Genomic DNA, 144,179 nt, shown 5'->3' with positions numbered 1-144,179 from the left:
TCCAAAATTCCTCTCCAGAAACATGCCAACGGTGTTCATTGTGGTAACCTGGTTAGGAAGTGATGGAGAGAAGGTAGAACAATACCAAACCCTGGGAACAGCAAAGGCAGCCTTCCTTTCCTTTAGTCACTCTACCTTCAGCAAGTAAGAGTTACAACTCGAGTATGGTATTTACATCTAATGAAAGAAAGTTCTGCTTGATCATTACAAATGCTAGAGACATTTTTTAGATGTCGTTTTAAAAAATGTTTGGTCCTTGAGTATACATTTTTCTCCAGTGTACATGGATCATTCTCAAGAATTGACCATATGTTGGGCCACAAAAACAACATCAGCAAATTCAGAAAAATTGAAGTTGTACCAAGCATATTTTCTGATCATAAAGCCTTGAAACTAGAATTCAACTGCAAAAAAGAGGAAAAAAATCCCACAAAAATGTGGAAACTAAACAACATACTTTTAAAAAATGAATGGGTCAAAGAAGAAATAAGTGCAGAGATCAAAAGATATATACAGACTAATGAAAATGACAATACGACATATCAGAATCTATGGGATGCAGCAAAAGCAGTGATAAGAGGGAAGTTCATATCGCTTCAGGCATATATGAACAAACAAGAGACAGCCCAAGTGAACCACTTAACTTCCCACCTTAAGGAACTAGAAAAAGAAGAACAAAGACAACCCAAAACCAGCCGAAGAAAGGAGATAATAAAAATCAGAGCAGAAATAAATGAATTAGAGAACAGAAAAACTATAGAAAAAATTAATAGAACAAGGAGCTGGTTCTTTGAAAAGATCAACAAAATTGACAAACCCTTGGCAAGACTTACCAAGGAAAAAAGAGGAAGAACTCATATAAACAAAATCCAAAATGAAAGAGGAGAAATCACCACGGACACCGTAGATATACAAAGAATTATTGTAGAATACTATGAAAAACTTTATGCCACTAAATTCAACAACCTAGAAGAAATGGATAAATTCCTAGAAAAATACAACCTTCCTAGACTGAGTCAAGAAGAAGCAGAAAGCCTAAACAGACCTATCAGTAGAGAAGAAATAGAAAAAACCATTAAAAACCTCCCCAAAAATAAAAGTCCAGGCCCTGACGGCTATACCAGCGAATTTTATCAAACACTCAAAGAAGACTTGGTTCCTATTCTACTCAAAGTCTTCCAAAAAATTGAAGAAGAAGCAATACTTCCAAACACATTTTATGAGGCCAACATAACCCTCATACCAAAACCAGGCAAGGATGGCACAAAAAAAGAAAACTACAGACCAATATCTCTAATGAATACAGATGCTAAAATACTAAACAAAATACTAGCAAATCGAATACAACAACATATTAAAAAAATAATACATCATGATCAAGTGGGATTCATCCCAGAATCTCAAGGATGGTTCAACATACGTAAAACGGTTAATGTAATACACCATATCAACAAAACAAAGAACAAAAACCACATGATCTTATCAATAGACGCAGAAAAGGCTTTCGATAAAATACAACACAATTTTATGTTTAAGACTCTCAACAAAATGGGTATAGAAGGAAAATATCTCAACATGATAAAGGCCATATATGATAAACCATCAGCTAACATCATATTAAATGGCACTAAACTGAAGGCTTTCCCCCTTAAATCAGGAACAAGACAGGGTTGTCCACTCTCTCCACTCTTATTTAATGTGGTACTAGAGGTTCTAGCCAGAGCAATCAGACAAGACAAAGAAATAAAAGGCATCCATATCGGAAAAGAAGAAGTAAAGGTATCACTTTTTGCAGATGATATGATCCTATACATCGAAAACCCCAAAGAATCCTCAAAAAGACTACTAGAAACAATAAGCCAATACAGTAAGGTCGCAGGATACAAAATTAACACACAGAAGTCAATAGCCTTTCTATATGCCAACAATGAAACAACTGAGAAGGAACTCAAAAGAATAATCCCCTTCACGATTGCAACAAAAAAAATAAAATACTTAGGAATAACCATAACAAAGAATGTAAAGGACTTATATAATGAAAACTATAAACCATTGTTAAGGGAAATCGAAAAAGATATAATGAGATGGAAGAATATACCTTGTTCTTGGCTAGGAAGAATAAATATAATCAAGATGGCTATATTACCCAAAGCAATATACAAATTTAATGCAATTCCCATCAAACTTCCAATGACATTTTTTAAAGAAATAGAGCAAAAAATCATCAGATTTATATGGAACTATAAAAAACCCCGAATAGCCAAAGCAATCCTAAAGAAAAAGAATGAAGCTGGGGGCATAACAATATCTGACTTCAAACTCTATTATAGGGCCACGACAATCAAAACAGCATGTTATTGGCAGAAAAATAGACACTCAGACCAATGGAACAGAATAGAAAGTCCAGAAATAAAACCACATATATATAGTCAAATAATTTTTGATAAAGGGGCCAACAACACACAATGGAGAAAAGAAAGCCTCTTCAATAAATGGTGCTGGGAAAACTGGAAAGCCACATGCAAAAGAATGAAACTGGACTACAGTCTCTCCCCCTGTACAAAAATTAACTCAAAATGGATCAAAGATCTAAACATAAGACCTGAAACAATTAAGTACATAGAAGAAGACATAGGTACTCAACTCATGGACCTGGGTTTTAAAGAGCATTTTATGAATTTGACTCCAATGGCAAGAGAAGTGAAGGCAAAAATTAATGAATGGGACTACATCAGACTAAGAAGTTTTTGCTCAGCAAGAGAAACTGATAACAAAATAAACAGAAAGCCAACTAAATGGGAAATGATTTTTTCAAACAACAGCTCAGATAAGGGCCTAATATCCAAAATATACAAAGAACTCATAAAACTCAACAACAAACAAACAAACAATCCAATAAAAAAATGGGAAGAGGATATGAATAGACACTTCTCCCAGGAAGAAATACAAATGGCCAACAGATATATGAAAAGATGCTCATCTTCTTTAGCTATTAGAGAAATGCGAATCAAAACGGCAATGAGATACCACCTCACACCTGTTCGATTAGCTGTTATTAGCAAGTCAGGTAATAGCAAATGTTGGAGAGGCTGTGGAGAAAAAGGAACCCTCATCCACTGTTGGTGGGAATGTAAAGTAGTACAACCATTATGGAAGAAAGTATGGTGGTTCCTCAAAAAACTGAAAATAGAACTACCTTATGACCCAGCAATCCCTCTACTGGGTATATATCCCCAAAACTCAGAAACATTGATACGTAAAGACACATGCAGCCCCATGTTTATTGCAGCATTGTTCACAGTGGCCAGGACATGGAAACAACCAAAAAGCCCATCAATAGATGACTGGATAAAGAAGATGTGGCACATATACACTATGGAATACTACTCAGCCATAAGAAATGATGACATCGGAACATTTACAGCAAAATGGTGGGATCTTGATAACATGATACGAAGCGAAATAAGTAAATCAGAAAAAAACAGGAACTGTATTATTCCATACGTAGGTGGGACATAATACTGAAACTAAGAGACATTGACAAGAGTGTGGTGGTTACGGGGGGGAGGGGGGAATGGGAGAGGGATAGGGGGTGGGGAGGGGCACAAAGAAAACAAGATAGAAGGTGACAGAGGACAATCTGACTTTGGGTGGTGGGTATGCAACATAATTGAACGACAAGATAACCTGGACTTGTTATCTTTGAATATATGTATCCTGATTTATTGATGTCACCCCATTAAAAAAATAAAATTATAAAAAAAAAAAAAAAAATGTTTGGTCTTTGAGAATGTAGCCTATCAGAGGTTAAGATTGTTTTATTAAAACTTCTCATCTGGCCTGACCTGTGGTGGCGCAGTGGATAAAGCATCGACCTGGAATGCTGAGGTCGCCGGTTCAAAACCCTGGGCTTGCCTGGTCAAGGCACATATGGGAGTTGATGCTTCCTGCTCCTCCCCCTGTACTCTCTCTATCTATTCCTCTCTCTCTCTCCCCTCTCTCTCTAATACAAATGAATAAATAAATTTAAAAAAAAAAAAAAAAAACTTCTCATCTGGGTTTACATTTGCATGTCTGTATGTGTGTATATATTTAACATGACATCTAACACAAAGTCTACTCTCTTAACAAATTTTGAAATGCATAATACCATATTGTTAACTATAGATACTCCATTGTACAACAGATGTCTAGAACTTATTTGCCTAGCATAACTGAAATTTTATGTCCACTGAATAACAACTCATTTCCCTTAGCCCAGGGGTCGGGAAACTTTTTGGCTGAGAGAGCCATGGACGCCACATATTTTAAAATGTAATTCCATGAGAACCATACAACGTCCCATGTATCTTACGCATTATTCAATAAAAATTTGGTGTTGTCCCGCAGGACAGCTGTGATTGGCTCCAGCCACCCGCAACAATGAACATGAGCAATAGGAAATGAATGGATTATAATACATGAAAATGTTTTATATTTTTAACGTTATTATTATTTTTATTAAAGATTTGTCTGTGAGCCAGATGCAGCCATCAAAAGAGCCACATCTAGCTCGCAAGCCATAGGTTCCCGACCCCTGCCCTAGCCTCTGGAAAACACTGTTGTAGTTTGTGCTTCTATGTGTTTGACTATTTTAGATACTTCAAAGAAGTGGAATCAGGCAATACTTGTCCTTTTGTGACTGCCTCATGTCACTTAGTATAACATCCTTCAGGTTTGTCCACAATTGTCTCAAATGACAGGATTTCCTTCTTTTTCAAAGCTCAATAATGTTTTATTGTATGTATAGACCACATTTTCTTTATCCATTCAGCTGTTGAAAACAGTATGGTACTGGCATAAAGACACGCATGTAGACCAATGGAATAATATAGAGAGCCTGGAAATAAACCCATACATATTAGGTCAACTGATCTTTGAGGAAGGTGCTTAGAATACACAATGGGCTACATTCTGTTTATTTTATGTGTGGATATATGTATATATGTCGGTATTTTTTAAGAATTTAACAAAAAATAATTTTCAACTTGTCTCACTTTGAACTAACCAGAGACTGCCATTATTTATGCTTATATTGTTTTGTCTTTATTTGGGTTCTACTTGTGATTAATTGTGGCCAACCTAACACCTTCACCTAACTAATTTTATGTTACTATAAGCTATCCCAGTACTATCATCAAACTGAGGGCCATTCACAGTTCTCTTACCTCCTTGACTACTCATGCCAAACTCATTTGTAATAACAATGAGATGGACTGTTAGGAGAAATTCATCTTACACAGCACTGCTGAAAAACACCTCTAAAGTATCCCCAAATGATATAAAACACTCCAAAAGTTGTGACAAGAGAGCATCCAATCTCTCCAAATGGCTCTAATTGTCAGTAGCTTTATTTTAAATACAAATTTTTGGAAAGTAATATACTTTTATCCAGTTTTTTTCTTATCCTGGGAAGGTGGGGGTGCTGAGTGCCCCACTGTTGCACCCAAGGGCCCCCTGGATGGCCTCTACCTGCAATGTCCAGTTCTTGGTCTGGACACCAAGGCCTTTGTGTTTAAGTTGTCTGAGTCTTTTTTTTTTTTTAATTGAATCTACTGGAGTGACATTGGTTAACAAAATTATACAGGTGCACAATTCTACAACACATCATTTGCACAGTGTATTGCGTGTTCATCAGCCCAAGTCAAGCCTCCATCCATCACCATTTATCCATCCTATACCCTCTGCCATGTCCCACACCCCACTCCCTAGGGGAACCACTACACTGTTGTTCAGTGTTGATGAGTCTTTCTCTCTCACTCTCTCTTTTTATTTAAGTTTTATCCCCAGGCTTAGAGAGCAAGGCCAAAAGTGAATTTATATTTCTTTCTGACTTTTCATGACAGGAAAAGGAAAGAGATTCATGGCCCAAAAGCATTACCTGGGACTAAAAGCTGCATTCAGTCTGAGCTCCAGCACACAGGACATTAAGCAAGGACAGAAATTAGAAAGAGGGTACATCTCAATGACATCACAGGGTATTAACTGCCTTCCATATGCTCGGTGCCGAATCTCTGAGTCTCAATGTCCCACCTATAACATAAAAATAGTATTATATTCCCTATTTACTTCCCAGAATTGTTTTAAAGGTTAAATAAGATGATGTACATGTACTTATCAGAAAAGCACAGAAACGTTTTGAACTAAAGAGCAGTTATTGGAATATCTGGTTTTATATTGATTTCTATCATTTTCTATTGATAGTCTTGATTATTTTAATAAAACAGGATTCTATATCAGTAGCAAAATCAGGGATTTTAAACATATTTTAGAAAGTAAAGGCCTGACCTGTGGTGCTGCAGTGGATAAAGTGTCGACCTGAAACACTGAGGTCACTAATTTAAAACCCTGGGCTTGCCTGGTCAAGGCACATATGGGAGTTGATGCTTCCTGCTCCTCCCCCCTTCTCTCTCTCTCTCCTCTCTAAAATAAATAAATAAAATCTAAAAAGAAATATTTTTAAATATCCTCAAAAAAAAAAAAAAGAAGTAAAGGTCTTACAACACTTATGACATTCTGTACTCCTATTTAAGCCAAATAACTTTCTGTTTAGATATTTTTTATTCCTTTTCAGAATTTGAGTGATTCGAGTCAGGGACTATTGGATTTGTTTTTATTTTCAGGTTCCTGTCACTCAATAAAAGTATGTAATACAGATCAATGAATATACAGCCAATCAGTGATTCATTAAAGAAAATATGACAGAATTTTCATCAAGTGAAAAATATAGATTCTGAAATAATTTTTGAAAGGACAAAAATGTTGGCTTATTCATTAAATTACTAAATTAAATGTCCTTAATTCTAGTTTAATGTTCTTAGAGGTAGATACATTATTTCAGGCTACTAGGCTGCCTTTTAGTTAAAATAAAACTCCAATTCACTAATGGTACTCTAATGACCTTTCAGGATTAATAAAAACTGCCTAATTTATATCTGAGGCTAATTCATTCATCAAATGAAGTCCTGCCCAGAGTACAGGCAAAAAGAGAAACAGGGATAGTTCACCACAGGGGCAATTTAACATCTGCCCAGTGCCCCACCAAGCAAGGTACTGAGAAACACATCCGATAGGGAAGAGCTGGGGCCCTAATCCTGTCTCTGCCACTAGCCAGCTGTGTGACTTCAGCCAATCAAGGCTTGTTTCTCAATCTTGAAACTAGCAGTTCCTCTCAGCTAGGAAATACCTAGATGTAGCAAATGGCATGCCTGAGTCTTCAGAACAAATTCTAAGATATTTTAATGATAGAAAGCACAAAACTTCTGAGATAAATTTTTTTATTTGGGGGTTTTGTTTGTGTTTTGTTTTGCTTCTGTTGTGAGGGACCCTGGAGCTTGCAGATTTATACCACATAAAACGTTGAGAGCCGGTGGAACTGGATAACCCCTAATGAGTCTCCCACGCTGCCGTTCTGTGATTCTAGGCTACCACCGAGTGTTTCTGCAGAAGCAGACAAAGCTGGCCCGGAGCCAGAATTGGTTCCAGTTATCAAGCCAAAGCCTGCCCCTCACAATAATGAGCTTTTGGAGAGGCTAAAACCGTTTTTATTCTTACAGTGAGCAGCCTGCTTGCAATAAAAAGAGAGCAGACTCCAAGTTAAGAGTGTTCCATTGCCTACAAATCTAATATCCACATCAAATGAATCTGCCATAGACAATTATTGTTGCAAAAATTAGAAATGATTGTCAAAATTTTTCCCTTAGAATTTAAGCATATGTGACAAAAAATTTCTTCAAGTTTACTTGCAGTATTTTAAAGACAACCACTTTATTATTCTGTGTAAAATGCTAAAGGATTTTTTTAAGTATTATTTTTTAATTTTTTTAAATTCATTTTTAGAGAGGGCGAGAGAGAGACAGAGAGAGAGAGAGAGGAGAGAGAGAGAAGGGGGGAGGAGCTGGAAGCATCAACTCCCATATGTGCCTTGACTAGGCAAGCCCAGGGTTTCGAACCAGAGACCTCAGCATTTCCAGGTGGACGCTTTATCCACTGCGCCACCACAGGTCAGGCCGCTAAGGAATTTTTTTAATTAAATGAGATAAAATTATCTTTTTCTACATCTCATTGAGAAAAAGAAAATAATACAGCATGTTCCAATTAGCATAAACAGACTAGAGATTTTCTTTTCTACTGCAGTCTCAGATCTCTGAGAGGAAACTTGATGTCTGGTACAAGTTATCAAGGGAAGATCAACAATACTCTGTAACATGACGTAAACAAAGGGCAGAAAGCAGAAGGGAGACAAAAGTGCCGCCATCATTGTAATAATGAAACAACGTAACATTTCACTAACCTTTCAAAATATCTAAGATTCAAGAGTGACTCCAAAATGAATTTCAGAGTCAGAGTATTTTCTAACAATTCTAAGGAAGAGAAGGTAAGAAACCAAATACTCATTATGAAAACTTGCAGTGATGCAAATTATTAGAAATATCAAGGGGGGGAAAGAGTTAGTATTTGAAAGGGCATGAGCTGAAAAATAAATATGCCATTTTATATTGCATATTATAACCAATCCGCCTTTATCTCAAAGTCGACCAGGTTGGGTAATAACTTTTATCTAGCTCTAATTTATATAAATAGGATGATGGAAGGACAAAATTTCTAGAATTAAACCATTAGTTTATTACTTATTATTTTCAGGACTGAAACTTTTTGCAATGTATGCCTTTGGGGAGACAATTCTCCATGGGCCTTTCATACTTCTGCAAGTATTGTAAGTGAGACACTCAGTCTGATAACTTTGTTCTGAAAAAAATCTCAAGGACGTTTGTACAGTGAATACGTTCTACAGGCATCCAGATTCCGTGGCAGACTCACTTGTAAGCTAGCCAGTAAGGTGAATATCTCAGAAACTTCATAGTTCTTAACAATACTGACATTGTAATTACCCTAGAAACAGTGGTCGCTTCTCTGGAGTGTTGGGAATAATAAAAAACACTTCATGTGTTTTTTTTGTTTGTTTGTTTTGTTTCATTTTTCTGAAACTGGAAACAGGGAGAGACAGTCAGACAGACTCCCGCATGCGCCCGACCGGGATCCACCCGGCAGGCCCACCATGGGGCAACACTCTGCCCACCAGGGGGCAATGCTCTGCCCACCAGGGGGCGATGCTCTGCCCATCCTGGGCGTCGCCATGTTGCGACCAGAGCCACTCTAGCGCCTGAGGCAGAGGCCACAGAGCCATCCCCAGTGCCCGGGCCATCTTTGCTCCAATGGAGCCTTGGCTTCGGGAGGGGAAGAGAGAGACAGAGAGGAAAGCGCGGCGGAGGGGTGGAGAAGCAAATGGGCGCTTCTCCTGTGTGCCCTGGCCGGGAATTGAACCCGGGTCCTCCGCACGCTAGGCCGACACTCTACCGCTGAGCCAACCGGCCAGGGCCACTTCATGTGTTTTAACATGGATGACTTTTTAGGATGTGTAAACTGATTTTACTGTCATATAGAGAAGAGATACAAATGTGTGTGTGAAATCTGATTTGACCAACACAATAAGCCCTTATAGGTACCAGTATTTACAGATCCAGAAATTCTATATTTCCTAGGTCTTTAGAGTTGATAACAGCTCAAGGTACTAATAAAACTCACATGAAACTGATAGATAGTCCATAATAATCATTTGTTTATTTAATAAGAAATATCATTTCTGAGCAGATCAGAAGCTTGCCAGAAAATAATGGTAAATGTCATCTCTCTCCCAATATGCAAGTCAAGTGTAATAATTAGGAGCTAATTAAGTGTTCTCAATGGTTAGTATCATCGAGTCTGATATATGCATGACCACTTTAGGCTATATCCCAGATTGAATATTTGTGTCAGTTAGTCAAGGTGCTCTCTCTTCTGGATAAGGCTGAATAAATATATATACAAATTTTACTTGGAAGGATTTCCTTTTCTAGAATATACCCAGACCACTGTCTTTCAGTGAAGAGCTTTTTTCTTCAGATTGCAATTCAACTCATTAGGCTTCAACTCTCTGAGCTGCTTCGCCTTAAATTCTAAACACGGGAAATTAGCTATAGTTGACAGGGTTTTCATCCTTTGGTTCTCAAAGAGAAGTCCCTGGACCAGCATCATTGGTATCATTTGGGAATTTACTAGAGCTGAAACTTCTGGGATTCTGATCCAAACCTAGTGAATCTAAAATTCTAAGGAGAAGCCCAGTAATCTCTGTTCAATATGCTCTCCAGGGGATTCCAATACACAGGAAAAAGGTACCATATTAGATATATCCAATTGGATGATAACAGTGAATTCCAGAGGGTTATTAAAGTTATTGGAAAATCTCCATTTTGCTTAATTAAAAATAAGTTGGCTATTGACTAGAGATTGAAACAGTGTGTGTGTGTGTGTGTGTGTGTGTGTACAAAATTGATGTCAATCTTTGTTATTGGGGCAAACTGGATGAAGGATGTATGGTAACTGTATTTTTACAACTTGCTATGACTCTATAACTTTCAAAATAAAAAGTTTTTAAGCTTGAAAATGTATGATTTTTATAGTGAAGAGACTTTTACTTTTATATGAAAAAGATAAGATGTTTTCATGACACATAAATAAGGAAACAATAATGCTTACTAAGCAACCTGTGTCATATTGAAATCTCTCTCAACTTTGTCTCAACTTTTGCCCCACCTATGTGTGGAATCATACGGTTCTTAGCTTTCCCTGATTTACTTATTTCACTCAGTATAAGTTATCAAGATCTATCCATGTTGTCGTAAATAATACTATGTCATCATTTCTTATGGCTGAGTAGTATTCCATTGTATATATGTACCATATCTTCTTTATCCAATCCTCTATTGAAGGGCATTTTGGCTGTTTCTGAGCCTTGGCCACCATGAACAATGCTGCGATGAACATGGGGGTGCATGTGTCTTTATGTACCCATGTTTTCAAGTTTTGTGGGTATATACCCAGTAGAAGGATTGCTGGGCAATATGGTAGTTCTATTCTTAATTTTTTGAAGAACCACCATACTTTCTTCCTTAGTGGTTGCACTAATTTACGTTTCTACCAACAGTGAATGAGGGTTCCTTTTTCTCCACAGCCCCTCCAGCACTTGTTATTACCTGTTTTGTTGATAATAGCCAATCTAACAGGTGTGAGGTGGTACCTCATTATAGTTTTGATTTTCATTTGTCGAATAGTTAGTGATGATGAGCATTTTTTCATATATCTGTTGGCCATTTGTATTTCTTCTTGGGAGAAGTGTCTGTTCATGTCATGGACATAGACAGGGGTACAGTGGTTACCAGGGGGAAGGGGGAGGGATGGGGGGATAAGAGGGGCTTAATGAAAAAATATAGGGTGACAGAAGATGATTTGACTTTGGGTGACAGGTATACAACATAACTGACTGTCCAAACAATGTGAAGATGTTTTCTCTAAATCTATGTTCTCTGATTGACCAATATCACCCTGTTAAATTTAATTATCTAGATTAAAAAAAATATTTTTAATTAAAAAATCTCTCTCTCTTACTGTTGCATTTCTTACCAATGGGAAAGGAAGAGAAAAACACAGAAGTTATAATGATACAATGTCTGTTAGGGAACTGCATGAGAAACAATAAGCAATTAAATTCATACTCCTCAAATTAAAAAATTACTTAGAATATGTCCTCAGAATTAACAAAAAGAGTTTTGTGAGTCATGGATATCAGAGCTTAATTCATAAAAGTAGAGGTGCAAGCTTTACAGATTTTATTGATAGGATTATGTTTCAAAGGGTAAAAATGACCATGTGTTAGAGATTGGCCTTCGTTTTTTTTTGTTGTTGTTGTTCAGATCCTCTGAGAAGCAGGTGTCAATATAGGATTAGACATGTAAGAAATGTATCAAGAAAGCTTGTGGGCATGACCTGTGGTGGCGCAGTGGATAAAGCGTCAACCTAGAATGCTGAGGTCGCTGGTTCGAAACCCTGGGCTTGCCTGGTCAAGTCACATATGGGAGTTGATGCTTCCTGCCCCTCCCCCTTCTCTTTCTCTCCTTTCTCTAAAATTGAATGAATAAATGAATGAATAAATAAATAAATAAATAAAAAACTAAAGAAAGAAAGCTTGTGAAGATACAGGGGAGGAAGTAAGAGTAGGTGGAAAAGCCATCAGACCACAGAGTAGGTGAAAAGTGAGGGGAAGGAAAGAGAATTGGAAAGACATCTCAGACTGCAGGGGTCTAAGTAAGATTTGGCCATTTCAAGGGGGGATATTCTTGAGTGAAAAGTCACCTTGTAGATTAGTCCCACGTTTGGCAGCCATAAACCCGCATTAGTAGTCCTTCCGTACTTAGTGACTGGCTGGGAGCAGCCCAGAGGAAATGTGGCTTCAGCTCGAACACTGAGATGGATCCAGAGGGCAAGGCTGCAAATCAACTATGTGCTCTGCAGTAGGAGATCTGAGTGGTACATTTGGATGGCTATTGGTGTTTTAAACCAAGTTATCTCAGAACATAAAATACATAAGTACAAAAACAGTATATGCTCTGCCTGGCCAAGCTATGTAGTTATCAAGATATAGTGTGTCATATTTCAGATCTTCCAAATCATCTCTCTCATACTTGGAAATCTCTGAAACAAACACAACAAATGGTGACTAATATAGTTAAAGGAATTCAGTGCTAAAATTTTTGAAAACATGATTTGAGACCAGGATATTGCAATGAATCATGTGATAAAATTAATATAACAGCTTGCATGCTTACAATCAATGTGTGCACCCAATGTAATTCTCTCATGATTCTATCATTTACATGCGATACACTGTAGGACACAAAGTCACAACCCAGATCTGTCAGTGCCTCTAATAGCAAAGCTACAGATCCCTTTCAGAGTTCTATGATAGAGCCAGATATTCACATTACAGCCATTAATGACCTTTTTGTTTGCTTTTAATTAATAGACTTTGCTTTACAGTAATTTTAGGTTTGCAGAAAAATTGAGTAGAGAGTACAGAGAATTCACAAATGCCCTCTTTCCCTGACTGCCCACCACATTTCCCCTTATTCTTTTTTTTTCTTTCTTTCTTTTGTATTTTTCTGAAGTTGGAAATGGGGAGGCAGTCAGACAGACTCCCGCATGCGCCCGACGGGGATCCACCCGGCATGCCCACCAGGGAGCGATGCTCTGCCCATCTGGGGCGTTGCTCTGTTACAACGAGAACCATTCTAGCGCCTGAGGCAGAGGCCATGGAGCCATCCTCAGCGCCCAGGCCAACTTTTTGCTCCAATGGAGCCTTGGCTGTGGGAGGGATAGAGAGAACCAGAGAGGAAGGAGAGGGGGAGAGGTGGAGAAGCAGATGGGCGCTTCTCCTGTGTGCCCTGGCCGGGAATCGAACCCAGGACTCCTGCACGCCAGACCGACGCTCTACCACTGGGCCAACCGGCCAGGGCTTGGTCCTTATTCTTAATATCTGGTATTAGTGTAATATTTGAAGAGCCAGTATTAACACATTATTATTATTAACTAAAAACCATAGTCTATTTTGGATTCATCTCCTTGTGTTGTGCAGTCTATAGGTTTTGAAAAATGTATAATGACACATATCTACCATTACAATATCATACAGAATAGTTTCATAAAAATTCCCTGGGCTCCACCTCTCCATCCCCACTACCTCCCTCCCCGTGAACTCTCGGCAGTGACGGATGTTTTAACTGTCTTGATAGTTTTGCTTTTTCTAGAATATTACATAGTTGGAACCATACACTATGTTGCTGTTTCAGATTGTCTTCTTTCGCTTAGCAATATGCGTTTAAGGTTCTTTCATATCTTTTCAATATGCATTCAATGTTCTTCATATCTTGAAAGTTCATTTCTTTTTTTCATTGTACGGATGTGTCAATGTTAGTTCGCCCATTCACCTATTAAAAGGCATCTTAGATGTTTCCAAATTTGGGGAATTATGAATAAAGCTGCTATAAACTTTCATGTGATGGTCTGTTTTTAAGCTCACTTTGGTAAATACCATTAAGTTTAAGATTTTCAACTCATTTGAAAAATGCCACGAAATATGATTGCTGAATCACATACTGAGAGTATATTGTTTTATCGAAACTGCCAAAATATCTTGCAAAGTGTCTGTACCACATTAATAACATTTTAATAAGGCAGCTGTTTGTGGTCCTTTTAAAAAGCAAAAATAATACCTTTGTAAAATCTTATCAACTTCCCTATTAGGGAGCAAAAGGTGATTCTCTGTTCAGGCAGTAGAAGAAAATAAGAAAGCAGGCAGGACAAGCGGAGATTTTTTTTTTTCTATTCAGCTCAAGAGACCCTTGAACCTTTCTAGTACAAAATAAACCTTTAATCAAAGGTAGGAGTTTCTGAAAATAACTTAGTGTTTATAGCTGTTTTCATCTGAACCTCCGCTATTAATTAACATCCTTTTGACAAGTAAACCTTGAGACTCTGGCCTGAGTTAAAGCTACTAGTATTTTCAAAACTATGTGAACAATGTTGTTGGTAGTTTATAAATATATATTTAGTGAAATTAACAACAGAAGGTAATGCTGGATTGTAGGGAAAGTATTAATTTTCTTCCTCTATCTTCTTAGTCAATGAGGATAGATTTTAAATTCTTTTCCATTCTCTTAAAAAAAAATCCCTACAAAGAAAAACAGATGGTCTACCCCACCTAGCACACCTGTTTTACTGGTTACCCTTCATCAAACAAAGCTTCAGACACCAAAGGCTCATGCTGACTTACTAAAAATACAGCATAATTATAATATGCAAGTCTCTCCAGGGAGAGTAGAGGACCTGAGATGTTTTTCAGCTTTCCTTAGCTACTATTACTGTTAATAAAAGCAAATTTTGGCCCTGGCTGGTTAGCTCAGTGGTAGAGCATTCAGCCTGGCGTGCGGGGGTCCCGGGGTTCGATTCCCGGCCAGGGCACACAGGAGAAGTGCCCATCTGCTTCTCCACCCCTCCCCCTCTCCTTCCTCTCTGTCTCTCCCTTCCCCTCCCTCAGCCAAGGCTCCATTGGAGCAAAGTTTGCCCGGGCACTGAGGATGGCTCTGTGGTCTATGCCTCAGGTGCTAGAGTGGCTCTGATTGGGGCAGAGCGACACCCCAGATGGGCAGAGCATCGCTTCCTGGTGGGTATGCCGGGTGCATGCGGAAGTCTGTCTGACTGCCTCCCTGTTTTCAACTTCAGAAAAATACACACAAAAAAAGTGCAAATTTTACTTCAAAAATAAGGAAAGATCAACTGCTTTTTGTTCAAACTCTAAAAGTAAAGCATATTCAGAGTGATGATTTTAAGAATGCAGAATATAATAATATGATTAAAACCACCCCAGATTACAGCACCTAGTGATAATTTTTATTAATATTTTGATTATACTTCCAGGTATTCCTTAACATGTAGGCTTATAAAATTAAGATAAGACTATATAAAGAGGTGGTCAAAAGTAGGTTAATAATAATAATACAATAATTAGTAAATAAATAATACAAAAATAAACTATTGCATATACTCAGAACTGTGCACCCACTTTTGCTGGTCCCTACAACTCGGACTGTCCTTTAAAATGTGCATTATGTTCTGTATACCTTTCCATATTAAATACAGGCCTAATTAATCACTATCATTTTTTATAGCTGCATAGTATTCTATTCTGTGGTTATATCATAATTTATTTTACAAATCTTTTTTCATTTACAATTAGGTTATTCTAATTTCGTGATTTGCTATAAAAAGGTCATCTAAAAATATTCTTGAGGATTTATTTTATTATCTTCTTGTAATAAATTACTAGTAGTAATATCAAGTTAAAGTCTATGTAGTATTTTGAAGTGCTATGTTTTGCCAAGTTGCCCTCTAAAAGGCTTTTTTCCCCTCTAATGTTTATTTTATTGATTTTAGAGAGAAGAAGGGAGAGAGTGGGAGAGATGGGAACATCAATCTGTTCTTGTATGTGCCCTGACTGGGGATTGAACCGGCAATTTTTACACTTCGGAACGATGCTTTAACCAACTGAGCTATCCAGCCATGGGGCCCTCCAAAAGGCCCCCTGTACTGTAATTCCTACCAACGTTACAGAAGAGGTGGCATTTTCTCACCAACTGACCAAATGTGGGCATTTGATAGGTTTATAAAAAAAAAGTACTTTGCCCTGGCTGGTTGGCTCAGTGGTAGAGTGTCGGCCTGGCGTGCAGGAGTCCCGGGTTCGATTCCTGGCCAGGGCACACAAGAGAGGCACCCATCTGCTTCTCCACCCCTCCCCCTCTCCTTCCTCTCTGTCTCTCTCTTCCCCTCCCGCAGCCAAGGCTCCACTGGAGCAAAGTTTGCCCAGGCACTGAGGATGGCTCTGTGGCCTCTGCCTCAGGTGCTAGAATGGCTCTGGTTGCGACAGAGCGACGCCCCAAATGGGCAGAGCATCGCCCCCTGGTGGGCATGCCGGGTGGATCCCAGTGGGGCACATGCAGGAGTCTGTCTGACTGCCTCCCTGTTTCCAACTTCAGAAAAATACAAAAAAAAAAAAAAGTACTTTTGGTGGAAAATTATATTTCAATATTGTATCTACTTACGTTTCTTTATATCTGAATTAAAGCATATTTTCATTCACCTATTGGCCATTTGTATTAATTTTGTCCTTTGCCTATATTTCTATTAAATAATATTTTTCTTACTGGCTGAAAAACTCACTAGGTATTGGAGTAGGCAACATTAGTTTACTAAATATCTAAAGGAGCTGCTTTTTAAAAATTTGTTTGGAAGCCTCAAATTTTAGATTTTATCCCTAAATGTACAAGAAAATTATTAGAATTCTGCTTAAAAAATAAATAAATAAAGCCTGACCTGTGGTGGCGCAGTGAATATAACGTTGACCTGGAATGCTGAGGCCGCCAGTTCAAAACCCTGGGCTTGCCTGGTCAAGGCACATATGGGAGTTGATGTTTCCTGTTCCTCCCCCCTTCTCTCTCTCTCTTCTCTCTCAAAATTAATAAATAAAATCTTTTAAAAAGTACATATTGTCCTGGACAGGTGGCTTGGTTGGTTACAGCATCATCCTGATACACAAAGGTGACAGGTTTGACCTGGGTCAGACCACATACAGAAACAGATTGACATTTCTGTATCTCTTTTTCTCTCCCTTCCTCTTTCTCTAAAATCAATAAATAAAATCTTTTAAAATACATAAATAAATAATTTAACAATGCATATTTTTAGGACAAAATGATACAAAAGGATTATTTTTTACTCTTAAAAGAGAGTACAAATGACAGTTGTAAAAAAATTATTTCTAATAGTTATATGACAAAATCAGTTATTCCCTAGCAGTACAAATCAAAGCAAACCAAAAACACCAGACTGATTTATGTGTGTATACACACTGCTTTTAGTTTATAATCCTTGTGAATTTTTCTTGTGCGCTCTAAAATGGTAGTGTATAATGTCTACTCTCTGTATCATTTACAGAAAAGAACTAGAACTTAACAAGTAAATCAGCACACAGCATGCTCCCTTTGTGGAAATCACATAGCCACCTCTGTTCTCAGTTACATTTCAATTAGATACTCCCCATCACATTGGGGAGAGCAAGCACCCTAAATTACTGATTTCCCATTGTTTCCTGAGGAACATGGTAAATTTCATACATCTATCCAACTAAGATCCAGGTTTTACATTATTCCAGGGGCTCTAAAGAATGAGATATACAGGCAGACAATAGCTTTCCTTATTCTTTCTGAGCCTAGAAAACAAGTCGGTGCCACCTGTCCAGGTTTGCAGCAAAGAGTAAAACATTAAAGAGCAAAGTATATTATATGTGGGTTTGTTGCCATTGTATAGATTATTTTTTCTGGTTAATTTTTTAATCTGTCAAGGATGTGATACAATATGTGCAGATTTCTTGTACGCAAAGACTTCAGCTTAAATTCTAGGTCAGCAAGAAACAGATCCACAACAAAATTTCTTAGCCTTTATTAACTGCAAAAAGAACACATCTTAAGAAGAGAGGAAGCATTTTATTTAATCTGGCTCCCCTGTTGTCCCTTCCATTGGAAAGAAAGAGCTCGTTACTTGATGTGTATGCCTGTAACACAGTACTCTGCTCTTGAAAAGCGTAGGATTATTCACCCTGGTCAAACCATGAGTAATGCAGGATGAAAAATAAAAGTGTGAATCTCTTCCTTCTCAAACTCTAATAATCTTCTAGAGAAAGGGTGGGGGATGCAAAATATTTTTATAAAATCAGAATAAAATGTGATGTGATGTGTGTATGTGTGTGTATAAAATCCTATCTTACTCATATATTCACTACTGGTTTTATGAGGATACCATATTTCTTAATTAGATTGCAAAGTCCTTTTTGAGCAAGGACTTTATCTCATAATTTTCTTGCATTCCTTTACAGCATATACAATGAGTATTTGTTTATAGATTGTTTTGCAAGGCTTTAGGCAAATGAGCTAAAAGTATGTACAATTGTGTGACAAAATTGATTTATAATAAAATAGTGCCTTAAAAACTCTGTTAAAGAATTCTGCAAGACAGGGTTTATTTCAAAATAATTAAATAAAGACATGTTTAACAATTCTCACAGAGTGTAGTGGATCTCCACTGAAAATAAGCTATTATGTGTATATTCTGAATGTACTGTGTGTGTATGAATTCCCTACCATGGTGCAAAATCAATTCAGTCCCCAAAATAATAAATAATCCAAACTACACATACAGCATTTTATGAGTAATTTCCAGGTAAGGATACATTATAAACCTTTATTCTTCTTACAAAAAGAACAATCAAAATGGAAAATTGACCATTGCGTATTTGTTCTTCTGTAAAGGGCTATCATTAGACATCTCTATGGCTAAACTGGAACTTCAAGTTTTATTATTCTCCTTTTCAAACTACAATTCTTTATTTTCAGAGGACTCAGGTGCAGCTGTGTTACTGAAATACACACCCCACACCTACACTGGCTTCTAGATAACAAGTGATTAAAAGACATTTACTGCATGCATTTTTTAACAGAAGTGTTTCATTTAGACACATATAATTCAGTCATAATTTCAAGTTCTCATAATGGTTTGCTTTAATGTTATTATCTTTTACAGACATTTAATAATGGATAAAGATGTGGAATGCTCTGTTAAATATATAACAATATTAAGTGCATTTTAATACATTTTATTCTATAATTCATCCATACAATGAATTATGAGTCAATTTTGCATAAAATAGGTTGGTTGGATTTGAACACAAAAATTCTACAATAAAAAAATAGACTATGACTCCTAACTACTACAGTATAACATGATCGCTTTAAAACATGTTTTGGTAGTCAGAATTTTTTTTTCATGGAAATCCATAAGCTACACAGGAAAAATAAGTAGTAATAAAAACAATCATGATCTACTTTTTCTCAAACAGTCCACTGTCTGTCAATTCAATAAACAGATTGTTTTTCAATTATCTTACAATAATTAAAACTAGTGTTATTGAACCCTTACAACAATGCGAAGTAGGTACAACTACAGCCATTTTACAGATGGAGAAACTGAGACTTAGGAAGGTTAAGTAACTTGCCCAAGGCTACAGAGCTAGTGAATGACACAGCTGAGATTCAAATCTAGCTGTTCTAGTTTCATAGCCTATGCCTGTGGCTCTTAGTAATCATTGCAAAAAAAAATATTACTTATTAAGCATATCCTCTGCTAGAGGTCAAGAAGAAAATAGTCAACTAGGAAATTCCTGATTTCAATGGGACTTAGCAGGAGAGACAAACAAACAAGTGACAAAAATAATTACATTTGCATAAAGCATAGACCTCCTGGAATGGGCATTGCTGAGTCAGGTGGTTCCCCCTAATACCACTGGGTCATATAGTTCAGGCAGTAGTATCTCTTTGATGTTCAGTGGAGTTTAAAGTAACAGAACACAGAAAAGTTTTGGATTTGTGTTACTGATGAGTTTCTCAGCTGATCATCCCTCCATACCTAAAGGAAGCTAGAGGAAGATACGTCTGGAAAGATGCTCCATATTCTGGAAAGAAGCTTGCTGTCAGCTTCAGGAGTCAAGCAACACACTCAGACCCACCTAGTGGACAGCGTCAGATGTTTACATTTGTACACGAGGACACAGGGCTATCAGTTAAAGAAGATAACCTGATCCCTATCTCATTTATTGCTTATTTCATGATTTTGGAATAAGTTCCAATTTCATCTTGTGGCAAGAGCCACAACTCTTGAATATTGTCAATCAGACTCATGGCTCAATTTCACTTACGACTGTTTCCTCCCTTGAAGTACAGACCTCATGGCATCAGTGATACACTGGATTGTTTTAAATCACTTGACTTGATCAGGTGTTACTGGATGTCTCATATCTAATTTCCATTAGTAACCTTGAAAAACCCATTACCACGAAGAAACCACTTCCAAACCACATATGCTGTAGGCATTAGTCCCTTTTTAATATTCCAGGAAACAAGTCAAAGCAGCTGTACAAAATCTGTCTCTTTTGAATGTTTTCCCATTTGGAAGGCGTAGTTCGCTAGGGCTGCCATTACCAAAGTGCCACAGACTGTGTAGCTTGAAGTCCAGGATCAAAGTGTCAGTACTGTTGCTTTCCTCTGAGGCATCTTTTCTGGCTTGTAGATGACTGTCATCTCCCTGTCTTCACATGGTCTTCCCTGCGTGTGTGTGTGTGTGTGTGTGTGTGTGTGTGTTCTAATATTTTCTTCCTATATGGACGGCAGACATATTGGGTCCTCCTAAATAGACTTCATTTTAACTTATTTACCTCTTCAAAATCCCTATCTCCAAAAACAGTCACATTCTGAGGTACTGGGAGTTAAGACTTCAACACATGAATTTGGGAATGGGTGGGGCAAATATGCTCCCTAGTACGAGAATTGACTAGATATGAGAGCATTCCCTGTCCAGTCTATCATTCATTTATAAAAATCTCTGGTATCTCCTCCAATCTTAGCAGCTCCTAAGGTTGACCTAAGGGCAACACTAGCTCTTCTCCCCACCCCCTTAGAGACGGCAGTTTCCTCTAGCACAATGTTTTCTAGCGAGGGGTGTACACCACTGGACAGGAAGTTAGGTGGTATAAATAACACTGAGTCACACAGTGAAAGTGATTTAATTCCCTTGCCGTTCTTCTGAGGAAGTCTTTGGGCAGTCTGGATTTGCTGGTAATGTTTTTAACACTGGCTAATTCCTCCCTACCCATTCCCCTACTTTTTTTTTTTTGCTAAACAAACAGCAATCAGGCCTCAAGCTCAAGAGCCTTTGACAAGCAGCAGCACCTAGCCAACTAAATATTTGTTCTGTTGCATGTTTGTTTTCATTGAATTCATGAGCTCACCCATCATTTCTATTTGTGGTAAGTGATTCTGAATTTCAATTAAAATTGTGTTGTTGTTTTAATTTAATATGAAATATTTAACTTAGGAAAAAGTAAGTTGAAAGAAGAATATGAAAGATAGCGCAAGTGGTGGGCAGATATGGGAAAATCATGAAAGTGGCTAGAAGGGATCTGAAGTCTTGGAAATGCTGCCCCAAAGTGTGAGATAAGCAGAAACATTGGTCTTCCTGGCTCTTCGAGTGGTCCATTCCTCAGAGCAATGACACTTCCCACTGTAACCTGAGCCACCGCTGTCAGGACTGTTGTGGTCAACACCTGCTTCCAGGAATCCGGTCCACTCCCCGGAGTGTGGCGCCTTCTCCACTACCAGGAGGCGGAGTGGGGCCGAGGTGCCTGCCCCTTCTGTTCCCCTGAAAACTGTCGTATCAAGTGTCTACTCCCCACAGGGCAGGGGTCCACTCTTTGGATCCTTTCCCTTTTACTCCATGTCCAACCTTGACTTAGGAAGGCCTTCATCTTAATCAAGGAGCAGCTACACAGAAGTTTAGTCCAGACACACGTAGACAAAACAGCATTTCTGACTTGGATCTGAACACTTCCAGGAAATCCCAGCACATGTGACTCAGAATTATTTCCCAGTCTTGTTCTCACTCTTTGCCACACTTTAGTTTTATGATTAGGAGTTTCATTCCTTGCTTCCCTTCTGAATTTCTGATTTAATGCTAATTTTGGGATTCAGGAGGCTCAATTTGGAGGATAGGGTTATATTTGTGTTGTTAGGACATTCTCACTTGGTAAACTGTTTTATCTGCAAGGGTAAAATAATCTCCCCAGTCAAAATAGGTTAGTTAATCTACTATATAATTATATGAAGGTTTTAAAAGAATTATTTATACAAAGGGGAAATGCTCATAGTATATTAAAGAAAGTTTACTGGCCCTGGCCGGTTGGCTCAGCGGTAGAGCGTCAGCCTGGCGTGCAGGAGTCCCGGGTTCGATTCCCGGCCAGGGCACATAGGAGAAGCACCCATCTGCTTCTCCACCCCTCCCCCTCTCCTTCCTCTCTGTCTCTCTCTTCCCCTCCTGCAGCCAAGGCTCCATTGGAGCAAAGATGGCCCCGGCGCTGGGGATGGCTCTGTGGCCTCTGCCTCAGGTGCTGGAATGGCTCTGGATGCAACAGAGCGATGCCCCAGAGAGGCAGAACATCGCCCCCTGGTGGGCATGTCGGGTGGATCCCGGTCGGGCACATGCGGGAGTCTATCTGACTGCCTCCCCGTTTCTAGCTTCGGAAAAATGAAAAGAAAAAAGAAAAAAAAAAGAAAGTTTACTAAACAGCATTTATGATAAAGGATTACTTTTTTAAGAACATTATATATCTGTATTATAATTGACTGAGTCATATGTAATTAGAAGAGATGCCAAAATGTTATCAGTGGTTCTTTAGCTGGAGAGATTATGAAAATTTAAAATTTTTATTCTTTTCTACATTTTCTTAATTTTCTACATTTAATTTTTATTTTGTTTAAAATTTGAAAAAATATTAAACTTAAAACAGAGCTCATGTTATTTTTAAAAGTGACCTCAACGTTCCCCTGGATTTATCTCTTGTTTCAAGAATGTTTGGACGGAACAGACCCAGGGACACCTTCTCCCAGCCTCTGACCGCCCTCCGGTCTCCTCCCAGTCACCATGTTCGGAACCACCTCAGCCATCCTCAGCCTCCGAGACCAGGCAACACTGACCTTAACTCCTCTTTTGCCGAACAATCATGAGCTCCCAAACTTGTCAGAATCATTGCACCGAGGCGGAAGCTGCTGTCAACTGCCCGGTCAGCCTGCGTCTGCGGGGCTCTTGCACCGCCCCTCTGTGGGCCTGTGTTGTGACCGGGACAATGAGGCTCTGGAGGAGATGGGCCACTGCTTCCGAGAGTTGGCCAAGAAGTGCCAGGTCACCCAGTATCTTTTAAAGATGCAAAACCAGGCCCTGGCTGGTTGGCTCAGCGGTAGAGCGTCGGCCTGGCATGTGGGGGACCCGGGTTCGATTCCCGGCCAGGGCACACAGGAGAGGCGCCCATTTGCTTCTCCACCCCCAACCCCTCCTTCCTCTCTGTCTCTCTCTTCCCCTCCCGCAGCCAAGGCTCCATTGGAGCAAAGATGGCCCGGGCGCTGGGGATGGCTCCTTGGCCTCTGCCCCAGGCGCTAGAGTGGCTCTGGTCGCAGCAGAGCGACGCACCAGAGGGGCAGAGCATCGCCCCCTGGTGGGCGGAGCGTTGCCCCTGGTGGGCGTGCCGGGTGGATCCCGGTCGGGCGCATGCGGGAGTCTGTCTGACTGTCTCTCCCCGTTTCCAGCTTCAGAAAAATACAAAAATAAATAAATAAATAAAAATAATAAAGATGCAAAACCAGCACAGTGGTCATGGTCTCTTCTAGAATGTGCTGAAGCCTTCCCAAGATGAGTGGGGTGAAACTAGGGACACCATGGAAGCTGCCATGATCTTGGGGACAAACCTGAACCAGGCCCTTCTGGGTCTGCCTACCCCAGGACCTACCCACACAGATCCTTATTTCTGTGACTTCCCGAAGAACCACTTCCAGATGCGGAGGTGAAACTAACCTCCGCAGGCTGGCCAGGCCCCAGCCGGGCTGGGAAAGGATCTCCTCGAAAGGCTCACCTTCAAGCAGAAATAGGAGCACTTGGAGACCCCAGGCCTTTGCAAGGCCTGTCTGCATCACCTGGTGTCTGGCCTACACCTCTCCCTGAAACCACTAGGCATCCCTTTAACTACCCTGAAGCCCTCTCCCATGTGTTGGACCAAATGGAAACAATAAAGCTTTTTTCAGAAAAAATAAAAAACTAAAAACTCTTCTTCCAACGTTTCCAGGATGAGTCTCTACCGTCTAAAATGGTGACCGCTGCTGCCCAGGACTCTTTGAGAAATTTCTTTTGCCCTCTGCTGAGAAAGAGATACTAATGCTATGTTATTTCTGCACCATTCTTTGCCAAGAAACATGGTCTTAGGTGAGCTATAGGACCAACAAAATAAGATAAGTTTGGCTGATTTCCTTAGTACTAGGTTAATAAAATTATTTTATTTTCCTTGAAGAGATTAAAAAAAGAACACTATTTTTTTTCTCATTGGGTTATGAACCAAACCAGCAAGTGAAAAGAGGCTGATACTAGGTTGGAATTTCAATAACTAGGTACATTATTTTATTCCTTTATAAGTGTTTATTTGACCACCCAATTATAAAACCTTTTCTATGGCAATGGTTCTCAATCTTTTTAAGCCCATCATCCATCAGATCCAACATGGCTCCTCAGAGAACTAACTTTCAAAGGGATAAGAAAGCAAGCCTCAGGCCCTGGCTGGTTGGCTCAGCGGTAGAGCGTCGGCCTGGCGTGCGGGGGACCCCGGTTCGATTCCCAGCCAGGGCACATAGGAAAAGCACCCATTTGCTTCTCCACCCCTCCCCCCTTCCTCTCTGTCTCTCTCTTCCCCTCCCGCAGCCAAGGCTCCATTGGAGCAAAGATGGCCTGGTCCTGGGGATGGCTCCTTGGCTTCTGCCCCAGGCGCTAGAGTGGCTCTGGTCGCAACAGAGCGACGCCCCGGAGGGGCAGAGCATCGCCCCCTGGTGGGCAGAGCGTCGCCCCTGGTGGGCGTGCCGGGTGGATCCCGGTTGGGCGCATGCGGGAGTCTGTCTGACTGTCTCTCCCTGTTTCCAGCTTCAGAAAAATACAAAAAAAAAAAAAAAAAAAAGAAAGCAAGCCTCATAAGTGCAGTTCAGATGGGGAGAGGCATTTTACCTGAATAAAAATACTCTTAAATGCTTCTACTACCACACACACACACACACACACACACACACACTTTGATAATTACTTCTCTATAATATTTTGTTGCCTTTTATTGAATGTTTAGAACAACATCAAAAGGCAACTATCTACTTAAAAAAGAAAAAAACCAGCTTTACTATACTGTTCTGCTACACATTGATAGAATTACTCCCTTCTCCCTTCCTAACTGTACTCTAACTTTCTTTAATGTCTTTACAACCCGTGTGCTTCAGAGAAAGATGAGTTCATCTCCAGCCTTGGAGCTAGACTTGGCTGGTTTATAGGTTATCTCAACCCCTTGCAACGGTGATTGGTTTTGGAATCGGGCCCAGGCAAACCAGTTGTGGCATTCCCCTGGGCATATGATTGTTCAGAAATGAGCATGAGAGTCAATGTCAGTCAATGAGACCCCAGTTACTTGGAAAGAAAAGTGCTGTTTGGAGAAAACCCCCAAAACAGATACGTTTTCTCTGGGAGTCACTTTGCACTATTGTGAAACTTGGGACTTTGACAGCCTCCCCAATGAGGGAAGCTGACCTGAGGATGAAACAACTCAAAGGGTAGGACACAAATGAGGGATTTGTAGGGACTGCCCCAACCCTGAAACCCTTCCTACTTCTAAAATGCCAAGTGCATACATCTCCTTATTCAGTAAACTAGTTGGGGTAAAGTTTTTGATTTCTTGCAGCTGAAAGTGTACTGATACTGACACAACATGTGTAATATTAAAGAATTCCTCAAAATACAGGTTTATGATCTTACTATAAACTGAGTTTCACTCCATAGGTTGGAATAAATAGAAAAAGAGAAGTTGCTTTAGTCAGAGTAAATAGAGAAAGAGAAGTTGCTTCAGTTTCTATAAGGATTGATTTAAGTTCATGGTTTTAAATAGCATCTTAAATATTAACTTTAAAAGTTTTCATTAGCCTGACCAGGTGGTGGCGCAGTGGATAGAGCGTCGGACTGGGATGCGGAAGGACCCAGGTTCGAGACCCCGAGGTCGCCAGCTTGAGCGCAGGCTCATCTGGCTTGAGCAAAGAGCTCACCAGCTTGGACCCAAGGTCCCTGGCTCCAGCAAGGGGTTGCTCGGTCTGCTGAAGGCCCACAGTCAAGGCACATGTGAGAAAGCAATCAATGAACAACTAAGAAGTCACAGCGCACAAGGAGAAATTGATGATTGATGCTTCTCATCTCTCTCTGTTCCTGTCTGTCTATCCCTGTCTATCTCTGCCTCTGTAAAAAAAAAAAAAAAAAAAAGTTTTCATTAAATACAACATAATAATATGGTTGATTACAAGAGTTGAGGGCTTTCAGCAATCACAAATGCCAATAATATTTTTTGTCAGAGACAGAGAGAGCGAGTCAGAGAGAGGGACAGATAGGAACAGAGAGAGATGAGAAGCATCAATTCTTCATTGTGGCACCTTAGCTGTTCTGTTCAGTGATTGTTTTCTCATATGTGCCTTGGCCGGGGGACTACAGCAGAGTGAGTGACCCCTTGCTCAAGCTAGCAAGCTGGGGCTCAAGCCAGCGACCTTGGGCTTTAAGCCAGTGACTTTGGGCTTCAAGCCAGCTACCTTTGGACTTGAGCCAGTGACCATAGGGTCATGTGTATGATCCCATGCTCAAGCCAGTGACCCTACACTCAAGCTGGTGAGCCTGTGTTCAAACTGAATGAGCCTTCACTCAAGCTGGCGACCTTGAGGTTTCAAACTTGGGTCCTCTGCATTCCATTCCAATGCTCTATCCACTGCCTGGTCAGGCAATGACAATGATCTTAAAGCAAATCTCAATAATAGAATTTTTGCTTAAAGTGTTTACCTGCAATATCCTGGAATTCTAATCTTAAAATATCAATGCTGATAAGAAGTGATCCAGATACACTTCTTTGTGAATAATTTATATATTATCACATTATCAAGTTGAAGAATTACATTGAAGAGAGAATTCAGTAACTATAGTATCACAAAAATAACCCATATGCTTTTTATTTTGCTTATTTTTTTTAAATTCATAATGCTTTTAAAAAGTGGTGCCTTTTCAGGTAATTCATACATTCCTTTAAATGTGTTGAAATATTTTAAAATAACATTAGAATTATCTAAAGAAAAGCAGGTCAACTTTAAAAAATTCTTATCTGTTTCATTCTTGGATGAAATTTCATATTTTATTTCATAGCTTTAATGTATACCGAGGAAATCAATACATTTGAGGGTATAGAAAGAGGGGCTGGTGATAATAACAACAACAGGTGCAGGGTAATGCACATGATTACTTTCTAGGAAAAAAATGTAACTGCATTGAAAGTGTATGTTTTTGAAGATTACTTAGATGTCAAAAAGTTACATTTTAATAGAAAAATCTTCTGCCCTTCAAAGATGCTTATTTGGGGATTTCTACTTTTGCTCCATTCAACTCAGCAGTACTTATTTTGCAGACTACAGATCCATAGACTCTTTGTCATTCATCCTTCATTATTTAGTTATTTTAAATTTGCTTTAGTTATACATTCCTATACATTACAACTGCACGTGACCACAGAGGAAATGAAGTATTCAGGCCAGCTGAATATTGATCATCTAAATTTAAATTGATTTCTATTTTGCTGACCCATGAAAGTAGGAAAAAGAAATAGCTATACCAAAATAGAAATCTCTTAAATTAAGGGAAAATGTATTAAATTAACTCTTCTTTTTGTGTGTGTGGAAAGGTTTATAGTTGAGATTTTAGAATGAAAAGTAGTATCTGATAAGATCTACACATATAATATGAGCCACTTTGTAGATTCTATTTCCAAAAATTTAAAACTTTTTAATCTAGTAAGATTTTTTTTTGGGGGGGGGGGAGAGGAGAGGACTCAAACAAAATATCTCAATGAGTGAAATTTTGACCAAAATAAATAACCTATTTGTGAATATAGCCATGATTGGTTTGAGAAGAGAAGGGAAAAAAGAAGTGTCAAATAACAGTCTGATTACTGGGTACCAGATTAAAGTAAATTGTTTGATTTAACTGGATTAAAAATTAATGAATACAAGGAACTGCTATGAGGTTCCATCTTTTCATATCAAAATGATAACATTAGGCACCCATACTCATGAGAACCAGGTTTGGTGGGGAGAAAGCTAATTGATCTAGGCAGAAACACTTTAGGGAAAAGGACAAGAAGAAAAGAAACCGGACCACTTGTGTAAAATGAGCACTCCCTAAGCTCCACGCTTAGAAGTGGTAAGTTACCTGTTTAGATTGGATGATAATTGGGTCCAATGCATTTGTTATATCACTTAATACTTTTTAAATGGACGCAAACTCAAGTCCTGGAATGTCTGCTCAGTTTTCCTGAACTTCGAAGCTCGCTTTAATTTTAAAAAAAGAAAAATCACCAGCGAACCTGACTGAACATAGATATATGATAAATTTATTCAATTCCTCTAATTAAGTTCAGAGGTAAATTTTCCAAGATAGACAGTGAGGTGAATTTGTGTATTTGAAATTTGAAGAAACTCTTGGGAATCTGATGGTTCTATTTTGGTCCAGGTAAGAAAAAGGAGAAAGTCCTTGAAACCTTCTGATTTCTACATTTAAAAAAATTGAAGTATAAAAGGTTGACAAAAGTAGAAAGCTACTAGCCAAATATAACCAAATAATATTATAGCATTTTATTTAAAGAAATGAATATTCCAAAAAATGTTTACTATTTGGATAGATTTACTTTATAATAGAGGATGTTAGTCAAACATAGCATATCATGTTATGTTTAGAGTCCATCTACTGGCTAAAAAAAAATTTATTGAATGCCTATTGTGCCGATTACTATTCTAGATTCTGGGGATAGAGAGTTAAACAGACAAGGTCCCTATCTCATGGAACTTAATGAACGGATTGTACTTCACTAGACTTGTGCTATTAACATAATGACTTGTTAATTTAAACAATAATTTGGGATGCACTGTTTCTAAACAGTGTTAAAATTCCTAATAAGAAAATAATGACAAACAAAAAATAAAGTGTTTTTTTTAACTTAATATCCCACATCAAGTAAATGTTATTTAAATAGAATTATTAGACCCCTTTCAGATATCTGAGCATCACCATGACGGTCAGCAAGAACAAGAGCCTTGTAAAAGGTGGCAAAAAGGGAGCCGAAAAGAAAGTGGTTGATTTGTTTTCTAAGAAAGATTAGTATGATGTAAGAATACCTGCTATGTTCAATATGAGAAATATTGGGAAAGCACTAGTCACGAGAACTCAAGGAACCCAAATCGTATCTGATAGTCTCAAGGGTCATGTTTTTGAAGTAAGCCTAGCTGATCTGCAGAACAGTGAAGTTGCATTTAAGAAATTCAAGCTAATTACTGAGGCTGTTCAGGGCAAAAACTGCCTGACTGATTTCCACGGCATGGATCTTAACCGTGACACAATGTGCTCCACGGTCAAAAAAATGGCAGACCGTGGTTGAAGCTCATATTGATGTCAAGACTACCAGCGGTTATTTGCTTTATCTATTCGGTATTGGTTTTACTAAAATATGCAACAGTCAGATTTGGAAGACATCTTATGCTCAGCTTCAACAGGTCCTCCAAAATTGGAAGAAGACAGAAATCATGACCCAAGAGGTGCAGACAAATGACTTGAAAGAACTGGTCAATCAATTGATTCCAGATCACACTGGAAAAGACAAAGAAAAGACTTGCTAATCTATTTATCCACTCCATGATGTCTTTGTTAGAAAAGTCAGAATGCTGAAGAAGCCCAAGTTTAAATTGGGAAAATTTATGGAGCTTCATGGCGAAGGTAGCATTCTGGAAAAGCTACTGGGGATGAGACAGGTGCTAAAATCGAACAAGCTGATGGATATGAACCCAGAAGCCTGGGGGATTTCTCCATCAGACAGCTGAGTAGGCTGGCACCAGCTCTACATCCACTATTGGCTTCAGTATTTCAAAGGAAGCTTTTTAAAGGAAAAAAATACTGACCCACATCAGACATTACATAGTAAATGAATCAAAGTCCCACAATGTCACAGTGTTTTTCAATGTCATCGTGTTATAGTGGCAGGTCTTTCATTTAAGCATCTATTGTCTGTTCTATCCTCTGTCCCTAAAATGAATCCTTCTCAAAAGTCTCTGCCTCTAGTATGCAGGCACTCCACCAATGAGTAGTCTCTCCACAGCCGCGAAGCAGCCTTTCTGATGGCCTGCACCCTTGCCCACAGCTCCAGAATTGTCTCCAGTGTAGTCTGTTCTCTGTGGAGTAACAGGCATTCCCACACCCTCCACTCTGTATTTTGCCTGAGAGAGAGCCACTGTGATACCCCCCATGACTGGGTAGCTCAGAGCTCATCCCAGCCTAAAATAATCCCATCAAGTTTAGGTCACAAAGAAGGAAGTGCAAGAAATGTTTGATTTTTTTGTGTGTGTGTGTGTATTTTTCTGAAGCTGGAAACGGGGAGAGACAGTCAGACAGACTCCCGCATGCGCCCAACCGGGATCCACCCGGCACGCCCACCAGGGGCGAAGTTCTGCCCACCAGGGGGCGATGCTCTGCCCCGCCGGGGCGTCGCTCCGCAGTGACCAGAGCCACTCTAGCGCCTGGGGCAGAGGCCAAGGAGCCATCCCCAGCGCCCGGGCCATCTTTGCTCCAATGGAGCCTTGGCTGCGGGAGGGGAAGAGAGAGACAGGGAGGAAGGAGGGGGTGAGGGTGGGGGTGGAGAAGCAAATGGGCGCTTCTCCTATGTGCCCTGGCCGGGAATCGAACCCGGGTCCCCCGCACGCCAGGCCGACGCTCCACCCCTGAGCCAACTGGCCAGGGCCAAAATGTTTGATTTTTAAAAAAAAATTTTAGACTCTTAAATTCAACTGCAAGCTCCTTCTGCTGGGAAACAGGTCACTCAATCTTAGTCATCATTGGAGCTCCCTCCTCCACACCCAAAATGTTGTTCAGAGGTGCTCGGGTTCTGACATGGAACAAATATTTGCAGAGAGGCCTTGCGAGTTTTTGCCCATGCTGGTCACTGAGCAGCTGTCTATCATCCAAACTCCATAGTCCCCTGAAGCCTAGTGAGTTTGTGAATTCAGTGTCAAATTGGGGGCATAAGAACCTGTACCAACGATGATAAATTGCAGCTAAGGTCTCACTTCCCTAGGTACCCCATGGGCCAGTTCCTGTTTCTGTCCCCTCCCAAAGGCTCTGCTAGGGAGCAAACTGTGGGTCCTCATCACTCTCCTTCAACCTTCTCCTTCCCGGGTTCAGGCTCTCTCTACTTTCCTTACCACTATCAGTGTTCTACCCTTCAGGGACACCTGTTATAACCACTTCAATGAGTTGAGGTCAGAGGTACAGTAACTAATTTGTGGCTGGCAGAAGTCTTGGTTTGGCTCATGCAGTGTTTTTTGTTTGTTTGCTTGTTTAACTGAAATTATACTGCTCACAAAAATTAGGGGTTATTTTCTAGCTTTCATATGAAGTGATAAAGTATCCCCTAATTTTTGTGAGCAGTATAATGAGCAGCATTTAAAAACTGAATGGGTTCACATAAAAAATCTGTAATTCTAGTTTCCTGGGGGAATTTAGAAAGAACTGGCTTTTACTGCATGGCAATGACCAGCTGTGGCAGAGAGGCACTGGCCCTTAGACAGCCACAGGGCTGCCTGCTCAGGCCCTGCCCAGCCCGCTAGACCAGCAAGTTAACAGCACCTGTGTACTTTGAAGGAGTGTTTGACTTTGGGATGGTCTGGAGAGGGGCCATTTGCGGGGGATAGTGCCCTTAGAGCTTAATGTATAGGCCAAGGTGAGGGCATATAAGAATCTGATTAACTTGGCTTCACATAACAATAAAAAATAGCTACCACATTCAGGGGGGATTTCATCAGAGCCTAGGCCCCTCACAGTAGCAATGCCATTTAATCCTTGCAAAAACCGTATGGCATAAGGACTATTAATTCTATTTTACCACTGGGAAGATTGAGGTTCAGAGAAAAATGACTTGGCCAGGTCACAAAGCTAATAAGTTGTGGACCTTGGAATGATGGTATGTGTGACTGTTATTGGGCTACCCTGCCTGTCCTCTCATCGACATTGGTGGCCCTTCTTCAAGGGATTAAAGGCACACAAATTAATTGCCAAGTTTTATGAGATCAGATCCTGGATTGGAAGCCCAACTCCCTTGGCACTAAGTGAACACTGGTTACTTCCTCCACTCCTGCTCCCGCTTCCAGAAGGAGGGTGTGTTCCAAACACCTCCTGAAGGTCAGGGTCTGGCACCGTGCTCTTACAAAGAGCAGTTATTTAACAGATGTGTTAATTTTATTAACCCTGGGTGCTTGTCTTACATTTTAATAGGTGTGTGTGAGAATGTGTGGCAGGGAGGGGACCACGAGAGAGAGGGGGCTGAGGAAGTGGCAACGCAGCTCCTGCTCCCTCCTATGGTGGCCACAGAAGTTGTTGAAAAGATAAAAAATAAAGAGACATACTACAAGTAAAGTATTTTTTTAATGTAAAATGGGTACAAAAAAAAGCCTTAAAATGTCAAAATGCTCTTTTTTTGGATGTGTGTGTATAAATTCATAGAAGTGGAATGTTAACTAATAGAAGCTTTTATGTTGACAAACTACTGAATTCAGAATCAAGCATTTAATCAAACTTGTCTGCATGAATTTGCATGTTTATAATGTAACAAATCTCACAATGTCTAATAGACAAAACAATTTATAATTCATTAGCATTTAGTTATGTATTTTGAATCAGTAACTGACACTTCATAAACTTATAACAAAATTTTCTCTTATGAGTTTAAGCTAAAATATAATGAGCTATGTTAGAACTGAATTTACTACTGTTCTATATCACAAACGAAAGGAAATTAGATTATTGAATAACAGATAGGGAGGCTGTAGATGCTGATGGAATTACAATTCCATTTCTAGATGACATAGATGGGAAATATCATGTCATTAAGTTTTTAGTCTATTAAGAAAAGAAAATACCCAAACTGCCAATTATTATATGTAAATTTCTCAGTAGCTATGATGAGATGATTTTAGAAGTACAGTAATAGTGTTTTCTTTTCTTTTTTTTTTTTTTGTATTTTTCTGAAGCTGGAAACGGGGAGAGACAGTCAGACAGACTCCCGCATGCGCCCGACCGGGATCCACCCGGCACGCCCACCAGGGGCGATGCTCTGCCCACCAGGGGGCGATGCTCTGCCCCTCCGGGGCGTCGCTCTGCGGCGACCAGAGCCACTCTAGCGCCTGGGGCAGAGGCCAAGGAGCCATCCCCAGCGCCCGGGCCATCTTTGCTCCAATGGAACCTTGGCTGCGGGAGGGGAAGAGAGAGACAGAGAGGAAGGGGGAGCGGAGGGGTGGAGATGCAAATGGGCGCTTCTCCTGTGTGCCCTGGCCGGGAATCGAACCCGGGTCCCCCGCACGCCAGGCCGACGCTCTGCCGCTGAGCCAACCGGCCAGGGCCAATAGTGTTTTCTTTGTGGGGGAATTCAGAAGAAAACTATGTAAAATTTTACTATGTAGAAAAGTTTCTCAGCTAATTTTAATGGTTTGTCAGACTTTTCTCTGACAGGTTATTCTCTGGTATTCAGTGATGGTTGAAACCTAGATTTTAAGCTCTGACGAATATTCTAAAGTAAAACAAGGTGTATTGATGACATTTTCTAGTTCTTTTACAACTACCAATTAAGATCTAAGATTGTTTATATGAAAAGATAGTAACTAAATGGCATTTACTACATATAAGTCCTGAACTAAGGATTCCTGAGAAAAGTGTGTCTTATACATGGGGAAGTATGGTAATATTTTAAGATTTAAAAAAAAAAAATCTTTATTTTTTAGAGGTACATATGGAAAGAGATAAACTGATAGGCTGTTAGGAAGTTTCTTCAAAAGAGGCAACAGATGGAGATGATTGGTGTTTAGTTGGTAATTGCTGAAGCTGTGTCTGCACCTGGGGGCTCATTATATTATTCTGTCTACCTTTAAGTCTCTTTCACATCTTCCACAAAAAAATGCAGTTTAAGGATGAACCCAAAGTAGATCATTACTTTGATTTTAAATTGCATTACGCAACTGTGTGGAGTGGCAGTATCGTCAATGAGGTTTGTCCGAGGCGCGAATATTGTTAATTGAAAAATAAAAATTAAATAAAAAATTGCAGAATGCCTCATTTCAGGAATGCCCAGGGGTCTCAAACTCGCGGCCCGCCGAGCAATTTTGTACTGATTTTTTTTTTTGTTTTCAACTGCAGTGAGAAAAGTGTTGTGTAACAGTTGCCCTTTGTAGACCTAGTGCGGCCCCCCGAACGGCTGTGATCTTGCTCTGCGGCCCACATGCTGAGTTGAGTTTGAGACCCCTTCTCTAGTCCAATCTCCACATCCTAGTCTTTTACTTTTGGGCACAAAGTAGGAGGTAAGGGGGTGGAGATAGTGGTGGTGATGGTAGGGGTGTTCTCTCTTCTTCCCTCTTCCAAGGTCCAATTTCAAGCTAGGTAAACTCGAAAGGATTTCTAATATTTCCTAAAGCCTGAATTCGACGAGTGAGGAATGGGGAGTTGTAAAGAGAAAATTGTCAGTTGATCGCATATGGAAGCCCTATTTAATTTTTTCGTCTTGATTTTGCTAATTAGTTACTTGGTAGTCACAAAGTCGACGAACGTATACCTTTAATTTTTCTGCCCACGTGACAATGTTTTTGTTTTAGGGTCATTTTTTTTCTGTACAGGAAATTCTTGGAGAGCTTACGTCACCACCACCAGTTACAGTAATTACCGTATTGACGCTACTTGTTTTCAAAGCGTACCAACGAGGTGCCGCTCCTGGGCAATTTTAGAATTCAGACTTAAGACATTATTTTTTTCGTGACTTGAGTTTTAAGCAGTGCTGACACTAGAGATCTGAATAGAGCTAGATTAAAAACAACAACAACAACTCTATTGATATATTTCCCAGGTGTGTCGGGGCAGAAAGCAGAGAACAAACTACACTCACACTCAGGGGAACTCCCGCAAGCATTTACTGCAGTAGTGCGCCTGCGCAGCTGGTTCCCACAGCATCGCCCGCCTTTCCCGGTCTGGCTAGCAGGGGGCGCTGTGAGGTAATGAACTAGTCTTAGGGCTCTGGAACCAAGCATAAAAGGACAGGCGACGAAGCGCGCTAAGCGGCGTTCTATCCTCGACTGCCCCAGTCTCTATCACCCTTTGTCCTCCAGCCTTCCGGGGCATTGGGCCTGCGGGCCTGGTTGCTAGGCGGAAGCGGGGCGCGGCTGTGGCCGCTGCGGCGGCCCGGGCGTTTGAAAAGCGACAACGCAGGCGGCAAAAGGTCCACAGGCGGCGGGCTCGCCTCTGCCTGCAGACTGGCCCCGCCGGGTGGCGGAGCGGCTTTTTGCCTTGAGCCGCGGCAGGGTTACGGGCTGGGCTGGCGGCCCGAGGTCGGGGAGCCGGGCACGCTGCAGGCGGCGGCGGCGGGACCGGGCCGCGGTCCTGGGACCGCGCGTCCGGGGCCGAGGGCGGGAGGTGGGAGCCCCGCGGGGCGTCGCAGGCTCCCCGAAACTCACCCGGGCCTCCCGTCCCTCCTGCAGACCCTGCTTGCGGGCCGCAGACCGCGACCATGGTCTCCAAGTCCGACCAGCTGCTCATCGTCGTGTCCATCCTAGAAGGTGAGCGGCGCAGGATGGCTTTTTGCAACTGCTGCTTCCTGAGTTTTAACCGCGGTGCGGGAGCGAGTCTGTGAACCCTGCAGACCTTGCCATCTTTGCTTTTGTGTCCCCGAAGACTTGTTCGTCGTCGCACGTGGTGAGGTCTGTTAGGCGATTGATTTCAACATCCCCCGAGGGAGTGAGAGCGCTATTAGGGATGGGTGATATTTAGCGTGACGAGCCGCGGCCCCGAAGAAGGTAGGAAAAACGATTTCCAGCAGAAGCAGCACGTCGATGACTTTTATATGTGAGCTGAAAGCGTGCCTGGAAAGCCCGTCTGTACAGCGACCCCTTGGCAACACCATTTGCAACATTTTCCTTTGACTCGAATACATGTTTTCTGCCATTTCAGAGTATTGGGGAGGCCATGGCCTTTATAAGTCTTGCTGGGGACTGAGAGGTTGTCAGGACGGTCTGTTATACATGCCCTGAAGTTTGGTTTGTTGAATGAGGGACAGTTGCTGGAGACCCATTCAAATAATTCATCAAGCCGAGGAAGAGGGAATACCACCTTTGGGGAAGCTGGGGAAGGGTCCCCAAAGGAGGCGACATTTATTTGGGTTCTGAAGGATGGCTAGGAATTTGTCAGGTGAAAAAAAGGAAGGGACATTCTGGGCAATGGGAAGCAGAAAGGGCACTTAAAGTATGAAAAAGCAAGATACGTGCTGTGATTGCTTCGAGTCAGTGGGGTTGGAGAGCAGATTGCTGGAAAGTGGAGCGCATGGGAGTTGATAGGTAAATTGAGTGAGAACAGGTTATTGATAACATGCAAGAAGGAGTCCATGTTGAGCTGGCTGTTCTCCCCTTCCCCCCTCACGGGAGGTCTTTTGTGGAGGCCTGGCACTTTTTGTGGAGTGATAGGGAAGTAAACATTCTGATTTTTGAGTTTTGGAACAGTAAAATGAGAAGTTGAAAGAGTAGGGACAGTTTTCATTGTTACGTTGCTAATTGTTTAAAAGACATAGGACTGAAATCCCATACAATACAGTATACAGAAGATGCGTTGTAGAATTAGGCACCTGGAACCTGTGTAATTTTGTTAACCAGTGTCACCGCAATAAATTCAAAATAAGAAAAGCTTTTGGACTTAGGACTGTGTTCCATGCTATGAGGAAATGGAAATACGAGGCATTCTCTTTCCCTGCAAGGATGTAGGGTTTTGTCAATTTGGGAATATCAAATTCATGTGCAGGACATGATATGTTGGGATCTACTATATTGGAAGATATGTGATATAGGCTATAAATATAAGTTTTGGGGGTTGGTGGAGATGATCGCCGAAGTGATTGGGATGGTGAGTAAACTTTACATAGGTGGATAGAAGCAAGACATTGCAGGCGACTGGACAACCCAGCACTAGGTGGGCGTTGGCATGGTAGGCAGAACAATGAGGAGGTCAGCAACATCCATAGGGTAAGGAGGGAGAATATTTAGTAGCATTGTGGTAAGAAATAAGCTTGTATAACTAGAGTGAACAGGCCTCAGAGGCTTTTTTCCCCCCTTATTTTTCTTTTATAGCGAGAGAGCAAGTGAGAGAGAGGGAGAGGAAGGGACAGAGACAGGAAAGGAGAGAGATGAGAAGCATCACTTATGACACCTTAGTTGTTCATTGATTGTTTTCTCATATGTGCCTTGACCAGGGCACTACAGTAGAGCAAGTGACCCTTTGCTCAAGCCAGTGACCTTGGGCTTCAAGCCGGCGACCTCAGGGTTTAAAACCTGGATCCTCAGCGTTCCCGGCCAACACTCTGTCCACTGTGCTACTTCCTGGTCAGGCAGGCCTTGGAGCAGGGGTCCCCAAACTTTTTACACAGGGGGCCAGTTCACTGTCCCTCAGACCATTGGAGGGCTGCCAAATACAGTGGTCCTCTCACTGACCACCAGTGAAAGAGGTGCCCTTCCAGAAATGCAGTGGGGGCTGGATAAATGGCCTCAGGGGGCCGCATTGTGGCCCAGGCCGTAGTTTGGGGACGCCTGCCTTGGAGGATCTTGAAAGATAAATAGTTTAATGTGCTAAATAATAGGGAGGTGACGTATATTCCTAAGCAGGATAAGATCTTTTGCAGGTTTAGTTTAGTAGCAGTGTGCAGGGAAAAGGAATGGAATCAGGGATGTCAGTTAGGTGTTGCTACAAACATACCTAAAGCTGGCATTTGGCCCTCCCTCTGAACTGTCCTGGTGTGTTTGTATTTCCATTCATCACAGCCACACTTGCCTCAAGCTGAGAACCTGGGAGTCTTCCTCTCCCCTCTCCATTCTCAAATTCATATTCTCACCAACTGTTGTTGACTTTATTTTAAAATTAATAGCAGGTGCTTCATATAAACTTTTAAATGAATGAATTTCCAATTGTGAGTGCTCTGCTTTGGGGTACTCACCCACCTAATATAATATTTTCAGTAGTCTGTTTCATAAATGTTTTCTTCCTGTGTAGAAAATATCAACTGTCCACATCACTATCTGGGGCTGTTCTTTCTGAAATGCAAATCTTATTTTGTTAAAATCCTTTGGAGTCCTAAAGGATAATGTCTGTACTTCTTAGAATAGTATACCCTTTATGGTAGACTGCTTGCATACTGAATTTCAATCTCATCTCTCTTCATATGTTCCCAGCCTTTCAACTAACCTCACAGAAAGTGCGGGATATTGTATAGCTTCATATTCACTTTGAAATATCCCCTACTTCCTGTGAGCAGTATATATGTATTGAGCAGCTTGCAGTTTCTCAACTACAATTCTAGAAATGCCCTTTATTCAAAAGAAAATGATTGGGTTTCTACCGTGAGCTTATTCAGGCCATATACTGAATTTTAAGGATGAAAAAAGACAGGATTTCTGTCCTCAAGGTATTACTTGTCTTTGGGATAAGAGAGTACCTATTTATTGCGCTATATAGCCTTTGTTCTCAAGCTTATTGGAGATTATAGTTATGATAGTCTGAAAATATAGGTCTTTTGACATGTGAAATTCATTTGGGGATCCTAGTGATCTTTTAGAATAGCTGAAAATAAGGTCCAGAGAGAAATCTTGTGAGTGCTAATTGGGAGAGCCATATCTAGCAAGATTCTTTCTAGGGAGTTTCAGTGAGAGACTCAGGTGAAATTCGCAGGTTTGCAATCAAGGTCTTTTTCACCAGGTTAATTCCTAACTAAGCTTGTACCAGGGTGAATTTACTTAACAGTGATTAAGAGTCCCCTTACTAGGGTCCGTCTCACCAGACCTGTAAAGATTGTTACCGTGTCCTGCTTAGTTCTTTAGCTTCCTGTTTTCAGTGATTTCTTTCTTTCCATTAGACCAAATTCCTTGAGGGCAAGTACTGTGTTTTACTATTTTTTTTGCATCACGTCATCTGACATAATACAGGTCTCCAAATATGCCTTCAGTGAACAGTGAAGAAATGGGCTCAGTCCAGATGAAATGTGATGTATAAATAGAATAATTTAATATTTCTTGCAAATATACAGCGTTGCCCTTGAGAATAAAATGAACAAATACATTTGCTTATTTTTCTTTAGCTAATTGGCAAAATTTTCTTAACTAGGTTAACAGTAAAGTGAATATACAGGTAAATTTAATTATTTCTAACTCTCCAGAGGACTCTGTTGTATATAAGTAGTGGTATGGTACTATCTCAAATTGGTGTTACCACATTTTTTAACTTGTTGTTTATAAATGTTATTGAGATCATTGCTGCTCAAGATGTGAACCGAGAACAGCAACATTGACATCGCCTGTGTCTTGTTAGAAAGACAGACTCTCAGGCCTACTCTAGACGTTTGAACCTGTATCTGCAGTTTACAGGGTCCCAGGTGATTCACAGGCACATGGTTTGAGAAGCACTAATTTATAAATTATAGCTTTCAGTTTGATTCATGTTTTTTATGAACAGAATTTGAATGTGAACATGTTAGCAAGGTAGTTTATGCAATACGTGATAAGTCAACCACTCTTAACATATCAGTTTTACACAATGGAATATTATTATGTGCCTATAAAAAAGAAGGAAATCTTACCTTTCGCAACAGCATGGAAGGATCTGGTGATTATTATGCTAAGTGAAATAAGCCAGGCAGAAAAAGACAAATACCCTATGATCTCACTTGTATGTGGAATCTAATGAACACAGTGAACTGAGGAACAAAGTAAAAACAGGCACGGCCACAGTGAACAGCTGGACAGCTGTCAGAGGAGAGGTTCAGTGAGGGTATGGGATGGAGGAGATGAAGAGATCAGCCAAAAGACTTACCTGTGTAACACAGGGACGGAGACAACAGGTGGCAGTAACCAGAGGAAGAGGAGGTAGAGTGGGGAGGGCAGGGGCAGAATGGGGACGGAAAGAGACTTTGCTTGGGGCGGAGGATATATGATGTGGTGTGTAGATGGTGTTCTGTTGAGTTATACACTGGAAACCTGTATGGTTTGGCAAACCATGTCATCCCAATAAATTAAAAAATAAATAAAATATATGCTAAATGATGATATTTGATTTTTGTGTACCTCTGACTAACCTGTATAATTTTTTTTCCAGGTCGCCATTTCCCCAAACGTCCAAAGCATATGCTTATAGTAGAAGCAAAGTTTGACGGAGAACAGCTGGCTACTGATCCTGTGGACCATGCTGACCAGCCAGAATTTGCTACTGAGTTAGCCTGGGAAATTGATAGGAAAGCACTCCATCAACACAGGTGACTGTTATTTCACTTTGTTCTGTTCTTTTTAAGGCTATTATAAATAAATCAACTTATATATCTCATTAGATTATAGTAATAAAAAAAACACTCAACAAATGTTATTATTAATGTGCTGGGAAATTTTAAAAGAACTTTGCAATAATAATCATTTAAAAATAAGAACAACCCTTTGAAGTAGGTACTGTTATTTCCCCCATAGTACAGATGAGAAATCTGGGCCTAAGAGGTACAGTAATGTGTCCTACGTTGGTCAGATGGACAGAGCCCAGGCAGTGTAGCACCAGAGCTTAGCTTTTAGTCTCTACACCTAGCTTTTCTTTTCTTCTTTCTTTTTTTGGCTAATGTGTGAGAGAATAGATGTCCTTTTATAGAAGCGTTGTAATGATACCTGCCAATATTAAACATGCTTTGGAATTTGTTGTAATTTCTATTCATTTATTGTATACTTTATCTGGCTTGCTAAGGACATATAGTTATATGTGTAGTATAATTATATAAAAGATTCTAAGTAATTTTACACTTAATTTTAGACATTTAAACACTTTATTAGTATGTAAAGTAGCCTATAAATTAAAGCCTTTTATTTATTTCATGAACTCTGATGGCCACAAGCATGCAAGAACACTGATGCTTTTATTTTTAAAAGGATTAAAAAGATATTTTCTTTTGGGAAACCCCTAATAACTTCAGTACTTGCTCTTTTTTTAATACTAAAATCAAAGTGCAAAGTTAAAAAGGAGAGAGAGAATAAATATTGCTAGATCAGTCCATGGGTTTATTTATAAAAGTATTAAATTCTTAGAGAATATAAAAAAATATTATTATTATTATTTTTTTTAGAATATCAGGCCCTGGCAGGTTGGCTCAGTGGTAGAATGTCAGCCTTGTGTGTGAAAGTCCTGGGTTTGATTCCTGGTCAGGGCACACGGGAGAGGTGACCATCTGCTTCTCCTCACAGAAGCTTGAAAAACATTGACCTAGATGACAGCCTCTTAGATGAGAGAGACTAAGATTTTTTTTTTTTTGAGAGACTAAGATTATTGACATATTTTGTATATAATTGGTTTATAGATAGATAAAATTAATAGTTTTGCCCGTTGAAGAGTTTTTCAGAAAATAATGCATCTTGATAGTAGTACACAGCTGTTTCAAGGGTAATAGAAAATCAGTTTAATATTAAGCAAGAGCTATTTTCCTTATAAATTGTTGTTACAGGCTACAGCGCACTCCTATCAAGCTCCAGTGTTTTGCCTTGGATCCTTTAACTTCAGCCAAGGAAACAGTAGGTTACATCCTCCTAGACTTGAGAACCGCTCAAGAAACAAAGCAGGTACTGTCCTTTTGATGCTTGTTACTAACTATGTTAGACAGTTGTTATTTTTCAATGTGTATTGATGATATAAGGGCATAGAATACTGGACCTGATAGCTCATGGACTTGAGTCATATAGAAGTTCTTATGTTTTAGTTTGTGAGTTTAATTTAGAAAATCCTGGCCTAATCATTTCATTGACCTAGAACTATCTTTTCTCAAAGAAATTTTTCTGAGCTCAAACTTATGTCCAGGTTGCTGTTACCTTGAGCTTAACATATGCAACTCCTGAGCTTTGCTTTCAGGGGTGGTCCTCTTCCACTGTCCCTTGCTTCAGTGAATGGCCACCACTTTTTCCAGTTTTACAAGCTGGAAATATAGTACAAGTCTTCCTTGACATTTACCTTTTTCTGCCTCTGTAGCCACCCTCTCCAGTTCTTCCCCTCCTGGCATATCTGCTAGGCTGCATTTTCTCTGTGAGACCCAAGGCACCGTGGTTTCTTACCTTGGCTGTCCCACTAGCTTTTCCGTTGGTTTCCCTGTTCTTGCTCCTTGCCTTCCATACATAATAGAGCAAGTGAACTATTGAAACCCACTAATACTGTGTAAACTGCAGCCCCCTCTCCCCAGCCTCCAAAAAAGAGAGAAGGACAGAAGGGAGGGAGGGAAGAAAGGAAACAGGAAAGGAAAGGAAAAGAACTCTGGGTCCTGATTTCTATTGGTGCTTTTTGTCATTGAAAATGTTTCTTCTTGTGTCTTTCTGAGTATCCTTTAACCTTTCTGTACATTATCAACTTTAGATGTGTTTACTTTTAGTTTTTCTTAATGTCGGTTTTGTCACAATTTTTTAAAGGAAAATTAAAAATATCTTTTTTATGTTAAAGTTCTCTATTTTTTTTTTTTCATTCAGTGAGAGGAGGGCAGGCAGAGACAGACTCGCACATGTGCCCCAACTGGGATCCACCCAACAAACCTACTCTAGGGGGCGATGCTCTGCCCACCTGAGGCTTGGTTCTGTTGCTCAGCAACTAGGCAGAGGCCATGGAGCTGTCTCAGTGTCCTGGACCAACTCGCTCCAATCGAGCCATGGCTGTGGGAGGGGAAGAGAGAGAGAGAGAAGCAAGAGAGGGAAGGTGGAGAAGCAGATGGGTGCTTCTCCTGTGTGCCATGACCAGAAATCGAACCCAGGACATCCACATGCTGGGCTGACTCTCTACCACTGAGCCAACTGGCTAGGGCCAAGTTCTCTATTCTTGATTTGAATCTTAAGTTAGGATTGAGTGAAGAAAAAATTTTATCTGTTACTAACATTTTTGCTGCTGATAGCAGTGAGTTTACAAATGAGCCATGCAGCCTGGCAAAAATTTGGAATCATTCAAAAGAAACTGAAAAAAAATTTTTTTTCCCTGAAGTGAGAAGTGGGGAGGCATAGAGGCAGACTCCCATATGCGCCCAACAGGGATCCACTTGGCAAACCCACTGGGGGGTGATGCCCTGCCCATCTGGGGCGTTGCTCCTTTGCAGCCAGAGCCATTCTAGCGCCTGCATGGTGCCATCCTCCTTGCCCGGGACCAACTTGCTCCAGTGGAGCCTTGGCTGTGGGAGAGAAAGAGAGAGAGAGAAGAGATGAGGGAAGGGTGGAGAAGCAGATGGGTGCTTTTCCCGTGTGCCCTGGGCGGAAATCGAATCCGGGACATCCACATGCTGGGCTGATGCTCTACCACTGAGCCAACTGGCCAGGGCAGAAACTGAAATTTTAAAAAGCTTTAGAAGAGGACCTGTTTATCCCTCTTGATCCTGGGTCCTCATCACCAGTCTGCTCCTAGGTCCTGAAAAAGATTTTTCCTCTTTAATCTTGAACCCTTAACCAGAAGTCATGCTTGGGCCCCTGATGCTTCTCTTACCCTACTTGTCTGCTGCAACTTGCAGGTGTCTGGGAGACACTTCTGCAGGCGATTGGTTATAGAGAAGGTAAGTCTTCTTAGGAGGGTGTCTGAGAGAAGAGTATTCCTGTAAATGCTCTTGGCATTTCTTTTCTCCTTTAGGACAGTGCATCATCATGTTTGTGATCGAAGTTAAAGAGCAGTGCTTTAAAATCACATTAGTGGATTTTAAAACCAACTGTCTTTCTTATTCTTTTCTGTTTGCCAACAGAAATATGTGAAGTTGGTCAGTAAAATATTTGAAGTTAAAAATAATTTGATTCTCTGTAAATAAACATAGAAAAATCCAGATTTGTTTTTCTGAGTTATGTAAAAAATATATCGTAAAGTCTTCAAGTAGATAAAAACATTTTTTCTGGCTTGTATTAAAATTAGAAAATATTTGTCATGAGAAGTATATCAAACAAATTTTGTCTTGAGAAGTACAACATAAAAGTACCATAACACAATAGGAACTTTTGCCTTAAAAAAAACATGGTTGTGAATTTTTTAAAATCTGTGGCCAGCCTAGTTAATCCTGTTTTACCTATCAAACAAAACTTATCAAACCAAAACAGCAGTGTGGGGTTTTGATCAGTATAAGCACCAGACTACGCTTTTATAGAGTAGTGGGCTGAGTAAGAAGAATTAGGTTTCTAGGTATTAAATTGGTGCCCTTGCAGACCAGTGGATCCTGCACTAGTGATAACTGTCATCCAGGCCATGAGGGTTTTTTGTTTGTTTGTTTGTGTGTTTTTTTCATTTTTCCAAAGCTGGAAATGGGGAGGCAGTCAGACAGACTCCCGCATGCGCCCGACCGGGATCCACCCGGCATGCCCACCAGGGGGCAATCCTCTGCCCCTCTGGGGCGTTGCTCTGTTGCATCCAGAGCCATTCTAGCACCTGAGGCAGAGGCCACAGAGCCATCCTCAGCGCCCAGGCAAACTTTGCTCCAATGGAGCCTTGGCTGTGGGAGAGGAAGAGAGAGACAGAGAGGAAGGAGAGGGGGAAAGGTGGCGAAGCAGATGGGTGCTTCTCCTGTGTGCCCTGGCCGGGAATTGAACCCAGGACTCCTGCATGCCAGGCCGAGGCTCTACCACTGAACCAACCGGCCAGGGCCTTGTTTTGTTTTTTAAACAGTGTACTTTCACTTTATTTTGTAGAAACTTTCATGCATATGCAAATTACTATAAATGAAGATACCAAAGGATGTTTGCCCCTCCCTCCCTCCCTCCCTCCCTCCCTTCCTCCCTTCCTTCCTATATATTGAGCTGCTTTCCTGTGCCCCAAATGAATGACTGAGAAAGTCAGGACTGCCGGCTCTTCCATAGGGCACAATCTGAATGTTTACTATAAATATCGTGATCATCACCTCATATTCTGTACAGTGAAAAAACGAACCATCTTGGACTAGACTTAGCTCTGCCTTCCTATGGCCCAGGCTCAGAGCAGGGCTGCAGTAAAGGAAATGCACTTTGACTCTCAGAGCACATTAAAGGGTACTGCATTTCTTACACCCCTCAGCGGCTCCTGCTGAAACCCCAAGTCTCACTTGCCCAAGCTGCTGTGGGCTGCCTCCCTTTCTAACTCCCTTTTTTTATATATAATAAATTTTTATTAATTTTAATGGGGTAACATCAATAAATCAGGATACATATATTCAAAGAAAACATGTCGGTTATCTTGTCATTCAATTATATTGCATACCCATCACCCAAAGTCAGATTGTCCTCTGTCACCTTCAATCTAGTTTTCTTTGTGCCCCTCCCCCCCCCAACCACCACACTCTTGTCCATGTCTCTTAGTCTCATTTTTGTCCCACCAATGTATGGAATTATGCAGTTCTTGTTTTTTTCTGATTTACTTATTTCACTCCGTATAATGTTATCAAGATCCCACCATTTTGTTGTAAATGATCCGATGTCATCATTTCTTATGGCTGAGTAGTATACCATAGTGTATATGTGCCACATCTTCTTTATCCAGTCTTCTATATATATATATATATATATATATATATATATATATATATATATATATATATATTTTTTTTTTTTACAGTGATTAAAGACTTTAAGCAAACTCTTGGCCAATACAACAAGAATCCATAAAAGAGTAGTGTCCTTAACATGTTCACCAAGTCCAAGTTGGCACCAACATCGTTCCAAATCCCTGCGATTGCAACCCAACCCCAGTTCCATGAGGTTTTGAAGGCTGGATTTGGTACTGAATTTCTGAGGTTATTTTAGAGCAGTGATTTTCAACCTTTTTTGAGCTGCGGCACATTTTTTACATTTACAATAATCCTGGGGCACACCACCTACCAAAATGACACAAAATGACACTCTAACACAGTACATATTATACATATAGTTAATAATATAGTTTCTAAATGTATTTATACTCACACCTGACCATGTCTCACGGCACACTAGTGTGCCGCGGAACACTGGTTGAAAAACACTGTTCTAGAGGGAATATTCAAGGCATTCTCACACTTCATTCTGTGAGAAAAACTGTATTTTAATATCAGTTAAATACATGGCTCAGAACCCAGAACCTCAACCATTAGAACCTCAACCTTTATTCTAGTATTTTGTTACTGTTTTTTATTAACACTAAGCTTTTCTTTTCCTTATTTGATATAAACAGAACAAAGCAGAAATGTGCCAGGCGGAAAAGGTATAAAAGCAAAAGTGAAAAATTAGGGGTTAGGGAAATGGAAAATTGATAGTCTTTGTTGTTGTTTAAAAATTGAAAGGAGATTGGGGACATATAAGTAAAGATAGAAAAATATATCGTGTTTTCTTTAATATATTATCTGTTGAAGCATAGGAATAGAAGCAAGAAAGACACTCTGGACTTCTTCAGGAGGAAATTCAGTTATCTGCCTCAACAGGATTAATTACTTTTGAGGAAAGTGTGGAAAAAATATATTAAAAGCGAAGAAAGTACTGAGAAATTACAGGAAATATATTTAGAACCTTATAGAACATTTCCCATTGCTATTTATTGCCAATTATTAGTGTTTTGTTGTTTTGTTTTGTTTTTATTCTCCAGGCACCAAAATGGTATCAGTTGCTGAGTAATAAATACACCAAGTACAAGTCTGAGATACAAATAAGTATTGCTTTGGAAACAGATTCAAAGGCGCCAGTGGATAGTTTTAAAGCAAAGGGAGCTCCCCCTCGAGATGGAAAAGGTTTGTGCGTCGTCTGTCTCTAAGGACATTCTCCTCTGACTCTAAGGAGTTGCATCTGTGGATTAGACCTTGAGGAAGGGTGACGGGAATTACAGCGGGTATTACAGGAAGATGTGTGCAGGCCTGTAACTGATTTTATTCTAATATAGCAGGCAAATGTGACATTGTTACACATGCCACACTTGTTCCTTTTAGCTCTTGTTTACAAAACTTAGAGATCAGGAAAGATTCTCTTTTCTTTATTTGATATATAACAGAATAAAATACAATTTTATAATGTTTTTAAAAATTGCTACTTGGGAAATTTTCTTTTGTGATGAATGCAGGAAAGCCAAAAGTGCTTATGTTCTTTCTTAATGATAGTTTAACAAAACCTTCACTTTTGTGTCTTTCTTTTTTGATTAACAAATTTATTTTTTTAGAGCAGTGTTAGGTTTACAGAAAAATTGGAGAATGTAGTGTTCCTACATAACCCTGTCCTCACACAAACACACCTCCGGTATTATCAACATCTCTCACCACAGTGAAACATTTATTGTAATTGACATTGACACACATTATCACCCAAGGTGAATAGTTTATGTAAGGGCTCATTCTTGGTGGTGTACACTGTATAGATGTTGACAAATGTGTGACGACATCTTCACAACTGTACCCTACAGAAGAGCTTCACTGCCCCTCAGTCCTCTGTGTTTTGCTCCTTTATCCTTCCCTACAACCCAACCCTTGTCAACCACTGATATTTTGTCTCATAGTTTTTTTTTTTCAAAATGTCTCATTGTTAATTAAATTGTATGTAGCCTTTTCAGTTCCTCTTCTTTCACTTAGTGATATGCATTTAAGTTTCTTCCATGTCTTTCCATGCTTTGATAGCTGACTTTTTAGTGCTGAATAATACTACGTTGTCTGGATGTACCACTTCATCTGCTCATTAACTGAAGAACATCTTGGTGGCTTCCAAGGTTTGGCAATTATAATTATCCCTGTGCAGGTTTTTGTGTGGATAGAAGTTTTCATTTCTTGGGGGTAAATACCAAGGAGTGAGATGACTGGATCACATGGTTAGAGTATGTTTAGTTTTATAAGAAATTGCCAAACTATCTTCCAGGGTGGATGTACCATTTTGCATTCCCAGCAGCCATGAATTGAGAGAGTTGCTATTGCTACACATTCATGTCAGCATTTGGATTGTCAGTGCTTAGGATTTCAACCATTCTCCTAGGTGGATTTTCTCATTTAAATGTTCAATTCCATAATGATATATGGTGTTAACGTATTTTCATATTATGACTTGTCTTCTGTATAGCTTTTTGTGAGGTAGGTGTTCAGGTCTTTTGCCCATTTTTTAATCACTTGTTTTGTTATTTTTGTATTTTAAGGCTTTTTTAAAATGTATTTTGGATAACAGTCCTTTGTCATGTAATTCTTTTGCAAATATTATTTTCCAGTCTATGGCTTGTTTTCTTATTTTCTTGTCTTTAGTAGAGCTGAAGTTTTAAAATATTAATGAAGTTCAGCTCATCAATTCTGTCACAGGTCATACCTTTGATATTGTATCTAAAAAGTCATCACCATGTCCAAAGTCATCTAGGTTTCTCCTATGTTTTCTTCTAGGAGTCTTAAAGGTTTTTGTTTTATACTTAGGTCTATGATCAATTTTGAATTAATTTTTGTAAAAGCTGTAAGGTCTGGGTCTAGATCCATTTTTTTTTAATATGTGGATGTCCAGTTTCTCCAGCACCACTTGTTGAAAAGACTGTCTTTCTCCCTTGTATTATTGCCTTTGCTCCTTAGTGAATGATTATTTGACTACTATAGTCCTCCAACTTTTTTGTTATTCTCCTTCAGTATTAAGTTTGCTATTCTGGGGGTCTTTTGCTTCTCATATAAACTTTTAGGATCAGTTTATCAATGCCTACAATATAACTTTCTGGGATTTTTATTGGGATTGCATTTAATCTATAGCTCAAGTTAGGAAGAATTAATCATGACAGTGTTGAGTTGTCTTGTTTATGAGCATAGAAAATCTCTTCATTTCTTTAGTTCTTTTCTGATTTTTGTTCATCAGAATTTTTCAGATTTCCTCATATAGATCTTTCTTGTACATATTTTGTTAGAATTATTCCTAAGTAATTGTTTTAGGTGCTGATATAAAATGTTTTGTTTTTTTGTATTTTTCCAAAGTGAGGTGGGGGAGCAGACAGACAGACTCTCACATGCGCCAGACCAGGATCCACCCAGCATGCCCACCAGGGGCGATGCTCGGCCCATCTGGGGCGTTGCTCTGCTGAAATCAGAGCCATTCTAGCATCTCAGGTGGAGGCCATGGAGCCATCCTCAGTGCCCAGGCCAACTTTGCTCCAATGGAACCTTGGCTGCAGGAGGTGAAGAGAGAGAGACAGAGAGAAAGGTAGAGAGGAAGGGTGGAAGAAGCAGATGGGCGCTTCTTTGTGCCCTAGCTAGGAATTGAACCCGGGACTTCCACACGCCGAGCAGACACTCTACGGCTGAGCCAACCGGCCTGGGCATTTTTTTTTCTTAATTTCGAATTCCACTTGTTCATTACTTGTATATAAGAAAGCAGTTGGCTTTTATATATTAATCTTGCATCTTGCATCTTTATTATAATTGCTTATTTTTGGATTCAGGAGTTTTTTGTTGAGTCTTTCCATAGATGGATATTCTACATTGTCGTGTCATCTGCACACAAAGACAATTTTATGTCTTCCTTCCAATCTGCATGCCTTTATTTTCTTTGCATGTGTTAGCACTTCCAGTGTGATATGAAAAGCAGTAGTGAAAGGGGAGTTCCTTCCTTTCATCCTGATTTTAGTGGGAAAGCTTCTCACCCTTAAGAATGATGTTAGCTGTAGAGTTTTTGTAGATTTCTTTGTCAAGTTGAGGAAGCCACTATTTTTAGTTTGCTTAGAGTGTTTTATTATGAATGAATATTGAATTTTGTGAAATGCTTTTTCTGCATCTATTAATATGATCGTGTGGCTTTTTTCTTTAGACTGTTGATATGATGGATTACATTAATAGATTTTTGAAATCCCATGTGGTGGTAGTGGTGTATATTTCTTTTTATACATTGTATTCAATTGGCTAATATTTCATTGAGGATTTTTGCATCTATGTTTATGAGAGATACTGATCTGTTTTCTTTTGTTGTAATGTTTTTGTCTGGTTTTGATACTAGGGTTAATGATGGCTTTATAGAATGAGTTAGGAAGTATTCCCTCTCCTTGTATTTCTGAAAAAGGTCGCTGACAGCTGGTATACACTTGACCCTGAACAACAGCAGGGAAATGGGTGCCGAGCCCCACACTGTCGAAAATCTGTGTTTAACTTAAGTTGGTCTTCAGCATACTTGGATTCCCAATTGTAGGTCCAAAATACAGTTGATCCTTGAACAACATGGGTTTAAATATGCATATAGGTGGCTTTTTGTAATTCAACTTGTTTGTTCAAAGGTCACTTGTAATTTTTTCCTTGAAAGTTTGGTGCTTTCATCCAAGTCTGGTACTTTCTATTTTGTAAAGTTACTATTAATTCAGTTTTACTAAATGACACAGGTCTATTCTGTTTCTTTCTTGTGTGAGTTTGGCATATTGTATCTTTGAAAGGAATTGGCCCATTTCATCTAGGTTATCAAATTTGTGGGCATACAGTTATTCATAATATTTCTTATCCTTTTAATGTCTTTGGGATCCATATTGATGTTCCCTCTTTTTATTTCTGATATTAGTAATTTGTGTCTTCTTTTTTCTCTTAGGCTGGTTAGAATCTTATTGAGTTCATTGATCTTTTCAGAAAACCAACTTTTGATTTCTTTGATTTTTCTCCATTGATTCCTATTTTCCATTTTATTGATTTCTGCTCTAGTTTTTATTATTTTTCTTCTGCCGCTTGCTTTGCATTTAATTTGCTCCTCTCTTGTTTTTTAAGATGAAAGCGTAGATGATATTTATTGTATTTTTAGCCTTTTAGTACACCTTGTGATTTCTTGTTGAAAGGTGGACATGATATACCGGGTAAAGGAAAATAGGCCTTTAGTAATGTAGCAATAAGATTTGGGGGAGGGGAAGCATGCTATAGTCTTGTGGTTAAATCTCAGTCTTTTGGTAATCCTGTGCTTCTGTACTGTTTGGGTTTGTCTGATATTTTATTTAGCATCTACATCTTTGGCAGGAATATCACAGAAGTAATGCTCTGTTTTTCTCATTGCAGTCTTGACAGGTGGCACAGATTTTGATTTGTTCCATTGCTAATGATCACCGTGGTTTCAATTAACGTGGTGTATGTCTTATGTTCTCAGCTGTAAACTTACTCTTTTTTTTTTCTTTGTAATTAATAATTTATGGGGCAGAATCATAAAATTATAAAAATATTTCTCATTAAACCTTTATTTATATTGTATAAGTTGGAAACAGGGACGCAGTCAGACAGACTCCCACATGCGCCCGACCGGGATCCACCTGGCATGCCCACCAGGGGGCGATGCTCTGCCCATCTGGGGCATTGCTCTGCCACAATCAGAGCCATTCTAGCGCTTGAGGCAGAGGCCATGGAGCCATCCTCAGCGCCCAGGCAAACTTTGCTCCAATGGAGCCTTGGCTGCGGGAGGGGAAGAGAGACAGAGAGGAAGGAGAGGGCGAAGGGTGGAGAAGCAGATGGGCACTTCTGTGTGCCCTGGCCAGGAATCAAACCCGGGACTCCTGCACGCCAGGCCGACGCTCTACCACTGAGCCAACCGACCAGGGCTTGGATTATAATTTTTAACTACCATATTTGTCCCAAGTGTAGGTGGGAGCTTCTGCAAGCTTCTTATGTTTCCTTTTGACTATCTCCATAATTTTTTGAGGTTTTTCTTGTTTTCTGGCACAAGAATATGGTCCAGGCTCAGCTTGTGCTTTTTCTGTTTCAGCCCAGGATTTAGTCATTTCTTCAAGGAGCCCTGCTTCCCTTTACTAAAGAATGGTGTTAGCAGTCCAGATCCAGGTACTAGGTATGCTAGTTGCTATTGGGATGTTGCTGCCCTCAGGCCCTTACAGGGGAAAAAGAGAATTTGTGCATGTACATACATGTGTGTACACACACACACACACACACACACACAGGGGCAAAAGTAGATTTACAGTAGTGAGTACTGAAACACAATTTATTCTTGAGTTATTAATTATTGTATTGTTTTCCATATAAACCGTAAACTTACTTTTGCCCCTCCCTGTATATATACATATGTATGTACATGCACATAAGTATATACATATACACCTTTATATCTCTTACTTTATATCTCTACATTTATTGAACAGCATACACTGACATAGACACCGTCAATCCATCCAATCCTACACCTTAAGATTTATTCCAGTGTTCTCGCCTTCCGTACTTCTGACTCCCTTTCCTGACAGTGAGAGACCTGTCCCAATTATTTTGACTTCTAAGCTTTGCTGACCTTACTATTTAATGGCTACCTTTATTAAAATACTTAATTGTCAATACTGGGCTGAGTACTTTCGTTATTTAATTTGATCTTCTCAACAACACTGAAAGCTTTGAGAAGAAAAAATGGAGACTAAAGGAGATCATAATTTCCCCATTTAATTAGTAAGTGGCAGAACTGGGATTGGAACCGTGGTCTATGGACACTAGTGTCTGTGCTCTTAACCATTATGCAATTTTTAGTTATTGCTTCAGTAAGCTTTATTTCTTCAGGATTGACTCATGAGGGAGTCAAGAGGATTGCTTGGATATGGGGTATGCATGTATAAAAATTTGATAAGCCCTGAGATATTACCCTTCAAAAGATTATACTAGTCTGTACCTTCCAACATGGAAAGTGCTCACTTGACTGCATTTTCCCTAACACCTAAAATATTAGATATTAGGTGTATATTATTTTAGTTGTGTGTAGTTTTGTTGTTTGCCCCAATCAGTTTGAAAAACCCTGTCCCTCTCCATTCTCTTCATACTGAAAACTATTGGGTTTTATTGGTTCTCTTCTCAAAATTGTTTCATGGTTTTCTCTTCTCCTTAAAAAACTATCTAGATGTTTTAGCATGGCATTGAAGAAGACCCCGATAGGGCCTCTCCTACCCCTTCAGCCTCCCCTCTGTGTTAGTCCTCCATCTGTGACCCAGCACGTTAGTCTCTAACCCCTGCTGTCTCTTGCTTCTGAGTCTTTGTACGTAAGGTACCTTCTGCCTAGAACACGTTTTCACTCATTCTCAATTTAGTCACCTTCCTCTTTTTAGCCAAATTTTGCTTATTTTTTAGTTTCTAGTTAGAATAACTTCCTTCAAGAAACCTGCTATGCCTTTTCTATGTGGTTTATTAAATTGAAGTTTTAAAAATGTTACCTTATTTCAAAATATGACATTATGTGCAGAAAGAAAATGGTGGCTAGACATAAAAAATTAATGGAAACCTTACAGATAGTAAGTGTATCCATGAAAACTGCCAAGCAAATAAAGAAGTATTGTATAACCAGCTTTCAAAATGTTTTACTGGTTTATAAACTTCAATGTATAATTTAATTGTGTTTTTCTCCACAAAGTACCTGCCGGCCTGTCTGGACTTAATCCCAAGGATGTCGTGGCAGTGCTGAATGAGGAAGGAGGCTACCATCAGATCGGGCCGGCAGAGTGTTGTACTGACTTCTTCATTATGTCGGTGACCATAGCGTTTGCCACCCAGTTGGAGCAGGTGAGACTTTCCCTCAGATTACTGATTCCTGAAGAATTTTAAAATTGAACTTTATTTTTTAAATCTACCTTTCAGGTTTTAAAAATATTTGCAAATTGACTTTTTAATTTTTTTTTTAAGCGTAGGTGGGGGACAGACAGGAAGAGAGAGAGAGGAGAAGCATCAACTCATAGTTGCAGCACCTTAGCTGTTCATTGTTTGCTTTCTTATATGTGCCTTGACTGGGGGGCTCCAGCTGAGCCAGTGACCCCTTGCTCAAGCCAGCAGCCTTTGGGCTCAAGCTGGCAGCCATGAGGTCATGTATGATGAGCCTGCGTTCAAAGCTGGACTAGCCCATACTCAAGCTGGTGACCTCGGGCTTTCGAACCTGGGTCCTCAGCATCCCAGGCCAACACTCTATCTTCTGTGCCACTGCCTGGTCAGACTCTTTCTTTTCTTTTTAAAAATAATTTAGAAAACTGTTTTCTTCCATATCAGAAAGCATTTTTACTTTAGGAAAAGAATAAATGATGATGATCTTGGCAGTAAGAATAAATTTGGTCTCAGGATTTAGAAGAAAGGCCATCAGTAAACATTGTTTCCAACTGCACTGTGTGGCAGGTATGAAAGGGAGCAATGTGCAGTGTTGGGAACACTTTGTTTCAGTCACAGTTTAATAGCTGTTGGGGCTGGTATTTACAAACTAGCACATTAGCCTGTTACTGTTTCTTGATTGGAGTACAGCAAGCAACATGAGTATCTGGATTTCCTTCAGTCCCCTGGAGGTGACACAGCGAAGCCCAGGTTGCCCTGAACACAGCGAGTTTGTCACAGCCGAGGAACACAGAACTTGGGGAATCTACCATTTTTACTGTAAGCAGGCCTGGTCTTTGTCTGGAAGACATGTCACTTTATGTCGAGGTTACCAGCTACATAAACAACCGTAGGAAATGGCCAGATTTGAGTCCTGGTCGGGGCACGTATGAGAAGCAATCAATGAGTGCACAACCAAGCGGAACAAGTTGATGCTTCTCTCTCTCACCCCTCTTTCTTCTTCTCCTCCTTTCTCAAAAAAAAAAAAAAAAAAAAAAAAAATAGAGAAAGGAAGGAAGGGAGGGAGGGAGGAAAGAAAAATATGTTATGAAATATACTGCTCACAAAAATTAGGGGATATTTCAAAATGAATATGAAGCTATAAAATATCCCCTAATTTTTGTGAGCAATGTATTTAGGTGACCGCTAAGGCAGAAATCACCCTGAGGATAACTGAATTTGACTAAGATTATTGGATCTGTAATCTTCATACAACATTAGGGTGGTTAATTCTTTTGTTGAACAGCATGGGATTTCTGGCAGACTGGTTTGTGGACCAGCATTTGAAAAACACTGCTCTAGGTCCATTTATGTTGTTGCAAATGGCAAGATTTCATTATTTTTTATGTCTGAGTAATATTCTATCATATCTGTGTACCACATCTTCTTTGTTCATTACTGATGGACATTTAGGTTACTACTATATCTTAGCTAGTATAAATAATGCTGCAGTGAGCATGGTGTGCAAATATCTTTTTTTCCTTCATTTTTTTGATGCACCTATCTTTTTGTATTAGTGTTTCGCATTTCTTCAAATAAATACCCAGAAGTGGAATTGCTGGGTCATATGGTAGTTCTATAGGGGCTGCACACATTTACAGTCTCACTAACAGTGCACCAGGGTTCCCTGTACTCACATTCTTGCTAACATATATTGTTTTTTGATTTCTTGAAAACTATTCTAACAGGTGTGAGGCAATATCTCATTGTGGTTTTAACTTGCATTTCCCTGATGATTAATGATGTTGAACAACTTTTCGTATGTCTTATGGTATCTGTATGTCCTGTTTAGTGAAATGTCTGTTCAGGTCCTCTACTTATTTTTTAATTGGATTGTTTCTTTTTTGTTTTTCTTTTTTCTTTTTTGGTGTTAAGTTGTAGAAAGAGTTCTTATATATTTTGAATATTAAACTTTTATCAGATGAATTATTGGCAAATATGTTCTGCTATTTAGTAGGTTGTGTTTTGGTTATGTTGACGGTTTCCTTTGCTGTAAACAAAACTGTTTTAGTTTGACGTAGTCCCATTTGTTAATATTTTCTTTTTTTTCTTGCCTGAGGAGACATAAAAAAATTTACTAAGAACAATGGCAAAGAGTTTACTACCTATGTTTTTTTCTAGGAGTTTTATGGTTTGGGGTATTATATTTAAATCTTTAATTCTTTTTTTTGTGTGTGTGTGTGACAGACAGAGAGAAGACAGAGAGAGACAGACAGACAGGAAGGGAGAGAGATGAGAAGCATCAATTCTTCATTGCTGCACCTTAGTTGTTCACTGATTGCTTTCTCATGTGTGCCTTGACCAGGGGGCTACAGCAGACAGAGTGACCCCTTGCTCAAGCCAGCAACCTTGGGTCAAATCTGGTGAGCTTTTGCTCAAACCAGATGAGCCTGCGCTCAAGCTGGCGACCTCTGGGTTTCGCACCTGGATCCTCTGCATCGGTCCGATGCTCTATCCACTGAGCCACCACCGCCTGGTCAGGCTTTAATTCATTTTGATTTTATTCTTGTATTGGATATATGTGTAAGAAAGTGGTCTTGGTTTCTCTTTTTTTTTTCTTTTGCATGTATATGTCAGTTTTTCCAACACTGTTAATTGAAAAGACTATTTACCCCATTGTATATTCTTACCTCCTTTATCGTTGACTATGATACAGGCAGGCCTGGGTATATTTCTGTGCTTTCTGTTTTGTTCTGTTTATCTATGTCTATCTTTATGCTGGTGCCATCGATGTTTTTATTACAAATTAACCTTCTAATATAGTTTGATATCAGGTAGTATGATACTGCCAACTTTGTTCTCCTTAGATAGGTTATCAGGTAGCAGGATACTGCAACTTTGTTCAAATAGACCAAATTGCTTTGGTTCTTTACGGTCTTTTGTAGTTCTGTATAAGTTTTAGAATTATTTATTCTAGATCTGTGTAAAATGCTGTTGGTATGTGGGTATCTGACCTGCCTGTTCCACATCTCTGCCCCACCTGTCAGTCTCATCATGGCTTCTTAATGTCCTCAGTTATAGGAATTCTGTTCAGTCAGTCTTTGGGTGGTTCTCAAGGATGGTTATTTTATAATTTTGATGTGGCCATGGGAGGAGGTGAGCAATAGGTTTACCTATTCTGCTGTCTTGACTGTCTATTTTACTTTATACTTTACATAAAGAGGGGGAGGGGTACAGAGAGAACTGGATGGAGGGTGGCGGAGGACGATCTCTCTTCGGGTGATGGGTATGCAACAGAACTAAATGACAAGATAACCTGGAAATGTTTTCTTTGAATGTAAGTTTCTTCAAACTTAACCTTTTTAACAATCTTCTAGCAAACATTCAAGGTCTGTTAGATATTTTATATTTTATGGGGAAAGAATCCTGTGTCTTGGCCGTATGTGGCGATGAAAGTGCCGACTTTGTGAACACTCCTAGTACAGAAGGCATCTTTTGGCAATTGTTAATTTGTAGGTCTCCAGATTTGGCTTAGTGGCTAAAAAACTTTTTAATCAAAAGCCTGGACTAAGGTATTATATTAAATAGCCTGGGTTAAGATTTTTTTTAATCTCATTTATAAAGAATATGGCAGAATCAGGAAAAGATGAAATAGGGTATGTGGAAATAAAGGAAGATCAATTTAAAACACTTGACCATTTTCTTTTTTTAATTGAGAGGTGGAACCTGACCTGTGGTGACACAGTGAATAAAGCTGTTTACCTAGAATGCTGAGCTCGCAGATTGGAAACCCTAGGCTTGCCCGATCAAGGCGCATATGGGAATTGATGCTTTCTGCTTCTCCCTCTCTCTTCCTCTCTCTCCCTCTCCCCCCCTAAAATGAATAAATAGTCTTATTTTTAAAAGCTAGAGGCGTGGAGGCAGAGAGACAGACTCTCACATGCACCCCCGCCGGGATCCACCCAGCAAGCCCCCTATCTGTTCATCTGGGGCTTCTGCTCTATTGCTCAGAAATTGAGCTGTTTTATTTTAGTGCCTGAGGCGAGGCCATTGAGCCATCCTCAGTGCCTGGGACCAACTTGCTCCAACCAATCGAGCCATGGCTGGGGGAGGAGAGAGAGAAGGAGGAGGGGTGGAGAAGCAGATGGTTGCTTCTCCTGTGTGCCCTGACTGGGAACTGAGCCAGAAACATCCACACTCCAGGCTGATGCTCTACCACCGAGCCAACCAGCCAGGGCCCCATTTTCTTCTAAAAGAACTATCATGTATTCATGGATCAGTTGAATGAAACATAAACTTTAGAACAATATAAATCTATTAAATTATTTTTGTCTCTGATTTTCTAAGATAAACTTCTAAAACTTAAACTAGTAATTTGGGTATAATTTGGCAGAGATTTAAACATTCTAAGTAAATGATTGTAAGACTTAAAATAAAAAAATTGTTAATAATTTTGGAGTTCATCAGGCATGTTTAGTGGTTTACAAAGTAATACTCTTTTATTTTTATTCTTACATGTTTAGTTAATTCCATGTACCATGAAACTTCCAGAAAGACAACCTGAATTTTTCTTTTACTATTCTTTACTGGGAAATGATGTTACAAATGAACCTTTCAATGATTTGATCAACCCAAACTTTGAGCCAGAGAGAGCGTCAGTTCGAATACGAAGCAATGTAGAAATTCTTCGTGTTTACCTGTCTCTTCAGTCTAAACTACAGGTAAGTACTGCAGAGAATTGTAATTTTTTTGTTAGAGATGATTATTTTTTAGCATTAGAGGGGTACTAGACCATCTTATTTCAGTAGTGGAGGTTATTTTTCTGCCATACCTTTCTATTTTTTAGGAGTTATCTGGACTTGAAAGCCATAGCATAATAGTTACTTCAGAATTTTAAGAGCTACACCTCCTTCCTAGTTACTGTGAAAAGAGGTTTGTCAGTTATCAATCTTTTATAATAGCAAATTGTACCTGAAGCCTAAAGCTGTGGGCACAAGGAAGGAAGGGTTCGTTACTGTTGTGGAGATAGTAACTGCAGGCACACAGATCCCACTTTACAGTTCAGAGTTTATATTCCATATTGCTATTAGGAGCAGAAATAACACAACTTTCTAAAACCTGCCCTTGAATTGAGTATTTTATGTAAACTAATTTCAGAATGGACTCTAAAAGTGAACTTTATCTAGTGGAAATTACTGTTCCTTTTTTATTACCATTGCTTTAAATCAGCCTGAACGGGGCAGTCATCTATAGGGTTAGATAGCCATTTGTTTGTAGTGAAGTGATCAAACTTGTGTTTTGTGTAGGAGATGAAAAGAGGCATTAAGGAATCTTAATAGAACTGAATTTTAGAGGTGGATCTGCTAAATCCTAGGTATTTATAAAGCTGAAGGCTATATGAAGTGATAAAATGCAGGAAAAAACACTTTTATTTTATATCTAACATATCAATCCTTACCTAAAGTACTGCCATATTAGTTTGATTCTCATGGATATTTAAGTCATAAAAAGTCCTCTCCAGCCCATTAAAGTCTTCACACCTAATAACATTGACTAAGTAACAGGTAATTTCTGATATTAGAACTAAAATTATTTTCGTGTTTTGATTGTTTATTGTTTATGAATGCTAAGGTTGCCAAGGCTTCAGTATGAGGAAGGGAAGAGAATAGGTATGTAACATGTACCTAGAATTGCCTTTGTGTTGTCGTCAGAGGCGGTAATATTGAAGTTGGAGTAGCTTTCAGTGAACAACAGCACACTCTATCCCGGGGGTTTTCTCTTTTACCTTTTATTGTCAAGCACTTGTTTTATAAAGTCTAAAAAGCAAGAAAAAAGAAAAAGAACACTCTATGTTATAGGTGATTGAGAAAACTATTTGAAGTTTATTTCTAAATATGACTAGATCTACTAATCTTTTAGAGCTATGTTTAATGAAAGTTGAAATGGAAATAGAAAAAAAGTGTGGAAGTATTTGTTTTTTATTTAAATTCATGTACACGATACAGTTGGCATAGGTAAAATAGAATTAAGTAACCATAGCTCACCAAAGAGACAGGAGAAAAGGGTATACCATATGTGTATACAGTACTGAAAGGAAAAAAAAAAGAAAGATAAGTAATAGTTTTATTTTAGTTCCTGGTAAAATTTGTCTAATCAACTGCATGAGAATCTATTACTTAGTCACTGCAGGTCAGTAAGATAACCTGCATTATACTTGCTTTATGGAAGGCAAGCTTTTGTTAAGTTATATAACTTTTTAAGTTTGTGCTCAGGCAGGAGAAAGAGGAAAATATTTATATAAAACCGTGTCTTGATTTTCCTTTTCATGTTAGATCCATCTCTGCTGTGGAGACCAGTCACTCGGAAGCACAGAAATACCCTTAACAGGATTACTGAAAAAGGGTAGTGCAGAAATCAACCAGCGCCCGGTGACAGTGGAGGGCGCCTTTACCCTTGACCCTCCAAACCGAGCCAAACAAAAGCTTGCACCTGTTCCTGTGGAGTTGGCCCCAACTGTGGGCGTGTCTGTGGCTCTCCAGAGGGAAGGCATAGATGGACAGGCAAGTAGTGGCCCTCCTGCCCCTTCTCTGGTTTCACTCATGATGCTTCACGAAGTTGAACTTTGGGAAAGTTACCTAGCATTAAGAAAGTGTTTATTACTCTTAAGTGGTAGCCTTCATTATATCCCTCCTGTCTGAAAAGACATTTCTGAAAAGCGCTGTGGTTTGTAGTGACTGTATCCAGAGCCTTTGGATGTAGTCTTCTCATGGGGAAACCATTCGCTCGTCCTCAGCTCATAGTCAATGACTGGCAGGAGAGGAGTTCCAGTGAAAGAGAACATGTTTAGACCTAGTTTCTAGGCATGCGTATTATGGTATTTGTGGGTTAACTCACCTGAGCTAAGATAAGCTTCTTGGTTCATTAGTGCTTTTAGTCCTCATACTGTCTTTAGGCAACAGAGATGGGTACTTATTTGAACATACATTTTTTTTTATTGTATCTATCCTCAAATTAACTTTAGTGTCCTGTTCTTTTAAAGAACTGATCCTTATATAGTTTATGAATTAAAGAGAAAAACTGAAGTGAGAGCTTAAAAAATATATATGTATATATTTTTAGAGAGTAGTAGACTAAAGGAGAGGAATAAGATCATACTAGACATTTGGGTGGGTGTAGGTGTGGGTGTATATGTGTGTTTTTAAAGGATTATAGGCCTTGGTAGGAGTAACTATTCCCAAGGGCACCTATGCCTGACTTCTTTTATCCAGTATTCCTTCTTACCCATTAGGAGGCATTTTGGTACTTAACCCTTAATATATTTCCTTCCTATTCACTTTCCTTTTTCTGGTCCTAGATGCTATAAGAAAATATGCAAATTATGAAAAAAGAATAGACTAGGAATATCCAGACTGGGAAAGGAAGTTTATATTTAAAAAGCAATAAAACAAACAAAAATGTCAAGTTTTTTGCTTAATTATGAAGGAGAGTTCTTTTCAAATTATACTTTTCTTAAACATTGTTTTCAGTCTTTAACTGAGTTAGAGACCCAGAATGAACATGAGCCTCAGCATTCACAGAAGAGAGTGTTAAGCCCTATAAAGGAGAAACTCACTGAGCCAAAATCACCAAGTGTGTCCCCGGTTATGCCTCAGAATCAGTCGCCTCCAACCAAAGACAGTGCCACAGAAAGTGAAGTGGAAAGCTTGCAGTATGATAAGGACACAAAACCAAACCCAAAGGGTAAGATTTTTTTATAGTTCTTTTTAGATAGATCTTTATAGATTTTGCAGCCATCTAATAAAGGACTATGAGACTTTTCATGAGATCTAAGTAAAAATTGTTTTTGAAAAACTGGTAATGTGTGGTAGTATAAAAAAGATCAATTTAAAGTAATTGCAATTTATTTAACTTCATTATAGAATTTGCTAAAAGGTAAGAAAAATTTTTTTCACTTTTGTACTATTCAAAAGAAATTAAAGAATATAATTCTCAAATATCTTGAACACATTGAAATTTTAGAGAAGTTACTGTTTTTTATAGTAAACTCATAGTAATCATTTTTTATCCTAAAGAATCTGAGAATGCATATTTATCTGGCTTTATAAAATTTTTCCATCCATCTTATAAGGACTTATAGTTATACTTAGTAGCATAAGTATTTAGAATAGTGGTAGATTAGGAGTTAGAAATTTGGGTATGGATGATAGCCCTGTCACTGGGCTACTTCTCATTTAAACATCTCTGGTTTCTAATAGGAGTGGACGAGGTAGCTCTGTCTTTTCATGTTTTATCTTTTTGGTAGACTATGTATGTCATATGTGCCTAAAATAACCAAAACCACTTTTTAAAAAGTAATGTAATTATATTTGCACTCAGTCTCAAATACAATCCTTCAAATGCTAAGTTCTGTTCAGCTGCCTCTGGGAAATAAGTTAGTGCCTGTCAGGCTGCTGTCACTCATGACTGCCTCAGTACCGCGTGCTTTTCTTTGTGCTGTGCGTGCTGAGGGTGAGCCCTTTATTACGCAGTTCTCTGGTGGACATTAAAGCTTGTAGAATTTGGGACAAGTCACTTTCAGATGTTTATGCCTCAGTTCAGATGTTTATAGAACCAAATAGTCACATTCCTTGCTTGATGGTAAAGGAGATAATCTTTAATTTATTTGGACAATTTAAGAGAAACTGTTAGCAAATATAATTTTTTAAATAACAATTTTACGTTTATTTTAGCCATCAGTTCTTCTGTACCTGCTTCACTGGCCCAGCCGGCGACCACATCCAATGCTCCAGAAACAGCCTCAGGACAGAAGATTGCTGTTCCGGCAACATCGCATCATTTCTGCTTTTCGATAGACTTAAGGAGTGTCCATGACTTGGAAGTTGGTTTTCCAATCAACTGTATATTAAGGTGTGAATTGATTTGGTTTCAAAATATTATTTGCTGAGGAGAAATGCCTTTCCTCTATTTGGGAAGCTGCGGAGAGAAATGTCACCAAAGGTGGTGTACTGAAAGAACATAAGGCTATGTTCTAATGCTTTTAAACTTACACCAGGCTGGCACTGGTGGTATGAGGGGGAACAGTCTCAACTATTGTAGTGTAATAATTATAAGCATTTATAATTATTTATGAATAGCTCTAATTAAATACAGTGACTCAAACTTAAAATGTGTTGTTTCTGGAAATGATGGCACAGGTCAAAATAATGGAAAGTATCTGATTTGTCTTTAAAAACTGTATTATAATGGAGGTTATATTCCTAAATACTACATTTTATAGCTGTGAATCTAAAAACCATAGTTAATGAACTCAAAGTGGAATGTGTCCAGTTTTCAATATAAAAAATTGAAAAAAATATTTGTCAGTTAAGTGGTTTTTATACAATAGTTTTTTAGTAATAACGGACTATTTTTGGCTGAAATAGAAATGCAATAATTATTAGAAATTTAATAATTATAACAGAATAATTTAATAAATTAATAAAAATAATATAACGTGTTTTAGTTTGGAGTATTTAGTGTCTCCTCATAAATTTCTTTGGCACAAGCAGTGGCATTTGTAATAAAGTTGTTGATCTTTATGTGATTAAAGTGAGAAATCTTTGTCACCTTGGATTGCCATTCCCAGGAATGCCGGCAGCTACATCTTGCTTCCTGCTGTTACTTGAAGCATACCTACCTTTCAGATGCATAAATCAACTCATACTTGCATTTAATTTGTCAATTTTTGGATTTCTTATGAAGTTGTTTCCAAAATCCTCTGAGTTTTGGTATGAATAATGGACAGAATCAAAGGGACCCAGCACTGTTATTGTTTGCCCATAGAATGGAAATCTTTCCATTGCAACTTAAGTTCTGCTTCTTACCCCATGATAGAGGCTGAAAGACGATTGCTAAAGTTGTATTTGAAAACTGAAGACTAGAGAAAGGTTATCTCTCACAGCCATACCTTTTCTCAGTTTGTATAATATCACTTAAAGTTGTCTTTAGAAATAGAATCATTACTTATTCTTTACCTCAGTTTTTTTGTCTTTTTTCTCTCTACTCCCTTAACTGAGATCTCTCTGCCACTACTAGTGAATTGGATCTTAGAATACTTAGAGGAAAAGAGGACAGTGGCCAGAGCATAGAAACAGGGATGATCTAAAACTAGATGCATTAAAGGGAAACCTGTACAAGCCCACTCGAAAAGCACTAATACTAATAACGTGTGTTTCCTTTCTGCCACTGGGGCCATTTGTTTGATCATGAAGTGCCGGCACTGTGCCGGAAGTGTGCCTGGTTGTACATTAGTGTGCATGGGGCACATTAGGGGCACAGACAAGGACAGATTCAGAAATAGGTCAGTATGTGATGATAAGGGCTAATGTACACACCCGAATCTAATATAATATTGTATGTCAACTTTAATTTTATTTTAAAAGTACTGTTGGTTCTATCTTTGGTTCATTTTAAGTTATTAAAAATGCTGGCTGTTTAGCTTTTTCTCTGATAAATTGTATGTTACCGTGTTCTGCATTGTTATGAAATTGTAATTTACAACTATGTAATGGCATTTGTCAGGTAACACTGATATTTGAGAAAAAGTTTGTGTTTGCTTTATTTTTTTCTTTTTAATTGTAACACCCTGTAGTGGGGGGTGATCAGGGTTTGAATTTCTGGGGCATGACCTGAGATGCCCTAATTTCAATGGGTATGTAATTACATTGGAATTGAATGAATGCATGGGATTCTTATAAGGAAAACAACTTTTTACTAGTGGTTAAAATTCTAGTTTTCATAATGAATAACAAGATAGGACATGAAATTTTAGTGAGTGTTATAATATCTTTGTATTTGGCTTTAAATACAAAAAGAAGTTCAGCAGTAGTCAGGCATTGCATTTAATCTGGCGTGGTTTTTATGATGAAAGGAAGAAACAGTGTTTGGTCGCTCTGAGTCATCTGTAGTATATCTGAGTTGCTTTCATCCTTGATTCTCTGTTGAAAGACGGGGCACCATAAATGCACCCCTTTTGAGTTGACTGAGGGCTCTTGAACTCGTAAGTGATGAAGACATGATTGCATAAAGGAAAATAGGGTTAGAAATTAAGTTCAGCAAACATGTCTTGAGCGTTTGCTGTGTGGCGGGAGCTGCGTATTTGTTCCTGGGACTGCAGAGATGAAAAGGACAGCAGTGGAGCCCTCAGGGAACTCCCAAATGGGAACTCGGTTTATGTTTAGTGGAATCATTTTTATTCCTTTTGGTCTTATTTAGGATGTATCAAAATGACCATCTCTTCCTTATTTGGTGTCATTGCCTTCAAAATACCAGAATTCTCTTTCTGCCACAGAGTCATTAAAAGATTTACCTGTCACAGGGGAAAATAGGACAGAAAGAAACTTTGCTTGGGGTGTTCAGTGCACAATGCAGTGTGCAAATGATGTTTTCTTGAGTTGTATACTTGAAACCTGTATGGTTTTGTGAACTAATGTCACTCAAATAAAGTCAATTAAAAAAAAATTACCTGTAAAGCAACTTGGGAAGTACCACTATGCAATTAATAGATTTTCTCTATAATTTCTATAATTTTTATATGAACATCAAGAATATTTGTATAATTTTAAAGTTGGTGGTAAAACAGTAATGTATTTGCACCACTTATTCATCTAAAATTTTATTTGCTCACTTTATTAACAGACTGTAAATTTAGTGTGTATACTCGAAAATCTTGTTTTTCTGAAATTCTAGGTACTCATATCCATTCTTTGGAAGTGCAGCTCCTATTATGACTAATCCTCCTGTAGAAGTTCGAAAAAATATGGAAGTTTTTCTTCCCCAATCTTACTGTGCATTTGATTTTGCAACTATGCCTCATCAGCTGCAAGATACCTTCTTAAGGTAATGTATACACTATATTCTGCATATGATACTATCTTCTCAAGTCATCTCTTGAAAATTTGTGTCTTATAAACAGGAGGAATTCCTATAGGTTTAAATCCATACCAGTTTATGCATCTGAGAATCTAGAAACAAATATATTAATAATGCCTGATATTTGTGCTTCCATTACAAAGTTTTATGTGGTTGTGAAGGCTCTTTTCAAATTTTCATAATCTTATTGCCTAATTTTAGATATTAAAACTTCATTTAAAGTCTGTAAGTAATGAAGGAGCTTTGCAAAGTAGTCTTGCTTTTTTCTAATATGTGAAGATAAGTATGAACTATTTAGTTTTCATTATTGATTCATTGAATGACTAGTGTACTATTTGCTTTTCCTACTTTTTAAAATCTATATAAAATGGAGGTGTTAATTCAGCTATTGTTGTGAAGAAAAAATGAGATCTGTGAAAGGTCATTTTACTTTTTCGATTTATCAAAATTTAAATTTGTGTAATATGTTTAAAGGAAGAATGAAGGGTAACTAAAATTTAACCATTTGTGGAAATAGTAGTGTTAGAAGGTTTCTTTATTGCATAGAAAGAGGTGTAGAAGATACAACAGAAGTTTTTATTTGTTACCTATGGCATTAAGCTTTTACATTCCATATCTTTGACTACATTAAGGGAATTCAAAGATATTAATCCAAAAAAGCGCTAGCTCAGAATTGGTAGGTATGAACATTTGTTTCTCTCTTCCTCAGGATTCCATTGCTGATTGAATTATGGCACAAGGATAAAATGAGTAAAGATTTACTTCTGGGAATCGCCAGAATCCAGCTTTCTAACATCTTGTCTTCAGAAAAAACGCGCTTTTTGGGTTCTAATGGTCAACAGTGTTGGCGTCAAACTTACAGTGAAAGTGTGCCTATTACAGCAGCCCAAGGGTAATGCCTTTAGCAAAATTGATTTTAGCTGTGCTTTTTATTCTGATTAGCTACAACCTTATCTTTTCCTATCATCTTTTTTTACCTGTGGGAAGTATGTCCTAGTTTTCTCTTTAGCTTTCTGATACCCATTATACCCGCACAAGGTGGGGAATCGATCCTATTATAATACTGTAATGTTGACTCTGTTGAGTATTTCCCTCCCCTCTGTTTAGCCTGACAATTTAAATTTTAGGATCTTTTAATTTAATAATTCAGGGTCAAATTTATAATGTATTCATACATTATTTTGCATTGAGAATGACTGATTTTCTACTTTAAAAATATTTTAACTCTTAACTCATTACTGAAGGCTGAGAATGTTTTATACTTTTTAAAGCAATTTTTTTTGGGCCCTGAAATTCACTGCCATGGTGAAAAGCTGGAGTTCACTTATTTCAGACATAATATATTTGTTTAGTAATCTTCTAAAATTTTAAAATAGAAATTTAAGTTCCATTTGACATTATATATGACCTGCTTTTATTTTTAAAGCATAGTAAGAAAGTAAAAAGAAATCAGCCTCAGTTAAAAAGCTGAAATCTAAAAGTTTTATAGAAATTTCTTCCCTTACTCTTTCCCTTCAATAGCTACTTCTAGAGAGTGAAGGTTTGTATAATTTTTATTCACTTGAAGATCTGGGAACATGTGTTTTAGAGAATCATATATTCCGAGTAAATGAAAATTCTTTGTGTTTTAACTCATTATTAAAAATCTCTCTTAAAAATTAGCACTTTTCTGTCATCATAAATAGCATATAATGAAAATAATCAAATTCTTATAATCTGAAGTTATTTTAATACTGTTTGTTATCAATATTAACATTTATTGCCCTGATCTGTAGACTTAAGTTCTAAATTTACCTAAGTGAAAACTTCAGATGTGGTTGGTAGTGCTTTATTTTACTTTAATTTCATCTAAAATCTGTGAGATTAGAAGAAAATGTAAAAACTGATTAATTAAGAATACTATTTGTGTGCGATCCATTCATTAAAGTTTTGTTTGATCAAGGGTTTATGGAGTATATTTGATTTAGACAAAGCCATGGATTTTTTTATTGCCAAGATTTTATTTTCCTCTAACATTTTGTCTTGTTTTTATTTATTTAATGATAAATACTACATGCTGTTCTATGCTAGAGAGTGGTATCAATAAAAATAACACATGGTTATCCTACTTTAGTTCTTATCCTGAGGCAATGCTCATATCCATCAGAGGATTTAATTACCAGTGTGTTCATCCCAGGAGTAGTAGAAAAATGACTCAGAATAACCTATATATAAAGTTTATTTTACTACATAAATTCTTTAGTATATTTTACAGGCATTAAAATTACATTTTGAATTAATGTTTATGACTTGAAAAAATATTCTTGTGTAAATAAGAAAAAGGACAAAACTGTACGATCTTAATGTGCATGAGTGCATGCTATACATAACACAGAGAGGAAGGAAATAAACTGTTTTAGCAGTAATAACTGATGGGCTGTGAGATTTAAATTTCTTCTTTATCCTTTTCAGTTTTTCCATTCTATAGCTGCTGTAGGTCCTTTTGTAGTAAACGTAATTATGTACTTAGTAGGGTGTTTGTGACCAAATCAAATCTCCTACATGGAGGATCCTGAAGCTTGTAGCAGCTGCTGCAGTTTCAGTAGAGTCAGATTCAGGAAGTGCCTCCTCAGTGCTAAGGCAGTGGGGGCTGAAAGGAAAACTAATCTAAAAACATTTCCGTGAATTGTAATGTATTTCTGATTTTATTTGTAGGTCAAATAACAGGATAATAAATCTTTCTTATACAGTGACCCTGGAAGATTACGGACTAGTAAAAATGCGTGAGATTTTCGTCTCTGATTCACTTCAGGTAAATGTCATTGAATGTGATCAGTTTCCTCTAACATGGATCTACTGTGTACGTGTGCAAGTGCATTTGTTTCAGCATGCTCTTTTATTCACGTTAGGGGTTAGCTGCTCTGCCGCAGAAGCCGCCTTCTCTTCCTCCTGCACCTTGTCCTTCAGAAGTCCAGACTGAGCCTCGTGAAACCTTAGAATACAAAGCAGCACTTGAGCTAGAAATGTGGAAAGAAATGCAAGAAGATATTTTTGAAAATCAGGTTATTTTTTAAATGTTACTTTAAAACTCTGTTTTTGCCTATTTATTATGTTTTTCTCTTTCCATAGTAGGCTTTACTGTGTTCCATGGGTCCCCTATCAAGTCCCTTTGAATATCAAGAATATCTTTCTCCTAAAGAAAGATTAAAAAAGAAAATTCTAAATGTGTCAGATTGGCAGAATCCACTCAGGATTCTCCTAAACTTTGTCTGTGATCTTATGCAAAATTACCACTGAAGGTTCGAGTTCAAAGGCTAAGAACATGGCAGTTTCTTTTAATTTCAGGTCCTCGTTTAGTGTACCCTCCTGGAACTTGGAATCACCAGTCTCTAAATCCATGTACTCTCCTGAATTATACTTACATGGTTATTACTTACTTCAGGTATCCTTTAAAGAAAAAAATAATGAAATAGAACACCTGAAAGAAACATATCAGTGATCATTTACTTTTCAACTGAAAACAACTGATTTGTTACTTGAAATTTGTAGGGCTTTTCCCTGACGTGCTTTCTCGTCCGATTATAGCTAAAGCAGAAAGAACTGGCTCACATGCAAGCTCTTGCGGAGGAGTGGAAGACGCGGGATCGAGAGAGGGAGTCACTAGTGAAGAAGAAGGTAATACCTTGTACAGAAATTGGAGGAGGAAAGGAAAATTGCTAATGATAGTGTCTTGTCGGTGCATTTTCAAAACATGTTTTGAGTTGGGGGAAAAGATAAGGTAACTTTTATTATATTTCAGGTGGCTGAGTATACTATTCTGGAAGGAAAACTTCAAAAAACCCTAATTGATTTAGAGAAACGGGAGCAGCAGCTTGCCGTTGCAGAATCAGAGGTACTGTATTTGTCTATCAAATGTCTTTATTTCACAGAATCCATGTATGAGGTTCATACTATTCATTTCCTTCCATTTATACTCTCATAGTTCATAGAAATTGTCTTTCAGACACTGGAGAAAACTGCCCTTTAACTGGGTAAAGCAGGTTTTAGGTTTTAGAAGGTGAAGAATAGGTAGAAAGTGTGTGTTGCTTGAAATAGTTAACTAGGATTCAGCCAGTTTGGTTGACATTTGCAGTAGTGGAGATATTGGTTCACTCTCCCATTATGTAAAGGAATGGCTAGTGCCACTCCTCGAGTGAAGAGAAAATACAGCACAGGCGCAGGGGTCTAGAATACTGACTTTGTTTTCAGTAAGAAGGAAATACCCCTCTTTCTTGCCTATTAAAGATTAGATCCCAAGAACAGATGAGTTCAATGACTAGTTAGCATTTTTGTTAGGTCTTACTAAATTTTACCCTAAATCCTTTTTTTAAATACTGTGGAGGTCATTTCAAAATAATTAGAATTTTTCCACGTTAAATTTATAAGTTCCTTCCCTACCCGTATGTTTCTTCAAGTCATCTCAGCATATCACCCTAACCTTATCTTTATCTATTTTCAAGGATTTCTAAATTGATTTAGATGTTTAAATATAAAAATTATATGTTTGTTCCTAATACTAAGAGACTGTTATCTTCTGGGTGATTGGGCAGAAAATAAGTTTCTGAAAGAAGAAAAGGAACTTGGGAATATTTGTTAATATATTAAAGTGAGTTTATTCAAATAGGAATTTTAAGTTAGGAATTAAAGTTGAATTTGAATTCAAATAGGAATTAGGGCATTTTCAGTTGAAATTATACAGGTCCTATGTGGATTTTTGTATATACTTTGTATATTAGAATTAAATTATTGAAAATTTATAATTTCAGTAATTTAAAGATTAACTCTAATTACTGAAAAGGATATGAAAATAAATTTGTGAGTATTCTGAACATTTGACTATATATATAGATGGATAGTAGAATATTGAACAGTATAATGCAGCTCATAATAGGCCAATGTCTTAAAAAGATGCACTTGTTTTAAGCTTCAAAAAGAAAGAAAGGAACTGAAATCAGAACGTGAGCGGAACTTGCAAGAACTGCAGAACTCTATCCGTAGGGCCAAGGAAGATTGTGTTCACCAAGTGGAGCTGGAAAGGTTAAAGATCAAGCAGCTAGAAGACGATAAACACCGGCTGCAGCAGCAGGTTGGATGAAATCTCTCATCTCTTCACACTTAGAGTTTATTTGCATCTAGAAATAATATAGTTCACTATACTGTGTATTAAAACTCAGTCATCTGGGCAATTAATATTTATTGCACTGAGATTCAAATATACTTTAAGTTGGATCATCTTTTCCAAAGTCAAAGCTAAGAACTCTATTGGAATAATTTGGGGGGTAATTTTTCTTCCTTTATAATTATTTACATGAGATTTTGTTATATTTCAAGTAACTCTCAACTTAAAATCGTTTTCTGATAAATCTTCTTTTAGCAAACATAAATACACTTCATATCACTGAAGTGAATTCCGTTAAGAACCAAATTTCATGATAGAATTGTCCGTGCTCCTCTCCATTTCCTCACCTTGTACTCTACCTCTCAGCCCTTCCTACTTTGCTTTCCATCCACCGCTCCGGAGAGAGCCGTAGTCAAAGCCACCAATGGCTCAGTCACTAAGTTCAGTGGGCATTTTTCATTTCTCACCTTACCCAGACTTACTGACGTCAACACCATTGTCCTTGTTTGTGCAGATTCCCTTCTCTCACTTCTCTAACACCACTCTCCTTGTTTTCCTCTCCTTTTCTGGCCGCCCTGGAGGCTCCTTTACAGGTTTATTTTCCTTTAGCCAGTGAATGTTAGACTTCCTCCAAGTTCAAGACTTACTTTGTACTAAACAATCTTATTAATGCCCATGGGTACAGAGACGATCTGTACCTCTGAGACTTTCACATTTATATCCCAGACCTTTCCTTTGCACTCTGGACCTATATATCTACCTGCCTTTTTGAAATCTCTAATTGAATGTGTAAAGGCATTTAAAACCCAGCATGATCCTCCCGTCCGTGCCCGAGCTTCCTATAAGTGTGCTTTATTTCTGTTCTTACTGTTGCAGCCAGAGTGATAGTTTTGACACTTGGGAATAATGGCACCCTCCATTGAAACTTTTCAATGTCACCTTATTGCTCATAGGTTAAATATCAGAATATTTACCTTGCCCTGCAAGCCTCTGCATAGTTTGGAGCCAGCCTACCTCTCTCATGTCATGTCCCACTCTTTCCCTTTGCCCTGTGCTCTCCAGCCACCCTGGTCTACCTTCAGGTCCTCGTGCATACCGTGTTGCTTCACCCACAGGGTCTCTGTGTGTGCTGCTTACTCTAAGCCCAGTGAATTACACTCATCCTTCAGTTTCTGGTTAAAGCCTCACTTACCCGAGGAAATCATCCCTGCCCCCCTACTCCCCAAGTTTTTGTTAAATATTTCATGGGATATTATCTTTCTATTTTTCTTCATGACATGTTATAGCAGTTTTTAAAAATGTTTCATTAGTGTGATGATTTAATCATTGTCAGGTTGTTAGCTCTATAAAACTGTTTTGTTTTATATCTGTATGCCTAGAGCCCAGCCAGTCTGTATCATATAACTGGGGTTTAATAAATATTTGCTTTGGAAAAAAAGGATCAAGCTGTTAAAAATTAAGCTTATCTTTCTTGAAAAATTTCATTGTAGATTAGATATGTATGATGAATGCCTCCAAAGTCTTCAGTAAATTCTGGCTGGAGAATAGTTTCCATAGCAGTTCACAGTCAGTTAAGGTCACATTATTTAGTGGTGGTAAATATGTTTTTGATTGTTATTATGGACATCTCATTTAAAATATGAAACATAAAGTTGTAAGAGTAGGCAGTTGGGATGGGATTTACCAAATGTGTCTCTTCTCCCAATCATCAGGAGGATCCAGCCATTCAGAACCGAGGCTTCTAACATGTGTTCATCACTAGGGGAGCTCTTGAGAAAACCCAGGTTCCTACCTTGTCCCAGACTGGTGTAATTAGCTTACATCTTTGTGAAAAAAGCTGGTATTTGTGAAAAATTAACCAGGAACCTCCTAAAACATAAAGACCTGGCAAAAAACTGTGGAGGGGGCGGGGCCACAAAGTTTCTGAGATGCCTGTCTTGCTAAGCACAGGACCGTAAACATTTTACATTTTCTTTGTATGAAAACAAACTTTTTAGGCCCTTTCTCTGAACCTGGTTACATGTACTATATGTACAGTTTTAACTAGACATGTAGAAGGGACTGACAGACATACTGTCAGCAAAAGCTGGTGAAGATCAAGTATATTCAAATATATAAAAGTAGTTATCAGAACTCAAAAAATCAACATAGTTTATGGATCACTTAGCAAAGGAAAAAGAGTCCAGAATGCCTAATAGATTATTGCTTTACAGCCTGTTTGTAACCACAATAAGTGTTAATGATTGTGTCCCTGAATGGGAGGGGAAAATACCAAATACTAAGTTTATTAGGTTTTGTTTAAAACAGAAAAGTGAGATAGTTAAGAAAGGTTTCTATTTAACTTAAACAATAAAAGTTTGGATGTTCAAGGAAGGAAACTTCTGTTATATGGCATATTTACACATATACCTTATTAGCTAAACATGCTAGATAAATCCTAATTAGAATTGTTTGTATTTATTGACATAAAACAAGAATTTATTATTGATCATTTAAGTTCCATTTTTGCAACACATTTTTTCAGTATTTCAAATTTGCCTGTCTTAATAAACAAGTAATTGGTTTATCTAATGATGGGTAGTTACAATCAATGGTTTATGTTTTTGGAAAGCATCGGTAACAGTGCTATTTACATTTGATTTTTAAAAATCTCTGATTTTAAAAGAACATCTTTATATCCTTAAACTTTTTTTGGTAGTTTTGAAAGTGTTCTAGGGTTAATTGTAGAGTATTTAGTTAAGGCAGTCTCTTTGTTTTAAGTTAAAGAGGTCCTGCCTGCTTTCCGTGAGAGCAGCCATCTAGGGTGGAGAGCTCTCAGTCTAGTCCTGCCTCTGCTACTGGCCGGCCCACGGAGTCGGCAGCTTACTAGCTCTGTGACCCTCATTTTCTTACCTATAGATATGAAGGGGTTGAGCCAAGTCATATTTAAATTACCTTAAGTTATAATAGTGTTTGAATTTTGAAATTTATATAGTACCCAATTTTAACAATAAATACTGCATTAAAATTAAAATTTTCATTTTCATTGATAATAATCTGCTTTATCTAGAATCCTCAATCATTTCTTACATGTAATAACTTAAATATACAGTATCAGTATTTTTATAAGGCAACATTTTCATTTTCCATCTAAAATTTAACAAAAATGGTTTCATGATACTGGTTTTATAAAAAATTTGTTTTTGAAATTTTGTCAATCAGTTGATTTATCAAATTTTTGGGATTACTAGATATCTCAATTTTTCTCATTATACTTTGTTTCTAAGTTTTCTACTATGGACAGAGTAAGAAAAGAAATGACACTACTGAATTGAATTCTGTAATATTAAACTTTACATCTATTGTTTATAAATGGCTCTTATATACTTAAAAAAAATTTTTTTAACACAGCTTAATGATGCTGAAAATAAGTATAAGGTTTTGGAAAAAGAGTTCCATCAGTTCAAGGACCAGCAAAGCAACAAACCAGAAATCCGTCTGCAATCTGAAATAAGCCTTCTCAACTTGGAAAAGGTACTCATGTCAGTTTATGGCAACTTACCTAGTCCTAATGATCAGGTTATGAAGTCAGTAATGACACTTGCATATGTACTATAACATTTCACCAAAGTATTCTTCTAACAAATAACACACCAGAGAATTCAGGCACATAAGATTGTCAGTAGCTTATAATAATTTAGAGCCCTTGGTTCTAAACAATAGAACTGACTAAATCTAGAATAAAAGAATTCACAAAATTGACAGAAAGGCTGAAGAAGCAGTTTCAAAATATGAGCAAGAACCAGGTGAGCAACACCTACTTTATCACCAAGCAGCCTATCAAGATGCTGCTGCTGGTGCTGTCCCTGCCGCGGTACCGAAGGCGCCTTCCCTGGTTTTACTGTCATGCTGTTGAGCTCTCGGTTTTGCAGTAGTCGTGTGAATACTCTTCTCTGCACATTACTACCCTTTAGATTCAGTGTCCCAGACAGGAGCATTTATTTAAATCACAGACCTGTATGTACTCTGCTCTTAGCTTGGAAGAAGAGCTATTCACCCTATTTTGTTTACTATGGTTGAAAGCCAGGTCCTGCCTGTCACTTATATTGAGATTCCCCACAGACAGAACGTTTAGTTAGGTTCTAGGCATTAAAAGATGTATATATTATATAATGTGCAACAAACAACCGAAGTTTGACAATATGTGCTCTTACATTTTAGTTTGCTAAATATAGGCATTATTAAAAAGATATAGCATATACAAGAAAATAGCACAGGTAATAAACAGGAAACTAACCATTAGAAGTTGAAGGATTTCATGGCCAGCCATTGCCTGTTATTTCCCTCAGCTTTGTATTGGAGGCTTCCTTGCCCTTTTGTTTCTGTAGATCCAGCCACTAGGGGGCACTAACAGAAGATTGGTGGATAGGAGTTGATGCTTAGAGTAGTTCTTCTGTCTCTCTGCTTCCCTTTTTTCCTTATTTGGCAATAGTTATATCTTCTTATGGTTCCCTTCTCTCCAGCTTCCTTTGGGCAATCCCCACAGCGGTACTAGCTCACTGCACAACCCTAGTTTCTGGGTTCCTGGTGGCAGGAACTACTTCCTGGTATTTCTTGTTGTAGTCCCTCCTACTCAGAAGGGGTGGGGACTAGGTTACCTCACTATATCCTCTTTGGCATTTCTGCTCTTTCATCATCTATATAACCAGATGTCTACATTAAATTACCTTTGAAAGACCTAGAGTGATTTCTGGTTTCTTGGCAGGATGCTGATTGACATAATTGGTTTTTCATTATCTAGGAAAGGTGTATACTATTTATGACACCATGCTAAATGCTATTATGAATGATTAAAAAATATTCAGGATATAGTCAAGTAAATAACAAGTTACAGAAGGACACAAGGAACTTAATTAATTATAGTGAAAAGCAAATGATAGCAAGTATCATCAAACTTTCTCTTAATAAATGCCATGAATGCAAAGGGAAAACAAAGTCACTTCTGTTGCAATTTACCCAGTAAGTATAACAAGTGAAATTGGATATGGAACCCAAAGCACAGTTGAAATTTTAAATAGATAAGTATGTGGATGAGGTTATTCCAAGGAGAAGTATTGCACTGAGGTTAAAAGGTCTGTTGCATATTTGGAAAATAGCTCGACTAGAAGCTAGAGTTTAATCTGTACTGTAGTAGTGGTTTCAGAATAAAAATTGGCCTGCAGGAAGACCTTATGCTAAGTTAAAGAACTTGTGTTTTATCTGGAAAGAAAAGATTGACTTTATAAAATAAATAGAAGTGAATTTTAATGAACTTTTGTAGAGAATTCTGGTTTTAGACATTACATTTGAGATGTTAGAATAAGTGGAGAAGTTTACTAAATATGGTTAAAGATGAGAAAATATAGTTGGAAGAGAGAAAAGGGTTAGACATACAAGCCTCAAAAATTGATGAAATTGTTCAAGGAATGTTTAGGAAGGACAACTGAAAAGAAAACTTAAGGGGAAGTTTAGCTTTACAGACAAAAAACAAGACTCAGGAAAGGAGGCTAAAAAGATTTAGAGAAATAGTAAATGCGGTCTAGTGTGTTGCCCAAAAGAAAAGAAGGAGTTTTGAGAATAAGGAAATAAAAGTAATCTCTCATGAATGGAAAAGTCAAGAGTAGTTGAGGAAAAGCCATGTGTTTGACAGTTAAGTCAGCTGCTTTTTAAAAAGTCAAATTGCAGAGGATAATCGAAAATTTGGCACTGAAAAGAAAAAATGAGCCCAAGGGCCTGACAATGTTGAGAAAAGCTTATTTCAGTTTCAGGATATTTGTGGATAATGGCACGGAAAAATTGAAGCTTTAAGAGAGGAAGGGATGGTTGAGCCTAGAAGAGTTCGTTTTTGAAAGAAGAATCACCAAGAGGCAAAAAGTGTGAATGTGGAGATATAAGTGTGGTAAAGAGAATCTTTTGAGTTGAAGAGGATAGTAACTAGTTTTTTCTATTGTTTCGAAATTCTTTAAATGTTTTTGGAACCTGTCAATGGCCATGCTATCTTTGGTTCCCCTTCTTACCCCCACATCTATTTAATTGCAAAGTCTTGTTGTTTCTGCTGCTCACAAACCTAGACAATCTCTTCATTTAGCTATTTTTGGCCTTTTCATTTCTCTACCAAGGAACTTGAATCCAGGTAGCCATTTCCCACCCCGTTTTTGAAAATCAAGTATTAAAGTGTTTGTGTTTATAAATATTTACCAGAGATATTTGAATCACTCAGACAATATCACCAATTCCCACAAGCTCTGTTAAGTCGGAGTCAAAGAATATTTCCATTTTACTTGGGGAAATTCAGAGACCAAATATCTTAAAATTGGAGAATTTTGATCTTACTCACCTTTTCTGGAAGTAGACTAGATAATATCTATATAGAAATAAGTTTTAAATGATTTTTAAAATTCCTTCTTTCAACTACTCTTCTAACAAAAGGGTGAAAAATACTAAACATTAATAATATAAATAGCGCCATGAATTTGAGAGAGGATGCATACTTGAACTGCTTCTATATCAGACCAAATGATAACATTCAGCATATTTAAGTGCCTAGTAAAAACAAGACCTCTTAATTCTTCTGAAAAATCTTTGTAAATTTTTTTGGGAGCCAGAAGAGGGCAGAATCTTATTTCTTAAATAGTAATAAAGACATAAAAGCACCAAAAGGAAGACATAAGTGAAGAAGTATCTGATTAGGTCTACAATTTTCTGGTTATGTCTGAGTGAGAACTTTTTTTCTTTTGTGATTATCTGTTCTCTTTAATATAACACAGATTTTTCCATTTTCACTGAAATGTTCTAAAAATAAATTAAGGTATAGTTTTGCCAAATGTAATTCTTGGTTACCTTTGTTATGTAAGTAAATAATAATTTGATTTGCTTTTAGCTAGGATGTGTCTTTTTACATAGCTTAAAAATAATTGCTATTGTAAAAAAAATAAAATATGGAAAGCATTATAATTAATTAAGTAGGACATACATAGGTTGAAGACAAAAGCTAAAATTTATGTATTTAAGAATATTTGATGAGTATCTATTGTGTGTTCACCCCTTAGGGCAAAAGGGAAATGAAAGAAAAGTTTGAGAAATGGCTCAGAGAGCCTTAAACGGCTGAGTCTAATCAAAGGCCAGGGAATGTAATAGAAACCCTTTGCAGTTCAGAAAAAGAAATCATTTGGTGTTCAGAATATAGTAATTTTAAGACAGCTCCAAGTTGAGGTAGTATGTGAGCTGAACCTGAAGTTTCAAATGAGCAGAGAAGAAAAAGACTTAGGCACAGAAGTGATCTGGGCGAAGAGAAAGGGGGATGCACGAGACAGCAGCCTGGTGGCCGAAGCAGAGGGCTCCTGTTGAGGAGTATCACGAAAGTAGGCTGGGCAAGTAGTTCCGAAATTGTATCTATTTTGGAGTGCTTTGACACCTAACTCGGTACTGTAGGTGAGGAGTAGCTATTGTAGCTTAGTTAGTAGACAGTGAATTAATCTAATAGTGGTTAACAAGATTTGTAGATAGAATAGGTTTGAGGCTGAGGAGACAAGAGATGAGAAGAGCCTGAGCTAAGGAAATGACTGTAGGCATAGAAAAGAATAAGACTGAAAATATGTCAAGGGAGAAATCTGACATATCAGTGCAAATGGTTCCCGCTGACGCCCAGCAGGGCAGGTCCAGACCTGCGGAGTGTCTGTCCTTCGGTATTTGCCCCACAGCCCCACGGGGCCCTTAGCCTTCAGGGGCTGAGGCTGAGAGCCTCCAGCCTGCTCAAAATAAGGCCTTTTAACATTAGGTCTGTGTTAGTGTGCATTTTTCTGGGACTTGGATCCACGTATTTCTTTAAAATCAGAGGCATCTATGTCCTAAAAGAAATTTTTTAAGTTAATAATCATTAACTCAGAAATACAAATAAATTAGAAAAACAAGGTTTGTGTCTAAGATTTGCTAGCTACAGTTTTTTTTTTAATTAATTCTACTGACTATATGTGTATTTTAAATTACTGTGACTAGCAATGCAAATGTGAATTATTTTGATAACCATGGCTAAACCAGTTTAACCTACCCAGAGAACTTTTCTGATGGAGTCAGTCCATGGGGTATAAGCAATCCCTCTAGGTTCATCCCTGTCCTAACCTTCATCATTGGGCCCTTCAGGATACTAGACTTTCTCTAAAATCCCAGGATGTGATCACTTTTATAACTGAAGGCTACATTTTTATCTCACAGTGATATAAAGATTTTTCCTATTCCTCTGACATATGTCCTATTGTTAAATTACCAAGTAATATGTATAAATCTTTGGGGCATAAGTGGAGGAGATCATCCTTGATAATCTCAGAGTATTATTCAATTTCAGACGCATTAGTCTAGTTGTGAAATGTCAACACATTTAAATCCAAGCCCCAGGGATTTGTAAAGCAGAAAGACTGACTCCGTGAAGTCATATATTACCGCAGAGAATGTTCTGGTCTTTTGTGAAGGCATTTGGCAATCTGCTTTTCCTTTATTTTCATGAGTTTTCTGAAGCTCTCATCTTTGCAGAGTGTCTTCAGTTTTATTTTCCTGCACAACATTAGGAATTGTGTACATGGGAAAAAGTTGACTTCATATAAAAAAATTAGACCGGTTTAAAGTAACAGTATTTTACTGTAATTCAGGCACATTATTACATTATCACTTAAATAGTAAAACTGTCTGTTGGCTGCAGGAATTTGTTTGGTACTTGGGTTGAAACACAGAGTACATTCCAAGACACAGCCAAGTTGGCTTCAGTTCATGCACAACAGATTGCCTGCTGCAAGTATAAATAACCGTATTTTTTCAATTGAATCACTTTCATATTTTTCTTTATATATTTGAGGGAAAATAGAAAATAATAGTTAGATGAGTATTATTAGGAGCATTATTTGTCTTTCACTTGGGTTTATTTTAACATTCTTAAAATATTTTTCACTTTGTACTTTTTTTAATAAACTGCTTTCTGATGAAACATTTCACTATTTTCAGCACTCTGTGATTTTTGCCAAAAGAATCTACTAGCTCTTTTTGTTATAAGACTAAATTCCACATAATGAAAGGGCTCCAAAAGGAATAATTTGGTTTCTAAGACCTAGAGTGCCAACTAAGTTAGAATGCTAACAGAACTGCTTTTTGTAAAAAAAGAAAAAATGTTTTTCACTCTATGATCTTTAGGTAAAATACATGTTTTAAATGCATCTATAGTAACTGTCTGGAGGTTAAGACTAATTCAGTTTCTTTTAGTATAGGCTGTTAGGCAGTTAAAATACGACTATATTTTAAACAAGAAAATGTTCATGTGCCATAATATTTATAGTAAATTATATAACAGTTTTAGATGATGTCGTATGTTACACTATATAAACTCTTTTCTTAAGCCAGACTCTTTGTGTATATTATCTTTCAGTGATTGTACACAGTGGTATAGTGTTTCACTTGATACGATTTTAATCACTGTTAGGTTGAACTTGAAAGAAAGTTGGAATCTGCAACTAAGTCTAAACTGCATTACAAGCAGCAATGGGGACGAGCTTTGAAAGAACTTGCCAGAATTAAACAGGTATGTAGTTTATAGCTGGTGATGGATTATTCTTTTTATGCCTTTTTTCCTTGATTCTTTATAAGTTGGCATATTTGGCAGTACCTGCTACGGTCAGATGTCTGCTTTTGACTCTCCAGTGCTATTTTTGAGATTCGGGCTTTTTCATTGTTATATATAAGATCCTTCTTTTTTTTAAATTAAAAACTGTAACTTGAAACTTTTGGGTTCTTTTCTTTAATTACCAACTGTTCTCTTTCCCAGAAGAAATTGGATGATTTCTTTTACTTATAAAACTACCATTCTTTTCTTCAGTATTAATTTCTTTCTATTGGGAGTACATTTGAGGGGAGAAATTTATGGATAACTTGAATTTAATGTCCTCAAATTTAAGAATGTTATAAATGTTATTCCTAGGAAGACACAGTAACTTATTCAGTTAAGGAAGGAAACATAGGGAATTTTTGCATAATTCTATAAAAGTTTAAAAGTGATTGTTTTCCTGAATTCTTACCTTTTTTCCTCTTCTGCTACTAGATAACATGATGTTAGCTTCGTGAGAAATATATCTTGGCTTTGGATATAATTTCTTCAAATGATTAAAATCAAGCTATAAGCAAGATTTTTATTTTGAATCTAATCTACTTGTCCTAAAACTTGTAAGAATCAATAATGGTTAGATTATTCTAAGTTTTGGGTTTTTTAATGTCAGTTTCATTCTAAATGAAATTTGGTACATAGGATCTTTTAGATTTGTATTTTTCTTAATGTGTCTCCATATCAAATGCTATTTAATATCTTTGTGGTGATGTACTAAATGCTTACCACCTTCATGAAGGAATATGTACTAGACTTTGTGAGAATAAATAAATTATGCTAATATAGCTTGTAGATGAGTTGAGAATATAAGATAACATAGCTGTCCTCCCTTAATCGTGGGGTATACATTCCAAGACTCCTAGTGAATGTCTGAAACCACAGATAGCACAGCACCCTATATATGCGATTTCCCTATATGTACATATATCTATGATAAAGTTTAATTTATAAATTAGGCACAGGAAGAGACTAAAAGCAATGACTAGTAATAGAACAATTATTATAGTATACTGTTATAAGTTATTTAATGTAGCCTCTGTCTCTCAGAATACCTTACTGTATTATACTCACCTTATGATGATGATGTAAGATGATACAGTACCTATGTGATGAGATGAAGGGAGGTGAATGGCGTAGGCCTCATGACACAGCATTGGGATAACTTGAACATAAGATTATGATACCACAACAGTTGACCTGATAACTGAGAGGGCTACCAAGTGACAAATGAATAGTAGTGTATACAGCCTGGATGTGCTAACAAAAGGATGATGCATGTCTTGGGTGGGGTGGAGTGGGATAGCATGATATTTCATCACACTACGCAGAATACCATGTAGTTTAAAATGTATGAATTGTTTATTTCTGGAATTTTCCATTTAATATTTTCACACCTTGACTGTGTATAACTGAAAGCACTGAAAACAAAACCACAGGAAAAGGGGTACTGCTGTATTAACAATAGTAAATGTTTTTTTCTATCCAATAGGACTGAATATAGGTGAGTGAATAATCAGATTTTTTTACTGAAGACCTCCTATGTTCAAGACACTGCTTGTTTTAAAGATATAAGTAAATCAGCCTGACCAGGCAATGGCACAGTGGATAAAGTGTTGAACTGGGATGCGGAGGACCCAGGTTCGAAACCCTAAGGTCACTAGCTTGATCATGGGCTCATTTGGCTGGAGTGCAGGGCCGCTTGCTTGCGCATGGGATCATAGGCATGACCTAATGGTCGCTGGCTTGAGCAAGGGGTCACTCACTCTGCTGTAGCTCCCCCGCATTCAAGGCACATATGAGAAAGCAGTCAATGAACAACTTAAGATGCCGGAATGAATAATTGGTGCTTCTTATCTCTCTTCCTTCCTGTCTGTCTGTCCCTACCTGTCCCTCTCTCTGTCTCTGTCAAAAATAAAAGATAAGTAAATCAGAAGTCCTTCTCTCGGGGAGCTTACGATTCAGTAATGGGAAGAAAACTATAAATATAACACTTTCTGCGTAATAGTCGGAGTCCTGAAGAGAGCCATACAGAGTACATCTACATAATAGGGTAAAGGAAACGTTATCACAGAAGATATTTGAGATGGATTTCTTAGGAACTGGTTGTGATTTAGGAATGTAGCAGTATGGGAATAATGATTATAGCAAAGAGACATGAAATCAGAAAACATAGACTCTACTTGGAGAGTGGAGGGCCCTTCTAGAGGTCATTTCGGGTAAGAAGGCCTGGAACTTAAGTGATAGCAGTGGAGCTCCTGTAAGAAGACATGGTTTTGGTAGATTCCGTAGACACAGTGCACCTGATGGAACGCCGAGTAGAAAGCGAAAGAGGTCAAGAGCTTAAGCCTTAGTGTTGCAAATGTGGTTATTAAGACATAGTTGATAGTATGGGAGGAGAGTAGGACTTGCAAGTTTGGACATTATAATTTTTACAGAGAATTCAGCAAGCAGAATTGTGGCTGTGATGTTGGATGACTGGGCTTTACAAATACAAGGATCCTGTGCAGAAGTGATCATTGACCCTGTGACAGAACTTTGAATTCTTATGTTTAAGGAGGAGGAAGGGAAGTTGATATAGGAAACTAGAGAAAAAGGAAGATACAATAATACTGATAGTGGCTAGCATTAAAGGACAGTTTACTATATAGGTGTTGTGCTTCATATCTTATTATTTAATCCTAACCAAGATCTCTATGTAGCAAGTAAAATTATTATTTCCATTTATACATGAAAGAAACTGAGACTTAGAGAAGTAATTGGCACATGATCACACAAAGAACCAAGTGTTAGAATTTAGGATTGGAACTATTTGTCTAGAGTCCAGGCCCAGGTTCTTTCCACTTTATAATGCTAGGCTTCATTCCATGGAAGCCAGATAATGAAAGAATTGCCAGGAGAAGAAAGTGAGTCATAGAAAACTAGAGACTGCTGACAGCGTACTGAGGCAGAAGAAGTCATGATTTGGCATATCCTAGCAAGGAAAATGGTATCATTGGCTGTTAGATAGACTAGCTCTGATAATGAGAATTAAACTGACTTTGAGAGAGAAGAATCTAATATAAAGTCATTATGCCAAGCTATTTAGGTTATATACAGTGCTAATGGGAGGAGTCCCTGTGGGATTAAGATCAAGGAAGTAATGTTAAAAATAACAGAATACAAATCCTATCAGAAGCAGCTTATATAGAGTAGTTTAGAACAAGGCCTTAGGGTCGAGAGACCTGGGTTGTATCTGGCTTTACCTCTTAACTACCTATGCAGTGTGGGTAATTGAACTTCTCTGATAAGTCTTCTCATTTGTACAGTGAAATTTTTCCCACAGGTTGTTCTGAGAATTAAATAAGTGGATTTAAAAGCATTTAATACAGTGGTTGGTATGTCGTTTCCGCTCAGTAGATGGTAATTATTGTTAAAAGGAGACGAGCCATAAAGCTATGGTGTAGGGTTCTTGGTTTCAATCATTGAGCACCTAATTTATTTTACTTATTTATTATTCATTTTAGAGAGGAGAGAGAGGGTTAGAGAGAGAAGGGGGGGGGAGCAGGAAGCATCAACTCCCATATGTGCCTTGACCAGGCAAACCCAGGGTTTTGAACTGATGACCTCAGCATTTCCAGGTCGATGCTTTATCCACTGCACCACCACAGGCCAGGCCTGGGCACCTAATTTAGATGTTAGCTCTGGATATTGATGAACAGAACAAATATTGGAAGTATTTGTGACTGGCTGTTCAAAGAAATAAATGATAGACACCAACAATTTAAAATTTTAAAGTTCTAGAGAACAGGATGATATTGTTATAAAGTAACAGCAATAAGAGAGTGGGTAGAATATATTTTCAATGATAACTACTTTGTATAATATTTGGATGGTACTTTTAATGGATGTTCTGTAGAAAACTGCACAGAAGATAAAGAAACCCACATACAAGTGCTAAATGTGCAGATATGAAGAGTGTCAGTAGGTATGCTCCCTAAAATTTGGGCATAAAGAGATGAGAGAGCATTGAGTCTAAAAGAACATCTATTGTTACTTCATTTGTTCATTCATTCAGCAGATACTATTGAGAGTCTGCTCTGCATCTTGTACAGTGGTAGATGCTCTAGATACAGTTCTCTCCCCTGTATTTAACAAGAATATAGCAGTGTGGTGAGAAATGCAAACAAAGAATAATATTAGAAAAACAAGAAGACAACAGATGGTTGTATTTTGTAACTCAAAGCTAAGGGAGAAATGTTTCAAAGACAGTGTTTCAAATATGACTATTAGATTTGAAGTCATTTAAAGTTTTAAAGCAGAGAATACATGGGGAAGAAATGGAGGTACCATTCATTGAAGAAGTACCTTTCATTGAAGATGTTGCAGAGGGAAGGAGCAGAGACTCATGCAATGATAGTTACCAAAATTATTAATGAAAAGTTGGAAACATGTTAGTTGGTGATTAGGGCATTTTCTTTGGATTAACGAGTAATTATTAATTATTGAAAAATATTTCATCATAGTATCATGTTTCTTATTAAAACCACAGAAGAGCTTTTTACTTTGAGTAAACTGATTATGTTCATATGTATATATTGACAAATGACATTGTTTTCACTGAGGTAGTTCTAAACATAAAAGAAAGTAAACATATAATATTCTGAATAGAACCCTCCAAGTTCATGGCTTTTTGTTAGTGTTACACTGAGATATGGAGGTAGTTTCCTTTAAAAGGAGATCCAGCATAAAAGTTATCCACCCAATTATTTTCTACCCTTTTGCCTCAAACCACTGGCAAAGTAATTTTAGCTATTTTTTCCTAATGAAAGTTCAGCATGCCTCCTTTCTCTTGAGTTATTGTAAGAGTGTTAAGAAGAAAACAAAGTTAAATTACTGGTTCAACTCTAAACTTCTATTTCATGAAAGAAACTAGTCTCATTCTTTGAGTACAGTGATCTTCATTACAGACCAGTTCTGTGCCTTATCCCACAAGTTCTTCTGCTTTAGAAACAATACTAAACAGATTTTAAGTTCAGCAGGAGTCATTGATGTTCTACAGACCATATTTGAGATGCAACAGTTTAAGAAAAAACATAATAGACCTTGGGATTACCATAGTGAATTGTGCTCTGCCAGTAACTACTTTTGGAAGGTTAAAATTAATAACTTGATCAAATAGGCACAATTCATTTGTGTGAAAATTACTTCGTTTTTTCCTAAAATGTTTTATTAAAAACATTATTGTATTTGAACATAAAATTGGAATTCTGCTTTTGTTCAGAGAATTGTTTGTGTAACTTTCTGTTTAAATTGGATTAGAACCATGTTAATTTTACATTGCCTCTGGTGAACAGCCACGGGACTATAATCTCTGCCAGTAATTTGTCACAGCAAAATTCTCTGGAGAGCCATACAAAACATTTGTGTAGTATGGATTAGACAGCAAAAGCTATATCTTAGATTGTTAATAAATGTTAATGACAAAACCCAGCTGGTAAAGCTTGGAAGTAAGATCTAATGCTTGGTGCCTATTGCCAAAAGAATGTTTAAACAGAGATTTCCATTACTCAAAGGTGATCTAGCATAGTCAATCAGTGAATTAAAAAATCATAACCTTCTAATTTAAAAAAACCTTTTATTTATATTCACAATCATAAAAGTCTGTGTTTTCAAGCTGTAAACTTTTTTTTTTTTTTTTTTGTTACTGGGCAGGTGACAGTTGTAAAATATAAGAATCATATAAAATGGGTCCTAATTTGGAAAACAAGAAAATGATACTCCTACATTCTAGATGTGGTATCTTTGGTATACTGTGTAACACTGACTTTCAGAAGTTCTAGTTGTGAAACGTTTAAGAGACAATTTAGTTTTCTTTTTCTCCTCATCTCCATGAAGATATACTGTGGAAATACTTTTAAACCAAACAAATACTTGAATTAAATTGTACCACAAAAATGCAAGTTAAAATGATCAATTTACATCTTGTGTTCAGGACTAAGAACTAAGATTTTGGGTAGGATGTGGGTCCCTTACCATATTTGTGCACAGTAGATCTGTTTAAAACCAAGCTGATATATTTAGTTAAAACAACACAGACTTCATTGGCTGACATCAACTATCTTGTCCAGCCTCCTGCTTATCCACTCAGAGTAATTAATTTGATTAATTTATAAGTAATTTAGCCAAGGGTAGGATGTAAATCTTTGTTTAAGAAAACAGTTGGAGGTCCAAGTCTTGGTTAAAAACTGTGTCTTGAAACCATCCAGGCCCTCCTACTGACTTGTCAGCTCTGGGTTATTTTCAGAAAACTTTACTTGAGTTCCTTAGTTTAGTTGTAAGCTTTTTTCCCACAGACATACATGGTATGTGTGAGTGGGAGAGTACGTAGTGGCCACTTTTTAGCCGCTGTTTAGTCTAGTGTATGTGTGTTTACATCTCCTCTCTGGATTTATAGGCAGCCAAGGCAAAATAAAGATTATACTCACTTGATTGAGGAGCCTTTAACCCAGAGCACCTGGCAACAGAGAGGATTTCTTTCACTAACCTCTAATTTTTGTGTATGCATGTGTGATTATTATTAATGCTGGATCCTTGATTTAAAATTCAGGGTTTTTCTTATATATTTTAGAACTAAAATGTTTCAAGTTTTATAAAGTTAAAATTTTCTAAAGTAACCTAAAATTAAATAATCAACTTTTTCTTTTTCTGCTTGCAAATTTTCTTGCTCAGTAAAGCAAAAATTTTTTAGCATCATATGCCACAGAAAATAAAAATCACCAGTAACATTATCCCCTCCTCAGCCAAATATAATAATTTGGTGTACATTTCCTTTTTTACATTTCAAAGAGGAAAAATGATTCTTATACAAAACCTCCCCCTTCTACGTTAAGAAACAGAGCACTATCAATGCTTTAGAAGCCCTGTGTGCCTTTTCTCAACTGTATCCTCTCCAGAGGAATTACTTTCCTGAATTTGGTATTTATCATTTCTTTGCTTTGCTTTATAATTTTATAAGATATATTTTAAATATTGGTAAATGACACTGTTTAGTTTTGTGTTTTTAAACTTTATACACATTGAAGTATTCTTTTTGAGTCATTCTTCTCTGACCACCTTATGTGACTCAGAATATGTGACTCAGAATTGTTTGAGATTTAACTGTTTTGATGCAAATAGCTATAGTTCATTTTACTGTTTTCTAAAACTTAAACATATGAACATACCTCAATTTATCTAGTCTTCTTCCCAGTAGACATATTTCCCCAAAATTTTCTTTTAATAAGACAGCACAAAAGTATTGTACATATGAGTTTCTCTAGTGTTATATCTAAAAGTGGAATTTTTGTTAGTAGGTTTCACTTATTTTGTCTTCTTCACTAAATACAAATCACTGTCTAAAGTGTTTGTGTAAATCTATAGTTCCCAAGAGTGGTGTATAATTGTTATTCTTCACACCATGTCCAGTGGCCATTCAGATGTATCATGTTGTGGCTTATATTTTCATTTCCCTAATTGACTTTGAGCATACTTCCATATGTTTATTTGCCACTCACATGCCATTATTGTGGAATGCCATTTTATGTATTTTGCTCAAAAGAAGTAAATCAGTAGGTAGTATGGATTTTGGAGTCACCAGATATAGAGTTTGAAATACCTACTATTACTGTGTTCTAGAAAGTAGGTGATGACAGAGAAATGTAGTAAAGAAGTAGAATCTTGAATTGTGTAGAAGTTCTGAAACTAAAAAGTCTTGAGTGAAATGTAAGAATTTAGTAGATGAAATAACAGTAGACTAGGCATAACAGAAGCAAGCATGTGTGAACTGAATGTAAGTCAGTAGAAAGTATCCAAACAGAAGCAGAGGAGGAGAAAAAAGAGAAAATACAGCAAAAAACATAAGCAACATATGGGATAGAGTATATGAGACTATCTTTTGTGTCCAGTGGTCCCCAACCCCCGGGCCGTGGACCGGTACCGGTCCACAGAGAAAGAATAAATAACTTAACATTATTTCCGTTTTATTTATATTTAAGTCTGAACGATGTTTTGTTTTTTAAAAATGACCAGATTCCCTCTGTTACATCTGTCTAAGACTCACTCTTGACGCTTGTCTCGTATGTTTGACAATTATATTTTAAAATACCACAGTTTTTACGCCAGTCGCATAATTTTATTTTGTGCATTTATCTGTCCCATCCTAAAGGCTGGTCCATGAAAATATTTTCTGACATTAAACTGGTCCATGGCCCAAAAAAATGTTGGGACCACTGGAATAGAGTATTTGAGACTATCTTTTGTGTAACTACAGACCCCTTAGTCCACGTGGGCTGCTGTAGCAAAATACCACAAACTCCATGGCTTATAAACAACAGAGATTTTTTTTCTCACTATTCTGGAGGCTGAAAGTCTGAGATCAGGGTGTGCATGCCTTGTCAGGTTCTATGTCTGGTGAGGGCTGCTTCCCAGTTGCTAAATGGCCCCAGTTTTACTGTGTCTTCACATGGCAGAAGGGGCTAGGACACTTTGTCAGACCTCTTTTGTAAAGGCATTAATCTTATTCGTAAGGGCTTGCCTTCATGACCTAATCATTTTCCAAAGGCCCCCATCCCCTGACATCACATTGAGGATTAGGTTTCAACATAAAAATTTTGGGAAGATGCAAACATTCAGCCTATAGCAACTCCCAGGAGAAAACAGAAAATGTGGGAGAAAAGCAATATATGAAGAGATACTGGCTAAGAATTCTATAAAGTATAAAATCACGGATTCAAGAAAGTCTACTAGCTCTCAGCAAGATAAATACAAGGTAAATCATATCTAGATGCACCATAGTACAACTAATTAAGCAAGAATTTTAAAAGCTGTGGAGGTAAAGGGCAATAGTACTTTCATAGGAGCAGCAATAAGACTGACAGATGATTTTCAACAAAAGTGAAAGAATTCATGAAACAGTAGAATAATATCCTTAAAGTACTGAAAGAAAATAACTACCAACCTAAAATTATGTACCCAGGAAAATGTCCTTCATAAATGAAATTGATATAAGTCTTTCAGACAAGTGAAATTAGAAAATATTTTGAACTGAAAAATAATGAAAATACAACATATCAAGACATGGGACTTAATGCTCAGGGGGGAATTAATAGCCTCAAGTGCACTTAGAAGACAAGAAAAACACTGAATCCGTTCTCTAAGTACACCTTTCAAACAATCAGTAAAAGAACAAGAAATTAAATTAGAAACAAGAAAATAATCAAGGTGAGTAAAATTTAATGAAATAGGAAAAAATGTACAAGATAAAGCCAAAAGTTGTTTTATGAACAGAACCTCCCCTTTGGCAATGCGTGTTCAAGGACAGAGGAATAAAATGGGAATCGGGCTACACATCACAGACATTTAACAAGAGGACGGTATAAAAAATTATGTGAGTCTGAGAAACAGAACTTACAAAACTGACACAAAAAGAAACAAAATAGAAGTAGTTATATAGTTAGAGAAATTGAATCTGTAGTGGAAAAACGTTCCCACAAAAGTTTTCAGACCCAGGTAGCTTCACATATGAATTTTAGTAAACATTTTAGAAATAACACTAATCTTATACAAACTAGTTTTGGAAACTAGGAAGAGAGTATACCTCACTTCTTTTAAAAAATGAGACCAGCGTAATCTTGATTCTACAATCTGATAAGCATATTATAAGAACAAAATTAATTGACCAGTCTCATGAACATAGATAATAAAACATGTATCACAGTCAAGTTTACTTATTAAACAAAGGCAAAGTTGGATATCTACTACCTTAAAAGAATAAAAGGTAATAAATTTTAAGTGATTATATAAAAAATGCAGAAAAAGTCAATACTGTTTCATAATTCTTTTTTTTTTTTTTTTTTTTTTTTCCATTTTTCTGAAGCTAGAAACAGGGAGAGACAGTCAGACAGACTCCCGCATGCGCCCGACCGGGATCCACCCGGCACGCCCACCATGGGGCGACGCTCTGCCCATCCTGGGCATCGCCATGTTGCGACCAGAGCCACTCTAGCGCCTGAGGCAGAGGCCACAGAGCCATCCCCAGCGCCCGGGCCATCTTTGCTCCAATGGAGCCTCGGCTGCGGGAGGGGAAGAGAGAGACAGAGAGGAAGGTGCGGCGGAGGGGTGGAGAAGCAAATGGGCGCTTCTCCTGTGTGCCCTGGCCGGGAATCAAACCCGGGTCCTCCGCACGCTAGGCCGACGCTCTACCCCTGAGCCAACCAGCCAGGGCTGTTTCATAATTCTTAACAAACTAAGACTATGTAATGGGAGTTTCTTAATCTAATAAAGGATATGTACATAAGACCTATCTTTCTTAAGGAAAGTTTTCCCCCGAGGTCAGGAATGAGAGAAAGATGCCTTCTATCACCATATCTTATCAACATTGTACTAGAGGTTCTAGCCAGTGTACCGAGCCAAGAGAAAGAAAGGCTGTATCAGTTACGAAGGAAAGTAAAACTGCCACTGTTTTCAGATGACACTGTTATATACTTAGAAAACTAGAGAGTGTCTACAAATGACCTATCAGAATGAATGAATTTAGTAAGTTTGTGGGAGACACAGTATGTAATGATCAATTTCAGTTCTCTGTACTAGATATAATTAGAGAAGAAAAATTTGACAACTCTCCATTTCAATATACCTAGGAACACAAAGATGTTACTCTTAGTATTATATTAAAATTAAGAAGACCTAAATAATAGGAGAGGTAAACCATATTCATCGACTAAGGAATGATTTTGACCAAATTGATCTGTAGATTCAGCATAATCAAATCATAGCAGGACCTTTTTTTTCCCCAGCCCGAGAAATTGAGAATTATATGAAAATGCAGGAGTCAAGAATAACTTAAGAATTTTGAAAAGCCAAAGATAGAAGATGTTTCAGATATCAAGAGATCAGTGACTAAGACAGTATATTTTTAATTCAAGGACAGAAATAACTCAGGTTAGAGGTCCAGAAACAAACCTATACATATAGTGGACAGAGGTAATACAAGACAGGTGATGCCTAGTAGTGGGGTTTGGCAGGATGGTGTTTTTCAGTAAATATTGCTAGGTCGTTACAGCTCTATATGGGGAGAAGAATAAATCTCACACCATACCCAATTGCATATGAATTACTGATCTAAATCAGCGGTTCTCAACCTGTGGGTCGTGACCCTGGCTGGGGTCGAACGACCAAAACACAGGGGGTCACTTTAAAAATGTATAATATGTATTTTCCGATGGCTTTAGGCGACCCCTGTGTTTTGGTCATTCGACCCCCGCCGGGGTCGCGACCCACAGGTTGAGAACCACTGATCTAAATGAAGCTGCAAGAGGGTAACATAAGAGTATTTTCAAGACTGAGACAGGCAAAAACTTACTTAAATTGGACATAGCTTAAAAAGAATAGACATAAATTTGGGCTGTAATAAAATTAAACCAGAAATACCATTAAGCAGTGAAAAGGCAAGACAAAGATTAATGGAAAATACCTGGAATTTAAATAAGTGGCAAAGGACTTATCCAATATACAGAGTGGAACAAAAGTAGTTTCGTAGTGTTTGCATAGAAAATAATACAAACTCCATGTTTCCCATACAACTGTTAACCTAGCTTTGTCTATAAAGAACCTGTATATAAAGAACTACAAACATATAAATGAAGATAGGTAGCCAAGTAGAGAGAGCAGAGTGCCAAATGGTTCAACAGGAACTTTATAAAAGAATATATCCAAATGCCATTAAAAACATTTAAACACATTCAACCTCATTAGTCTTTGAAAAAATGAAAAATAGAATCACAATGAGATACTACCACTGCATTATCTATAAGAATGGCTTAAGTGCAAAAAAAATTTGATATTACCAAGTGTTGACAAAAACATTGAACACTGGCATACTCACACGGAAGTATAAATTTGTACTACTATTTTGCACACTTTGATAATACTTACTGTTACAGAAAGTCTCATACCCTTACAACCTAGCTATGTGGGTTGTAATCCTAGATACATACATACCCAATAGAAATGCATACAAATATGTGCCAAGGGGCATGTGCAATACTGTTCATGTCAGCGTTATAATGCAAAACTGGAAACTAACCCAAATGATCCTCAGCAGAGGAATGAATAAATTGTATATCCATCCAATGGGATGCCAAATACTAACGTGAATCATCAACTATACATACTAATGATCTTGAAAAAATTGTTAAGTGAAAGAAGTGAGACATAAAGTAATATATATGTCCAATTCCATTTATTTAAATTTCAAAGCAGTCAAAACTTATTTGTGGTATTGGAAAATAAGATAGTAGTTATGTTTGGGGAAGGGTGGAAACACAGGGACATCTGGGGTTCTGATAATTTTCTGTTTCTTGATCTGGTTGGTTGTCGAGTGGGTCATTTGTGAAGTTTTATGAAAATGCACACTTGTGATTTGGCAGTTTTCTGTTATTCAATAAAGGGTTTGCTTAAAAAAAGACACATATCTATTGGTCTAGCTCTCCCATTTTTGGGTTCTGTACTAAAGAAAGAAAAGCACCTGTCCCTAAAAATACAGGTAGGAAGATTTGTGAGTGATACTAGATGATAGGATGTTTTATTGCAGCATTGCTTATAGTACCAAAAGCTTCTGTTATTGAGAGAGGAGTTAAAAAAAAAAACCAGAATATTCATTTTGTGGAATGTTACAGTGTATTTTAAAGAAATTTTGTCATGTGCATAGATTTTTGGATGAGCCTGGAGAAAAGAGTGGAAAGGCATATCGTGACTGGAGATGGGAGTGGAATTAGTGACAATGCAGGGACAGTTACTGAATTTTTCTTGACATCTTTGTATAATTAACAACTTCTTAGATGCTGTTCTTGCCGCTGGTCTTTGTGGCAATTTATTGTATTGTCAGCAGACTTTTTCTTGCCTTCAACTTTGGTTTATATTATGCTATTCAGCTAACCTCAATCACTGACTGGGCCATGACAGATTATGTCTTACAATAAGAAGAGAAGTTATGGAGTTTTAAAAGAGAATCTGGTCATTTCTGGATAATATGTGACTCATAGAATTGGCAGCATGTGGCTGTATCATGGTTACTGTCAAATAGGATTATATTTGTAAGTCAAAGTCATGAAAAATATTTATTCCTAACATTAAACATCTGGTTTATTTGTTTCTTTCAAGCGGGAGCAAGAAAGTCAAATGGCTCGTCTTAAAAAACAGCAAGAAGAATTAGAACAGATGAGACTACGTTACCTGGCTTCTGAGGAAAAAGATACAGTGAAAACTGAGCGACAAGAATTGTTGGATATAAGAAATGAATTGAACAGGTATGGTAACTAAAACAGTACACTTCTTTTTCATATAAAACCAGTTCTAATAAGACAACCTTTTAATTGGTCACTGGTCCAGGCAAAGTATGTCAGGTCTTTGAAGAATAAAGTAGATCCTATACTATAAAGTGTAGTTGATTTGTTCAACAGAAAATTTATGCCAAAAACCATTATTACACTCAAAATTTTTGTCATGAATGTAGCTATATATCAAATCTATTTAGCTTTCTGGTTCCATTCATAGTATTAATATCTTAAATTATATTTTTGTATGACTACTTCAGGATTATTGCTACTATTTTAAAGTAATTGATTATGCTAAATTTTTAATGACAAAAAGTATAAGGAGTTTCAAATTTAGTTATAGTAGTAATATAATAGCTTTTATTGAGCCCTAATTATGTGCCAGGAGCTATTTTAAATGCCTGACATGCCTGTCTTGTTTTCTTTACAAAGCAAGTTTTTTTTGTTGTTTTTTTTTTAGTTTTTTGTTGTTGTTGTTTTGTGACAGAGACAGAGGGACAGATAAGGACAGACAGGAAGTGAGAGAGAAGGAAGCATCAATTCTTCGTTGCGGCACCTTAGTTGTTAATTGATTGTTTTCTCATATGTGCCTTGATTTGGGGTAGGGGCTACAGCAGACCGAGTGACCCCTTGCTCAAGCCCGTGACCTTGGGTCCAAGCTGGTGAGCCTTGCTCAAACCAGATGAGCCCATGCTCAAGCCGGTGACCTCAGGGTTTTGAACCTGGGTCCTCCTTGCCAAATCCAATGCTCTATCCACTGTGCCCACTGCCTGGTCAGGCTCAAAGCAACTTTTTGAGGAAGATATTACCCCCATGTTAGAGATTAGGAAACTAAGAATTAAAGAAATTTAAGTACCATTTCTAACTTCACACAGCTAGTAAATCGGAGTCAGAATTCAGTGATTTCAGAGGTTGTATTTTTAATTACTGTGCTACACTGGGCTTCTCTGTAGTGTCACATTTGTCTTAGTTACAATTTCAACAGTATTTCATATTAGAAAAGTCATCTATATGAAACAGCATAAGAACAAATTATAGTCTTGGGGGAAGACATTTTAACTTAGTTTAGCAAGAGATAATACTATTTTTGTTTCAGCAAAGTGTACTGTCTTAGCTAGGGATGCCACAAAGTACCATAGATTGGTGCCTTAAATAACAGTAATTTACTGTGTCACAGTTTTGGAGGGTAGAGTTCAAGATCAGGGTGCCAGCATGTGGGTTTCTGTAGAGGACTCTTCCTTACTTGCACACAGCTGCTTTCCCACTGTCCTCCCAGGGCGGGCAGAGAGGGCAGGCTCCCTGGCGCTTTCTTCACCACGGTGCTAATTCCAGCACGAGGTTCCATGTCCCAAAAGCCAAAGGCCCTCTCATTGGGGAATAGGGCTTTAGCATATTAATTTGGAGGAATATAATTTAGTTCATTTGACAACACATTCATGACAGCTCATGTACAAGCTAGGGAAACTCAGTCACTATATTAAGTGGGTTCAGAGCTGAATTGAATAACTGCATTTAGAATATTAATGCATAAGTATAAGTAGGAAAAGGTCAAGGTTTATAGTGCCATGCTGTAAGGCTCAATTCATGCTATTATTTTTTATTAAGGAAATATTTATTTGGCATCTACTGTGTTTAAACTTGGAAGATGTTACAAATTAGTTAACTATACCATAATCCTTGCCTTTCAAAATTTGCTATCATATAGTCATGTGCTGCTTAAAGACGGGGATGTATTCTCAAGAATACATGGTGATTTCATCGTTATTTGAACATCACAGAGCACACTTACACAAACCTAGATGGTGTAACCTACTACACACCTAGGCTATATGGTATTGCCTATTGCTCCTAGGCTACAAGCCTGTACAGCATGTTACTACAAAACAACCCAAGATTAAATCAAACATGAGAAAGTGATGCAGTCAAGAGACGCAGTAAACAAGAGATATATGAGGCTTATGCCAGCCTAACAAGTTTATAGTAGATTTTTTATAAAGTAGAAAGAGTATACTCTAAAATAATGGTAAAAAAGATACTCTAATAAAAACATACATCAGCAAGAGGCATCTATTGTTATTATTATTGTAAAGTATTATGGACAGTACACAGTTGTATGCACTATACTTGTTTATACAACTGGCAGTGAGTGCATAGTATGCTTACACCAACATCACAGACACATTATGTGTGGCACTGTGATAGTACGATGGCAACCACATGATTAGACAGTGCGTGACTGGAGAGCACATTTTTGGTTTCAGTTTAGCAAATATATATTAAGTTTTTACTGTTTGCTAAGTATTGTTTTGGTGGCTTAAATGAAAATAGCCATGTTGTCTATCAAATGAATAGTTGTACAAAACTGAATCTTATCTTTAATATCTTAAATTGTTTCAGAGAGAACTGAAACCAATAAAATTAAATGTATTAGAGTCAAAAGGAGAGTCCTCTGTATAAATTATAAGAAGAGTTTCTTAAGTAATTGAAAAGATGTTTAAAAAAAACAGTTAATGTGAAGAAGCCACTACTTTTAAGTACTCACTAATAACAGTGACTTGACTGCCAAGGAGCCAGTGTAGTTAGCGACATTCATAGAAGTAGCATTCAGTGCTCAGCACTAGTACAGTCACCTCTAGCATGTTCTCATCCAATGTGCAACACACTTACAGGGAAATCAGCTACCTAGAGAGCATCTAGTAGAATGTGAACAAGAAGTGGTTTGAAGAGTATAGGCTATTGACCCTGAAGAGAACTCTTGGGCAGAGTATTAGCTGTCTTCACATATCTGTAGGGCTACCATGTTAAAAATAAGTAAAGCAAGTTATCCTCTTGAGCAACATCATAGCTAGATACTGGAAAATATAAGGGCACATACCGAGTTCAGTATGAGAAGGTACTTTTTAATTAAGTTCTAAAAAGTAGTAGGTTCCTAGTGGCAGGAAATTGATAAGTGGGGTCCAAATATAGTGTTTGTCAGGGAAGTCAAGTTTCCTTTGATATCTTTATAGCCTTCATCAGCAACAGTGTTCTAAAATCCTATTGCTTCCATGATTGAGGATTTGCATGTTTGTAAAGCTTTTAGAGATAAGCTATCAGATGTGTTGAAATTTTGTTTGTCCTTTAAGCATAAACAGATGAACAAAGGAAATTGTTGAACTTTCTGGAACATAATTTGTTGTATGTCATTAATTTGCCTAGAGGACCTCTTCCTCCAGAGAGCTATAAGAATTAGGATAGGGGAAACAACTATTCAGAAATCTTCCCTTACCTGTGAACATGAATTGCTCAAGTTTGTACAGTACCTCATTAACCACCTGACTTCCACCTGTCCAAAAGCACAGTGCCCTGTTTAGGCTTTTTTTCCCCTTTCTTTCTGAAAACAGATGGAGATATTTGATGTCCCTGGACTGTATTCTTCAGTTTCCAATTCTTTTGTGGGGAATTTTAGGAGTCAGTTCAAGTTTCAAAGGGTCATCTGAACAAATGAAACTGCATACTACCAACAGTCCTACAGCCTTTCTGCTGGGCCCCAGTCCTCCTCAGCTGCCAGAGTAGGATGTCCTCCTCACTGACTCTTCTTCTCTCCCACTGTATTTGTAAATTCAGAAGTGGATTTGGTTCTCATTGACTTACTTACCCTGAAGACCATCTAGAAGCAGGGGCTTACTCGCAACTGCTTTATCTTATTTATAAGACAAAATTTAGAAGTAGCTGCAAATTAAAACATTTTTGTAGCCATTTACATAGAAGAGTATTAAGTTATATCTTAGTTGTACATTCTAAATTAAATTAAAAATACTCCTTGTCCACGGTTGGCTCAGTGGTAGAGCATTGGCCTGGCATGTGGAAGTCTCAGGTTCAATTCCCGGCCAGGGCACACAGGAGAAGCGCCCATCTGCTTCTCCACCTCTCCTCCTCTCTTTTCTCTCTATATCTCTCTTCCCCTCCTGCAGCTAAAGCTCCATTGGAGCACACAGTAGGTCCAGGCGCTGAGGAAGGTTCCATGACCTCTGCCTCAGGCGCTAGAATGGCTCCAGTTGCAACTGGAGCAATGCCCCCTAGCAGGCTTACTGGTGGATCCCGGTCGGGCATAGGCAGGAGTCTGTCTCTCTGCCTCCTTACTTCTCACTTCAGAAAAATACAAAAAAAAAAAGAAAAAAATATTCTTTGTCCAAACTTCCCCTTACTATTACTTAGTAAGCACTCCATTTTCAAGGCAATGTGATTTACAGTACTCCATTAGAAATACCCAAACCTCAGACTGACACCTGCTCTCCCTTCTTCATCTCTTACATGAGGTCATCACAAACATTACTTGAAGATATCTATACAAAATCTTAAAATGTACATGCCCTTTGAACCAGGCATTCACATTTATAGAATTTCACTTTCTATGAATAGCAAAATGAACTTCATAACAGTAAGGACTTTTCTTCTTGATTCATTATAGTATCGCACAAACCTAACATTTTTTGGTACAAATAGATGTTTGTTGAATGAATTTAGAAGAAAATGTTATGTTCAAAATAGCAATAACAAAGGTTTAACTACCTAAAGACCAAATTAAAGGATGATTAAATGATGGTAATAGTGCATCTAAACAATGGAATGTTATAAAGCCGTTTAGAAAAACACTTGATGCCATGGAGAAAATATTATATTAATAAGTGGAAAAATAGCATACTGCATATATCACATTGACTTTTAGAAAAATATTTAAAATATATACAATATGCATTGTAAATTGAAAAGAAATACAGGAAATTATTACTCAGATAGGTTATCTCTGGATAAGATTATGCTGATTTTATTTTCTTTTTTTTGCACATTTCCAGAATTTCTCCAGTTTTCATGTATTTTATAATTAGAAAAACAAGTGTTTTTAAAACTGTCTTTTATAAGTGTGCCAAGTGTAACACTGGTTTTTGTTTTCTTCCTGAAAATATTACTAAAAACGTATTTTACCATTAAATCATTTTGTTTTAAATGGCATTGTTAAGAAAACCAAAACAGTATTTGTTGATGGCTAGAGCGGTATTTGTTCTTGACTTCTCAGGTTAAGGCAACAAGAACAAAAACAGTACCAGGATTCCAGAGAGATTGCAAGTGGAAAAATGGATAGTCCACATGGCAATGCCTTGGAAGAAGGTTTGGATGATTACTTGACTCGCCTAATAGAAGAAAGGGATACTTTGATGAGGACGGGTGTGTATAATCACGAGGATCGAATAATAAGTGAACTTGACCGACAGATCAGAGAGGTTTTGGCAAAAAACAATGCCAGTAATTAATACCATTTGGAAAATCTTTACAGACTCCAGGTCTAAATTTTAAATTCATCGTAAAATCCCTCAAATGAAAGGAAAAATGGATGTTTTAAGATGCAACTTTCAATTTTTTATAAGCAGAATTTTATATGCTTTTGTATAGTATTTATTTGATTTTATTTACTTTTTGCTACCTCTCCCATTCTGGTTTTATTTGCAATTGCATTTTAAATACTCATTTTAAATGACTTTTCAGTATTTCTCATAATTTATAATTTCATGGCTCATTTTCAGAACAGCTTTTCACTAAATTTGTTCTAGTAGAAAAACTGCAGTAATTTTCAGTTATGTAACTCTTCATATTGAGCCAAAAGAATATATGTTTCACTTTTAAAATGTTGTGTCCTGTTCATTTTAATGTAGATACCTTCATTGTTTATACCAATTTTTAATGTAATCAGTTTTATTTAACTCATTTTAGATGTCCTATCTTTTGCACTTACAACATTTGCAAGTGCCAAGTTTGAAAACAGAAAGCAGGGTCAATGCAGAGAAGCCATATAATGTTGAGAGCCAAATTAGTCTCTATTTAAATAAAGTTAATACAGATTATACTTGTTTCAAGAACTATTGCGTTTTCAAGTTTTCAGTGTGCTCCTAACTTTTTAAGAATATGAAGTAATAGCATAATAAGGTCTTTGTCGACCTCCTGCTCAAGATTACATCACTTGCTTTTGTGGAAAATAGAGATTTCTTTTTATTTTCCAGTAAGACTAGTTAACTCTGTAATAAAACATGGAAGCAGACACTTAAAGGCTTCACCTGAGAAAGTAGAATGAAAAACATTTTCTTCCCCAATTTTAATCAGTCTTTTTAAAAAGTACACGAGATGAAATCATGGGATTTACACGGTGCCATGTCTGCATAAACTTTTACGAATCTCTTTATATCACAGTATTCAGAGCCAGCATTCGCCCTCAAAGCAGCACTTTCCACGTCCTTTCACAGGGCAGTGAAAAGGGTTATTATATGTAGTTTGAAATTTCTGACTCCCAAATATAATAAATTTAAGTGTCTACTTTAGGAAATATACATACTATTTACTGAAAACATCTATAAAAGCAGAATAGGCTATTTGGAAACACTAAATTAATTTCCTGTTGCTTTCCAAGGAGGGATATTTCTTGTTTGGGAAATTAAAGTCCCTACATGCATTATATGCTTTTTCTTTATTAACAAAATATTAATCTAAAAACCACCCAGCAGTAAATAAGAGAAAGAAATGACTGAATAAGAGAATAATGAATATGTGAATCATAGCAGAAATCTGAAATATTAATTATGGTTAGGCATTTTCTCTCATTGATTTTCAGACCACATGAATTGAACAGTATTCTTTTTGTTTTGGAAGGTCTCGGATAAAATATGGTGACAGTGCCTTCAATTGCATTGTGTGCTGCATGTGACTGTTCTCAAACACTAGAGGGGGCCTTAGATTTAAAGAAACTAAAGGACTTTTCTAAAATGAATGTGTGGTTCATTTTGTCCTCAGTAAAGCTATCTTTTGGCTGTGTATTTTAACAAATAAAATCAAAACTGTGTGCATGTTTGAGTTCCTGAGCAGTACTTTTGTTTTAAACCGAGTGAGCAGATGCTTAACACTTCCCCTACTTAGCAAATCGCTTTATCTGTTTTTCAAGTGCTTACATTGCATATGCTTTTTTATGTCTTAAAATTGGAAGAGTGTGAAATTTTAACACTTCTTTGTAGCCCTTCAGCAGCAGCCATTTCATTTGTCTGTGGCATTTAACATATCTCTACTGATTGCTCTAAAATTATTGCCGATCCCTGGGAGTTGAGTATGACCACAGTAGATGAATGAATTGAGCAAGTGAGTGATGAATTAGTAAATCTCCTCATTACTGCATAGAACAGCAGACCTTTCATCAACTATTTTTATATGAAATAAAATTCATCGTTAAACTCTTAGTGATTCCTTTTCCAGGAGAAAGTCTATCTCCACATGTAAGGTTGGCTCATACCGCATGGAGGGGTGTTCCACGTCTACCAGGTACGTGGTGCTGTGTCTGTGTAGTCTTGGAGCCTTCATAGGTATATCCCAGTCATTTCTTTCTAGAGCTGGGTTCCTGTTGCTTCCCGCAAAGGTGGGAATTTGAGCATGACTTCAGGATGTATGGGGGCACTGCACGAACATCTTAAGTGTCAGCTGTCTATTGTAAGCAGATGACTTTCTCGTCCGCTTACTGCTCTGTCCAGATACTGCCCAACCTGAGTCTGGGTGCTGAGGTCATCCCAGTTCACATGTCAGTCACCTCAGAATGGACTGGCCTGCTTCTTGCAGTTTGTAAAAGGCGCCTCTTGGGACTATGTATGGACTTTTTTGTGTGTGAGACAGAGGGACAAATAGGGATAGACAGACAAGAAGAGAGAGATGAGAAGCATCAATTCTTTGTTGCGACTCCTTAGTTGTTCATTGATTGCTTTCTCACTGTATGGACTTTTAAAAGGCGGCCTCTCACTACTATTATATCCAGCTTAAGGAAATACCTAATTTGATTTCTTCTTATAAAAGTCACATGCCATAAATAAAATTCACCTTATAAAATATATAATTCAGTAGTTTTTAGCATATTCATAGAACTGTGCACCATCACTACCATCTAATTCTAGAACTGTGATCATCCCCAAAAGAAACATATATTCATTAGCAGTCACGCCCCTCCTCTCCTTTCCCCACTTCCTAACAACCACCAGCTTACCTTCTGCCTCTGTGGATTTGCTTATTCTGAACATTTTGTATAAATAAAACCCCACATAGATCTTGAAAATATTAGAAAACCCGAAGTATTTTTCTATGACCAGTCTCTATGGTATACATTTTATCAGATGTTGAATTAAATGATGGAGCTGTAGAAGGCCGACATAAGAGTATAATATTTGTTCATCAGTTAAGAATATAGCTCAAATGTTCTGTCACCTATTTAAGCAGAGACCAGAAATAATAGTGACAGGTAGATAATGTTCTGCTGTAACATCTCTAAGCAATCCTGTTATGTTTGAAATGGATTGCTAATCCAAGGTATCTATCCTGCCATTGGTATCTTATCAAAATGGTGCACATTTCCACATGTTCTAAGAGTTTGGGGACAGCCTGACGCCTGACCAGGTGGTGGCGCAGTGGGTAGAGCTTCAGACTGGGATGCAGAAGACCCAGGCTCGAAACCAAGGTTGCCAGCTTGAGTGCAGACTCATCTGGCTTGTGCATGGGATCATAGACATGACCCCATGGTCTCCGGCTTGAGCCCAAAGGTCACTGTCTTGAAGCCCAAGGTCTCTGGCTTGAGCAAGGGGTCACTGACTCGGCTCGAGCCTGCCTCCCCTCCGGTCACGGCACATATGGGAAAGCAATCAATGAACACCTAAGGTGCTGCAATAAAGAATTGATGCTTCTCATCTTTCTCCCTTCCTATTTGTCTATCCCTGTCTCTCTCCATCTCTCGCTAAAAAAAAATAAAGAGTTTGGGGACAATAGTAAAAGTGTGCTTAGTTAGAGTAAGCACAGTTAACCAGAACATAGCATCCGTGAGGACAGAGGTCAGGTCTGTCTTTCTGCTCTAGGCCAGGACTAAAAATAGTGCCTGCCACGTGCAGGCACTCAAAATTTGCTGCATTCATAAAGAAAGACGGGAATAAAAGATTTTATATTGTCTGCATTATAGGTAGTGGAAATAGTTCTATAGCATTGTGAATATATTTAATACCACTGAATTATTTTCTTAAAGCAATTAAATTTTGTTATATATATTTTTACCACAATTTAAGAAAAGTTGGCCTCGAGTCTCCCTACACAGTGTTTTCATGCTGAAAGTGTTCTGCATATGAGTTGCCTGTCAGTCCGTTCTTGAAGATACTGTTCTGTCCTTGATGTAGGAATGGCTGAGCTACTTCATTATGTTTGTAGCACCTTTGTTAACAAAACCTGAAATCAGTGAAAATTAATGGCTACATTTTCATCCCATCTTCTAAAAGTAAATTGGAGGTTCCTTGAAATGTGGAATTGTAATGCCTTCAGGTTTATATATAAAATTAAGGTCTTGTTATCCTTTCAAAAAAAGAATAACAACAATATTTTTTAAAATCACTGGTTGTGTAATTTAGCAGATAATCCAGACCATGGACAAATTAGAATTTTTCACAATGAATTACTAGTTCCCTAAAATAGACACAGGATCTTTTTGTTGGCTATAATTTGACTGTTGGCTGGTGGTCTTATTAACTGATAAAATGATTTGTGTGGGAATGCTGAATAAAGTCTGGTTGAATGATTTTTAATATGTTATGACTTGAAAATTTAAATCTGTCTTTGATATTTGTGTTTTGGCAACTGTGACACAGGCCTCAGAGCCCAGACTTTTCAGCGTGTACTTTCCTGCCACCTGCTCTAGAGAACAATCAAATTACACGTCTTCCTCTCCAGTGGGCCTTCTGCTCCCATGACTCAGATAGAGGTGTAAGTCATCTATCTTGGTGTAAATGGGGAACTACAGAATTATTTAAGCACCTAGATTTTTTATAGAAACCAAAAGACCTAGAGTACTCACTGATTTTGTTATATAACTTCTACTTGGCATCACATTAGAATCCACTGTGGTTAGGAATGTAACTGTAGAAAGGCTGCTATATACTTAAATCTCATTTTATTTGCTTCTCTGGGGGTTGTCTTTGTGTTTTCATTAGAAGTGTTTTTACAGATGTAGGCTCTTGAGATATAAAGTTGAAATGGAGACTCAGAAGTTCAGCTTTCAAATTGAAGGGGGATAGAAATTAGATTAATTTATAGATAAATAATTTGCTGAGGCGGATACGTTAATGTTCAATAATCCCTGGAGGCTTTTAAAGATGTGTTCATTATATTCTTAAGATTCCTAAGAATGTTAAGCCTGTCATTCATAATAAGAAAGAACTAAAATAGGTCCCATTTATAATTTCTTCTTGGAAACATTTCATCCACAAATTCATAGACAAATATTTTTTCTTTTCCAAATAACTTGTCTAATAGTTGGACAGAACAGCCCTTTTCTTGATTAACATGTTCACTGTCAAAAGCCCATAGAAACATTGCATGAGTGCTAAATTTTCCTCAGCATTTTAGAGTAAAACTTGGCTAGAACAAATGAAGTATTACTGCAAAATCCAATCCTACTTTGACATATTGTAAATTTTTGTGAATGCCAACCCAGTCGTGAGAGTCCACGCCTTAGAGGTTTGCAACCTATTACTCAATTCTTTAGCAAATTCTCGTGTCAGTGAATAGCCTAAGCAGGATTAGACATTAAAAAACTGGTTTCATTGCTTTGCCGCCTTTCTGTAATCTGAATAATGGAGAAAGATTTGGTTACTAAAATATTTTTGAGAGAAATTCTGAATTTTAAGCAGACGCTTATTGCTGTACTTGAGTTCGGTTCCGAGTACATGAGCGCAGTTCACAAGTGATGCCCTGTATGTGGCATGTCACACCATGAACGTGGGGCATTCGAGCCAGCACACATCATCGTCGTCATGCTCGGGTCGGATGAGATTGTACGAGAGACCCGGTGTATTCACCTGATTGTTGCCTTGAGGAAGAAAATTTCAGTTCCTGTATTCACTTCATTGTTGGCGGATAAGATTAATGGTCTTGTCTTGGTTTCTGACAGAAGTCTTTTAGGTAACTAAGTGAAATTTGTAAACATTGCAAATAAAGGTACCAAATAGAAAATAATTTTATAAATAGTCGTCAGAAGTAATTTAGCCCCCGTCTTTTTTCACCAATGAAAATGGTATTTGCCGGCCCACATTTGGCCTTCCACCTCTCCCTCTATTACCAGGCACACTTCTTTCTCTCACCTCCCTGTGCATGTATGTTTACCAGGAACAAGTGACGTACAGAATGTCTTTAAAAGATTCTCTAGAAAACCTCAAAAAAGAGAGAAGGAGGAAGAAATAAAAGGAGTGGAGAGAATAGTTCACACCCCAATGTTCCTTTGGTCTGCCTTTTTCTTACTAAGGTCTATAGAGTTGTCAGGCAGTTTCACTGGTTCTGCTGTTAATCTTTGCCTCTTGTATCAGCATTTGAACTTCAGTGCTACTGTGTAGATGTCGGTGAACGTGTCTGTGATTCCAGCAGTATGCGTGCACAGGGGAAGCATTGGTCAAATAACTATACTGTATTGGAGCTGAGAAATTCCTATCACCTCAAGATGTCACAGTGTACGTTAGTGGTGGTGTTGGTACACTAACCTACAATGCTGCTAGCTGTATAAAGGGGAGGACATACAGTATGTACAGTATATAATGCTTGATAATAATAAATGTCTATGTTACTGGTTTATGTATCTATCACAGGAGTCCCCAAACTACGGCCCGCGGGCCACATGTGGCCCCCTAAGGCCATTTATCCAGCCCCCGCCACCCTTCTGGAAGGGGCAGCTCTTTCATTGGTGGTCAGTGAGAGGAGCACTGTATGTTGCAGCACTGCAAAGCGTGGCATTGCTCATGTACAGTACTACTTCCAGTGATGCAGGACACACGCGTCATGGCTCTGGAAGCGCGTCATATCACTTGTTACGGCTAGCAGTGACAAATATGGAACCAGACATTGACCATCTCATTAGCCAAAAGCAGGCCCATAGTTCCCATTGAAATACTGGTCAGTTTGTTGATTTAAATTTACTTGTTCTTTATTTTAAATATTGTATTTGTTCCCGTTTTGTTTTTTTACTTTAAAATAAGATATGTGCGGTGTGCATAGGGATTTGTTCATAGTTTTTTTTTTATAGTCCGGCTCTCCAATGGGCTGAGGGACAGTGAACTGGCCCCCTGTGTAAAAAGTTTGGGGACCCCTGATCTATCATATACTTTTTATCATTGTTGTAGAGAGTACTCTACCTATAAAAAACTTGTAACTACGTGTGTAAATAGTACACCATGTTCTGGCGGCAGCCACATCTGTCTTTGTTTACTGCGTCTCTTGATGGTATCATTTTCTCTTATGCTTGATTAAATTTTGTGCTGTTCTTTACAGTAATATGCTGTACAGGCTTGCAGTCCAGGACCAATAGTCTATATCATCTAGGTTTGTATAAGTGCACTCTACTATGCTCACACAACGATGAAATCGCCTAGTGACATATCTCAGAGCATATCCCCATCAGTAAGCAGCGCACACACACACACACACACACACACTGACTATATGGAATGTTTTGTTTAATAAAATTAAAATGAAAACTATGCATAATATTATAAAAACTACGCATAATAAAATTTTGCATAGTTATTTATAAAGTATTAATATTGATGTACTGGAGAGAGATTATACCATTCTTGGCTATTAGTGAACTGTGTAAGTAACAGTAGGCCCCCAATTGTTTGTGTAATTAACAGCCAAGAATAAACAATGGCATTTCTGCATTTTCCTTCTTCTCATACTTTATCTACACTCATTGTTCTACCGTGCCTATGATAGCCTCAGTTGCTATGACACAGAATAAACAAAAATGTTTCCCCTCACAGCATAAGAATAAAAGCTCTAGTAATACATGTTATTTTATGTTGAGACTTTCTCTGTTTCAGTAAGAGTATTTGGATACTAAATTTGATACTAAAAGTATTAAAACCTTTTTAACCAGAGGAACAATTCATGTCATAAACTACATTAGATGAGCTTCTAGTCCCATTGAAACATGAGAGATAAACATATGAAGAAAATGAAGAAATAAATCTGTTAATAAGCCTGTGCTTCAAAAAGTTGGCTAGCAAAGGTAGGGTGTGATCTTGTGTGTAGGCAAACTCATCTGGAATGGCCTTAAAATCCACATGGTCCAAAGCAGCCTATACAAGGTGGCAATAACCAGTTTTGGGTAAAAGTAATAAAAGTGGTCAAATGAGAAGAAGCATTTGTCAAAATGCAGCATTCTAGATCAACACTCCTTTCTCAACCTATAAAAGACATCTACAAAAAATACTATAGCTAACATACTTAATGTAAAAGAGTCAGTGCTTTCTCTAGAGATTAAAAACAGAACATGTACTATCTCTATCCAATCCTGTATGGGAGCTTCATAGCCAGTGAAATAAGGCAGAAAAGAACAATATAGTTGAGGAAATATCTTTGTCCCCCAACAAAAGATAAGTAGATGGCTATCTGTGAGTGAAAACAGCCCTGGGAGAACTGAAGAGTATAGTTAAGAACCTACAGCAACATGTGTCCCACACGTGTGGAATATAACCACAGAATTTCTAGGGAGGTCAGCAAAGCTGAGGCATCTAGAGACACCGAAGAACAAAAGAACAGGTGTCAGCCATGAGGTCAACACCATCACATTCCCCATGATCTGCTCTGTGGAGGACCAAGCAACCACTGAAGACCTTGACATCCCCCATGACAGCCATGGTATGGCCCTCAGAGGCCTTCTCCACAGAAGGCTGTTTCAGCACCCTGAGACCAGGACTGCCACCACTCCCCAAAGCCCACACATGCCCCAGACCAGAGCCACAGCTGTTCCACATGCACCGAACCCCAGGCCCTGACTATGTAGCTGTTCTACGTGCATCCGCATCTCAGACACCAGAGCCAGTGCCACTGAGGGCTAGGCAGTGCCCCAGACTTCAGAACTGCTGTCTATAAATGTACTTTCATTCCAGTCCCCATCTTCATGGCTCCTTGGCATGACCCCACATCTCAGGCACCAGAGCAGCTGCTGCTGTGAACTAGCCAGTGCCCCGGACTCAGAGCTACTGTTGCTATAGAGCACCCATGTTCTACAGCTCGTCTCAGTGGCCACCCCAAGTGCACTTGTGCATCAGACACAATGCCACCTCCATCAGTAGGGCACCTGTGAGCCAGACCTGAAGCCAAGAATGATCCCCTCAGCCATGACTTCCCCAGTGGGAGAAAAAGGTCAGGAGGTCCTCAGCAGTAGTTACTATCAAAGATCCCAAAAGACCTCACCGATAAATAGTCTTGACCATTGTGGATCCAAGCAAATCTTGGCCAATACAGATCTCAACCAACTGATGCACAGAGACTACACACACCACTCTGACTTCTCTGGAAACACCATACCCACCTCAACCAGCACCCTTCACCCACCCACAATAAATATTTTCCCCCACCCAAACCAGTCTGTGAAGTCTGGAAGAGGTGACTGCTCTGTCAAATGTACAGACATCAACACAAGGCAATAAATAATACGAAAAATATATTTCAAAAGAAATATATATTCAAAGAAGCCATTTTCTAGTAACTGACAACAAAGAACTATAATGACAGAGAATTCAAAATAATTGTTTTAAGGAAGCGCAGTGAGCTGCAAAAGAACACATAATAAAATCAGAAAAACAATACATAAAAAAAAGTTTAATAGAGATAAAAATCATAAAACAAAAATCATAGAACCAAATATATTCTGGAATTTAAAATTATAATAGGAATGAAAAAAATGTAATAGCACCAATAACAAATTTGATTGTACAGAAAAAAGAATCTGTGAACTTTAAGATAGGTCCATGGAAATTATTCAGTCAGTGGAGAAAAAAAGATTGAAAAAGAGTGATTAAAGCCTATTAGAATTATGGGACAGCATCACTGGTAAAGGTAAATATATAATCAAATTCAAAACATTCTAATATGGTAATGGTGGTATATAAGTCACTTTATTCCAGTATGAAGGGTAAAAGAAAAAGTACTAAAAGTATTGCTACAAATGCAATTGGTTAATTGACACTATATTAAAAGATAAATTGTTGACATAAAAAAACAAAATGGGGGGAGTAAAATGGCTGAGTTTTTGTATATAATTAAAATTGTCATCAACTGACCATAGACTGTTTAAGATGTTTTATGTAGGCCTCACTATAACCAAAAATCAAAAACTTACAATAGGTATACAAAAGTTACAGAGAAAGGAAACAAGGGATAACACGACAGAAAATCATCAAATCACCAAAGAAGACAACAGGAGGGAAACAGGAACCAGGGAAGTATAAAACAGCCCCAAGTCAATTAAAAAGATGGCAATATTAAGTTCTTACCTATCAATAATTACTTTAAAAATAAGTGGATTAAATGTTTTGATTGGCCCTGGCCGCTCAGTGGTAGAACGTCGGCCTGGCATGCGGGAGTCCCAGGTTCAATTCCCGGCTAGGGCACATAGGAGAAGCGCCCATCTGCTTCTCCACCCCTGCCCCTCTCCTTCCTCTCTGTCTCTCTCTTCCCCTCCCACAGCCAGGGCTCCATCAGAGCAAAGTTTGCCCGGGCACTGAGGATGGCTCTGTGGCCTCTGCCTCAGGCGGTAGAATGGCTCTGATTGTGGCAGAGTGACGCCCCAGATGGGCAGAGCATCGCCCCCTGGTGGGCATGCCGGGTGGATCCTGGTCGGGCGCATGCGGGAGTCTGTCTGACTGCCTCCCCGTTTCCAGCTTCAGAAAAATACAAAAAGGAAAAAAAAATGTTTTGATCAAAGGACATAAAATGACAGAATGAATAGAAAAACAAAACCCAACTATATGCTGCCTTCAAGAGACTCACTGCAGCTTTAAAGATGCACAGAGGCTGAAAATGAATGGAGATAAAAAGATACTCCATTCAAATGTAAAACAAGAGACTAAGTCAAATATTGCAACAGAGGCAAAGAAGGTCACTGTATACTGACACATGGGTCAATTGATCAAGAGGATATAACAAAAGTAAATATATGCACCCAACATTAGTATACCTAAATATATTAAGCAAATTTAGCAAATCTGAAGGCAGAAATAGATAGTAACAAAATAGGGCCCTGGCCGGTTGGCTCAGCGGTAGAGCGTTGGCCTGGCGTGCGGGGGACCCGGGTTTGATTCCCGGCCAGGGCACATAGGAGAAGCGCCCATTTGCTTCTCTACCCCCCCCCCTTCCTCTCTGCCTCTCTCTTCTCCTCTCACAGCCAAGGATCCATTGGAGCAAAGATGGCCCGGGCTCTGGGGATGGCTCCTTGGCCTCTGCCCCAGGCGCTAGAATGGCTCTGGTCGCAGCAGAGCATCCCCCCTGGTGGGCAGAGCATCACCCCTGGTGGGCGTGCCGGGTGGATCCCGGTCGGGCGCATGCGGGAGTCTGACTGTCTCTCCCCGTTTCCAGCTTCAGAAAAATACAAAAAAAAAAAAAAAAAAAGTAGATCTTTGTGCTCGCTTCGGCAGCACATATACTAAAATTGGAACGATACAGAGAAGATTAGCATGGCCCCTGCGCAAGGATGACACGCAAATTCATGAAGCGTTCCATATTTTTAAGGGGTTTTTTTGGCTTTATTTTTCTTTTTTGCTTTTGTTTTTGTTTTTTGTTTGTTTGTTTATTTTGTGGCATTTTGGGTACTTTTTACGTTGCTTTTTAACTCACTAGCATTTCTCCCAACCCAAGGTCTCCATTGTATTTAGTCTTCACTCCACTTAATAAAACAGATTTTTACTTATTTTTATTTTTTTTCTTCTTTATTATTCTTTTTTTTCCTCCTTTTTTCTGGTTCCCTCTTATCCCTGTCATATCTCTTAGTCGACCATCACTTACAAGCAAATTATCTTATGCTTGTCTAAGATTTTCTTCTTTTTTTTTTTTTTTTTTTTTTTTTGCATTTAGTAGGTCCCTACTCCCTTTTTTTTTGCCCCTTGAACTCTTCACCCCAAATCAGGCCCTCCATTATAGGCAGTTTTTGTTCCATCTAGCATAATATAATTCACAGGTCATCACGATATTTCCCTGAGGAGGGGAGAAGAGGGAAAGAGAAGAAAGAAAAAAGGGGGAAATAATAAATTATTACTGTTTTTTTTTTTTGTGGAGTGTTTTACCTTTTTTTTTTTTTTTTACTTTTTACTCTTTATTAATTCTAATTAGTGCTATCAACAAGACCACCCTCAGATGCCAATAAGAAAGAGGAAATCGAATATTATGGATACAAAAGAAAGAGAGGTAACACAAATAGATGTGGAAAAATCTATGGAGAAAAGACTTAACATATTGGAAGCCTTGGAGCTAAATGACAGAGAATTTAAAATAGAAATCTTAAAAATACTCAGAGATATACAAGAAAACACAGAAAGGCAATTTAGGGAGATCAGAAAACAACTCAATGAACACAAAGAATATATTACCAAGGAAATTGAAACTATAAAAACAAATCAAACAGAAATGAAAAACTCAATTCACGAGCTGAAAAACGAGGTAACAAGCTTAGCTAACAGAACAGCCCAGATTGAAGATAGGATTAGTGAAATAGAAGACAAACAACTTGAGGCACAACAGAGAGAAGAAGAAAGAGACTCAAAAATAATAAAAAACGAGAAAGCCCTACAGGAATTGTCTGACTCCATCAGAAAGAATAACATAAGAATAATAGGTATATCAGAGGGAGAAGAGAAAGAAAATGGAATGGAGAATATACTCAAACAAATAATAGATGAGAACTTCCCAAGCCTGTGGAAAGAACTAAAGCCTCAAATTCAAGAAGCAAACAGAACACCGAGTTTTCTTAACCCAAACAAACCCACTCCAAGGCACATCATAATAAAGATGACACAAATAAATGACAAAGAAAAAATTCTCAAGGCAGCCAGGGAAAAGAAGAGTACAACATTTAAAGGAAGGCCTATTAGATTATCATCAGATTTCTCAGCAGAAACTCTACAAGCTAGAAGAGAGTGGACCCCAATATTTAAAGCCCTGAAAGAGAGGAACTTTCAGCCAAGAATACTATACCCATCAAAGCTATCCTTCAAGTACGAAGGAGATATAAAAACATTCACAAATACAGAAAAGATGAGAGAATTTATCAGCAGAAAGCCCCCACTCCAGGAAATACTAAAGGGGGTTTTCCAACCAGATTCAAAGAACAAAAGAAAACAACACCACAAGTAACAGCTCCACCAAGAACACAATAAAACCAAACTTAAACTGTGACAACAAAGGAAAAAAAAGGAGGAGAGGATGGAGATTAACAGTAGCAAAGGACGATGAAGTGCAGAAATACTCATAAGATAGGTTACTACAATGAATATGGTAGGTACCCTTTTCATTACTTAATGGTAACCACCCTTGATAAAACCACCACAAAAACACTTGACTTAAAAAAGGGAGCAACAGAGGAAAGAAGTATGGAACACAAACAAACAAAAACAAATGATAGAAAAACAAAAGAGAAGAATCAAACTAGATACAAAACTAACAGAAAGCAATTTATAAAATGGCAGTAGGGAACCCACAAGTGTCAATAATTACACTAAATGTAAATGGATTAAACTTACCAATAAAAAGACACAGAGTAGCAGAATGGATTAAAAAAGAAAATCCAACTATATGCTGCCTACAAGAAACACATCTAAGCAACAAGGATAAAAACAAATTCAAAGTGAAAGGCTGGAAAACAATACTCCAAGCAAACAACACCCAAAAAAAAACAGGTGTAGCAATACTCATATCTGATAATGCTGACTACAAGACAGAAAAAGTACTCAGAGACAAAAATGGTCATTTCATAATGATTAAGGGGAATTTGAATCAAGAAGACATAACAATCCGTAATATATATGCACCAAACCAAGGAGCACCAAAATATATAAGACAGCTACTTATTGACCTTAAAACAAAAACTAACAAAAATACAATCATACTTGGAGACCTCAATACACCGCTGACGGCTCTAGATCGGTCATCCAAACAGAGAATCAATAAAGATATAGTGGCCTTAAACGAAATACTAGAACACCTGGATATGATAGACATCTACAGGACACTTCATCCCAAAGCGACAGAGTATACATTTTTCTCTAGTGTACATGGAACATTCTCAAGAATTGACCATATGTTGGGCCACAAAGACAATATCAGCAAATTTAGAAAAATTGAAATTGTACCAAGCATATTTTCTGATCATAAAGCCTTGAAACTAGAATTCAACTGCAAAAAAGAGGGGGAAAAACCCACAAAAATGTGGAAACTAAACAACATACTTCTAAAAAATGAATGGGTCAAAGAAGAAATAAGCGCAGAGATCAAAAGATATATACAGACAAATGAAAATGAAAATACGACATATCAGAATCTCTGGGATGCAGCAAAAGCAGTAATAAGAGGAAAGTTCATATCACTTCAGGCCTATATGAACAAACAAGAGAGAGCTGAAGTAAACCACTTAACTTCACACCTTAAGGAACTAGAAAAAGAAGAACAAAGACAACCCAAAACTGGCTGAAGAAAGGAGATAATAAAAATCAGAGCAGAAATAAATGAAATAGAGAACAGAAAAACTATAGAAAAAATCAATAAAACAAGGAGCTGGTTCTTTGAAAAGATCAACAAAATTGACAAACCCTTGGCAAGACTCACCAAGGAAAAAAGGCACAGGACTCAAATAAATAAAATCCAAAATGAAAGAGGAGAGATCACCACAGACATCATAGATATACAAAGAATTATTGTAGAATACTATGAAAAATTATATGCCACCAAATACAACAATCTAGAAGAAATGGATAAATTCCTAGAACAACACAACCTTCCTAGACTGAGTCATGAAGAAGCAGAAAGCCTAAACAGACCAATCAGCAGGGAGGAAATAGAAAAAACTATTAAAAACCTCCCCAAAAATAAAAGTCCAGGCCCAGACGGTTATACTAGTGAATTCTATCAAACATTCAAAGAAGACTTGGTTCCTATTCTACTCAAAGTCTTCCAAAAAATTGAAGAAGAAGCAATACTTCCAAACACATTTTATGAGGCCAACATAACCCTCATACCAAAACCTGGCAAGGATGGCACAAAGAAAGAAAACTACAGACCAATATCTCTAATGAATACAGATGCTAAAATACTAAACAAAATACTGGCAAACCGAATACAACAACATATTAAAAAAAATAATACATCATGATCAAGTGGGATTCATCCCAGAATCTCAAGGATGGTTCAACATATGCAAAACGGTTAATGTAATACACCATATCAACAAAACAAAGAACAAAAACCACATGATCTTATCAATAGATGCAGAAAAGGCTTTTGATAAAAATACAACACAATTTTATGTTTAAGACTCTCAACAAAATGGGTATAGAAGGAAAATATCTCAACATGATAAAGGCCATATATGATAAACCATCAGCCAACATCCTATTAAACGGCATAAAACTGAGGACTTTCTACCTTAAATCAGGAACAAGACAGGGTTGTCCACTCTCTCCACTCTTATTTAACGTGGTGCTAGAAGTTCTGGCCAGAGCAATCAGACAAGACAAAGAAATAAAAGGCATCCATATGGGAAAAGAAGAAGTAAAGGTATCACTTTTTGCTGATGATATGATCCTATACATCGAAAACCCGAAGGACTCCACAAAAAGATTATTAGAAACAATAAACCAATACAGTAAGGTCGCAGGATACAAAATTAACATACAAAAGTCCATAGCCTTTCTATATGCCAACAATGAAATATTAGAAAACGAACTCAAAAAAATAATCCCCTTCACGATTGCAACAACAAAAAATAAAATACCTAGGAATAAACATAACAAAGAATGTAAAGGACCTATATAATGAAAATTACAAAGCATTGTTAAGGGAAATCGAAAAAGATACGAGATGGAAAAATATTCCTTGTTCCTGGATAGGAAGAATAAATATAATTAAAATGGCCATATTACCCAAAGCAATATACAAATTTAATGCAATTCCCATCAAAATTCCTATGAGATTTTTTAAAGAAATGGAACAAAAAATCATCAGATTTATTTTGTTTTTAATTTATTATTATTTTTTTATTTTATTTATTTATTTTTAGAGAGGAGAGAGAGACAGAGAGGGAGAGAGAGGAGAGACAGAGAGAGAGAAGGGGGGAGGAGCAGGAAGCATCAACTCCCATATGTGCCTTGACCAGGCAAGCCCAGGGTTTCGAACTGGCGACCTCAGCATTTCCAGGTCGAAGCTTTATCCACTGCGCCACCACAGGTCAGGCAAAATCATCAGATTTATATGGAACTATAAAAAACCCCAAATAGCCAAAACAATCAATCCTAAGGAAAAAGAATGAATCTGGGGGCATTACAATACCTGACTTTAAACTATATTATAGGGCCACGATAATCAAAACAGCATGGTATTGGCAGAAAAATAGACACTCAGACCAATGGAACAGAATAGAAAGCCCAGAAATAAAACCACATATATATGGTCAAATAATCTTTGATAAAGGGGCCAACAACACACAATGGAGAAAAGAAAGCCTCTTCAACAAATGGTGTTGGGAAAACTGGAAAGCCACATGCAAAAGAATGAAACTCGACTACAGCCTGTCCCCGTGTACTAAAATTAATTCAAAATGGATCAAAGACCTAAATATAAGACCTGAAACAATAAAGTACATAGAAGAAGACATAGGTACTAAAATCATGGACCTGGGTTTTAAAGAACATTTTATGAACTTGACTCCAATGGCAAGAGAAGTGAAAGCAAAGATAAATGAATGGGACTACATCAGAATTAAAAGTTTTTGCTCAGCAAGAGAAACTGATATCAAAATAAACAGACAGCCAACTAAATGGGAAATGATATTTTCAAACAACAGCTCAGATAAGGGCCTAATATCCAAAATTTACAAAGAACTCATAAAACTCAACAACAAACAAACAAACAATCCAATAAAAAAATGGGAAGAGGACATGAACAGACACTTCTCCCAGGAAGAGATACAAATGGCCAACAGATATATGAAAAGATGCTCAGCTTCATTAGTTATTAGAGAAATGCAAATCAAAACTACAATGAGATACCACCTCACCTCTATTAGATTAGCTATTATCAACAAGACGGGTAATAGCAAATGTTGGAGAGGCTGTGGAGAAAAAGGAACCCTCATTCACTGTTGGTGGGACTGTAAAGTAGTACAACCATTATGGAGGAAAGTATGGTGGTTCCTCAAAAAACTGCAAATAGAACTACCTTATGACCCAGCAATCCCTCTACTGGGTATATACCCCAAAACCTCAGAAACATTGATACGTGAAGACACATGTAGCCCCATGTTCATTGCAGCACTGTTCACAGTGGCCAAGACATGGAAACAACCAAAAAGCCCTTCAATAGAAGACTGGATAAAGAAGATGTGGCACATATACACTATGGAATACTACTCAGCCATAAGAAATGATGACATCAGATCATTTACAGCAAAATGGTGGGAACTTGATAACATTATACGGAGTGAAATAAGTAAATCAGAAAAAAACAAGAACTACATGATTCCATACATTGGTGGAACATAAAAACGAGACTAAGAGACATGGACAAGAGTGTGGTGGTTACCAGGGGTGGGGGGAGGGAGGACATGGGAAGGAGGGAGGGAGAGAGTTAGGGGGAGGGGGAGGGGCACAGAGAACTAGATAGAGGGTGGCGGAGGACAATCTGACTTTGGGCGAGGGGTATGCAACATAATTTAATGACAAAATAACCTAGACATGTTTTCTTTGAATATATGTACCCTGATTTATTAATGTCATCCCATTACCATTAATAAAAATTTATTAAAAAATAAAAAATAAAAACAAAATAATAGTAGGGGACTTCAGTACTCCACTTTCAAAGATGGATAGATCATCACCCAGACAGAAAATCACCAGGGAACATTGCACTTGAACTGCACCTTAGAAAAAATAGATCTGTCCTTGGCTGGTTGGCTCAGTGGTAGAGTGTCGACCTGGCATGTGGATGTCCCACATTTGATCCCGGTCAGGGCACCCAGGAGAAGTGACCATAGGCTTCATCCTTCTCTTTCTCTCTCTCTCTCTCTCTCTCTCTCTCTCTCTCTCTCTCTCTCTCTCTCCCCTCCTCCCACAGCAGCCATGGCTTGATTGGTTTGAGCACATTGGCTCTGGGCACTGAGGATGGCTCCATGGAGCCTCTGCCTCAGACACTAAAAATAGCTTGGTTGTGAGCATGACCCCAGATGGGCAGAGCATTGGCACCATATGTGTGTTGCTGGGTGGGTCCTAGTCTGGGTGAATGGGGGAGTCTGTCTCTCTATCTCCCCTCCTCTCACTTGGAAAAGAAAAAATAAATAAAACAAATGGATCTAACAGATATAGACATTCTATCCAACAGCAGCTGAATATACATTCTCCTCAAGTATATGTGGAATATTCTCTAGGATGTCATATTAAGTCACAAAACAAATCTTAACAAATTTATGAAGTCTGAAATTATAACAAGTATCTTCTCTGACCCCGATCGTATAAAACTAGAAATCAATAAGAGGAGGAAGGCTATTAATTTCACAAACATGCAGAGGTTAAACAACATACTTTGGAAAAATGAACGGGTCAAAGAAGAAATCAAAAAGTAAAAGCTTCCCTTTTTGAAAATAGACAAAAATGGAAATACACCTAACCAGGCAGTGGCGCAGTGGATAGAGCATCAAACTGGGATGTGGAGGATCCAGGTTTGAGACCCCGAGGTTGCCAGCTTAAGCGCAGGCTCATCTGGTTTGGGCAAAGCTCACTAGCTTGGACCCAAGGTCACTGGCTCGAGCAAAGGGTTACTCGGGCTGCTGAAGGCTCATGGTCAAGGCACATATGAGAAAGCAATCGATGAACAACTAAGGTGTCACAACGAAAAATGATGATTGATGCTTCTCATCTCTCTCCATTCCTGTCTGTCCCTATCTATCACTCTCTCTGACTCTCTCTGTATCTCTAAAAAAATAAAAAAATAAAAAATGGAAATACAACATAGCAAAACTTCTGGGATGCAGCAAATGTACTAATGTATTTGGAGTGGTAAATATGTTCATTAAGAAGAAAAGCACCTAAAATAAATAACCTAAGTTAAACCTCAAGAAACTAGGAAAGAAAAGGAACTAGCCCAAAGTTAGCAGAAGGAAGGAAATAAAGATCAAAGGAGAAATAAGTGTAATAGAGGCTAAAAGGACAATAGAAAAGATCAGTGAAAGTAAGAGCTACTTTTTTGAAAAGATAAAGTTGACCAATCCTTAACTAGACTGAGAAAATACAAATAAAATGAGAAGTGAAAAAGAAGATATTACAACTGATACTAAACAGATGCCAAAGATCACAAAGATACTACTATGAACAAATATATGCCAACAATTGGACAACCTTGAAAAAAAAAAGGATAAATTTCTAGAAATATACAACCTTCTAATACAGAATCAAGAAGAAATAGAGAATCTGAACAGATCTATTCTTAGTAAGGGAGATTGAATTAACAACTGCAAACATCCAAAAAAACAAAGTTCAAAGCCAGATGATTTCACTAGTCAATTCTACCAAACATTTAAGGATGAATTAATATATACTAATTCTTTTTAAACTCTTCCAAAAAAATTAAGAAGGGAACACTTCCAAATCATTTGATAAGTCCAACATTACCCTAATACCAAAGCCAAATAAGGGCACTACAAGAAAATCATTTGCCAATATCCCTGACATACATAGATGCAAGAATCCTCAACAAAATACTGGCAAACCAAATTAACAGCACATTAGAAGGATCATATACAAGATCAAAATGGGATTTATTCCCTGAATGCAAGGATGCTTCAACACATGCAAGTCAATAAATGTAAAATACTATATTAACAGAGTAGATAATAATTATATGATCATCTCAGTGGACTTTAAAAATAGAACTACCATAAGATCCTGGAATCCCACTTCTGGGTATATATCCAAAGGGAACAAAATCGGTATCCTGAAGAGATATCTACACTTGTATGTTCACTGCATCATTCTTCACAATAGTCAAGATATGGAAACAGCCTAAGTATCTGTCAACAGATAAATGGATAAAGATAATGGGGTGTATGTATATAATGGAATATTATTCAGGCATAGAAAGGACAGGCACTGTATAGCATCACCTATATGTGCGATCTTAAGGAAAAAAAAAACCTGAACTCAAAGAAACAGAGTAGAATAGTGGTTGCCAGGGAGTGGAGAACACAGGGAGATGTTTGTCAGTGGGTACAAAATTCCAGTTATAAAATGAATAAGTTCTGGGGATCTAATATACAGCATGGTGACTATAGTTAATACTCTATTTCACACTTGAAATTTATTAAGAGTGTAGATCTTAAGCATTCTCACCACAAACACAGTTATTATGTGAAGTAGCATGCGTTAATTAACTTGACTATGGTAATTTCACAATGTATGCACATAACAAATCATTATGTTGCACACATTAAATATATACAATGTTGTCAATTATACCTCAATAAAACTGGGAAAAAATAATTAAAGGTATCCAGATTGTAAAGGTAGAAGTAAAACTATCTTTGTTCACAGATGACTTAATTGACTCTAAAAAATTAAATAGAATCCACAAAAATACTACTAGAAAAAATAAGTGCATTGGCAATACCACAGAATACAAGATAAATATCGATATGTAAAATATGCATAAGTCATCTGTATTTCTATATACTAGCAAAAAACCCACCAATTTAATAGCATAAAGATATGTAATATTAGGAGTAAATATGACAAAAATGTGAACTGCCTATGCATTTAAAGCTCTAAACCATTGCTGAGAAAACCTAAAGAAGTACAAGATACCATGTTCATAAGTAAGAAGAGTCAATATTGTTAAGGTGTCACTTCAGCCCAAATTGATATATAGATTCAGTGTAATCCCTATCAAAATCCCCTCAAGCTTTTTGTGTAGCAATTAAGAAACTGATTCTGAAATTTATCTTGAAATGCAAAGGACACAGAATAGCCAGAACAACTTGTAAAAAGAATGAATTTGGAAAAGTAATACCACCTGAGTTTAAGATTTATAAAGGTACAATAACAAAGACCACATCTACATGAACAGCTGATTTTCAACTAAAATGCAAAGGCAGTTCAGTAAAGAAAGAATTCTGTTTTAGACAAATGAATCTGGAAAAACTAGATGTCTATAAGCAAAAAGTGTACTTTGATCCATACTTCACAGCATATACAAAAGTTAAAATTGTTCATAGAGCTAAATGTCAAATCTAAAACTATAAAACATCTAGAAGTAAACAGAGAAGAAAACCTTGCAATTTGTGGTTAGACAAAGGTTTCTTACATATAACATGAAAAGCATAGTTCAGCAAAATTAAAATCACTGCTCTCAAAGACACTAAATAGAGAATGAAACAAAAAACACGCTACAATTTAGGAGAAAATGTTTGTAAATCTTATCTGATACAGAATTTGTATCCACAATATATAAACAACTCTTGCAAGTCAATATGAAGAAAACAAACCACTCAGTTTTTAGAAAGGTAAAACATTTGAAAAAATATTGAACTAAGAAAGATACATTGGACTTTAGGTGATAGGAGTGCAGCATATTCAAATGTCAAAATAACCTGGAGATGTTTTCTCTGAACATATGCACCCTGGTTTATCAATGTCACCCCATTAAAATTAATTTTAAAAAAAGAAAGATACATTGTCATCCAGCTAAGTGCATAAAAAGATGTTCAACATCATTAGTCATTAGGAAAAACGTAAATTATAACCACAACGAGATGCTACGGCACTTGTGTTCTGTTGTGGGAATGTAAAATGGTACTGTCGTAATGGAAAACATGACATTTTCTCCAAAAAAAAAATGAGTAATAGAATTGCCATATTGTATCACTCAGAGTCTGCAGAGAAGCAAAAGCAATAGGGTTATTCAGGGAAACAGAACAGTAAGAGATTATGAGGAATTGGCTCAGGTAATTATGAAGGCTAAGGAGTCGCACTACCTGCTGTCTGCAGACTGGAGACTCATGATGAAAAGAGTTCTGAAGATGGATGGTGATGGTAATTGCACTGGTGAACGTGCTTTGTGCCACTTAAGAATGGTAAAGGTGGCCCTGGTCAGTTGGCTCAGTGGTAGAGCGTCGGCCTGGCATGCAGAAGTCCCGGGTTCGATTCCCGGCCAGGGCACACAGGAGAAGCACCCATCTGCTTCTCCACCCCTCCCCCTCTCCTTCCTCTCTTTCTCTCTCTTCCCCTCCCGCAGCCGAGGCTCCATTGGAGCAAAAATGGCCCGGGTGCTGGGGATGGCTCCTTGGGTTTGCCCCAGGTGCTAGAGTGGCTCTGGTCGCAACGGAGCGACACCCCGGATGGGCAGAGCATTGCCCCCTGGTGGGCAGAGCGTCGCCCCCTAGTGGGCGTGCCGGGTGGATCCCGGTCGGGCGCATGCGGGAGTCTGTCTGACTGTCTATCCCCGTTTCCAGCTTCAGAAAAATACAAAAAATAAAAAATAAAAATAAAATAAAATAAAAGAATGGTAAAGGTAATGGGTTTTATGTTATATGCACTTGACCACAATTAAAAAAAAATTTTAAAGCAGAATGTCAGACCCCACCTGGACTTCCTAAATCTGAGTTTGCATTGGAAAAATATCACCTGACGTTTCATACTTATATTAAAATTTGGGAGGCACTGGACTGGAGAGGCATCCCAAACTTTCAAAAGTGTTTGGCAGTTTATGACATAATTAAACATTATATATATAGAATATACACATATGTATAGAATATACATACAGAGAAAATAGAGAGAATATATAGAGAGAATATAGAGAGAGAATATATATTTAGAAAATATATATAGAATATATATTCTATGACTCAAAAATTTCTCTCGTAAGCATCTTTTCAAGAAAACTAAATGCAGATGACCATAAAAAGTAGACTTGTACAAGTTGTTCAAATTTGCTTTATTCATAATAGCCAAAAACTAAAAATAATACAAACCCATCAAAAGGAGAATGGAGCCTGACCAGGCGGTGGCGCAGTGGATAGAGCGTTGGACTGGGATGCAGAAGACCGAGGTTCGAGACCCCGAGGTCGCCAGCTTGAGCACAGGCTCATCTGGTTTGAGCAAAAGCTCACCTGCGTGGACCCAAGGTCACTGGCTCGAGCAAGGGGTTACTCAGTCTGCTGAAGGCCCACGGTCAAGGCACATATGAGAAAGCAATCAATGAACAACTAAGGTGTTGCAATGAAAAACTGATGATTGATGCTCCTCAGCTCTCTCTGTTCCTGTCTGTCTGTCCCTATCTACCTATCTATCCCTCTCTCTGACTCTCTGTCTCTGTAAAAAAAAAAAAAAAAAAAGGAGAATGGACAAAACTATGAATCTTCACACAACAAAATACCATTGCAGTAACACTAAAAAGGAAAACCAGGCCTGCTGACATGGGTGGCATCATGGATGAGTTTCAAAAACATTATGTGAAAGAAGCCAGACATTAGATGGTATGGAGTCCATTTATATGAAATACGAGAATAGGCAAAACAAAGCTATGATGACAAAAGTCAGAACAGTGTTAACTTTTTGTTTATGGGGAGGGCAGTGGATACTACCTCAAAAGATACACAAGGGAACTTTCTGGGAGTGATCAGAATATTTGCTGTCTTGATCTGAGTGGTGGTCACATGGGTGGATACATATATAGAAGTGTGACATTTTATACACTGCATTGCATTGCAGTGGCATTTTTAATATTCTTAGTATTAGTCTTAACACGTGTAGATCTTACTATATATAAATTACATGTCAAAGTACCATAAAACATGAGAGCTGAGATTTTAAAAATAAAATCAGAATTTTAAACAAAATTTTAAATAATCTGAAATATTTGAAAAGTTCAGGTATTTGTCCAGGATGTAATTAAGTATAGGAGAGATTTTCCAGAGTAAACGACGTGAGTGAAGAAAATGAAATGGAACATGCTCTGATCTTATGGGATAGAAACAGATCAATAAACCAGCAACAAATTCATTATGTGACAGACAGTTACACATAAAATGGTACTGCAAGTTGTTTATGGAACATACATATGTAATAAAATGTTTTTAAAAAGACAAACCAGGAATGTGAAAAATGTAAACATTTAGGAGAATGGTGAGAAAGGGAAAAAAGGGAGGAGTCAATGGGATTAAGAGGAATACCAAAGGGTCTTCAACTTCATTTTTTTCTTAAAGGCAAGTATTTTCAAAAAATGTTGATACTTATTCAATCTAGGTGGTGTCTTCAAAAGTGTTTATTGTACATTTATTCTGTAACCATTGTTTAAAATATTTCATATTAAAAACAAAAATGTTATACATCTTCACATATTTACAGAAAATTATCTCAAAGATTTACTGCAGGCCCTCATAATTTGGTAGCTTGTCTGTACTGGTGTTATTAAATTGCTTATTTGAGTGTCTGTGAATAGAAAAATTTTAGAAGAAACTGCTATCACTCATTGATCCTGGGATAGGAAAGAACCTAATTTCACTGTATAACCATTAATAGTAATTAAATATTTCCTTCCAGTGTTATTTATTAATAAATAATGTAATTGAATGAATGTTTAAATAATACAATCTTCCAGGCATTTACAGGTTCAAAATGTTATGAAATGACACAGCTTCCCAGAAAGGATTTTATTCTGAAGTCCAGAGACATAATTTTGAGTTCTCACATGTTTTGACTTGTAACATTTTATTAAAATTGCTTGAAGGGTAAAGCATAAATATTATTTATTCCTTTAATAAGCATTATGGCTCTACTGTCAATTTCAAAGTCACTGAATATGAATACATAGGCATTTTGTTGCCTTTGCGCTGGCTATTGTAGATCAATTTATTCACCTTCTATCAGAAAAAGCTTAAAATAATGGAAAATATATATTAATTTGTGTACAGAAATTTCGTATAAGTTATTATGCCTATCTTGTTTCTACCATAACATATTTAATATTCTTAGTTACATTTAAAAGTATTTAACCTTTTTATTTTAGAATGCAGGTATGCTCCATACATTCTGATTTGGCATGCTCCATACATTAACTATATATCCACCAAAAGCCCTTAAATTACAGTTTTAAATTACAGTTTATTCACTATTTAAACTTTGATGACCTCTTATTCAATTTAACTTTTTGTAACAGGCAATTGATTAAAAATGGAGGGAGAAAGAAGACTAAGATATGGATCCTCCCCTAAAGTGGGCTGTAAGCTAAATAGACCTGTGCACAAACAGCTACTGTATACGGTATATAGTGGAATTCGTGCTATAATAGAATGTTAAAGATTATTATGGCTCTGGCCGGAGGGCTCAGTGGATAGAGTGTCAGCCTGGTGTGCAGATGTCCCAGGTTTAGATCCCGGGTCAGAGCACACATGAGAAGTGACCATCTGCTTTTCTCCCCCTCCCGCTTCCTCTTCTCTCTTTCTTTCCCTCCTGTAGCCAGTGACTCAGTTGGTCTGAGCATCGGCCCTGGACGGGACAGGGTGTCCAGATGGGGGTTGCCGAGTGGATTCCGGTCGGGGTGCATACAAGAGTCCATCTCTATCTCTTCTCTCACTTAAAAAAAAAAGACTATTCTAATGGTGCTCAGAGGAGAGAAATATTTCAGAGTAAAAGGTCACAGAAGAGGTAGTATTTGAATAGGACATGAAAGATGAAAAACTTAAGAATGCCCTTATATTAACTATTCTCTTTAAAATTTCTTTTCTGGGAAATGCTGAGAAGTTGTTGTTATTAATGCAGTTGTTGAAATTATTTTGTTTTTCTCCATAAAGAAAAGCCATTTCTGGTCAATATATGTACTACCAAAAAAATGAAGGTAGTTTTAATGATGTGTTGAAGAATCATATCTGTAATGATACATTTATTAACATCATATAACTTTATTTTATGTCTTCTCACGAGACATTAAGTGGAGAAGCCCAAATATATAACTCATTCATTTAAAGATGAAATAATACCTATAATGTTTCATATTCTATATGTATAATAAAGTTTCAGGTGTCCCAGATTATTACAGTAATGAGCACATTACTATGCTATTATATTAAAATATACTATGCTATGTATATTAAAATACAGCACATTAATTGTTGAAAAGGTCAGAGATGGTCAGATAACAGCAATAATAACAATGTCATAACACTTTGAGGTTTGAATCAAATAAATTCCTAAAGAGAAAGGCCCAAACTTGCACTGTGGAGCTTAGGGGAAACACAGATGGCAGCGTTAGAAGTCACGGTTTTGAATCCCAGCTCTGCCACTTAACCTCCTAGCACCTCTGCTTTCTCGGCTAACCAAATGGTAATGACCTGGACCATGCCTCCTTCAAAGGGCCATGCTGTCAGCATCAACTGTTGTATGAATGTGCACTATAAAATAGAAATTACAATCAAATATACTTGTTACTAGTCAGGTGTGACTTAAACTAGCTCAAATTTTCCAAGCATATCTTGGAGAAGTTAGAGACACCATATGATGTATCCAATAAGGCCTTTCCCTCTTATCCTTATTTCTACTATTTCATTGACTAAATTTTGCTGAGACAAAGTTGAAGAGTCCTGTTTACACAATCAGCTACTTCTGTGCCCTATTCTGCGAAGGCTTCTACTCCTCTAAGGCTCCCTTTCCATATGTAAAGGAGAGATCATAAGGGCACCTTCCTTCTAGAGCAGGGGTCCCCAAACTTTTTACACAGAGGGTCAGTTCACTGTCCCTCAGTCCGTTGGAGGGCCGGACTATAAAAAAAACTATGAACAAATCCCTATGCACACTGCACATATCTTATTTTAAAGTAAAAAACAAAACAAAACAGGAACAAATACAATATTTAAAATAAAAAACAAGTAAATTTAAATCAAGAAACTGACCAGTATTTCAATGGGAACTATGGGCCTGCTTTTGGCTAATGAGATGGTCAATGTGCTCCTTTCATTGACCACCAATGAAAGAGGTGCCCCTTCCGGAAGTGCAGCAGGGGCTGGATAAATGGCCTCAGGGGGCCGCATGTGGCGCGCGGGCTGTAGTTTGGGGACCCCTGTTCTAGAGCATTGTAAGGAGCACGTAAAATATCACAAGTGAAGAGCTCGCCCCAATGCATTCCATGTGGTAAGTGCCCACATAAAGCCAGCTCCTGTTAGTACTATCTCCCTTCTATTCTCAGAGCACTGAGAGAGTACTCATTGGTAGATTATGTAAGCCCCAATGGGGACACCAACTTACCAGAGTTGGTGAATCTAGTTTGTACAATTCCTAAGGAACTATGAAAAGGTGTTTTGAAATTCAGAGTTATATTTAAAAAGTTTTTCTGGAATTATGCATTTAGATCTTTTCCTAACATGTATCATTAAAATTTTAATATTATATGTACTCATTTCCTCTCCTTGAAACAATTCTTTTCATTTTTCAATCCCTCGGCTTCCTGTGCCCAAGTATGTCAACACTTGGAAGGCAATAGAAGCACCATTTATGCTTTTACATATGGTTTGAAGAAGTATTCAAATCAGTCCTGACTGATGGAATAACAGAATAAATGGGGGAAAGGCCTATAAAAGCTTAACCAAGCCATAACTATTCCAAAAGAAATAAAGTTGGTTAACTAAATGTCATACCTTAGGCCAAAATAATTCTCACCAGGGAAAAAGTGTTAAAAAAAAGAGAGAGAGAGAGAGAGAGAAAACTCAGGGTACGAAAGTTATTTTAAAACAGGTGAAAGAAGAATTTCTTTAGGAAAGGATTGATAGATTTAATTTCTCTAGGTCAAAAAACAGCATAAATAAAACTAAAATAAAAGTAACAAATTAGAGAAAACATTTGCAACACATATAACAGATTTATGCCTTATTTTAGTGAGAAACAGACAGAGACACAGACAGACAGAAAAGAAGGGGGAGAGAGATGAGAAGCATCAACTCGTAGTTGGGGCACCTTAGTTGTTCATTGATTGGTTTCTCATATGTGCCTTGACCAGAGGGCTCCAGCAGAGCAGGTGAACCCTTGCTCAAGCCAGCAATCTTGGGCTCAAGCCAGTGGCCATGGGTTCACATCTATGATCCCATGCTCAAGTAGGTGACCCTGTGCTCAAGCTGTTGAGCCCCTACTCAAGTCAGTGACCTCAGGGTTTTGAACCTGGGTCCACAGCGTCCCAGGTGATGCTCTATCCACTATTCCACCACTGAGTCAGGAAATTTATGTCTTTATTATAAAAGGAAATAATAAGAGTTGCGTAGAAGGGTGCATGTGAATTTTAGAAGAGTGATAAATTAGGCAATTTGGTTTATAAAATGGGGCAAGTTTATGGAATGACCAAAAATGAAATGCATACTCTTATTACAAAATTAGGTTGTAAATGAATACTTTAAAAACAGTACATTCAAAATATACTTATGAATACTTAACTACTTAGAAAATGTTAACTTCTAATTAAAAATTATAACAGTATGTTTAATATGATGCAAACTAAGTGTATATTTTGACAAAATATGATTAACTCTGAAAGATGTAATTATGGGTATTCAAATTTTTCTTTTGCTTCCCTGTATTTTAAAATTTCAAAAATAAATATACATATTTTAACCAAAATCTTAAGAAGTTTTATTTTAAACACACATGAAACAGATTAACAGTGACTGAGGTCTGGGAGAACTACTGTAACATGTATAAAAGAAAGGTAACACTCTTGCCTTGGTGCTGCCTCAGCTTCTCTGTGCTAAATCGTACCTTTATCTTATTAATTGCAATTCTTGCCACAAATATTATATTTAAGAATTTCTACCACAGAAAAAATAAGTGGAATTGGTATTAATGTCCAACACTAGGGTTAAATAAAATTATACTTATTCATAAGAATGATGTGCATCTATTAAATAAACCTGTTTAAAAGAATAATGTTAATATCAAAGCAAATTGCACAGCAATCTGTTCGAAATTTTCCCAATTACATCTTTGTTCAAATATCACTTTTTCAATAAGACCTTCCCTGACCACTCCATTTAAAATTGCAATTGTGGCCCTGGCCAGTTGGCTCAGTGGTAGAACGTCGGCCTGGCATGCAGGAGTCCCGGGTTCGATTCCCAGACAGGCAGGGCACACAGAAGAAGTGCCCATTTGCTTCTTCACCCCTCCCCCTCTCCTTCCTCTCTGTCTCTCTCTTCCCCTCCTGCAGCCAAGGCTCCATTGGAGCAAAGATGGCCCGGGCGCTGGGAATGGCTCCATGGCCTCTGCCTCAGGCACTAGAGTGGCTCTGGTCGCAACAGAGCGACACCCCAGATGGGCAGAGCATCGCCCCCTGGTGGGCGTGCTGGGTGGATCTCGGTCGGGTGCATGCGGGAGTCTGTCTGACTGCCTCCCCGTTTCCAGCTTCAGAAAAATACAAAAAAAAAAAAAATTGCAATTGTGACCCATCTATACAGGGTTGGGCGAAAGTAGGTTTACAGTTGTGAGTATGTGAAACACAGAATTTATTCTTGTATTATTTATTTATTTATTTATTTATTTATTTATTTCAGTGAGAGGAGGAGAGGCAGAGAGGCAGACTCCCACATGAACCCCGACCAGGAACCGCCAGGCAAGCCCACTAGGGGGAGATGCTCTGCCCATCTGGGGCACTGCTCCATTGCTCAGCAACCAAGCTCCTCTTAGTGCCTGAGGCAGAGGTCAAGGAGCCAGCCTCAGTGCCTGGTTCCAACTTGCTCCAAGTGAGTCATGGCTGCAGGAGAGGAAGAGAGAGAGAGAGAGAGAGAGAGAGAGAGAGAAGCAAGAGGGGGAGGAGTGAAGAAGCAGATGGGCACTTTTCCTGTGTGTCCTGACTGGGAATCAAACTGGAAACATCCATGTGCCAGGCCAACGCTCTACCACTGAGTCAGCCGAACAGGGCAATTGTATTATTTATTAATCATTATATTATTTTCTCATACAAACAACAATAAACCTATTATGGCCCACTTATTTTGCTACAGATGCTCACTTCAAATGTAAGGACACACAGATACTGAAAGTGAAGGGACAAAAATGATATTCTATGTAAATAAGAACCAAAAGGAAATTGGGGTATCTACGTGTAGATCAGAAAAAAACAGACTTAAAAGAAAGACTGTACTGAGAGACAAAGAAGGGCATTGCATAATGTAAAGAGGTCAATCCAACAAGATATAAAACTTATAAATATTTATACACCCAACATAGGAGCACCTAAATGTGCAAATCCAATATTAACAGATGTAAATAGGCAGCAAAACAATAATAGCAGGGGACTTTAATACCCCTGCTTACATCAGTGAACAGAAACATTGACCTTAAACAACATATCAGAAGAGATTGACATAACAGATATACACTGAATATTCCATCCAAAAGCAACATTACACACATTCTTCTCAAACATACATGAAACATTCTCCAGATAGACCATATTTTAGGCCATAAAACCAGTCTTTTTTTTTTTTTTTTTTTTGACAGAGACAGAGGGACAGATAGGGACAGATAAGACAGGAAGGGAGAGAGTTGAGAAGCATCAATTCTTCATTATGGCACCTTAGTTGTTTATTGATTGCTTTCTCATATGTGCCTTGACTGGGGGGCTCCAGCAGAGGCACTGACCCCATGCTTAAGTCAGTGACCTTTGGCTTCAAGCCAGCAACCATGGGGTCATGTCTATGATCCCACACTCAAGCCAGTGACCCCGCATTCAAGATGGTGAACCCACGCTCAAGCCGGATGAGCCTGTGCTTAAAGCTGGTAACTTCTGGGTTTCAAACTTGGGTCCTCCACGTCGTCCCCAGTCCAATGCTCTATCCACTGCACCACTGGCTGGTTAGGCCACAAAACCAGTCTTAATAGATTTATGTAGATTAAAATCATAACAAGCACCTTTTCTGACTACAATGATAAGATACTAGAAATCAGCTACAAGAAACAAACTGGAAAATATGGAGAGCTCAAATAATATGCTACTTACTAAACATAGTTCAAGAAATAAATACCTTGAGACAAATCAAAATTGAAATACAAAGGACAAAAACCTATCGAATGCAGCAAAATAAGTTCTAAGAAGAAAGTTCATTGTTCTAATGCCTACATGAAGAAACAAGAAAAATCTCAAAAGAACTATCTAAATTTATAAGAAACTAGCAAAAGAACAAATGAAGCCCAGAGTTAGTAGAAGGAAGGAAATAAAGATCAAAGCAGAAAGAAATGAAATCGAGACTAAGAAGACAATGATAAAGATCATTGAGCCAGTTTTAAACAGGTAAACAAAACTGACAACCCTTGAGCTAGACTCACCGAGAAAAAAAAGAGGATTCAGTACCAGAAATGAAAGAAGAGACATTACAACTGATACCACAGAAATACAAAGACTCGTAAGAGACTACTATGAACAAGTAAACAACAAATTTGACAACATAGAAGAAATGGATAAATTCCATTTGTTTCCATTAGAAACAAATAATTTACTAAGACTAACTTATGAAGAAAAAGAAAATCTGAATAGATCAATTACTAGGAAGAGAGTGAATTGGTAATCAAAAATCTTCCAACAAATAAATATCTAGGATCAAACGACTTCACTGGTGAATCCTGGCCAACATTCAAAGACTTAATATCAATCCTTCTGAAACTTCCAGAAAATAAAAGAGGAGAGAACACTTCTAAACCCATTTTATGAGGCCGCTATTACGCTGATACCAAAACCAGACAGAATTCCACAAGAAAAGAAAATAATAGGCCAATATCCCTGATGAACATAGATACAAAAATCCTCAACAATATATTAGTACAACAAATTTGATAATACGTTAAATGGCTAATACTGTATACCACAATCAAGTGTGATTTATTCTGGGATGCAAGGATGGTTTAACACTTGCAAATTGATCAACGTGAAACACCACATTAACAAATATGAAGGATAAAAATCATACAATCACCTCAGATGCAGAAAAAGAATTTGACAAAATTCAACCATTTTTCCATGATAAAAACTCTCAACACAGTGGGTATAAAAAAAACATACCTCCACGTAATAAAAGCTCTACTATGACAAACCCACAGCTAACATCATACCGTATTTCCCCATGTATAAGACATGCCCATTTTTGAAAAATTTGGGGTCTAAAAACTGGCTGTGTCTTACACAGTGATTGTAGATTTTTTTACTTGCATTTTCTGCATTTTTGCACTTGTTTTAGCACTCATTGTTTAAGACAGTGATTATCATCAGACAGAGATGAGGACAAGCTAATGGATGGGAGTTTTGACAGTAATGAGTTGTATGAATTTTATGATGAATAAAGTTGAGTTCAATAACTTTTTGTAATACAATTTTTTTTTCAAATTTCAGGACCCAAAATTAAGGTGCATCTTATACACGGGGAAATACAGCATTTAATGACAAAAAGCTGAAAACCTTTTCTCTAAGATCAGGAACCAAACGAGGATTTCGATTCTCACTGCTTTTGTTCAACATAGTATTGAAAGTCTTAGTCTTAGCTGTTAGGCAAGGAAAAGAAATTAGAGGCATCCAAATCAGAAAGGAATGAGTGAACTGCACTATTTGCAGATGATATGATCTTACATATAGAAAACCCTAAAGTCTCCACCAAAAAACTTATAGAATAAATTCAGTGAAGTTGCCAAATATAAAATCAATATACAAAGTTGCAGTGTTTTTATTCACTAATAATGAACTATCAAAAATAAAAATTAAGAAAACAATTCCATTTACGATTATATCAGAAAAGAATCAAATAACATAGGAATAAATTTAACTGTATGAACCACAAACAACCCCAAGCAGCCAAAGAAATCTTGAGAAAGAAGGAAAAGATGAAGGCATTATGCACCCTGATTTCAAACTATATTACAAAGCTCTGGTAATCAAAACTGTAGGGTATTGATTAAAAACAGACACATAGATCAATGGAACAGAATAGAGAGCTCAGAAAACCCATACATAGAAGGTCAATTAATTTATAACAAAGGAATCAATACACAATGTGGTAAAGGAAATCTCTTCAATAAATGGTGTTTGGGAAAACTGGACAGCCATGTGCACAAGAATCAAATGGAAACACTTTCTTACTCCACACACAAAAATTAACTCAAAATAGTTTAAAGAACTGAATGTAAAGGTCTATAAGTATAAAACTAAAAAGAAAATATAAGGGTGAGCTCCTTGATACCACTAGCCTTAGAAATACTTTTTTTAATTTAGCTCCAAAAGCAAAGACAACAAAAGCAGAAATAAACAAAGAGTGTTACATCAAACTAATACCTTTTGCACAGCAAAAAAAAAACCCATCAGCAAAATTAAAAGGCAACCTACTGAATGGGAGAAAATATTTGCAAATCTTATCTGATAAGTTAATATCCAAAATATATAAAGAACTCATACAACTCGATAGCAAACAAAGGAACAAAAAGTGAATAAAACAATCTGAAGAAAAAAGTGGCAGAGGATTTGAACAGACATTTTTCCAAAGACATACAGATGGCCAAGAGGTACTTGAAAAGATGTTCAACATCACTTATTAGTAGGAAATGCAAGTCAAAACCACAATGAGGCCCTGGCCGGTTGGCTCAGTGGTAGAGCATCGGCCTGGCGTGCAGGAGTCCCGGGTTCGATTCCTGGCCAGGGCACACAGGAGAAGTGCCCATCTCCTTCTCCACCCCTCCCCCTCTCCTTCCTCTCTGTCTCTCTCTTCCCCTCCCGCAGCCAAGGCTCCATTGGAAAAAAGATGGCCCGGGTGCTGAGAATGACTCTGTGGCCTCTGCCTCAGGCGCTAGGATGGCTCTGGATGCAACAGAGCGACGCCCCAGATGGGCAGAGCATCGCCCCCTGATGGGTATGCTGGCTGGATCCTGGTCGGGCGCATGCGGGAGTCTGTCTGACTGCCTCCCCACTTCTAGCTTCGGAAAAATGCAAAAAAAAAAAAAATAAAATGCAAAAAAGAAAAAAAAGAAACCACAATGAGATACTGCTTCACAGCTATTAGAATGGCTATTTTCAAAAAGACAATAAATAACAAGTGTTGTTGAGGATGTGGAGAAAAGGGAACCCTTGCCTACACTGCTGGTGACAATGTAAATTGATGCAACCAATATAGAAAACAGTAAGGAGATTTCACAAAAAATGAAAAATAGAACTACCATATGACCCAGCAATCCCACTTCCAGGTATTTATCCCAAGAAAATGAAGACATTATCTTAAAAAGATTTATGTACCATCTCATGTTCACTGCAGCATTATTTACAACAGCTAAGGTATGCAAACAACATACGAGCCCACCGACAGATGAATAGGTAAAGAGAATGTGGTGCATATATATAAAATGAAGTATTATTCAGCCATAGAAAGTGAATTCTTGCCATTTGCAACAGCATGGATGGTCCTTGAGGGTATTATGCTCAGTAACATAAGTCAGAGAAAGACAAATATCCTATGATCTCTCTTACATGTGGAATCTAAAGAAAATAAAATAAAAACCCAAACTCATACAGAGAGCAGACTGGTGTTTGCTGGAAGCAGGGGTGGGGGCGGGGGGCAGGCAAAATAAGTGAACAGGGTCAAAAGGTACAATCTTCCAGGTATAAAATAAATAAGTCATCGGGATATGTACAACATGGTGACATAGTTAATAATACTGCATTGCGGCCCTGGCCGGTTAGCTCAGTGGTAGAGCGTCGGCCTGGCATGTAGAAGTCCCAGGTTCGATTCCCGGTCAGGGCACACAGGAGAAGCACCCATTTGCTTCTCCACCCCTCCCCCTCTCCTTCCTCTCTGTCTCTCTCTTCCCCTCCCGCAGCCGAGGCTCCATTGGAGCAAAGATGGCCTGGGCGCTGGGGATGGCTCCTTGGCCTCTTCCCCAGGCGCTAGAGTGGCTCTGGTCGTGGCAGAGCGACGCCCCAGAGGGGCAGAGCATCGCCCCCTGGTGGGCAGAGCGTCGCCCCCTGGTGGGCGTGCCGGGTGGATCCCGGTTGGGCGCATGCGGGAGTCTGTCTGACTGTCTCCCCGGTTTCAAAAATAAAGAAAATAATAATAATAATACTGCATTGCATATTGGCAAGTTACTAAGAGTAAATCCTAAAAGTTCTTATAAGAAAAACTTTTTGTAATTATGTATCATAACCACTGTGAACTAGACTAATCAGGATCATTTCATAATATATACAAATGTCAAATATTACATTGTGCACCTGAAATTAATGTTTAGTGTTATTATACCTCAATAAAATCTTCACAAAAATCAAGAATCTTATTCACAAAATAAAACTATTTCTCTACCCTATTTTTAAAAAACACCCTCTGCTTGATCTCAGCCTCATCCAACTTACTCGGACTGCACATTTCTCCATTCACTTAGCAGCTTCTGCCATACTTCACAGTTTTCCTTTCATGATGATTGCTTATTATCTGTTTCACCATAGAATGCTGGTGGAAACCTACTGAGAATTTGTTGTATGAATAAATGATTGCATGTGGGTATGTGCAGTTTTTTAAAAATAGAAAAACACACCAATATTAAAACTGTAGCTCTTTCCAGATGGTATAACTATGGGCTGTAATTATTTTCTTCTTTATACTTCCCTATTTTGCAAAAAAAAACCCCAAAAAACATTCTGCAATGAACATGGATAACTTTTATAATGAAGAAAACGTGTATGTACATATGTGTATGTTAAAAAGAATATTAAACTAGATTTCTCGGGTAGATCTTTACCCCCTGAATCCTTTTTAGACATTCTATGTTTTCAAAGACCTCCTGGGGAAATGATTTTACAATCTTTTTTCATCATCTTGTGTCAGGGTTTAAAACCTGAGAGCAAAGAAATATTTCTACCTGACTTTGTTCTGCTGGCCCGTGGCAGGGTTAAATGGTGCCTGTGGGTCTACTGTCAGGCTGTGAAGCATGTGTTGAGGACAAGAACGAATAGGAGGGAGACAGTTTTTACAGCGATGGAATAATGACAATGAAAAGTAAGCAGGAGAGACAGAACAGGAACACAAAGGACAATGACAAGTGGCAAACATTTACTGACCCTCTTTTAGGTGCTAACACCCGATGGGAGGCATGCTGAGTGCTACAGTGTGCCTCAAGGTGACTGTAACAGGGTCCCTGCCTTGAAGGAGTTTATAACATAGTAGGAAAGCTTGTAGTATAATGTTGACACATCGTCTCCTCCCATAAAATCCCTCCTCAGCAGGTATTTTTTCTATGGCCTTCCTGTTTGTTAGTAGCTGCATTAAGTGGGCAGCTGCTGGGGGCGGAGGCTGGATTGCTCAAATTAACTACACTGTTTGATACTGGGGAAAGTGTTTACTACTTTCAGTTATCCTTCTATGGACTAACCCGATATACCTCGCCGGCAGCTTTATTTTATTGGATGGTGTCTTTTTGTCTTGTTTGAATCTTTGCCGAGTTTTCTTGAGCACAATGAAGGCCCACGCTTGGAAGATTTCAAAGTAACTTTAAAAGTGGATCAGATGAAAAATAAACATGTAAATGTGGACTAGGAAAGGGAAGCACGTTAGGATTCTAGAGCCAAACAGAAGGGATTCACAGTTTTGGTGTCTGAAGTATTAGGTCTCAGATGCTTCTCGCTTGGAAATAGAGAACTGTTCTCAAGGTGGGTGTAAAGCAGGGGTCTCAAACTCGCGGTCTGAGAGCCGCATGCGGCCCGCCAAACAATTTTGTGCGACCCGCAGACTAATCCATGAAGTTCAAAATATTTTGGATAAAATTAAGTAAGCCTAGGGGCCTACTTGTATTTTTCATTTCTCTAGCATCCTAGCTAGATATTAGCTTAGTTAACAGCAGTTGTGATGCGAACTACAGTTTCTGGTCGTTTTGTGACACTGAAAAGTGTTGTGTAACAGTTGCCTTTTGTAGACCTAGTGCGGCCCGCCTAACGGCTGTGATCTTGCTCTGCGGCCCACATGCTGAGTTGAGTTTGAGACCGCTGGTGTAAAGTAAAACCTCCCTGCTTTCTGCATGATGATAAAGACTAAGCTGGCTAATGTCTGTCATAGAATGTGTTTTCATAAAAACCACTGACAGTCTTCTTCAAAAGAACCCAAATTTCTTCGATTTCACCTCCTGTGTTCTAGTCCTTCACACCTTCCTGAAGCGGGGTGGCCCTGTCCTCACCCCAGAATTACAAACTATGTTTACAAACTATGTTCTGGCGGTTCTCATAGGAACTAGTCTTGGCTCTGATTTTGACTGTACTTCGTTTTTACATCCAGATAAAGTCTATTTCTCCAGGCACCAGGGTCACCAGTCACTCCGATGGACCCGCACGGCTGGCGCCCGTGCCCCGCCCTTTCTGCCACACTGCACGTGCCTTCCGCATGCAGTTCTGTCCCTACTCTGGCCCTCCAGCCGCTGTGGTTTGGTGAAATGGGAACTGGAGTCAGGAGGTGTGGGTTCTGGTCCTAAACTTACTGCTTCCTTTCTTGAATCAAGTCTTTAAAGCGACCTTGGGTTGTGAGCATTAAACACAAGAGAAAATAGGAGAATGCTTTGCAAACTGGAATCAGAAATAGAAAGATGCTCTTTCCGTTTTACTTTTTTTCTTGGTGGGGTAGGGAGAGTAGTTCCTTGAATCTTCCTTTGTTACTTCCCATCAAAAGGTACTTTCTTCATTTAGAATACTCCTCTCGAAAGGGGAACCCTTGTGCTGTTGGTGGGGGAATGTAAATTGGTGCAGCCACTATGGAAAACACTATGGAAGTTCCTAAAAAATTAAAAATAGAACTACCATATGATCCAGAAATCTCACTTTGGGGTATTTTTCTGAAGAATTCTAACACACTAATTTGAAAAGACATATGCACCCCTATATTCAATGCAGCATTATTTACAACAGCCAAGATATGGAAGCAACCTAAGCGTCTAGCAATAGATGAATAAAGAAGGTATGGTATATATATATATACACACACACACACACACACACACACACACACACACACAATGGAATATTACCCAGCCATAGAAAAGTGGAATCTTGCTGTTTGTGACAATATGGATGCACCTAGAGGGTATTATGCTCAGTGAAATAAGTCACATCAGACAGAAAAAGACAAATACCATATAATTTCACTTATATGCAGAAATCTAAAGAACAAAATAAATGAACAAAAAAAGAAAATAGACACAAACTCAAATACAGAGAACATTTTGATGGTTGCCAGATGAGAAGGGGGTTGGAGAATGTGGAAAAAAGGGGAAGAAATTAACATGTACAAATTGTCAGTTATAAAAGCAGTCATGGGGATGTCAAGTCCAGCATCGGGAATATATAAGAGTTAATAATATCGTAATGATTATGTATGGTGCCAGGTGGGTACTAGACTTATTGAGATGATCACTTCATAAGGTACATAAATATCTAATCACTATGTTTTACTCCTGAAACTAAAATGTTGTAAGTCAACTGTAATTGAAAGTTAAAATAAGAAAATAGTAGCCTTTTCCTACCTAGTTAATGCCTACACTGCTTTCAGATGCCATGCCAACCATCCCTACCCCAGGAAGCCTCCCTGACCTCTTACATGGATCATTTCCTCTTCTAATATATGCTTGGAAGTGCCACGAACCTGTCCTCCTCAGTTCTCAGAATAGTTATAATTTTCCATTGACCTACTATTTGATTATTTTTTAATGATTTTATTTCTTGATTTTTTTTTAGAGGGAGACGAAGGGAAGAAGAAGGAGAGGAGACAGAAAGGACAGAGAGAGAGAGAGAGAGAGAGAGAGAGAGAGAGAGAGAAGGGTGTAGGGAGGAGTGGGATGCATCAACTCATAGCAGTTGCTTGCTATATATGTCTTGACTGGACGAGCTCAGGGTTTTGAACCAGTGACCTCAGCGTTCCAGGTCGAATGCTTTACCACTGCACCACCACAGTCAGGCAACTGTTTGGTTATTGAAAGTCAGTGTTGTCCAGGAAGCAGAGAGCATGGATTCTGACCCTGGCTGGTGCTGACCAGCTGCATAGCACGGGGCAATGTGATGAATCCGTCTCTGTGCTGGAGGTTCTGCCCCTATAAACGAAGGACAGTCACACTGCCTGCCACAGAGGACTGTGGTGAGAAGTAGACGAGTCAGGACATAAACACCACTTTTTTTGTTTGTTTGTTTTTTTCATTTTTCTGAAGCTGGAAACAGGGAGAGACAGTCAGACAGACTCCCGCATGCGCCCGACCGGGATCCACCCGGCACGCCCACCAGGGACGATGCTCTGCCCACCAGGGGGCGATGCTCTGCCCATCCTGGGCGTCGCCATATTGCGACCAGAACCACTCTAGCGCCTGAGGCAGAGGCCACAGAGCCATCCCCAGCACCCGGGCCATCTTTGCTCCAATGGAGCCTTGGCTGCGGGAGGGGAAGAGAGAGACAGAGAGGAAAGCGCGGCGGAGGGGTGGAGAAGCAAATGGGCGCTTCTCCTGTGTGCCCTGGCCGGGAATCGAACCCGGGTCCTCCACACGCTAGGCCGACGCTCTACCGCTGAGCCAACCGGCCAGGGCAACATAAACACCACTTTGAACTGCACCAGGTGCCCAGTCGGTACTCAGAGAGATGCCGCCTGCCATGTGGAGAGGGTGAGGACTCCATCCGCACCGCCAGGAGCATGGCGGCTCCCTCAGCACCTTCTTTCAAGTGCCAGCGCAGTGCCTGGCTTACAGGAAGTGGTTCCTAAAGAGTTGAATGTAATAATAAATACTTGACTTAATGGATCTAAAGTCTAACACTATTCTCTTAAAATGTTGACACCATTTCTAGTCCACTATCCATGTCACATTAAGTCATGTAAGTGTGAAAAAGCAGAGGGCTGAAAACCAAACCTTTGGGAAAATACTTGCCCCTAAATTGCATGTAAATCTCTGGTAATTATTTGTATACAGCATGAACTTTTATTCAGTTGGGTACTGCCTAGTTAGTTATTTGTAATGTCTAAAAATAAAATCATAAACATTTACCGGAGTAGAAGAAAATCTGCTAGGCATTTTGCATAATAGAATAAGACCCAGGGGAGATCTGAGGAGAAGTTTACTGAGGGCTCCTGGGAAAGGTTTTTCTCCCTAATTACTAATACTATAATAATAATTAATAAACACTTTTTCTGCCTTAATACTGTGTGGGTGGATGCAATACCTGGAGCCACAGCAGCCGTGCTGAGATTTGAGAGTAAAATCCACATCCTGAACATATTACAATAGAAACATGCAAAGAAACTGGGCTTCTGATGACATCTCTACCACACTCACCTTGCACATGTACGAGAAAATAAAGGGGCTTGTTGCTAACAACTTTTAGTGGACTATTCTGTTACAAGCAGTTAACACTATGTGATATATTAGTGTCTCTTGGCCATCACACTGCAGGACCAAACAGTCTCAACTAAGCACATTACTTTCAAAATGAGCCCACATGAACCAGTGAAATCTTTAGAATAAGGCAATGGATTAGCCTATAGGAGTTGGGAATTGTGGGTTCCACCATTTCAGTTCTGGCATCAACTGGTGAAGTGATTGAGACTGAACAAGTCATATCACCTCTATTATGTGCAATTTCATTGCTGTAGAATGAGGAGGGACTTGCCTTGAGAAGGCACTCCAGTCCCTTTCCTCAGCATTCTCTGATGCTGTGTTTACAATAACGTCAAAAGCTGAGTTCCCCCAGGAAGCAGACTCCAAATCCAAGATAAGTGTGGAGGAGGTTTATTAGGAAGTGCTCTTGGATGTCCCCTGTGGAGGGGGTGGGACCAAGATGCCCGATCGGCCAGAGGGAGAAAAGGAGCAGCAATACAACTGTTGGAAGCTGAAGCTGGAGTGCTGGTGTGAGGAGGCCGGGCTCCTTAATCCACAGCAAGGGGTCCCTGGAGTGGCCCCTTAGCAGGCATGTGCAGCATCAGAGGAATATTTCCGGCAAAGACAACTCGAATAAGGGGCTGGTGGCTGAGGGCTTCCTGTGGGGAGCACTCCCTTCCTATGGGGAGCACTCCAGCACCTCTCTCCTATGCGGAGAACCTGCTTTTACTCCTGAAGTGGACCTGAATAACTTACACAGCATCAAGGCTTCCCTGTGTTAACAACATAAGATTGATCTCTTCTTTTTTTTTTTTCTATAATAATTACCGAATAAAAAAATTAAATCTAAAAGTTTTCAAACCTTCATACAAGTAGAATCATATCCTGAATACCCACCCACCCACCCCAGGCTCAACAGTGACCCACATTCTGACATTCTGGTATCATGTATTCTCCGCCTCTACTGGACTGCTTTAAAGCAAACTCAAAATATTATAATAGTCACTTATGGTTTATTAAACTCAACATAAGATAGGGTGTCTGTCCATATGAGGCTCTAATCTTAAAATACTTTAAATCACAATTTCAACATACAGTTTCCCTCTTGCCCCCCATCCCCCCAGTTCTAGGAGTCCATTTCGAGGGCTTCTCCCATAGCCCTGAAGAGACACCTTCAGGCCGGAGTTCTCACCCACCCCCTCTTCCACCCTGTAGTAGGAGACCAAAAGGAGTTAGACTGGGAGCATGGGACCCCAGGGTCCCATTACCAGCCAAGCCAATTAGGGGTCCCCAGTGAATAGTATGTTTTACCACCAGTGTTGAGATGAACAATGGCAAGTTGTGAAGCATTACTTGGTAAATGATGACTTCTGGTTCCCAAGGTCAGTAGATCCTAGTTTAAAAATAGTGTTTGTTTTAGTTATGCCCTCACTTTTCAAAAATTCTTCCACATAATGGCCCCATTCAATCATTCTCATTTCCAAACATCCATGTCCACTGACACTTCTAATAAAATGGAGGGTCTCAGGCCCATTGCCATAAAAGGGATCCGAGACCAAAAGGGATCACCGACAAAATGAAAGGTCTGACTCCCCTTAAACGTGGACAGGAAGGTGCAGAAAAGCAGACGCTGGGGAAAAGTTCAGATGGAACGCATCTCCTGAACTACGTGCTATCTCAGGAATTCACATGAGAGATCTGCTACTTGTTTGTTTTTCAGGATGTGTAGCTTTAACCCAGTGTTGTGGGAAGCCGGCCTGTAAAGCTAGACAAGTGTTTTGGAATTCTTAAGCGATAGTTGAGAAGCATGAAGGCCTGAGACACTGCCCCACACTCCATCTTTATCAAGGAGCATGGCAGTCGGGCCCTGCCTGTGAAACGCACCCTGCTGGGTAGGCAGAGCACAGAGCATGCGCACTAGGGCGGGACAGAGGAAGACTAGAAACGGCAGGCTGCCCTAAAAAGGCTTATGGGTCAATTAGGAGGAAAAGCCTGGGAGGCATGGCAATCTAATAAGAACAGTTACTTGGAAGCACAAACATAAACTATCATATCTATGGATACAAAATCTGAAAACGTCTGTATGACTAAAGATATTTAGGAATGTGGTAAGAATACTGTATGTCCATATATTACCTTTGTGCAGTCCAAGAATTTTTTTTTCTTGTTGCTTAAAAACTTGTTCAAATAATGAATTGAAGGCTTAAAATTCAAAAGATATGAAATATACTAGGGGAGTGAAATACCAGCCTTATATGGTGCTCCCGGGATGCTCATGAAAGATTTTCACTTGGAAGCATGTGTTTCCAGGTCACAAAGTGGAAATTTTAATAACTCTTCTAAGATTTAGTATTTTTGAGACTGGGTAAAGACGAGTGAAATTATTTTGCTTCGAAGAAATAAAGACTTGGAACATTTGATGGAAAAATCCTAATAAAACTATTAGTAGACCAAACTCAACAATGTAAGATAAATAACATAATCAAATTGAGGTGTTTTTTTTTTAAAGATTGTAAGGTTAATTTAACCTTAGAAAATCAATTATAGAAATTCATCACAGTCATAGAGACACATCCTGTGATAATAAGGAATAAGACAAAGTTGCCTGCTAATATTAATAATGCTACTCAACCATTCTCCAGTAAAGATAAGGTAATAAAAATACATACAAAAATTGGAAAGTAACAAAACTATCCATACATCCAAATAAAATCATTGTGTAGAAAAAAATAACTGACAAAGAATGACAAGTTGCTGGATTAAAAGAAAAATCAATGTAGAAAAATAGCTGTGTTTCTTATACTCCAGCACTAAATAGTTAAATAGAATTTTCAAAAAGATGTCATTACTATACTATCAGAAGTATAAAGATTCTAGTAATACATTTTTAAAAAGGATGTGTAAAACCTCCTATGAAGAAAATTATCAAGTTTTTTGAAATACATCAGAGAAAGTTTAAATCAAATCATATACCATGTTCTTGAACTGAAAAATTCAACATCATTGAGGTGTCAGTGTGAGAGTACCTGATTGGTATTTAGATTCAGTATGATTTCAATATAAATTCACAAAGTTGTTTCCCTATGAAACCAACAAGCAGATTTATTTATATTAAAAAAATCAACAAATCAAAAGGAAATTTTACTTAATAGATATTACATTTACAATAAAGATATAATGATTGACTCAGTATGGTATTAATTTAGGGATAAATTGATCAAAGGAACAGAACAGAGAACACACACACACACACAGTTTATGATAGTAGCCACTGCATTTCAGAGACTTTTCAATAAATGAAGCTGAGACAATTAGATATCCATAAGATAAAAAATAAAATTGGGTTTGTACATATACTATGTATAAAAATCAATTTCAGGTAGATTAAAGAGTTAACTGTGCAAGGTAAAATTATAAAATTTTTAGAAGACACTATAGGAGATTCTCTTTATAACTTAGGATCAGGGAAGGGTTTCTTAAATAACACACAAAGTACTCCACAAACTATATAGACAACAATTGACAAATTAAACTATATTAACACTAAGATCCTCAGTCCATCAAGATTTACCATTAAGACAGTGAAAGTACATGCCAATATCTTCAAGAGGAGATATTTGCAAGGCACCTAACTAACTAAGGGAAAAGGGCAATGAAAAACAAGCCCTTCACAGAAGAAGAAATCCAGATGGCCAATGAGATGTGCAATTTCATCAGTAACTGGAGAAATGCAAGTATAAACTCACAGTAGGATCCATTCGGTAACCACTAAACCCCACTGGGGAGAGACAGACAGACTCCCGCATGCGCCCGACAGGGATCCACCCGGCACGCCCACCAGGGGGCGATGCTCTGCCCCTCCGGGGCGTCGCTCTGCCGTGACCAGAGCCACTCTAGCGCCTGGGGCAGAGGCCAAGGAGCCATCCACAGCGCCTGGGCCATCTTTGCTCCAATGGAGCCTCGGCTGCAGGAGGGGAAGAGAGAGACAGAGAGGAAGGAGAAGGGGGAGGGGTGGAGATGCAGATGGGCGCCTATCCTGTGTGCCCTGGCCGGGAATCAAACCCGGGACTTCTGCACGCCAGGCCGACGCTCTACCACTGAGCCAACTGGCTAGGGCCAGAAAGCCTGATTTCTTTTTTTTTTTTACAGAGGCAGAGATAGACAGGGACAGACAGACAGGAACAAAGAGAGATGAGAAGCATCAATCATCAGTTTCTCGTTGTGCGTTGCGACTTCTTAGTTGTTCATTGATTGCTTTCTCACATGTGCCTTGACCGTGGGCCTTCAGCAGACCGAGTAACCCCTTGCTGGAGCCATATACTGCACAATTTTACATATATACTGCTAGTGTGAGAGTAAATCTGTAATCCAGTATGGAAAACAACTTGGCAGTATCAGTAAGTAAGGATGCACATGCCTTGTGTGAACTTCTGGGTACCGAATGTCCCAGTAATTCCACTCCCAGCTATCTACCCCTAGACACTTCTAGAACGAATACCAGAAGAAATGTATAAAAACGTTCACAGTAAATGACCCAGGAATTCCACTCCCAGCTATCTACCCTAGACACTTCTAGAACGAATACCAGAAGAAATGTATAGAAATGCTCACTACTGGTGACAGAAGAAATTGGAACTATCTCTACTGGTGACAGAAGAAATTGGAACTATCCCAAACGTCCTCCAACAGACAGGATGAACAGAGCAGAAAACAGGAATAAACTGTATCCTACTACATGCAGCAAAACAGTTGACTTTTAGGAACATGTTACTACTTGAAAACAAGCCACAAACAAATGTATAATATGATTCTATGTATATAAAGTTCAAAAACATACAGAAATCTAAAAAACACATTTTTACAGATGAAAACACATGGTAAAATTACACACTGAAATGGTAAGGAACTGCTCACTGAAACTTCAAGATGGGAGGCCGTG

General features: G+C 38.1%; 1 protein-coding gene, 1 non-coding gene and 2 pseudogenes across 4 annotated transcripts; all 4 read left to right on the top strand.

The window, feature by feature from the left end:
• The first annotated feature begins 29,287 nt into the window (after window positions 1–29,287).
• Window positions 29,288–30,169, top strand: LOC136335676 (small ribosomal subunit protein eS1-like; annotated as a pseudogene).
• A 4,100-nt stretch (window positions 30,170–34,269) lies between these two features.
• On the top strand, window positions 34,270–34,388 carry LOC136336881 (U4 spliceosomal RNA; annotated as a pseudogene).
• Window positions 34,389–35,415: 1,027 nt separating this feature from the next.
• Window positions 35,416–101,053, top strand: CEP120 (centrosomal protein 120). Of its 3 annotated transcripts, none has more exons than XM_066274200.1 (21): window positions 35,416–35,518; window positions 35,778–35,855; window positions 40,423–40,579; window positions 41,801–41,915; window positions 46,879–47,020; window positions 53,583–53,731; window positions 58,267–58,464; window positions 60,076–60,303; window positions 61,270–61,483; window positions 62,473–62,650; window positions 65,471–65,620; window positions 66,363–66,545; window positions 68,348–68,444; window positions 68,542–68,694; window positions 69,218–69,307; window positions 69,432–69,524; window positions 70,596–70,757; window positions 74,181–74,303; window positions 80,272–80,370; window positions 93,625–93,770; window positions 98,854–101,053. In XM_066274200.1, the coding sequence occupies exons 2-21, from the start codon at window positions 35,807–35,809 to the stop codon at window positions 99,086–99,088; spliced, it is 2,961 nt and encodes a 986-aa protein (XP_066130297.1). In that variant the 5' UTR covers window positions 35,416–35,518; window positions 35,778–35,806; the 3' UTR covers window positions 99,089–101,053. The 3 variants fall into 3 exon arrangements, with proteins under 3 accessions (XP_066130297.1, XP_066130298.1, XP_066130296.1); XM_066274201.1 differs by having other exon boundaries at window positions 35,452–35,855; window positions 98,854–99,002; window positions 100,438–101,053; XM_066274199.1 differs by having other exon boundaries at window positions 35,452–35,855.
• Window positions 101,054–110,283: 9,230 nt separating this feature from the next.
• LOC136336894 (U6 spliceosomal RNA) lies at window positions 110,284–110,390 on the top strand. Its single transcript, XR_010731630.1, has one exon. It is a non-coding gene; the product is annotated as a U6 spliceosomal RNA (small nuclear RNA).
• The last annotated feature ends 33,789 nt before the right edge of the window (window positions 110,391–144,179 follow it).

This window comes from Saccopteryx bilineata, chromosome 4 (assembly GCF_036850765.1).
Source record: "Saccopteryx bilineata isolate mSacBil1 chromosome 4, mSacBil1_pri_phased_curated, whole genome shotgun sequence".
NCBI lineage: Eukaryota > Metazoa > Chordata > Mammalia > Chiroptera > Emballonuridae > Saccopteryx > Saccopteryx bilineata.
The sequence above is the reverse complement of the archived record's forward strand: the minus strand, read 5'-3'. Positions and strand labels throughout refer to the sequence as shown.

What these genes read in the sequence shown, in the direction of transcription:
- CEP120 (XM_066274200.1), top strand. Translation starts at nt 35,807, where the DNA reads ATGGTCTCCAAGTCCGACCAGCTGCTCATCGTCGTGTCCATCCTAGAA. An exon ending in CCTATTACAGCAGCCCAAGG is followed by an intron (nt 66,546 to 68,347) that starts GTAATGCCTTTA and finishes TTTTATTTGTAG; the next exon opens with GTCAAATAACAGGATAATAA. An exon ending in GCCTTCTCAACTTGGAAAAG is followed by an intron (nt 74,304 to 80,271) that starts GTACTCATGTCA and finishes AATCACTGTTAG; the next exon opens with GTTGAACTTGAAAGAAAGTT.